The sequence below is a fragment of the Salvelinus fontinalis genome, chromosome 2 (assembly GCF_029448725.1).
Source record: "Salvelinus fontinalis isolate EN_2023a chromosome 2, ASM2944872v1, whole genome shotgun sequence".
Lineage (NCBI taxonomy): Eukaryota > Metazoa > Chordata > Actinopteri > Salmoniformes > Salmonidae > Salvelinus > Salvelinus fontinalis.
Genome location: NC_074666.1, coordinates 53,376,083 through 53,480,369, shown reverse-complemented (window position 1 = coordinate 53,480,369; position 104,287 = coordinate 53,376,083). Strand labels below are relative to the sequence as shown.

At 42.1% G+C, this 104,287-nt stretch overlaps 1 protein-coding gene across 1 annotated transcript; it reads left to right on the top strand.

The window, feature by feature from the left end:
- Positions 1–4,729: 4,729 nt before the first annotated feature.
- On the top strand, positions 4,730–84,106 carry LOC129821096 (gamma-aminobutyric acid receptor subunit beta-2). The gene is made up of 10 exons (XM_055878382.1): positions 4,730–4,993; positions 5,130–5,221; positions 5,914–5,981; positions 32,668–32,888; positions 50,527–50,609; positions 67,278–67,415; positions 69,299–69,451; positions 73,338–73,582; positions 74,657–74,797; positions 76,864–84,106. Exons 1-10 carry the CDS (start codon positions 4,911–4,913, stop codon positions 77,212–77,214), a joined length of 1,575 nt encoding a protein of 524 aa, XP_055734357.1. The 5' UTR covers positions 4,730–4,910; the 3' UTR covers positions 77,215–84,106.
- The last annotated feature ends 20,181 nt before the right edge of the window (positions 84,107–104,287 follow it).

Below are 104,287 nucleotides of genomic sequence, written 5' to 3'. Positions count from 1 at the left end.
TGATGTCAATAACTTAAGTTCTTCAAATGGTTTCACCACAACTTTAGAAACAGCACGTACATGTATATACAGTATATGCTACTCTATGCAGTGTATCTTTTGGCATGAGAAACAGTTCTGAGAAACATCAAGTTCATGTTGAAATACAGCTTGCTTTGGAAATCAGACTTTGTTCAATGAGTCAGCTATGATCGGTCCTTCGAGTACCAGATGTCCTTTTGAGTTTTTATGCTTTGATTATCTGTTTTAATTGGCAAAGCTTTTATTTCATCACTATAAGACTACTTTGACGAAACATCTTGTCAAGAGAGGCATCATTAGAAATGTACCTTTTAGGGCTGTTTAATTGTGATCCTCTATTTAACCTTTTACTGCAAAGCGCTAAATCAGGGTCACACGGAGTGATTCTTGATACTCTTAAACTAATATACTTTGAAACAAAAGTATATACCTCACACGCTTATGGCCAACAACAAAAAAGAAAACACCTGTCCCATGTCAGATATAGAGTTGAAATCTATTCCAATTTGAGTTTGCGTCCCAATATTACACTTTATATTCACACCACAGAAGACTGAAATATAACAAAACTGTTTGACATAGAAACACCCGATTGTCATCAATAAAAAAAAATATATATATTTATTAATTCGGAAATTCTGAAAAATATGAATAACATTCCACCCATGAGGCCAAAGAGGGCGCTTTTGGTCATTGACTGCAGGAAAGGGCTACTCAGCACTGTAAGTGCAGTCATCATTTCACTGCATGTTAAATACACAACACCTGTTCATTGTGGTGGAAAAAAATGTGATTGCAATGTTGATACATGACGCACTGTACGTACCTCAGGTATATACACCAAACATCACAATTATAATACAGAAGATGGGTTTTGAAAAACTATGCCTCAAAAGATATGAGTCCCATCTCCCCCCGGCATCCTGCCACGTCGCCATCTCACTTGGGTAACTGGCCATGTGTCACGCCCTGGCCTTAGTATTCTTTGTTTTCTTTATGTTTTTTAGTTAGGTCAGGGTGTGACATCGGGAATGTATGTGTTTTGTAGTGTCTATGGGGTGTTGTATGTGTATGGGGCAGAGTAGAGTATAGTTGTCTAGTTATGTCTATGGCTGCCTAGATTGGTTCTCAATCAGAGACAGCTGTCATTCAGAAGGTTACGTCATGGTAGGCAGCTGCCTGTGGCAATGTGGATGACCCCTGTGTGATGACAAAAAGTTGGCCTTTGTTATGCGTCTGCATGTTTAATCTCCACCTGAGTTATTGTTTTGGATAATGATTTTACCTTTAATGCTTTCAACAAATATGCTCAGCGACTATTATCACGTTGCGCTAATCCACAAAGCCGGGCTGGAAGTAGAAATAGGAGAGGGATTGCGCTCTTCCAAAAAGTTGTACTTTTTTTTTATTATATATTTTTTAATCAATACTTTGAGTCAAATGATCGGTATAATATTGTCAAAAATAGTACCGCAATATGTAACTGTATACATTTCCCCCCCATCACTACTCTGTGGTGCCTCCTCTTTAATCTCAGCTCCCCCAAGCTTTTAGCTCCTCTTAAAATCATAGCTGGGATACGGTGTCATGCCCTGGCCTTAGTATTCTTTGTTTTGTGTATGTTTTTTAGTTAGGTCAGGGTGTGACATGGGGAATGTATATGTTTTGTAGTGTCTAGGGGTGTTGTATGTGTATGGGGCAGAGAAGAGTGTAGTTGTCTAGTTATGTCTATGGCTGCCTAGATTGGTTCTCAATCAGAGACAGCTGTCATTCATTGTCTCTGATTGGGAGCCATATTTAAGGCAGCCATAGGCAGTAAGCTTTTGTGGGTAGTTGTCTATGTCATTGTTCTATGTTGCATGTGTGCACTTAGTTCAGGTTTAGCTTCACGATCGTTTGTTTTGTTCATTTTGTAAGTGTTTGTTTTTCCTTCATTAAAAGAAGATGTATTTTTCACGCGCTGCGCCTTGGTCCTCTCTCTCTCAGGAAGACGATCGTGACACCATGTCAGACGTCCACATGGGGTCCACACACAGATCTGTGACCAGGTGCAAACTCCCCACATTAGGTTTATCAAAAATAATCCAGTCTGTCCACACATTCTATGGATACTGTTTTCAATAATCATGTGATGTTTTTATGTATTACACTTTATGTAGGCTACTGTGTGCGTGCGTGCGTGCATACACCCCTGGTTAGAATGAATAGTCTGCAAAGGATGTTATTGTAATTTCATAGCTAGCTAATAATTAAAAAGATTAAACCTATTGTGCTCCAATTTACAATGAGTTGCTTGCTCCTGAGTAGGTACATTATAATTACAAGTGTATCCTTTGCAACAGCAATGTACTTACATAACATTTGATTCAATATACAACACATGGAATTAACTTCAGCAAGTGGATCTGTAAACACATAGTCCATGTTCCAATTGTGTAACAACCTATACTGATAAACACTAATTATGTAGCAGTTCCTAAGAAATGTACTGTACAGTATAAGTACAGTATTTGAGTATTCAGTATTTGAACTTTGACCTTTCCAGTGTATTAGTTTAACCGGCAAACATAGCACATCACAGAGTGTGTACCATTGCTAGAGGACTGCTAATGTTTACTTTTCTCCTCTTTTTCCTTGCTTGTGGTAACAGTGCGACCCAAAGTCGTGGCAGATGATACGCTGTGTTGTGCTATCTGCGTCCACAGGCTCTCTGCACAAACAGGCTAGAATGGCCTCTCTCTCCATCAATACCCTTCACGCCAGCAAACAAACCCTGTACTCAAACCCTGTACTAAAACACAGCCAAAAACGGCGTATTCCAATACATGGTGTGATGCAGTTTGACTGGACATGAGGGAGAAAATACGACTAGTGTTTGATTATGAAGAGTCAGTAACCTATCCGTCACTTGTATACCTACGCTCGTCAGTCTTAGTGCTGGGAGGAAGTCTGTTTGACCTTGGAGAGGGAACACGTGAAAATCCACTCTCTGAAAGCAACATTGTCAAGTGCTGAATACGTCAGATGTTCTTTAGAAGTGTAGAGCAAATGAACAAGTATTAGAAGGGGGAGTGGCTGAGACAAGGGTTTATGTGCATTCACGATGGATAGCAAACGACAGACGAGTGAATGAATGAACTAGTGACAATTTAACCACCAATTTGTATTGTATTGTGCATGGTGTGTTTTTATGCGTCTGATGTAAACCACGATGGAAGCCAAATAGACATGTCAGTTTTTGCAAATGGACAATAAAGCTTTTGAACTTGACCTGGTGGTTTATTTATGTTTGTCCACCGAGGCCTATGGTTTTAATGACAGATGTTCTAATGGTTATTTGTCTAACTGAGGGCAGAGTTGATCTCTCTCTCTACATGGTCTAATTACAATCTCAGAATAGCTGGGTTATTCAGCTGCTTTCCAAACACATCATCTCATGTATAGCAAATCAAGCAACCAGGCTACAAGTAAACCGATATGAAACAAAATATACCCCAAGAGGGTACTTCAACATTCAACTGTCCAATAATGTCCACTAATATCATGTTGATGTAGGTCTACACACGTGGCAGTTAGTAGCTCAATGATACACATCTTAATTGTGGGTTGTTATTAAGGAATGACAGATGAGAGGGATGTTGATTCATTGTGACTATCGTCCAGGGGTCTGCCCAGTGCCGTGCGCCATTGTATTTGAATTCCACCAACGCTTGTCCACTTTTACAAAGTGACATATGTCGGTTTCAGGAGTGGGTAGCGCTTGCTTTGAAATGTATAGCATACTTGCTATTGTTCATGTATTCGGTCCGCCTCGAGGCGCGTTATTGACGCAAGAGCAACAGCGAGTGGCAATGAAATCAATTTGAACATGCCTTTGCAAATTTGCGTCAAAAACCCGAACCCGTGAGAGAGGTGCAGTGGGTGAAATTGATTTGGAAGTTGAGTCATGTCATAAAAACTTTGAGGAGCATCCCACCTTGAAAGAGAGAGAGAGAGAGAGAGAGAGCGCAAGAGAGCGAGCACATCCAGCCCAGCGCATGGGTAGCCTAATTTCTAATTCCAAACTGGTGTTGACTATTTCACGAATGCTCTGACATTATAGCTTTATATAGACTATACATTTTGTGTTCGAGTGATTTCAATCTAGGCCTACATATTCTGAATATTGATCAATTCCAAAGGAACTAATCATCTGTGCCGTCGCTGCCCTGCCCCTCTAAACACACCTCTAACAAATAATCAGATTATTACCTACTACTGCTCATCATTCTGTGCCTCAAACACCCTGGTTCACGCGCACTCTGAGCTGTAGCTACGAACGTTCTCTCTCTTTCGCCCGTGAAAGAGAGAAAACGTGAGGCGAAAGATAAGAGAACGTGTGTAGCTACAGCTCAGAGTGCGCGCATATTATGTACACACACTCTCTCACACACACACTGTTAAATAGTTGTCCCTCCCAATGTTCTGCCGAACCACGAATCTGTTGAAGCATATATTGATGTTAGATTAAAGTAGCCGATGCAACACCTCATCCTAATTGCTAATGTTGTAGTTTTTAAACATTCCTTCTAAGTGGAATAAAACATCGATATTAACGGAAACGAAGGACGTAAAGTATCATCTATATTACGTTTGTTTCACACGTTTTAGAAAATCATGAACGGCGAGTGAGATTCATCCGTTTGCCTCTAACTAACTTGTAGGCTTCTCGCTTACCCATTAAAACGTTTTCTCTGGCACGGAAATTGCTCTACCACCAGCATCAGCAGCCACTGCTTCTTGATGTTGTGGTAAGAAATGCGCATGCGTCCCACACTGGAATTACTGCACTGGCCAGAATAAGTTGGATCTCGTCTGTCTTCACTGAAATCCAAAATCATATCAAAACTATGGCGGTGTTGAGAATAAGAAAAATGAGCTACTTTGGGGTTTGGACCTTTCCTGTAATAGTGGCAGTGGTCTGTGCGCAAAGGTAAGTGGTCCGTTTAGATGCTCTTCACTTTGTATGGCTGTGCTTTACACTGTACTGTAGAAAAACTGTAGGAAACACTTAAACAATGCCTTCAGAAGCCTGTAAATATAATAATGTATTCCTTCTCTTTCTCTAGTGTCAATGACCCTAGCAATATGTCAATCGTAAAAGAAACTGTGGATAGACTGTTGAAAGGATATGACATTCGCTTGAGGCCGGATTTCGGAGGTAATTGAAATAATTTAATACGAACTCTAATTGACGTTTCTGTTGTCAGCCATATAACACCCAGTTGTTGCTCTAATTGGGTGGATCGCGCAAATCCCTTCTCATTTTATAAAAGTTAAACGCACATAGTTTACCCACCGGTTGTCCAGGTAGCCTATAGATACATTTGGCCACCTCGTTCCACATGTGCCAAACGACACGGATTAGGAACACTTTATAACACAATACCAGAAGGGTATTTTACATTGTAGGCTCAATCAATGATACACATTTTGACGGTAGTGTCATGAAACGTGATTTTTAATTCCCCAACCCATTGTTATGTCGGCGATTTGTGTCTTGCCCAGGCTACCTTACGAACGCGGTCATCTCTCTATTCATGTGTAAAAGCGGTCGACATAGGTACACACTTTCAATTTCCTCGGAAGCACTTCGACGAAATAAGCACCATGCACGGTGTTTTGCGATGAACATCAAAGGCACCGTGCGCACCTGTTTTTAAAAAATCCCCATATTGTTACGTGTTATTTGGCTGACAGCAAGTCAATGAATGATTGCTCGTGTGCTGATGGCACGCAGTTGCTATAATTCAAAGTGTTAACACACATTTGTGGTTTATGGTATTAATTTTATAACCCCCCCAAAATGATGAAATGGTTAACATTACGGTCCGTTTTGTTGATTTTTTGCAGGTCCCCCTGTGGGTGTTGGGATGAATATAGACATAGCCAGCATAGACATGGTATCTGAAGTCAATATGGTAAGTACTCGATTATCACCCTCTCCTAATGATTTGTGGGCATTGCTCTGATATTCCACACACTGTCTTTCCCAAAGGAAACCCCCCAGCGCACTGCACGGAATAGGCTACCAGTCTAACCGATGCTATCAAAATATTTCGTCTTCTCACAGCTTTATTGATCTGCTAGGCACTGTCAATACACCTACGGCGATTGCTTGCATCATAGGGTAGGAACAATCCAAACACCTTCAGAAGTCATCTCAATGGCAACAACCCATTTTACATTTTACTATGACTATCGACGTTTTTGAAATTCACACCCACAGGCCTAGCATGTTGTTGCTAATCCACCCATAACAGAGTTTCACAACTGTGAATGTCTCCTGAAAACATGTTTCAGGTTGTAACCAGCATTTCAATTGCATGTCAGTTGATTATAGAAGCGGCTGCTTTATGGGATGAACACACGGGGTTGGTTGACATGTCACATACCTGTGTTTGAGAAGAGTGAACAAAGTGGTTTGAGTCTTTGTAATGTGTTTACATGTCGTGGTAGCCTGGAAATACGAATGTTTCAAGGAATCTATGAAGTGCACACTGCTGGAGACAAGTTTTGCTCCATGCAAGAGCATCCTCTAGTGCTACTTAGTCAGAACTGCACATCAATGTAAAGGGTGACAGGTTTTCCAGGCTTTGACTGAGAGGAAAGGTCCCTCCACCAAACCCTTGGGTATGTTTTGGATCAAATCCATGGTTATGCTTCCAGTCATGTCAATATCTCTGCTAATCTCTGCTATTAGTGTGTTCTCAGTTGTGTTGTCATGTCTCAGATTTGACACGTGTTACGAGAAGACGTATGCCTCCATTGTAGTAGACCAATAAGGCCTTTTTATTTGACACTGAAATTGCTATTATTATTATAAATAATATTATTAATGCATGTATTTAGATTACTGCTGAGTTCGCATACAATGACTGCATTTGTGATGAAATAGCAGACACATACAAAGGTCTAGCTTTGCTCAGGTACATTTCAACTCTACTGGTTGTTGTAATTATGGGTTCCAGTTGTAATGGGACTCATCATAATACGACGTTAAGAGGACACAATTGACTGTTTCTGGCACAAATACCCATAGGCTTTAGTTTAAACTGTTGTCATCATAGTCATCCACCAGACCAAATGTAATTCCAGTTGGGTTTATTGTATAAAACAAGATGTATGATTTACAAGATGTTACTGGTGGAAGTTGCCATTGTCATCCCTATTAGCATGCATTTGCATGATGTCAGAGGAAGGCCAGAGAGAGTAAACGCATAGGTCACTGGTCTAGTGCCCTCCACATTTTGTTTTGTCTGGCTCTGACTCCTGCATGCCTTCATCCAGATTAAACAGGGATTTTCACTGTGTCGCCAAAGCGAGTGGCCAACGCACCATGAACGGAAGGTTACGTCATGGTAGGCAGCTGCCTGTGGCAATGTGGATGACCCCTGTGTGATGGCAAAAAGTTGGCCTTTGTTATGCGTCTGCATGTTTAATCTCCACCTGGGTTATTGTTTTAGATAATGATTTTACCTTTAATGCTTTCAACAAATATGCTCAGCGACTATTATCACGTTGCGCTAATCCACAAAGCCGGCCTGGAAGTAGAAATAGGAGAGGGATTGCGCTCTTCCAAAAAGTTTTACTTTTTTTTAAATTATATATTTTTGAATCAATACTTTGAGTCAAATGATCGGTATAATATTGTCAAAAATAGTACCGCAATATGTAACTGTATACATTTCCCCCCCCATCACTACTCTTGTGGTGCCTCCTCTTTAATCTCAGCTCCCCCAAGCTTTTAGCTCCTCTTAAAATCATAGCTGGGATACGGATGGCTTCTTCTTCTCTTTAGACTCAGGCCACATAGTTGGTTGAAAGCATACGCCTCACTACTTCCCCAGATGCGCCCACATAGTGGACTGGAAGGAGGGGATGGGACAGTAGGGTTTCCTAATGGACCCCTTTTAACAAGAGGCTGATTTAGGGTGACATTTTTTTATGTCTACCGACCACCCATCCTCCACCACCCTCCTCCGCTGTACTCCAGCAGCACCATGTCTTTAGCAGCTCCTCTACCTGCCTTAGACAATGTTAACTCATTAGAGCCAGGGAAGGGAGCTCCGTGGTTGTGTGCTTGGTCTGTGGAACAAAGGCCCCAGGTGCCGTCTGTCCTCTGGTTGGAATTCGCCGTGGTTACTGAGTCACGTAACGTAATGTTGATCCAGCGTGCCAGGTATATAATAGGCCTGTGTTTGAATGCACATTCCCCGAAAAGGTCTTCTGCTCCTGGGTGTTCCTCCATCCAGAGACCTGGGAGGAGAGAAAAGGTTAGATGTAAGGCTGGGCGAAGTAAATCCTTGGCGTCAGGCCTGGCCTGGTGCGCGAGAAAGTGTCCTAACATTAACATCCTGCTATTTGGAGAGGCAGTGTCCGTTAGGTTGGAGGGAAGGTCATGCACCTAATGTTGCTTGGGATTCATATGATTCAGAGATAGACACACACAATAGAACACGCATAATACAAATTAAATAGAGCAACTGGAACTCCATGCAGCTAGTTCATTTTTTTTTCATGGTAGAATCTACTGCAGTGTTGCCCTACATTTAAACTCCTTTCTTTGTCTCTCTCTTTCTCGCTTTCTCTCTTTCTTTCTTTCTTTGTTTTCTTCCTAGTTGAGTAATATTACTGTTGAATGAGCCATTTTCTTGTCAAAGACTATGCCAACAGAGTCCTCGGGGAAAGAAATACTCTGTGTTGAGGATGAGGCAAACTTCTTCTCCTATTCCAAAAATCAGAAATACCATTATTGATGTAGACAAAGGTCAAGAGGAGCTTATTGATTGCTGGAGAAGGTGCTCAGAATGCAGAGCCCTCCATTTTGAAACACAGCACAGTCGATTCATGGCAGCTGTGGAGATCAAGATATCACAGACATATCTGTGGAAAACTGTGAAGAACAGAATGGGCTGTATCAAAGGATTACTATACTGTGTGATTAAGTGATTGAGAGATACAACGTGGAGCAAAATTTACCCGAGGCGTGTTTATGTTGGCATAGTTGGACACATTTATTGCAATACGTTTAAAATATTGTAGTCTGAGTGTTCCTGAGATGACACATGAAGCTGAAAGGGGCAAGTGGGTTAAGTTGAACCAATGGGTTAATTGAGCCCCCCGTTGTTTCTAAGCAACCATACACAACATGAATCATGTCACCAAGTATTTAGGAAGAGGTCATCCTTTCATGCAGTCGGTACAGGAAGAAACCAAGTCAAATGAATATATTGTGTTAGAGGTTCCATGATTCTGGTATCTAAACCAAAGTAGGTCATTTACTGATTGTTCTGTACATCAGTTGGGTTCTTTATAATGTTCAATATGAGGTCCTAAACCTAGCATGATAGTGCATCCTTGTAGCTGTGTGGGATAATATAGTCCAAATGTTTGTCTTGGGGTAAATTGAGCCATTGGCCATGAGGTAAAGTTGAGACAATTGTTGAGCCAATAGCAAGTTGAGCAAATTGAGGTGTTTTCTACCCAGGTGTAATGCAAGGCCTTATCGCTGGGATATGAGGTAACACCAGGGCCTGGCCTATGTTAAAAAAAAGTACAAATTCTTACAAAGCGTTTGTTAGGTGTTAAGCATGTGTTAAACTATGCTTAACATTTTTAAAAGAGAAAAAGTGATTGTTTTGAATTGTGTTTGGGAAATCAAGATAGACATGGCTTTAAAAAGGTAGTGGTAATATTTCATTCAGTACAGAAATTTGGAGGCCCCTCAACTTTCCCAATTTACCCCAGTCTCCCCTAGGTTTCATTTGTATCTAAACCAAAGTCGATCGTTTTAAGATTGTTTTGTACATCAGTTATGTACAGTATAAGCTACAGTATGATGTCATAAACCTAGTATGAAAGTGCACATTTCTAGCTCTGTGGGCTAATATGGTCAAAATGTTTGTCTTGGGGTAAGTTGAGGTTATGGCCATGGGGTAAGTTGAGCCAATGTTCACCATACCCCATACAAATAATGAATACGTTTTGTCAGTTGTATGTCTAATACGCATAGTATTTTAGCAATGTGTCATGCATATGAACTCAAGATAGTGCATTTTTATTGTTCCAGAGCAGATAGTATCATGCCCCGTGTATACACACTTCAAACAGGTTCTTGAGAGAGTAGCCGAGGAAGTGAGAGAAGGGAAGAAGTCCATTTGAGCAGCAGCAATGGATGAAGATATAGACCGAATGACACTGAAGAGGCACATTGACAAAGAAGAAAACAAACATGTACCTGTGTGAAAGAGAGGCTCTGATAGAGTAGCAGAGAAACACGAGGTCTTATCTGATGACGCTTGCTAAACATATCAAAAATCTCGCGGACCAGTTTAATGGGCTTAGTAGCCTCAAATGCAGAGAACTTGCCTACTATTTGGCACATTAGGACAATGTCCCTGTTCCCGGACAACTGGTCATGAAATGGAAGGGTAAGTGATATTAAACAGAGATATCTGAATGTAGGCATACATTTAAGATATACAATATTCCACACCCCCATTCCATTTAACTTTGACCAGCACCATCAACCACTGTCACAGGACTAGTCAGTATTCGACGTACATCCATGTCTGGGGACATCGGGAGATGACGTGGAAATGGGCCACTAGGGACAATAGTGAGCACTGTTGGTTTTGCTAGGGCATTGTGGAAGGGGATGGTTTATGACTGTAAGCATCTGCCTCTCCTTCCAAAGGTTGCATGTTGTCTCTGGTTCCAACCATTCTGAGTTAATGCCTAACCTTTAAGAATTCAGAGTTAATATCCCCCTAAGGTTAGTTAGGATGTATTAGCTAGCTGAGCGCAGTAATGTGTGTGAAATTGTCCCCTGAGAAATGACTGTTTGCGCTAAGTACTGGACAAAATGCAATATATGTTATATCCCTAAGGGATGTAGAAGACATTTCAAACTAGATGCTGTTGTAAAGTGCTACATATGGCGGGGAAACCAGTCTTGTCATTTTAATGGATTTGAGATACAATGAAATAATAGACGACATGCATGTTGATGCTGGATCGTCCATCCTGGCTGGGCGATTCTGTGCTCTGGAAATGTGACACTCACGTGTACAGTCTCACAAAGTCATCCTTTCAAATCCTGCCTCATTGACGTGACTAAGCGAGCGAATCCCGATCTTCACAGGCTAGTGTATAGCTATTTTTTTGTCAAGCAGTGTCTTTTAGAAATGAACAAGTAAGTGGATGAGCAGTTTCACAGAAAGGCCAAATAGATTTGGCTTCTTTCCCCTTAATCTATTCGGTTAACGTTATTCATGTGATTCATGTGATTAGCAGGTAACCTTGCCTGAGACATGACATACATTTTTCACCTACGGCTGTTGAAAGTCGTAATAATACTATGTAATCCTTTATACAGCAACATGCAAAAACCCGAAACTGCCATGAATTACATTTTCTGGAAAAATGTATTATTATTATTGATTTTTTTCATTAGTCAGGCTTTGACATGTGGCCTGTTACATGGCAAATGGTTTCATGTTCAGTTCAGTTGCCATGTAATGGTCTCTTGGGTCCCTTTCACTCAAAAGCGTTTGACCTATTTAACCTGCCTGTTCCAACTGACAGCCAAGGGAACTAACCGCTCTGGGCCCATCGACAAACAGAGTACAGACACAGGCAGACCCACTGGCTTTGTATACATTTCATATGCTCGGTTCATGCATCATTCAGGGACAAGTATATGCGGAGGGAATTCACAAGCGAGTGTGGGTAGATACCAGAGAGCAACAGCAACGCATACGGCATTCTACATAATTCATTATGTACGTCCCTGTAGAGTTTGGGATCAATTGTATATCCAGTCATACGCCTAATATTACATTTAGTAAGAAAGTAGAATATCAATTAGATTGTTTATATGTATGCTTATAATGAGCTGACTATCAATGCAAATGTGAAGGACATCGGTTAATCGTGTCGATGACGGCGGTGGTGATGGTAATGGTGAGGATGGCTCCTTGCCCTTTTCGGATGCGTGGCTGATGAACATGACTGGCGTGGAGACGGCAAACGTTTTAGATCACTTCTCGTGCTTACATCTCCAAGGTCTGTGGCTGCTCTAGGCACTGTTGTATTCCTCGTGTTGTTGTGATCAACAAGCGACAGTGGTCTTGGTGTCAATGCTCTCTGGTGTGTGTATTCTCAGGAGCCTCGGTGACGATAGAGCAAGAATGGCCCACTGCCCTCTGTGTATCACAGACGTGGTTCTCAGGGGAACTTCTGTTCCGCATACTCTGTGTTTGACTCAGACAAAAGTATTTTGCTGATTGTATCGAAAAGACACTAGACTCATACATTCCTAAACTTGTAGTTTAATTGAACAGTGAAATTGAAACCAATTTGCTGACTTCCTCAGTATGTGGAACTCAGGGGAGAGTCAATTTATGGGTCTCTTACGTAATAATCTCGGTGGTTATATTACCCTCCACATATTGGTATATTACCTTTTACATGGTGAGGCTCTTGGATGTTCGGTGTGACAATGTTGAAGATTACCCTCTGCGCTTTACCTAATTCATTCTAGTGAAGTGTATTGTTATTGCATACACTGAGTGTACAAAACATTAGGAACCCATTCCTAACATTGAGTTGCACCCCGTTTTGCCATCAGAACAGCCTCAATTCGTTGGGGCAGGGACTACAAGGTGTCAAAGCGTTCCACAGGGATGCTGGTCCATGTTGACTCCAATGCTTTCCACAGTTGTGTCAAGTTGGCTGGATGTCCTTTGGGTGGTGGTCCATTCTTGATACACACTGGAATCTATAGAGTGTGAAAAACCCAGCAGCGTTGCAATTCTTGACACAAACCGGTGCTCCTGGCACCAACTACTGTACCATACCCCATTCAAAGACATTTCAATATTTTGTCTTGCACCCTCTGAATGGCACACATACACAATCCATGTCTCAATTGTCTTACGGCTTCTTCTTTAACCTGTCTCCTTCCCATCTACAAGGATTGACATGGATTTAACAGGTGACATCAATAAGGGATCACAGCTTTCACCTGGATTCACTTGGTCAGTCTTATGTTATGGAAAGAGCAGGTTTTCCTAATGTTTTGTACACTGTCTACTTTATGTGGCAGCTTAAGTGAGTGGGCGGGGAGTTCCTGTCTGTTATAACCCGTAACGTTGCCATGTTGATTTTTACCAGCGAAGAGACGTGTGGCGGGCCATGTCACATGACCATCTCCTCCATTACAGAAATGAGTCACAAGCTAAGGGGAGCTATGTCATGTTTAGTCAGCCAGTAATTGTCTTAATGGCTGCCTCTGAGCTTTGATATGCCCTTTTTTAATTTCAGCAACTTTGCAATAAAGCGATAAACCTCTTCCTTGTACATTGCACACTGCCCCTTTCATTATTAAAAGTTAATTAAACAAATGGCGGCACGTTCAATTTAAAAGGCAATTGCGGACCAGATTGGAAATGTTAGTGTTTTTAATCATTTGCCTTAGTGGATTAATTATGTTGGTCGGAGATTCCAGCACCCACAGGCTTTCAGCAAGCACTATTCTTAAATGATGTTTGAAAGCAATGAGGTCATCCCGTGTTTCTATCTTGACCCTCACTCTCATCCTAAAAGATTTTTTGTATTAATCTTATAGAACAAGGTATTGACAGTCTTGCAGTCTTGCTGGATACACAGACACATGTGGTTGTTGTGTTTTGTCCTTCTAGGACCGTACAGTAACATCTAATTGCTTTTGCGCTTTGCCTGCATCTTTTATTGATTGGCTGCATTTGGAAACACTGGGTTAATACAATTGTCACTCATGAACTGAATCATCAAACATTCATCATTTTTATGGTGCACCCTTGGTGTATGTAAGTGGCCACGTTATTTCCACATGCGTTAGCAATGGCATTCTGCTTTTAACTAGACGGATCACGAGGGGTATTCCACAGTTAAACTGGAGCATATATATTCATGTCTCTAGCACCAATGGCAGTTCACACTGCAGACTCAACAAGACTACCAACTTGACTTCTAATGGTTGGAGGCTTCCACTTGTCTGCTCTGCTCAAAAATGCCTGTCATGGCTCATTAGAAGTGCAGGCTGTCATTTCCACTGTACAGTACAGTCTGTGTGGCAGGAGTATCATTATACAGTGCAGCACCACGGGTCCACCTGCTTGCCCGTTACATTCATGTGACTTGTGACTAGTGTTGCACACACTGTTAGTAGTGGGGGCCACTAAAACTTTTGGTGTACCTCCTGTTGGTCCTACAGTGCCTTGCAAAAGTTTTCATAGACCTTGGCGTTTTTCCTATTTTGTTGCATTACAACCTGCAATTTTAAATGGATTTTTATTTTTATAGAATCTAATGGACAAACACAAAATAGTCCAAATTGGTGAAGTGAAATGAAAAAAAGATTTTAAAATTCTAAAAAATAAAAACTGGAAATTGGTGCATATGTATTCACCCCCCCTTTGCTATGAAGCCCCTAAATACGATCTGGTGCAACCAATTACATTCAGAAGTTATAATTAGTTAAATAAAGTCCACAAATGTGCAATCTAAATGTCACATGATCTGTCACATGATCTCAGTATACAGTTGGAGTTGGAAGTTTACATACACCTTAGCCAAATACATTTAAATGCAGTTTTTTCACAATTCCTGACATTGAATCTTTGTAAAAATTCCCTGTTTTAGGTCAGTTAGGATCACCACTTTATTTTAAGAATGTGAAATGTCAGAATAATAGTAGAAAGAATGATTTATTTCAGTTTTATTTCTTTCATCACATTCCCAGTGGGTCAGAAGTTTGCATGCACTCAAGTAGTATTTGGTAGCATTGCATTTAAATTGTTTAACTTGGGTCAAACGTTTCGAGTAGCCTTCCACAAGCTTCCCACAATAAGTTGGGTGAATTTTGGCCCATTCCTCCTGACAGAGCTGGTGTAACTGAGTCAGGTTTGTAGGCCTCCTTGCTCGCACACATCTTTTCAGTTCTGTCCACAAATGTTCTATAGGATTGAGGTCGGGGCTTTGTGATGGCCACTCCAATACCTTGACTTTGTTGTCCTTAAGCCATTTTGCCACAACTTTGGAAGTATGCTTGGGGTCATTGTCCATTTGGAAGACCCATTTGCGACCAAGTTTTAACTTCCTGACCAATGGCCAACCAGTTCTATTTTTGTTTCATCAGACCAGAGGACATTTCTCCAAACAGTACAATCTTTGTCCCCATGTGAAGTCGCAAACCATAGTCTGTCTTTTTTATGGCGGTTTTGGAGCAGTGGCTTCTTCCTTGCTGAGCGTCCTTCAGGTTATGTCAATATAGGACTTGTTTTTCTGTGGATATAGATACTTTTGTACCTGTTTCCTCCAGAATCTTCACAAAGTCCTTGCTGTTGTTTTGAGAATGATTTGCACTTTTCGCACCAAAGTACATTCATCTCTAGGAGACAGAATGCGTCTCCTTCCTGAGCGGTATGACGGCTGCGTGGTCCTATGGTGTTTATACTTGCGTACAATTGTTTGTACAGATGAACGTGGTAACTTCAGGCATTTGGAAATTGCTCTCAAGGATGAACCAGACTTGTGGCGGTCTACAATTTTTTTTCTGAGGTCTTGACTTATTTCTTTTGATTTTCCCATGATGTCAAGCAAAGAGACACTGTGTTTGAAGGTAGGCCTTGAAATATATCCACAGGTACACCTCCAATTGACTTAAATTATGTCAATTAGCCTATCAGAAGCTTCTAATGCCATGATATAATTTTCTGGAATTTTACAAGCTGTTTAAAGGCACAGTCAACTTAGTGTATGTAAACCTCTGACCCACTGGAATTGTGATACAGTGAAATAATCTGTCTGTATACAATTGTTGGAAAAATTACTTGTTATGCACAAAGTAGATGTCCTAACCGACTTGCCAATACTATAGTTTGTTAACAAGAAATGTGTAGAGTGGTTGAAAAACAAGTTTAAATGACTCCAACCTAAGTGTATGTAAACTTCAGACTTCAACTGTACATACACATGTTCTGTAAGGCTCCAGAGTCTGCAACACCACTATGCAATGGGCACCAACAAGCAAGCAGCACCATGAAGACCAAGGAACTCTCCAAACAGTTCAGGGACAAAGTTGTGGAGAAGTACAGATCAGGGTTGGGTTATAAAAAAATATCAGATACTTTGAACATCCCGCGAAGCACTATTTAAATCCATTATTCAGAAAATGGAAAGAGTATGGCACCACAACAAACCTGCCAAGAGAGGGCTGCCCACCAAAACGAAAGGAACAGGCAAGGAGGGCATTAATCCGAGGCAACAAAGAGACCAAAGATAACCATGAAGGAGCTGCAATGCTCCAACAGCGGAGATTGGAGTATCTGTCCATAGGACCACTTAAAGCCATACACTCCACAGAGCTGGGCTTTACAGAAGAGTGGTCAGAAAAAAAGCCATTGCTTAAAGAAACAAATAAGCAAACACCTTTGGTGTTCAGCAAAAGGCATCTGGGAGACTCTCCAAACATATGGAAGAAGGTACTCAGGGTTATGAGAGCTTTTTGACCATCAAGGAAAACGCTATGTCTGACGCAAATCCAACACCTCTCATCACCCCGAGAACCTCATCCCCACAGTGACACATGGTGATGGCAGCATTATGATGTGGGGAAGGTTTTCATCGGCAGGGACTGGGAAACTGGTCAGAATAGAAGGAATGATGGATGGTGCTAAATACAGGGAAATTCTTGAAGGAAACCTGTTTCAGTCTTCCAGAGATTTGAGACTGGTACGGAGGTTCACCTTCCAGCTGGACAATGATCCTTTAGCATACTGCTAAACCAACACTCGAGTGGTTTAAGAGAAAACATTTAAATGTCTTGGAATGGCCTAGTCAAAGCCCTGACCTCAATCCAATTGAGAATCTGTGGTTTGACTGAAAGATTGCTGTACACCAGCGGAACCCATCCAACTTGAAGGAGCTGGAGCAGTTTTGCCTTGAAGAATGGGCAAAAATCCCAGTGGCTAGAGTTGCCAAGCTTATAGAGACATACCCCAAGAAACTTGCAGCTGTATTGCTGCAAAAGGTGGCTATACAAAGTATTGACCTTGGGGGGTGAATAGTTATGCACGCTCAAATTTTCAGTTTTTTTGTATTATTTCTTGTTTGTTTCACAAGAAAAAATATTTTGCATCTTCAAAGTGGTAGGCATGTTGTATAAATCAAATGATACAAACCCCCCCAAAAAATATATTTTAATTCCAGGTTCTAAGGCAACAAAATTGTAAAAATGCCAAGGGGGGTGAATACTTTCGCAAGCCACTGTATTTGGGACTTTGAAGAGGCTGCTATGGAGAATCTGAACAACTGCCAAGATGTGAGCCTAGTTAACTAGCGTGTGTTAAAAAGTGTGACTTAGCTGTGCTCCTACCTTGGCTATAGATGATAATGGCTGTCATTATCTGTCATTATCAGTCACTTTTATCAGGCATGTGAACATGGGAATTATTTTTCTCTCTCTTGCATTTACACACAGGGATTGAAAAATATAATGTCTGTCACTCAATTAACATTTGTTCATAGAACTTCAACCTGCTCTAGATTCACTGTTGATAAACCCTGGCTCCAGCCAGTCTCAGTGTCAATTCCCTAAGCCTGTGTGCTGAGGTAGTTGGGCTGAAGTTGAGTGAGACTTTATAGTACCAGAATTAAACCTGTTCTTCACCAGTAAGGCTCACGTCTGCTGAATCATGCCTCTCTGCCAAGTTTCTACACTGTCTGTACAAGTTCTTTCATTTTTCTTTGCTTTCTCAAATACTTATGCATCACTTATCCGCAACAGTCTGCACATCCTAATTTCTCTCTCTCTCACCCTCCTCCACTCCTTTGCATCACATATATCCTGTCTTGTTTATCATGCATTGCTTGCTGTACCTCCTCTGTCATCTCTCCTTCCCACTCCACCTCTCAGTTTTTGCCCCATGCTCATGCTACATCTCTCCTTTCCTCTCTCTCTCTCCATCTCTCTTTCTCTCTCTCACTACCTCCACTCTTGATATGTCTTTGATGAGAACCAGCTGAAAACCCTTGGATTCACAGCTGTAAAAGTCAGCTGGCCCTAGAACTGATTCCAGGACTCGTTTTTGGAAAACCACTGAAAGTATTGGAAGTTGTTTTGAAACCCAGCAAAAAAACAAACAGGTTTTTACAGCATTTTGTACCCAAGAAATGTGTAAGGATGATAAACGAATTCCTATGGGGCGTACCCATGGTTACTAAGTGTGAGATTGGCCTAGCTGGGGGAAGTGGGTGAGCAGAGGAGGGTGCCTAGCCTTAAGGGAACACAGACATTCTGACAGAGTGCTGCTATTACTGTATACTGCATAGGCCACTTCCATAGCCTAGCATAGCATGGCTGGGGGGACTCTAGTTGAGCTATACCCTCATGCTCATTTAACAGCAATCACACACACAGTGACAAACACTAATGATTTACTGCTTACATTGTTATTAATGATGCCGATATTGCTTATCATGCAATTAGGGATAGTGCTCCAAATGTCAAGGGAAGGCGGGCGTGTAATGAATTCCCTGTGGTTAGACTACAGTAGTTATGCACTGATTCAGTGGCGTCGTCGACAGTGAACAATGAGCCGGGATGTATAGCCATCAGGCCATAGCCGCAGCCCTATGCACATACACATAGGCTGCTGCTTCTTGTTTGTGTGTCACAGGGCAGCGTTGGGAATTGACAACATATTGTCTTGTGCCGCTCATCCTGGACCGATAATCTCGCCACCTGTTCTCTCACAGCGTTCGAAAATGGCCGACGCAGCGGATGAGGCGGAGTGACAAATGAAAGTGGGTTAATCGCCGCCACTGCTACTCTCTGTGTGCTGTTCGCGGATGCAGCACCGACGGAGCTTGCTCTATTTATTTATTTGTAATAGTCACATGTGGCTGTCTCATGTGGCTGTCTCATGGTGCTGTCTCTCTGTCACTGATGGGCCCAGCTGGATGTTGGGCAAAGAACACTGAACAGTGTGCTCTCCTATCTGATGGGAATATTGTGCACGGGGAAATGAACACAACAATCCTAGATTTGTCTCTGTTAGATAAAAAGCTGAGTGGCAATTATATGTGGATGTGTGACTGATGTATTTCTGTTCACCTTACTACACAGTACACATATAACACTGTAATGATTTAAGATCAATACCTCCACTAGAACATATCAACAAAAAAAAGCCAATCAACTCTGACCCTGGATAAGTCTCAAAAGGTTTTAACAGTAAAAAGCTAAAGCTGGAATAAGAAATGCTCTGCAGTGAGCTACTGGCCTGTTCCTCTACCTGTGTGGTGGAAAGCAGAGATAGCCACTCCACTCCACTGACACTGTGTATGATTAGAAGATTCATCAAGCTACGCCTACAGGCTTGAGTGTGAAGGAGCCGCTCGCAGTTATTTCATATATGAAGTGTTAGCGCTGTGCCTGTGACTGGACAGCGAGTCATTTCAGCCGGCCACAGTGTGAGGTACAGAGGTGAGAATAGGTGTCGCTGCTCACACTGACTAGAGATGGAGTGTCATCGTTCTGCTCTCCCAATGCGTCATGTCCTCGAGGACTCTAATTGTCTATCCTGCAAGCTACAGTATATTGTTCGTTTTTTCCCTCCCTGAGTTTTATCTGAGAAAATAATTGAGAAAAGTATTGTCAATGGTCAAACATACTGTATTGAAAGAGACTTGTCAAATCACTGTGTTGCTCTTCAGCAGGGATGATTGCATTTAATGAGAAACCCCCGTAACCATGGAAGATCTTAGACAATTCAGTGTAAGAACTCAGATTTAAACCAAAAATACTGGGCTCACTGTCTCTCCTCCCTGTGCTGTCTCGCTGCCTTACATAAGAGTCCCCGTGGAGAGGAAAGAGAGGAAGCAGAGAGGAAAGAGAGGAAGCAGAGAGGAAAATTAACCCAAGAACAAGTAAGGTGCTTTCTAGGCCAAGTGGTTTGCATCAGCAGTTATGCTAAAGCTTATCCCCCAAAACAATTCCTGAGCTTTTAATTATGCAGGCCGACAACAGTGGCTCAGGGAGCTAACTAAAAGGAGGGGAAACCGAGGGTGGCATGAAGGGAGGAGGATTAGTGGGTGCATGTCAGGGTTGCCCAATGCCCGTCTGCATCATCCACCCTTCATTATTCCCTTCCCTTCATTCCGAGGAGGATGTGGGCTGTTGCATGTGGGAGCGGACGGATTTCTGCCTCCTCTCGCTCTCTCTCTCTCACTCTCTCTCTTTCGCTCTCTCTCTCTCTCTGAAATACCCACTGTAACATCCCAGATTGAATTCAGTGGGATGGGAAATACAGAGAAATGGAAGGAGAACAACTGGGTTTATTTCACGTAATGGATTAAATTCAGGGAACTGGATGTTGTTGAAAGAGGTAGTCAATTTTATATCCTCTATGTATTGCGGTTTGCCAGCAAAAATTCAGCATGCGTGGTGTATTATTCCCCCTGAAATATTCTCAGCCAGTGTACTTGTGTTGCAGTCAAATGAAGCCCCATCTGACAACTACATCACCAGTTCTGCTCTAATCACATGCAGCAGCGTGTATTCCCCATCCAAAGTATCAGTATAGATAGATATAATTCTGCTCAAAAACTATTTTAAAAATTTGGCCTCCACTCCCGGATTCAACTTTACTGTGACAGAGGAAACAGAACTTAATATGGCATACTTCGTTTCTATGTCTGGAGGTTTCTTTTGCTCACATCATCTGTGAATAATATGACCACAACGCCATGTTGAATGTATTATTGAAAGTTGGGACCTTTAGTGTAAATGCCAATAAGATGCTTTACTTTGGGTTTCATTTTAACGCTGTTTGCAGCATGTATGACACCTAGGTTTGACAGCAAACCTAGTCCCGCAGTTTGTGCCTATTCATTGGCTGGTGTGAGATATGTCTATTTTGGGTCATTCTTGAATTGCAGTGGTACATTATGTCCCTTGATTTGGGCAACGTGTAAAAACACTTTAATATTTCAAAAACAAATAATACATTTTCAGCTTTATTTACCTGTTATTTAATAAGAAATCCTATGTAAGTCCTTTATAATGCAAAACATATATTTATTTGTATGCATTGTATAAACTACTAGGGCCTAGCAAGTTAGATTGTCCCACTGGAGATGTGTAGAGGTGTAGTGACATATTTTGGCGATTTAGAGATATCTGTCTATTATTTTGAGCTCTCGAATGTGAACACAAATATTTAATATTGTATATGCTGTATCAATAAAACAAAGAAGGTTATTAAAATATATATATTTTTTGTTGTTGTATAATACGTGCCCCTCAGTTTTATGTCATTGGTGTTACCGTCTTGAAAATCACGTCAATTACATTACAAGGACCTTGAGCATTCTCTCCAGTGGCAAACTGTTATCGGAGTAGGGGTCAATATTAAAGAAAATTATTAGCTAATTACATCCTTCTAGTATGTCATAAATTTTAGGCTTCAATTGTTAATTTGAGGTGTCTAAATCCAAAGTGTCACTTGGTGTTAGTCAATTTAAGTGAAAGGAAATAACATTGTGAGCAAAATGATTAATCATATCACTTTGGTAAATTATTTTGAAAGAACTGATAACCTTACATTTAAGCGTTTGTGGCCTCTATTTCAGATCCTGATTTACATAACATTTCTCATTGGTGTTACCATCATTGGTGTTACTACTCCTACTGGTGGCACAATGTTATCATAATGGTAAAAAATATTTCAAGTCGTTAAGCTACCATATTAGTTGATTCAGATTTTATTCAAATACGTTTAAATGAATACAAATCTAGAAAAATGCTATTCATTTATCCCAAAATGCCATGCCCAAATGCAACCATAATTCAAGAACGATCCTTCTCCCAGTTTGGCTTGAAATAGGCTTGTGAGGAAAGATCCAATCTCTCTCAGAAATAACGTGACTCCTTGGAGAACCCAGAATAATTTAAAGTCATTAAGCTACCATATCAGTTGATTTAGAATGCGAAGATGTACCCAAATGCATTGAAATAAATACAACCCCCCCCCCCCCCCCTACCCTACACTCTCCTGTAAGTCACACCAAGTGAGAGATGGTATTGCTTATTTAAGGGTGTCCCTGGTCAAGGATGTATGTGCAAGCCTCCACACGGACTGACAATTGCGTGTCAGGAACAGCAGGAGGCTTTTTCCAAGATGAGAACTCGCTTCCTGAATTGTGGTTGCCTGACATCGATCTCCAAATGTCAATGTATTACATTATCCCATTGTTGACAATACGAGATTTGGTTATGTTTTCGCTCCACTACTGCAATAGCAATAAGGCTGCCTCTCAGACCTCCATAATGCATGAGGAATCGAGACTCCTAGATCTGTTTGCTTAGAGTATATTATTTTCTGTGTGGTGGAGTCAGAGGAATTTGAAAGGCTATGGAAAGGCAGAAGCTTGGCAGAACAACCCTCTGAAACATACTACACAAACCCACACTCAGCCAGACACACAGCGGCACTCATACTTAAGCTACATGCTAACTCTGGCACACACTTACTCACACACAGCCTGCGCACACAAACGTAACACACCAATGCACGTGCACACACATACACACACACATAGACACACATCAACACATGCACACGGAGGAAGAGGATGAGAGGCAAGTAAGTGGGAGAAAGGGCATGGAGAGAAAGAGACTCATCTCTAATGTTAGACTGGTTTACATTCTGACGTCCACGGCTGAGATAGAAAACTCTTGTCAACTTCCCCTCGAACTAAAAAGAGGCCTAATAATCTTATCCCCTCTTCCGATGGCTCCCTATACAGATAAATTGCCACTCAAGTCAACGTCATTCTGGGACACAAAAAGGCCTGCAGATGCACCAATCATATCAAGTAAATTGCATACAGTCAGTTAACTGCACTGATGCCAACCACGGAGCAATTGGCTTGTGCTCGGGGATCACAAAAAGGGCCGCCTAAATTCATTTCCCCTTCACCAGCGCGGAATGTTATGTCCGGGACAAGCTAAATAATGAAGGAGTAGAGAGGACCTAGAGAGAGTGGAAGGTATTTAGGCTATACAGCCCAAGAGATTGTGCCCCATTGAAACGCCCATCAACTCTCCAACAGGCTATACTTAGGAAATGATGAGCAAAAGACAAAATGATGACAAACTCTGTAAGAGGTTTCGTCCTCAGAGAAGAACAATGCCCTCTGGGAAATCCAATCATCCAACCAGAAAATGCTCTTTTCTGTTGCTTGAGTCTCAGTATCTGCGGAGTGAAACCTCCTGTAAATGAACATGACACCCGCTGCATTGAGACTGCTGTGCCTGTTTACTGGCTGCTGTGCCATTTCTAGACATTGTAATTTGTCGTGGTTGGTTTCTCCACTTCGCCCTGTCAACCAAAGAGCGACATTTGTATTGTGTTTTTATTTCACAGGGCATTGGGGCAAAAACATGGCGTTCCATTTCAGATATTCTGTGCAGTGGGGACAAGCTGTTCAAAGGATTCTACATATACCCAGATACAAGTACCCCAGGGTACTGGGCGGATAGATACGTTATACAGCTGTGGGTATGAATCTGTTGTCTACTATTAAGAAACATTCTGTAGCAGTGCTGTGTACTCTAGGTAGGCTATGTGAGTGGAATAAGGGATGCATCTTTTCTGAGCGCTTTTCCAGTGACTGAAGTGGGTTAACATCAGACCGTACTGTGGACATCTGGTTGAACGATGGGCGGATCAGGTCTTCTCACTCATTCCACTCCAAAGACAGGCGCAAAGTGTGAAGTTGCTTTAGGATCCGGGCGTCAGCAGACTTTTGCTGCCACGCCGTGTGAGAGGCATTCCAGCGCGGCTCTTGTCATCAACTCTTTAAAACCATCTTGCACCTTCTAATAGGATCCAACACCAGCTATGTTTTATGGATAGAGTAGCTCACTTGGCGGTATTTATTCAGTAATAATGATCAGATGTGTTCACACGCCTGCTGTGAAAGTGTCAGGGCATTTTTTATTATTCAACGGAGGCACGTGGGTTGACGCAAGAGGTAGGCACCTCAGAGATTGAGATGGAAAGTCACAGAGAGGGAGAAGGGGGAAGGAGATATAAAGAAAGAAAGGAGGGAGGGAGGTTGAAAGTGTGGTGAGAATAAAAGCAATTTGCATCACTGCTCCACTGAGCTTTCCTTACCTTTCATATTCCCTCCCTTCCAGCAAACACACCACTGCCATTGAAAATGGATAACTCACTTCAAGGGTAGTGGGTGATGAGGAAGCAGAAATAGAACCCATAGCCCCCCCCCCCCACCCCCCCCCCACCACCATCCCGCACTGCCTCGGTCCACTCAGGGTGGGGGACTGGTTATTGGGGGGAATAGTAACGAAAAGGTGGCCTTATTGCATGTTCTGCCCAGGCCCTGCTATTGCCACTGTCAGGACACATTTGATAGGAGCCCGCCTAGTGAGGCAGCATCTCTACCTCGAGGCTGTGTTTTATCCACAAATTGTGCCCGCAGCGGTTTTGGCCCAACACGGGTCAGTCATGCCAGGACTACTCAACATTTTTGTTTTTGTTTTAGTCATTGTTGTTTTCAATCTCTGTGTGTATCGGAAACTAAACACGTGCAATGGCATGGAGAGAGGATATACCTGAAATACCATTTCCGGCGATAAGGAACAAGGTTATACAATGTGGACACTTGATTATTCCCTGTTGAATATAGTATTGGTGATGAATCCTTACTTTCCTGTCAGCAGCTGAGTAATTGCACAACACTCTTTGGTACTCAGACCTGACCCATGTTTCAACACTTCTCTTCAGTTAGCATTCTGTGAAAGCCTCTTAGGCTGCAGTGGCACTTGCCCTGAGTCTGAGTCTGAGAAAAAGGATTTTGGAAACTTTCAAAAGGTAGAAAGAAAATGAAACCTTTAGATCTACCTTAATAGTGCATAGTCATAATCTAGGTTTTTGATGGTGTGGAGGTTTGGTTTTGTGACTGCGATAAGTGGCCAAACTGAGCCATTGGATGCAGCCATTTGTTAAAGGGATTTGTTAATATGGAGCCAACAGCTGTGCGAGAGGTTGGAGAAAAAATAATGACTCTATTGTCGTCCTCACTGGCAGCCCAGCTCTCATAAATCTAGCCGTCCCTTTTTCTCTCCTTTGACTTAGATTACTTAGTGATGCTCATTACCACTGGTGTTATGACAGACTTCTCCACACTGACACTGGCTAGCACTGCGATTCTGTTGATTCTCAGCAGCAGTTCCCCCTCTCCTAACAGAGATAGAGGCTATAACACGCCTTTGAGGAGCTCCATGTTTTGCTCCATGTTTTACTCCAGTCCCAGTAACTTTGGCGCAGGGCCATCCTGCTAAGCAAGCCTTCCATCTCAGGTGAAGCTAGTTCAAGACAATAGCAGCAATGGGATGACAAGGGGGACTCTCTATCCCTCAGCATAACAAGCCACAGCCACAATGCAGTCTTTATTCAAGTGTGGAGTCTGTCCAAACTTTGGACAGCTGTGAAAACTCCTCTGTGTGAAAACAGGAAAAGCCTCACAGGAAATGCCTACAGTGATTATCTAATCGCTAACGAAAACATGCTTCAAATTGCATGAGATTTCATAATGATGTGAATACTGCGGGCATAGGTGACAATAGGCTTTATTGGCAAATTGGCAGTCAGACTGAATTGTACAGTACACACATTTACAATCATAGATTATAATAAAATAGTCAAATCCGAAACTAATCCTAAATTGCAGGTGTAATCCTTCTGCCAGGCGAGAACAGATGCAGTTTACTCTTACCCCAAGGGACTATTCCCCAGACACGCACAGTGAGCAGTCATGGCAAACGATTTGTTATCGTACATGGATCTATAAACATTCCTATTTCTCTGCCTGAATAAACACACACATGTAACGTGCATGGAAACGCACACGGTTGCACACACAAACACACACACACACACACACACACTCTCTCTCACACACACACACACACACACACACACACACACACACACACACACACACACACACACACACACACACACACACACACACACACACACACACACACACACACACACACACACACACACACACTCCACTCTGTTCCTATCATCTTCTATCTCTTCTACTCTATGACTTTCATAGGGAATACTGTGGTACTTCTAACAAGTTATTTTGCCAATGTTGGCACTGTGGTCTACCAAATGCAGACTAGTGACAACATCAATACATACAATACTCACAATAGTTCACTGTGGAGTGTTGTGTACACAGTACATGGACCACAGACTGATTGATATGATAGAGCAGTGTAACCAAAGCCAAAGGGAGAGCTCATACTTCAATGCACCACGGCCTTGAGCCTTTCTCATCAGAAAGAGAGAAGGACCCCATGCCTAGTAGATGCTACAGATATACTACCTTAATTTGACTAGTTTCTCACAACATTCAAATAATCCTGCAGTAACAAGACATGATTTATTCATGTGGATTATAATGAATGGACATTTATTGTCGGGGGTGATACATGTTTTGTTAGGGCACGTCAAGTTTGACATTTTTAAGAGGAAATGACAAACTTATGAAGCCCTTTTGAAACATTGAATATACTACAAAGTTGAATTTCCTGCCACGCAGGAAAATGCTTTGCGACGACAGAGTGATCAAATTAAGATAGCAGATCGGTGTTGTGCAGTGATGAGTGGAGAGGGAACTAGGTCGTGAAGCCTCCATGGAAACAAAGCCCAGCATGTGTTGTTAAGATTGCGAGAGTGAGCGCAGCGAGAGTTATTACATAAAGATCAACTGGGATGTATCTCAAGTGTTGGGAGGCTGCACGTGCAGGAAGGGGGCTGTTTAGTACAGTAAAGTGCTGTAAGATATCTGTACATATCTTCAACCACCACTAACCAACAGCAGACTTAATAACGGTTTCTCAATTTCCTGTGCCCACCCACACTTGCCTTCTGTCTGGAGTGTTAACATAGGGGACTCGGCAGCCTAGTTACTTAGGCTTGGAGCAGCAGTTGATTCGTCAGAGGATCGGGTGCAAAAATAGATTCCATTCATTTAAAAATAATTTAGGGCTAGGCGGGACACCTGTCGACAACATCCGGTGAAATTGGAGGGCGCGCAATTCAAATAAATAATCGGAATATTAAACATTTGTGAACATATAAGTATCTTATATCGGTTCAAATCTTAAATTCTTGTTAATCTAACTGCATTGTCCGATTTGCAATAGGCTTTACAGCGAAAGCATACCATGCAATTGTTTGAGGACGGCGCCCCACATCAACATATTTTTCAACCAGCACAGGCTTCATAAAATCACAAATAGCGATTAAATAATCACTTACTTTTTGAAAATCTCCCTCTGTTTGCAATCCCAAGCATCCCAGCTACAACATGCATGGTCGTTTTGTTAGATAAAATCTTCCTTTATATCCCAAAAAGTATCTTTAGTTGGCGCCATCGATTTGAGTAATCCACTCGTTCAACATGCAGACAAAGGAATCCAAAAAGCTACCGCTAAACTTTGTTAAAACAAGTCAAACTACGTTGCTATTCAATGCTCAGGTACCCTAAAATGTAAATTAAAATATAATATTTCATACAGAAAGAAGTTTGTTCAATAGAAAGTAAAATTAGCAAGTGTGCGTCCTCTTCGTCGTGCGCCCAAAGACTGATTTCCAACTGTGACTCCCGGTACCAAAACTCCAAATTCAACCCTGAAACATTGAACAAAGACTGTTGACATCTAGTGGAAGCCATAGGAATTGCAATATGGGAGCTGGAATTACATAGGACCCATAGCTTTCCATTGAAAGAGCATGGGATCTCAAACAATATATAATTCGAGCTACCATATCAATTGTGTTGTAGTATCATACATTATTTTAACATTTCTACAAACTTCAATGTGTTTTCTATCCAATGATACCAATCATATGCATATCCTGGCTTCTGGGCCGAAGTAACATGCAGTTTACTTTGGGCACGTCAGTAAGGCGGAAATTCTGAAATTAGGACCAGAGCACTAAGAAGGCAGTGCAGGTGATGAAGAAGACTGGATACAGAGGTTAGTTACTAAATACAAATGCAGGAAAATAATAAAAACGCATCATGTAAAATGTTCTTCCCATGTTTAATGAGCTGAAATAAAAGATCCCAGAAATGTTCCATATGCACAAAAACCTTATTTCTCTAAAATGTTGTGCACAAATTTGTTTACATCCCTGTTAGTGAGCATTTCGCCATTGCCAAGATAATTCATTCACCTGACAGGTGTGGCATGTCAAGAAGCTGATTATACAGCATGAGCATTACACAGGTGCACTGTGTGTGCTGGGGACAATAAAAGGCCACTCTAAAATGTACAGTTTTGTCACACAACACAATGCCACAGATTTCTCAAGTTTTGAGGGATCATGCAATTGGCATGCTGACTGCAGGAATTTCCACCAGAGCTGTTTCCAGGCAATTTAATGTAAATTACTCTACCAAAAGCCAACAATATAATTTTAGAGAATTTGGCAGTAAGTCAAACCAGCCTCACAACCGCAAACTATGTGTATGGCGTCGTGTGGGCGAGCAGTTTTCTGATGTCAACGTTATGAACAGACTGTCCTGTCCCATGGTGGCGGTGGTGTTATGGTATGGGCAGGCATAAGCTACGAACAATGAACATAATTTCATTTTGTTGTGACATTCATCCGCCCCCATCACCTCATGTTTCAGCATGATAATGCACAGCCCCATGTCACAAGGATCTGTACATAATTCCTGAAAGCTGAAAATGTCCCAGTTCTTCCATGGCCTGCATACTCACCAGACATGTCACCCATTGAGCATGTTTGGGATGCTCTGGATCGTGAATGAATGACAGCGTGTTCTAGTTTCCGCCAACATCCAGCAACTTCACACAGCCCTTGAAGAGAAGTGAGACAACATTCCACAGGCCAGAATCAACAGCCTGATCAACTCTATGCGAAGGACGTGTGTCGTGCTGAATGAACATGCCTTTTCTACTCAACCCAAAAGCTCTTTTTAGAGCTCAGTGTCGCTGCTCCACCAGTATCGTTGTGCTTAGGCCTCCCAGATCCCCCGGAATGCCCTAGCTGCGCCATCCTTTCTTTAGATGAGAGGAAGCAGCGGTGGACATTTTTCAGGGTAGATTTCGCTCCAGAAGACGCCATGACTATGTTAGCCTCAGATTCTGCGGGATTTGGTCGCAGCCATAGCTGAGCCCGACCTTTTCATTAATTCTGGAAGTGTTCGGTTCGGCAGGGAGTACATTTTGGAGGATTGCGTTCCGCCTTAAACCACTAGGAGCAGAGCTGCCATATGGGGCTCCGCTCCACTCATAGAACTGGAGTTGCAAATCCGGTAACTATCGTTTTCTGATCCACGCCCCTACTTTTTGTTAATGTATCTGTGAACAACACATGCATATCTGTATTCCCAGACATGTGAAATCCATAGATTAGGGCTTAATGAATTCCTTTCAGTTGACTGATTTCCTTAAAGGAACTGTAACTCAGGAAAACCTTTGAAATCGTTGCATGTTTCCCCTTACCAAAACAGATTGCCGTTTTGAAACTGCAGTAAAAGTGCAGTAACTGCAGTCGACTGTGGCATTTTGGACGCAGTAATTGCAGAATAACTGCAGTGTATTGCAGTTGACCTGCAGTTATACTGCGCTCTATCTGCAGTTATACTGAAAAATTACTGCAGTAATAAAAAAGGTTATTTTGGACACAGTATTTGCAGCATACTGCTGCCATACTGCACTCTGACTGCAATCTTTTTTGTAAGGGGCTTTTATATTTTTGTTCAGTATCTAAAACTCACACAGCTGAGTAGGTGCCTATATACTGGCAGATCTTTGTCACAGCATTTTACCTCATATGCAGCCTCTCTGAATGATAAAAATATAATCCCTAACCTGGCGTAAACCATTAGCTCCTAGACCAGGTATTATTAGTATTTTCAATAGACAGTGTTAATACACCTCACAGGCAATACTATTGATCAATCGACACAACACTGACCAGCAATTAACACTTTATTGAATACAAATACGTCATTTGCATAAAGATGAACATTTTTGATAAGCAGTAAAAACACCCTTAGCCGGAAAAGGAAATAGAAACATTTCAAAATGATGAAAGTTACAACCAGGCTCTGCTGTTTGTTCTTTCATGTTATGATGCACAATGTTTGATGGGACTTGGAAGAGCATAGTTAGGTCAGCAACAATGTTAGCAGCAAACTTTGTTGCAAACAAGAGGTTTATGTGGAGAGAAATGGAGGGACATGTTGGGGTGTGAGTCACGTGACGATAGCTCACTGACTCGATCTCTGTTCCTGCTTTCACGCCCCCCTTTCCAGTCAGTCCATTCGTTGTAGTAGATATAGGGATGTCGTCATCTTTGCAACCAACAGACATATCCAAAAAGGCATGTTCAGCCTCTGTTAGGAGAAGTGGATCTGCCAGTGGTGACAAAAGTGCCCTGAGACAGCAAGTTTCCCAAGTTTATTTTTCATGGATGGACGGATTGCTCTGCTTCTTATTGTTAGCGTAGCAGGGGCAGTGTTCTGGCTTGGCTGTTTGTTCCAAATTCACTCTGAACATTTTGCAATACTCTCTGGCTAATCCCACAAATGATTATATTCAGCTGAAATGCAATGTGCTCTGCAACTCAAATTTTGTCAATTGTTGTTTTAAAGAGAATATTAGTAATCATTTGTGGTGACTCATAAGTCAATACATTTAGTTATGAAGTCAGGACTAGGCTAAGTTACCGAGGATGTAAAAAAACTGAAGTAGTCAATATACAGTATATGAATTGGGGTCATATTTTCTCTCCTTAGATATTTTTTAGCTTTTTTTTTTTTTTACATCCTCGGTAACTTAGCAAAGTCCTGACTTCATAACTAAATGTATTGACTTATGAGTCACCACAAATGATTACTAATATAGTACACAGATACACGTTAAACAGAATACCTGTTTTACAGTGCAGTGCAGACATGCACTACATGACCAAAAGTATGTGGGCACCTGCTCGTCGAACATCTCATTCCAGAATCATGGGCATTAATGTGGAGTTGGTCTCCCTTTGCAGCTATAACAGCCTCCACTCTTCTGGGAACGCTTTCCACTAGATGTTAGAACATTGGTTGAGGTCAGGGCTCTGTGCAGGCCAGTCAAGTTCTTCCACGCCGATCTCGACAAACCATTTCTGTATCGACCTCACTTTGTACACGGGGGCATTGTCATGCTGAAACAGGAAAGGGCCTTCCCCAAACTGTTGCCACAAAGTTGGAAGCACAGAATAATTGAGAATGTCATTATATGCTGTAGCATTCCGACTTCCCTTCACTAGAACTAAGGGGCCTAGCCCAAACCATGAAAAACAGCTTCAGACCCTCCTCCACCAAACTTTACATTTTGCACTATCCATTCGGGCGGGTAGTGTTCTCCTGGCATCCGCCAAACCCAGATTTGTCCGTCGGACTGGCAGATGGGGAAGCGTGATTCATCACTCCAGAGAATGCGTTTTCACTACTCAAAGGTCCAATGGCGGAAAGCATTACATCACTCCAGTCGACGCTTGGCATAGCGCATGGTGATGTTAGGCTTGTGTGCTGCTGCTCGGCCATGGAAACCTATTTCATGAAGCTCCCTACGAACAGTTCTTGTGCTGATTTTGCTTCCGGGAAGCAGATTGAAACTTGGTAGGGAGTGTTGCAACCAAGGACAGATGACGTGCTACGCACTATGTGCTTCAGCACTCGGTTGTCCTGTTCTGTGAGCTTGTGTGGCCTACTTTGTTGCTCCTAGGCATTTCCACTTCACAATAACAGCACTTACAGTTGACCTGGGCCACTCTAGCAGGGCAGAAATTTGATGAACTAACTTGTTGAAAAGTCACTGAGCTCTTCAGTATGGCCATTCTACTGCCAATGTTTGTCTATGAAGATTGCGTGGATGGGTGCTCGATTTTATACACCTGTCAGCAACGGGTGTGGCTGAAATAGTCAAATCCACTCATTTGAAGGGGCGTCCACATACATTTGTATATATAGTGTCGTTTTTCAAGTTGTTGTGTTGTTCGAGTTGTTGTGATGTGAATGCACAATGCCAAGGGAGGGTCGGAAACTCTTGCTACTGAAATAAAAACATGTTTTTTTATTTGGACATGCTGGCATTTGCTATTCACGTGTGCAGTAGTACTAAGCCATTGCAGACAACATTCTTAAAACCAACATTAATGTCTTGCTAAATAACGATTTTGGGGTCTCTATAACTCTGTCAAAGACAAATGGTCAGACACGTCACACTACTCATGTCGAGTTAATATATCTTTTCTTTGACTTTCCATCCTGATCCCTGGGCCCCAGTAATATCTCTCTCTCTCCTCTCTCTCTCTCTCTTTCTCTCTCTCTCTATGTCTCTCTCTTTCTATGCCTATGTCTGTCTGTATCTCTCTATGTCTCTCTCTCTGTCTCTCTATGTCTCTCTCTATCTTTCTCTTTTTATAGGACTATACATTGACTATGTATTTCCAGCAAGCTTGGCGAGACAAGCGGTTATCCTACTCAGAGATTCCCCTCAATCTCACCCTGGATAACCGGGTAGCGGATCAGCTGTGGGTCCCGGACACCTACTTCCTAAATGACAAGAAGTCTTTTGTCCATGGTGTCACTGTGAAAAACAGAATGATTCGACTGCATCCAGATGGCACTGTGCTCTATAGCCTGAGGTAATGTTTGTAATGTTTCATAATTGTAAAAAAAAATCAATAACGTGACATTACTTTGGAGAAATAAGTAAATATTGTAACCAAACCATGTACAAAACCACACCTTGAATAGGCCTATCTCTACCCAATAAAGACTATGTTTGTTGGGCAAGTTACTTAGTGAGCCGGTAGACTTAGTCATCCATCATCGTTATCTTTCTAACTATCCAGCAGTATGAGAGCAGATGATCCATATCCTTGAATATTCCCCAGATTCATTTTAACAAATTACCCGGATACTTTACACAACAGTATCTGTCAACTGAAAAGCCTGTTTGACATTTTGGGTTGTTCATATTGAGCTGCTATAACCTGTTTCCTGATTAATGGTCTCTATATAAAGTGAATGGATAACAATGGAATATTCAAATGGGATGGGATCTCTTTTAAAATCAGTTGACCTCCATTTCTTATGGAGTACAATGTTGGTTTCAATCAGATGAGGCACTGCATAGCACATTTGTAATGTGGGTGGATATGTATTGAAGAGTGTAACGACTGCAGTGCCGTGGATGATAATACACCTACTTAGCTCTTTGGAAGTTGAATCTGTTACTTAGAAAAGGGGCCAGAATAATGCCTACGCATCCCATTTGTAAACACAGGTTATTAAAAATCATCAAAACATAATGAAGACACCGCTGTGTGCAGATATCCCCCTATCCAATAAACTGACTGGCTATTGTTGAGTTGCAGAAAATGGGAAGAGGGAGGGCAGGGGGACTTGTCGGATAGGGGGATATGACTAGCTCATCTCTGTACCCCAGACATACAAATATCACTAAGGTCCCTCAGCCGAGCAGTGAATTTCAAGCACAGATTCAACCACAAAGAACAGGCAGGTTTTCCAAAGCCTTGCAAAGAAGAGCACCCATTGGTAGATGGGTTAAAAATAAAATAAAAAGCAGACGTTTAAATATCCCTTTGAGCATGGTCAAGATATTCATTACACTTTGGATGGTGTATCAATACACCCAGTCACTACAAAGATACAGGCGTCCTTCCTAACTCAGCTGTCAGAGAGGAAGGAAACTGCTCAGGGATTTCACCCTGAGGCCAATGGCGACTTTAACGGCTGTGATGGAAGAACTGAGGATGGATCAACAGCGTTGTAGTTATTCCACAATACTAACCTAATTGAGGGAGTGAAAAGAAGGCAGCCTGCACAGAATAAAAATGTCCCAAAACATGCATCCTGTTTGCAACAAGGCACTAGTGTAATACTGCCCATCATTTGTCCTGAATACAAAGTGTCATGTTTGGGGCAATCCAATACAACACATTACTGAGTACCACTCTCCATATTTTCAAGCATAGTGGCGTCTGCATCATGTTATGGGAATGCTTGTAATCGTTAAGGACTGCAGAGTTTTTCAGGATAAAACATTAACAGAATGGAATTAAGCACGGGCAAAATCCAAGAGAAAAATGTGGTTCAGTCTGCATTCAAACAGACACTGGGAGAAAAATTCACATTTTAGCAGGACAATAACCTAACATACAAGACCAAATATACACTGGAGTTGCTTACCAAGATGACAGTGAAAGTTTCTGAGTGGCCGAGTTAAAGTTTTGACATGAATCTACATGAAAATATGGCAAGACCTGAAAATGTTGTCTAACAATGATCAACAACCAACTAGACCGAGCTTGAAGAATTTTGAAAATAAAAATGGTCAAATGTTGCGCAATCCAGTTATGGAATGCTCTTTGAGACTTACCTAGAAAGATTCACAGCTGTAATCACTGCAACAGGTGGAATACCTATGTAAATTAGATATTTGGGTATTTCTTTTTCAATTCATTTGCAAAAAAAAAATCAAGAAACATGTTTTCACTTTGTTATTATGGGTTATTGTGTGTAGATTGGTGAAAAAATATTGATCCATTTTGAGTTCAGATTTTAACACACCAAAATGTGGAAAAGTCAAGGGATATGAATACTTTCACAAGGCACTGTATTTTTTTCCCTAGCCTCCATCTGCCTCCCCCCACTATGAGTTAGCACTTGGTATGTTGGCTTAGTGTTCAACACTCCACGTTACGTAATTCCTTCTCTCTCCTCCTCTGCAGCAAAGAGCAATTAGCTGATTGGTTCATGGAGTGATTCATTGATTATTAAATATGTCAACCATAGAAGCCACATTATTGCTGAGGCTAGATAGCTTTAAGTTATCAGAGTGTCAGAGTCCAGAATAATCTCTCCATCTAGCATTGACCTGAGCCGTCCTATCAGACGAGAGAAAGAGGAGGGGAACTGGAAGCTGTCTCCCATCATTTTTCCCCTTCCCATCCTACTTCCTAATAACAAACAGCACTACTAAAGCTGCATTATATCCTCCCCCTTTCGCGAAGCAAGGCCAGGGCTTTGAGTTGTCAACAGAAATGTTTTACATGGTTATTATATTGCTAACAATGAGGTGAATCACTTGTTAAACGCAGCCGGTTGCGTAGGCCTGAGCCAAACAAAGAATAGGAAATTGGGCCCTTAGGAACTTCATTGTCACGTTCCTGACCTGTTTTCTTTTGTCTTGTATTTATTTAGTTGGTCAGGGCGTGAGTTGGGTGGGTTTGTCGATGTGTGATTTTCTATGTTGGGATTTTGTGTTCGGCCTGGTATGATTCTCAATCAGAGGCAGCTGTCAATCGTTGTCCCTGATTGAGAATCATACTAAGGCAGCCGGGGTTTCACGTGTGTTTTGTGGGTGTTTGTATCTCGTGTCAGTGTTCGTGCCACACGGGACTGTTTTCGGTTTGGTCACGTTTGTTGTTTTTTTGTATTTGTAAGTGTTCAGTTTCGTTTTGATTAAATCATTATGAGCACTAACCACTCTGCGTTTTGGTCCGACCCTTACTCCTTCTCCTCATCCGAGGAGGAGGAATTAGACAGCCGTTACAGAAACACCCACCACCAAAGGACCAAGCGGAGTGTAAAAGGGCAGCGACAGCAGCAGCAGCAGCAGCAGCGCAAAAAGGAGAATTGGACATGGGGGGACGTTTTGGACGGCAAGGGTTGCTCCACCTGGGAGGAGATCCTGGCTGGAAAGGATCGCCTCCCATGGGAACAGCTGGAGGCAGCTCGGAGAGCAGAGGCAACCGGAGAGAGGAACCGGCGGTATGAAGGTACGCGGCTAGCACGGAAGACCGAGAGTCAGACCCAGAAATTTCTTGGGGGGGCACACGCGGAGTGTGGCAAAGCCGGGCAGGATACCTGAGCCAACTCCCCGTGCTTACCGTGGAGTGAGAGGGCGTCGTACTGGTCAGACACCGTGTTATGCAGTAAAGCGCACGGTGTCCCCAGTACGCGTGCTTAGTCCAGTGCGGGCTATTCCACCTTGCCGCACTGGCCGGGCTAGGTTTGGCATCGAGCCGGGTGTCATGAAGCCGGCCCAACGCATCTGGCCTCCAGTGCGTCTCCTCGGGCCGGCGTACATGGCACCAGCCTTACAAATGGTGTCCCCGGTTCGCCAGCATAGCCCAGTGCGGGTTTTTCCACCTCGCCGCACTGGTAGGGCTACGGGGACCATTCAACCTGGTAAGGTTGGGCAGGCTCGGTGCTCAAGAGCGCGTGTCCTCCTTCACGGTCCGGGTTTTCCGGTGCCACCTCCACGTACCAGTCCTCCGGTGGCAGCCCCCCGCACCAGGCTGTCTCTCTGTCTTCTCTCTCCAGTTGCTCCCACCTGTCCAGTGCTGTCAGAGCCTTCCTCCTCTCCAGCGCAGCCAGTGTCTGAACTGTCTGCCTGCCCAGCGCTGTCTGAACTGTCTGCCTGCCCAGCGCTGTCTGAACTGTCTGCCTGCCCAGCGCTGTCTGAGCTGCCTGCCTGCACAGCACCGTCAGAGCCGTCCGTCTGTCCCGAGCCGCCAGAGCTGTCCGTCTGTCCCGAGCCGTCAGAGCTGTCCGTCTGTCCCGAGCCGTCAGAGCTGCCCGTCTGTCCCGAGAGCCGTCAGAGCTGCCCGTCTGTCCCGAGCCGTCAGAGCCGCCCGTCTGTCCCGAGCCGTCAGAGCCGTCCGCCAGACAGGAGCAGCCAGAGCCTTCCGCCAGACAGGAGCAGCCAGAGCCTTCCGCCAGACAGGAGCAGCCAGAGCCTTCCGCCAGACAGGAGCAGCCAGAGCCTTCCGCCAGACAGGAGCAGCCAGAGCCTTCCGCCAGACAAGAGCAGCCAGAGCCGTCCAGCCAGGACCAGCCAGAGCCAGCCAGCCAGCCAGGACCAGCCAGAGCCGTCCAGCCAGGACCAGCCAGAGCCGTCCAGCCAGGACCAGCCAGAGCCGTCCAGCCAGAACCAGCCAGAGCCGTCCAGCCAGGACCAGCCAGAGCCGTCCAGCCAGGACCAGCCAGAGCCGTCCAGCCAGGACCAGCCAGAGCCACCCAACCAGGATCTGCCAGAGCCAGCCAGCCAGGATCCGTCCCTCAATCCGGTGCTGCCCCTCAGTCCGGTGCTGCCCCTCATTCCGGTGTTGCCCCTCATTCCGGTGTTGCCCCTCATTCCGGTGTTGCCCCTCAGTCCGGTGCTGCCCCTTAGTCCGGTGCTGCCCCTTAGTCCGGTGCTGCCCCTTAATCTAGTGGGGTTAATTTGGAGGAGGCTACAGAAGAGGGGATTGACTATGGTGGGGTGGGGACCACGACCAGTGCCAGAGCCGCCACCGTGGACGCCCACCCAGACCCTCCCCTAGAGTTTATGCTGGTGCGCCCGGAGTTCGCACCTTAAGGGGGGGGGGGATTATGTCACATTCCTGACCTATTCCCGATCGTTGTGCGGAAAAATCACATTAAGCAGAGGTGGCTTTAGAAGTCAAGTCATTGTCACGTGTGCTCCCTCTCCGGCCTCTAGGTTACCAGGCTGCTTGTTATGGCACACACCTGTCACCATCGTTACACAATGATACCTTTATATTTCACACCCTTTGGTTTCTCCCCCATTTGTCATTGTTTCTGTTCCTGGGTCATGTCTGTGCGTTGTTTATGTTACGTGTTTGTTTCTTTTATTTATTGAAACACACACTCCCTGAACTTGCTTCCCGACTCTCAGCGTACATCGTTACAGAATGACGACTGAACTAAGGGAAGCATCAGGGAATGATTTTTTTTGTTTTGTTTTTGTGTTGGAGATGATGTCTTGTCTGAGCCGGAGCTACCTGAGAGGTCTCGACCGGTTTGTCGGATTCCCATGTCTCAGTTGGCCCGACGGGTTTCCATACCTCAGCGGGATCGATAGCCTTCCATGCCTCAGATGAATGAATAGGTTCCCGTGCCTCGACCGAGGCAACTGGGGAGGTCTCAGCCAGCTCATCAGGTTTCTGCGCCTCATCGGATGTGACCGGTCTGCTCCGGATCCCCGGGATCGTCCCTGTGGTTGCCGTCCTGCGGCTGGAGGCGAACGCGCCAGGGAGGGGGTGCTGTCAAGTATGCTCTCTCTCCAGCGCTCTAGGTCGTCATGCTCCTGTGCCTCAGCTGGGTCGACAGGTTCCCGCGCCTTAGCAGAGGTGACCGGTCCGCTCCTGATCCCAAGGGATCGTCATCTTGGCCGGCGTCCTACGGCCGGAGCCGCTCGTCGGGGAGTGGGTACTGTCACGTGTGCAACTGCGCATAATGACACTCACCTGGACTCCATCACCTCCTTGATTACCTGCCCTTAATATGTCACTCCCTTTGGTTTCTCCGCAAGACGTCATTGTTTCTGTTCCTGGGTCATGTCTGTGCTTTGTTTGTGTTGCGTGTGTGTTTCATTTATTAAAACACTCACTCCCTGAACTTGCTTCCCAACTCTCAGTCATGAGTGCAGACTGGAAATTTTCCCCTTTCTACATTGATTTTCATCTTGTTTCTAAAGGATTACAGGATGCTAATTTAGATGAGGCCGAAGGGAAGGGTGAAGGGGAGGAGGATGACACTGACTAGCAGTGTGAGACAGTGTGAGACAGACCTTTGACAGTGCATTTGTGTTTAGACTAATGACCTTCACAGGCTGCTGTCAAGCCCAGCGTGACCAGAAGCACTTATTTTGAGAGCTGTAGCATGAAAGCAGGGGAGTTTCATAACTTAAGGATTAAAGACATACAGTGGCTTGCAAAAGTATTTATCCCCCTTGGCGTTTTTCATATTTTGTTGCATTACATCCTGTAACTTAAATAGATTTTTATTTGGATTTCATGTAATGGACATACACAAAATAGTCCAAATTGGTAAAGTGAAATTTAAACAATTACTTGTTTAAAACATTTTTTTTATTTTATTAAAAAACGGAAAAGTGGTGGGTGCATATGTATTCACCCCCTTTGCTATGAAGCCCCTAAATACGATCTGGTGCAACCAATTACCTTCAGAAGTCACATTAGTTAAATAAAGTCCATCTGTGTTCAATCTAAGTGTCACATGATCTGTCACATGATCTTAGTATATATACACCTGTTCTGAAAGGCACCAGAGTCTGCAACACCACTAAGCAAGGGGCACCACAAAGCAAGCGGCACCATGAAGACCAAGGAGTTCTACAAACAGGTCAGGGACAAAGTTGTGGAGAAGTACAGATCAGGGTTGGGTTATAAAAAAATATCCAAAACTTTGAACATCCCACAGAGCACCATTAAATCCACTATTAAAAAATGGAAAGAATATGGCACCACAACAAACCTGTTAAGTGAGCGCCGCCCACCAAAACTCACGGACCAGGCAAGGAGGGCATTAATCAGAGAGGCAACAAAGAGACCAAAGTTAACCCTTAAGGAGCTGCAAAGCTCCACAGTGGAGATTTGAGTATCTGTCCATTGGACCACTTTAAGCCACACACTCCACAGAGATGGGCTTTACAGAAGAGTGGCCAGAAAAAAAGCCATTGCTGAAAGAAAAAAATAAACAAGTACGTTTGGTGTTTGCCAAAAGGCATGTGGGAGACTCCCCAAACATATGGAAGAAGGTACTCTGGTCAGATGAGACTAAACTTGAGCTTTTTGGCCATCAAGGAAAATGCTATGTCTGGTGGAAACCCAACACCTCTCATCACCCCAAGAATACCATCAGCAGGAACTGGGAAACTGGTCAGAATTGAAGGAATGATGGATGGCGCTAAATTCAGAGAAATTCTTGAGGGAAACCTGTTTCAGTCTTCCAGAGATTTGAGACTGGGACGGAGGTTCCCCTTCCAGCAGGACAATGACCCTAAGCGTGCTGCTAAAGCAACACTCGTGTGGTTTAAGGGGAAACATTGAAATGTCTTGGAATGGCCTAGTCAAAGCTCAGAACTCAATCCAATTGAGAATCTGTGGTTTGACTTAAAGATTGCTGTACACCAGCGGAACCTATCCCACTTGAAGGAGCTGGAGCAGTTTTGCCTTGAAGAATGGGCAAAAATCCCAGTGGCTAGATGTGCCAAGGTTATAGAAACACACCTCAAGAGACTTGCAGCTGTAATTGCTGTAAATGGTTGCTCTACAAAGTATTGACTTTGGGGGGGTGAATAGTTATGCACGCTCAAGTTTTCAGTTTTTTTGTATTGTTACACAATAAATACTATTTAGCATTTTCAAAGTGTTAGGCATGTTGTGTAAATCACATGATACAACCCCCCCAAAAGTATTTTTTAGTTCCAGGTTGTAAGGCAACAAAATAGGAAAAAACCCAAGGGGGAATACTTTCACAAGCCACTGTACTCTCAAACTTTTGTATCATTTCAGCCAGTAGTTTTGAAAGTGGTGCTCATGAGCCAAAACGGGTCCCCATTTTTTTGTGTACTAAGTCATCCAATTTTTTTTACTATGTCATCCATTTTGTGTGATATGGTACAAATCCAGTTTGTGCAATATGTTACACATTTCTTGTGCTTAAGATCCCGGAGTGAATCTTTAAGTGATGGTAGGAATGAGATTTATGGTGGAGGTGGATGTGAAGGTGGAGGAGGAGGTCACAGTGAAAATATTGTTCAATTGAAATCCTCCAACCCTGACACCCGGCATGGTTGTGTCTAATGTTATATACTTTTTTAAGGAGCTTGCAGATGATAACATATTACAAAGGGAAACCCAGCCATGAGATGCCCAGTGATGCTGATCTCCCAAATAAGCAAAATGATGTGAGTAAAACTTTTAAACAGGTTAACCCTCGCAAGGCCGCCAGATCAGACGAAATACCAGGGTGCGTCCATACACACCCGCGCAGTCGTAAAGGGGGCACGACAGGGCCTCTTCCCCCTCAGGAGGCTGAAAAGATTTGGCATGGGCCCTCGGATCCTCAAAAAGTTACACATTTACGTCATTTAGCAGACGCTCTTATCCAGAGCGACTTACAAATTGGACAAGTCAGTTAAGAACAATTCTTATTTACAATGACGGCCTAGGAACAGTGGGTTAACTGCCTTGTTCAGGGGCAGAACGACAGATTTGTACCTTGTCAGCTCGGGGATTTGAACTTGCAACCTTTCAGTTACTAGACCAACGCTCTAACCACTAGGCTACCCTGCCGCCCCACTATACAGCTGCACCATTGAGAGCATCTTGACTGGTTGCATCACCGCTTGGTATTGCAAATGCTACAGAGGGTGGTGCGGACAGCCCAGTACATCACTGGGGCTGAGCTCCCTGCCATCCAAAACCTAGATATCAGACAAAGGCCCAAAACATTGCTAAAGACTCCAACCACGCAAGCCAAAGACTGTTCACTCTGCTACCGTCCGGCAAACGGTACCGGATCATCAGCTCTTGGACCAACAGGCTCCTAGACAGCTTCTACCTCCAAGGCATAAAATTGTTAAATAGCCATGACTGCTGAATAGTTAATTAAACGGTTACCCGGACTATCTGCACAGACCCTATTTTGGACTGAGTCTATGCACATTCACAAGACTATACAAACTATATACTCACTCACTCATTCACAAACACTACACTGTCACTCTCACACAAAACCCACACATAACACACACACATGCATACCGACACAACACATGCACACATTTTTTAACTCATTATACGCTGATACTGTGTTCTTTATCTTAATATTATTATTATCTATCCTGATGTCTAGTCACTTTAACCTTCCTTTATGTACATGTCTACCTCAAAGACCTCATACCTCTGCACAGTGATCTTGTTCTGGTACTCGCTGTATATAGCTCCATTCTTGTGTATATATATTCCGGTTGTGCTATTATTTGAACTTTTTAACTCTGTATCGTTGGGAAGGTTTCGCAAGAAAGCATTTCACGGTAAAGTCTACACATTTGTTGTATTCGGCGCATGTGACAAACCAAAATGTATTTGACTTTCTATTATCAGACATGCAACAATGGTGTACATCCGCATGGCATTTGAATAGTTGTTTCTCACAGATCTGTTTTGAAAAATGCAATTCACACATTTGCATATTGTTGTAATAATATAACTGTGTAGGTTGGCTGACCCAGTCATGTAACCGGGAATCATGCCCTTTCTTTCCATGACCTCGCTATTCCTCCTCAGTGAGATGCAGATTACCTGTGTTGAGTGGTCAGACTGTTCTACATGCAGCATCCATATAAAAACACAATATGCATTACAATAGTGCTGCTAGATCTTTTCATACATGCCTTTCATTGGAATCTTAATTGGATTCAGTGCATGTAGTGTTTCCTGATCGCTGACACAGCCACTGTGCACAAATACATGATGAATATTCAAATTTGCCAAACTCATTTATTCGCCATTGAGCTGCCAATTCGCGTGCAGAATGATTACAGTCCACTACAAAGCAAACAATACAGGCTTTTATGCCCCAGTGTGTATTCAAATGAGCTTTTGTTGACATGCTGTGACCGTGTTTTTGATAAAGCAGCCTGGTTTGATATTAAACATTGAAATTCACTTATTCAAGGGCATTTCTTTCGGCCCAACAATAAAGATTCTTATTGACCTTTCAAAGGAAAGCAATTGAAAAGAGAACTATGGAATTAGCAAGGTTAAAAAATATGCCTTTTTGTTTGCACAAGCTTCAACCCGCCACAGAGCAGCACATGAAACAAGGCTTGGGTTTGTATTTGTGTTGTATTTCTGCCGGCAGACAGACAGTGTTATGAACATGATTGCTCTTTGTTCAAGTAGCTGTTGTCTTGAGTCACTGCAGAGGAGCGCAAAGAAAAGTAGTCCAAGAAAACAATGAAGAATTCTAAAGTAAAATATTGAGAATTTATCGTACTGCTAGCACCGCATGTGCCCAGCACAGGTGACTTGAGGTAAAATTGATCCCCCTCTCACTCCTTAGAAAATGACAATGCCAAGTGAGAAGACTTTCATGAATTCATAATTGTTTTTTTAAAAACCGTTATATGTTTTTCATGCATAAACAGACGCTATTCATGATGTGCTTGCTCTGTTAAAGGGGGGAATGACGCTCGAGCATTGAACAGCATTGTATTGCCTATCCATGTGAAAACATATGAACCCATGTCCCAAACATTCATCAGCAAAGACCAGCAGTACGAAAACCAAGGTGACCAGACATAATGAACAAACTATTGTGTGAAAATATGTCCAAGGGAGAAGTGCTGATGCCTGTGTGTGAAAACAGAACAGACAGCAGTAGACGTGGGTTGAGAAGACATGTGGATGGATTTGATGGGTCTGTCTCTCCTTCCCCCGGGCCCTGGTGCCCTCGTCCCCTCCCTGAGGCCGCTGTTCTGACCTCAAACTTCTGGAGCTCCAGAGGGGTGCCGGATCCTAGTGTGACCCAAAAGCCATAATGTGCACTGAGCCCGTGCCAGAGTCCAGGCGCGCTGCCTGGCACTTGAGGTCACAGTAGGTGGACAGCCATATGGGGCTCGCTTGGCACCGCTTGTAGTCAGTAACCAAGCAACCGAGGGTTATGTTGGAAACGTGAACAATCATTTTGTACATCAATTAATGCTTGAGGTAAATATTCACGGAGACACAGACCACGCTCAAGTGCTCGCACACACACACAAACACACAGATACACAAGCAGAGACAGACGCTGCTACACACACTCACATTAACAGTACTGGCCTACCACTGTATGTGTACACACTCCTTTGAAGACTGTGCCAAAGGCGTTTGCTCAAATTCTACTCCATTGACTCGATCTTGACACAGAGATCAGAAAGTTGCTGGCAAGTAACCGCCAATTTGCTCCTTGGTTAAACACTTGGAAGTCAGAAGCCACATCAGCTGCAGCAGATGCATCGGAGGGAAATTACTGCTAACAAAGGCAGGGTGACCACAGGCGGAAATAGAACATTCATCTCGACCTCAGAGGCTCAAAGAACTAGGCCACTCCTGGGTGCAGAACCTCTGGAGTGTGTTATTTGAAACGACAAAAATGTATTTTTTTTTCCATTTCTTCATTGATATTAACTGGCTTTGTGACAAGATCTGTCTCTGTGTCACGCGAGAGTTCGGCCTGTTAAGTGCTACTACACCTACAGAAACAGAGCATTGCGTTTTGTGGGGACATGAGATTAACACATGAATACCATCCCAATCTGTATGTGGTCATAAATCAGTGCCATACTCCCTCCTGTTAACCTCTGTTTACCATATGTATTTTTTGGCAGGATGGTGCCTGTATTAGATTAACGATCGGATAAGGGATCAAACTGGGATTGACCTCTGGAACCTTTTTTGTTCTTTTGTTGTAGGTCAGTGCTACAGTATCTTATATATAAACACAGATCATTGACAGGTGCGACGTGAAGTGACGTGAGATGGATCATTTGTAGGCCTGGTTTTCAGTTTCTTGTGAGATTATCTGATGGGACATTCCACTGTCTGATTATCTATTTCACAGAAGCCCAATCCCTCTCACAGTGTGGATTGAGGTACAATACAGTGCAATACAGACAGTGTTTAGGGCATTGAGGTGTTGCTCATCGCAGGTACTGTAAAGGGAAGGTCTGTGACATGTAAACAGTTCATTCTACACTTGACATCCTTGTGGTCGGCCGTTTGCTCATGCAAAAATAATTTTGGCTTTGCTACCGCCGAGAGCATCAACCAACCATTCTCTGGTCTGCTTTCATGATCTCAAATAAGTTGCCTATTATCTCTCGCTGGTAGAGACGGATGGTGATGTCGAACAATGTGTTTGTGCTAAAATGTGATATTATAAAGAACATGAATATGAGTGTGCCCCATGAATGTGCTCAAGAACATCATATAATTAGATGGTAATTTTACTTATTTTATTTGAGCCTGATTAGCTAATAATTACCTGATCGCTGCTGCCAACTATGTAGCTACCCGACATAGACTATGAGAGAATACCTGTCATTATGATTCATGGGAAATATGACGCAAAGAACCAGTGCACCCAGTTGGCCCATCTACTGTTACTTGAAATCAACTAGTGGTTGACCAATATACCAATTTATAAGGAGTTATTGGCCCAGATCTCCAAACTATAAGTTGAGAGTGAGAGTGTTGTACACACTGACCACTCCTGTGGTGTAGAGCAGAGCTGCAGGATGTGTTGACCTCGTCTCGGCTGTAGTGTGAGGACGGTGGTGGATGATAGAGAGAGACAGGTGCGTAGAAAGCAGGGAGCGGGTGATTATCTCTGTGCCATACCGCAGAGGATTGGGCTCCAAGATGAGCCTCTCCGCTGGCCCGGCATTTATCAGTGTCGTCAGGTGGGTTATAGACGATTACCCATGTTGCCATGCAGGGCCGTGGCTGGCTGGCAGCACCGACTGTGGGTGTCCACCTTCTCTTCACGCACAAGACCAGAGCCAGGGAGAGTTACTCCACTCCCTATTACTCATTCTCTATCAGCACTTTCTGTTCCCGCTCCTGCCTGATGGATACGCTGATCTTATCTAGTCACTCATCACTGGTATTACAGTGTCGAAACAGTTCCAGTGTGATAAAAGCTGCTCTGTCCTCTGTGCGGATGATTGACTTCGTTTGGCCTAAGAGTTTTTCCTGACCACGCAAGCTGATTAAGAAAAACTCTGGACCCTACGAATAGGCAAAGCAATCATTCGGTCTTACATACAGACCGTAGAATCATGCTGCTGTTGAAGATAGCATTGGGTTCATCTACGGCAGACCTCTTGTACGAGCGTAAACAGTCCCCTGTGTTGGCACTCAATGACTCTCCCAGTGTTTCTGATACAGGTGTTACAGTTCAGTGTGTGCCCTTTAAAGCCCCAGTAAACGCAGACAGAGAGTAATTTGGTTTTAAAGGTGCCCTGTCCCCCTTGGGTCACACCAAGACCTTGCATAAATGTTTCACAACTCTCCGAAGTTACCATTTGAAACCCCGTTATCTCCACATTCTGCGGGGTAAACAAATGTGGCCTAATATTCAGACCCCTAAAAGCCCATCAAAATGTGTTTCGAATGCATTGTGTTTTCTAAAAGAACATCACAGTCAGACATTTGGCTTACAAATAGGAGTGTGTGCAAAAGGTCCAAACACAGACCGGGGGAAATGGGAGATCGTTTATGTGATCCGACTAGAGTGCTAAACACCTCATCAGGCAAACCATCTTCACGACAAGAAACTGGTTGAAACAACAGTCATTTCAATCAGTTTGTCCTGTTTCTGCCGACTGGGATGAGGGGGGAAAGGAACCCACTGGGCAAAGAAGTCAATTCAACATCTATCCAATGTTGGTTCAACCTAATTTCATTGAAATGACATGGAAACGACGTTGATTGAACCAGTGGAACGTTTAAGGTCAGCTTTGTGCATCCTTCTACCTTTGGCAATGTTCATTTAAGCTGCTATAAAAGCACCCTGGAGTTGTCATCTGCACACTTAATGATCTTTATGCCAGTATCTGGCATAAAGAATTCTAGTGTTCAGGTTTAATGGCTGTTTGGCACCTGGGGTAATATCAGGATGTGCCAGAACCTATAACTAGATCCAGGACCATATGATTGCCATTAGTAATTGTAATGCTTTAATTCTGATGATAATGAACGCTGCAGGAGAATAAATGGACAGGTATGTTCATAATATTGGAATGATAATGGTAGTACATCATTTAAAAAGCACTTAAGACCGTTTTTGCAATAGGCTGCACATTTGCAAAGAACATTTTTGTATATTTTCTACGATGCAGCTCTGTTTTTCGAGTTATTTGCCACAGTCATTATGTTGTCTTCAGAACACTGACTAGAGGGCACGAGAAGTTGATTTCGAGATCTCAAATAGTTTTTTTGCAAGTATTCACATCATCCATTTGCTTTGTTCTTGTTGAGTTATGCCAGTAGACTTCCAGGGTTACCAAAATTGGTCCTGGGGCCCCTCCCTGGGTGCACTTTTAGTTTTTTTGCCCGAGCACTACACAGCTGATTCTTTACGAGATAAAAATAGATTTGACTCGGAGCTGAATACTCCCGAACCGTCTCTCACCATCACCCTCATCTTTTCTCTCCTGATATCTATGTCTTGTTAGTGGGCTCTGTGTCAATAAGAATATACAATACATTCGGAAAGTAATCAGACCCCTTGACTTTTTCCACATTTTGTTACATTACAGCCTCATTTTAAAATGTATTAAATCGTTTTTTTCCCCTCATCAATCTAAACACAACACCCCAAAGCAAAAACAGTTTTATAGAAATGTATGCACATATATGAACAATAAAAATAGGATATATCGCATTTCCATAAGTATTCAAACCCTTTACTCAATACTTTGTTGAAGCTCCTTTGTCAGCGATTACAGTCTTCTTGGGTATGATGCTACAAGCTTTGCACACCTGTATTTGGGGAGTTTCTCCCTTTCTTCTTTGCAGATCCTCTCAAGCTCTGTCAGGTTGGATGGGGAGCGTTGCTGCACAGCTGTTTTCAGGTTTCTCCAGAGATGTTCGATCGGGTTCATGTCAGGGCTCTTGCTGGGCCAATCAAGGACATTCAGAGACTTGGCCCGAAGCCACTCCTGCGTTGTCTTGGCTGTGTGCTTAGGGTCATTGTCCTATTGGACGATGAACCTTCGCCCCAGTCTGCGGTCCTGAGCATGCTGGAGCAGGATTTCATCAAGGATCTCTATGTACTTTGCTCAGTTCATCTTTCCCTCGATCCTGACTAGTCTCCCAGTCCCTGCTGCTGATAAACATCCCCACAGCATGATGCTGCCACCACCATGCTTCACCGTAGAGATGGTGCCAAGTTTCCTCCAGACGTGACGCTTGGCATTCAGGCCAAAGAGTTCAAACTTGGTTTCATCAGACTAGAGAATCTTGTTTCTTATGATCTAAGAGTCCTTTAGGTGCCTTTTGGCAAACTCGAAGTGAGCTGTCATGTTCCTTTTACTGAGGAGTGGGTTCCGTCTGGCCACTCTACCATAAATGCCTGATTGGTGGAGTGCTGCAGAGATGGTTGTCCTTCTGGAAGGTTCTCACATCTCCACAGAGGCACTCTGGAGCTCTGTCAGAGTGACCATCGGTTTCTTGGTCACATCCCTGACCAAGGCCCTTCTCCCCCGATTGCTCAGTTTGGCCGGGCGGCCAGTTCTAGGAAGATTCTTGGTGGTTCCATTCTTCTTCCATTTAAGAATGATGGAGGCCACTGTGTTCTTGGGGACCTTCAATGCTGCAGAAATGTTTCGGTACCCTTTGCCAGATTTGTGTCTCAACACAATCCTGTATCAGAGCTCATAGCAAAGGGCCTGAATACTTAAATAAATATGTTTTTTCTGTTTTTTATTTTTAAAACATTTGCAAAAAATTATAAAACCTGCTTTTGCTTTCTCATTATGGGGTATTGTGTGGAGATTGATGATGGAATTTAATCAATTTTAGAATAAGGCTGTAACATAACACAATGTGGAAAAAGTCAAGGGGTCTGAATACTTTCCATATGCACTGTATACAGTAAGCTCTCACCTATGACCTCAAGGAATTTCAGCCTTGGTCTGTGCTATCTGGGATCCTTGGGACATCCTTGGGACACCCCCTGCAAAAAGGGTCAAAGCAGACAGTCTGGGCAGCTATTTGGTTAACTATTTAGGAGTCTTATGGCTTGCGGGTAGATGCTGTTCAGTGTACTATTGGTTCCAGACTTGGTGCATCTGTACTTCTTGCTGTGCGGTAGCAGACACAACAGTCCATGATTTTGGTGGCTGGAGTCTTTGACAATCTTTAGGGCCTTCCTCTAACACCGCCTGGTATAGAGGTCCTGGATGGCAGGGAGCTTGGCCCCAGTGTTGTACTCGGCCATACGCACTACCCTCTGTAGCACGGACGCCAAGCAGTTGCCATACCAAGTGGTGATGCAGCCTGTCAATATGCTCTCAATGTTGCAGCTGTATAACTCTTTGAGGATTTGAGGGCCCATGCCAAATCTTTTCAGCTTCCTGAGGGGGAAGAGGCGTTGTCATGCCTTCTTCACGACTGTGTTGGTGTGTGTGGACCATGTTAATTCCTTTAGGAATATGGACACTCTCGACCCGCTCCTTTTAACATTGCCTCACAGGTTAGACAACAAGGTCGCTTATGATCCGACAACGTCAGAGCTCTCCATCTAGTCCTGAAGAACTACTGGTTGTCAGACCTTTATTGCAGCCCTTCCGCACCCACCTGATTCAGCTAATCATGGTCCCGACTGAAGACATTCATTGTTGATATTTTGAATTGGCTTAGTTTAGTAATGGGCTGGAATAAAAGCCTGTGCACCCAGCTCCTCAGGACCAGAACAGGCGTTCCCCAATCGATGTGAAGATCCTACAAATGTAGCGTAGCAGCATCCAGAAGATACAGTATGTTGCTGAGTGATTTAGTGCAGTGTGGGACTGTTACCAGTAGCTATCTTGGTTGGCCTTGCTGGCCTGCAGCTAGCTAGGGAGTGATTCACCTCTCAGGTAGGGGAACCTGGAGCGTGCACAGTGGGATTATTTAAAGAATGCTACCTTCGGGAAAAGGATTAGGTTTGGCCTTTTAATCCGTGGCCCCGTGGACTGCACCTACAGATACAGAATCGTGTATGGCTTGTTTAGTGTTTCTGTAGTCATGTACTGCTTATTTATCTGGCAACATACTGTATGATGAGAGTAGGCTTACTCACCTGCTCTATAGACACACCACTGTAGATGGGCTGGTTCGTAAATAACCGTTGTTTTGTATTGTCTTACTTCGTCATGTGTCTGGGAAACTTTGAAAATGAATTAGCTCTTTAATTTTGAATTGTCTAATCTTGCTGGAAGTGCTGCTGCAGTGTCATAGCTGCTAAATAAGGTTGAGGTAATCTAGAGATTGATCCAACGTTGGTTTAACTGGGGATCGATATCAGCTAATGGTTATCGTCGACTTCATCACACCATTTACTTTATCTGTACACTGACAAGGTACAGTATGAGAGCAGTACATTATGAAGAAGCTCCTGACGCTGCTATAAAAAGCCAAGCCGTTTAGTAGCAATATGTGTCCTTGCTACTAGGATGTAGTTATCTGCTAGACCCAGGGCCCAGATACTGATTGATATTTTGATTGTAGGAAATTGTCTTCATACTACACTAATCGGCCTTGGACCTAAAGCAGCAATTAAGCAATTACAGAGTGAAGTGAAGTTAGGATCCCATCGGCAGTGCTGAGGACCACTTGAATCTTCAATGTGACCTCCTTGGTCTGTACAGACTCTTGACAATGTATTTTCTCTCCCCCTTCTCTTCAGGATCACCACTACAGCAGCTTGTATGATGGACCTGAGACGATATCCACTGGACGAGCAAAACTGCACATTGGAGATAGAGAGCTGTGAGTTTCTATATTTCTCGCTTTCAATTTGATTTGAATTGGCATAAATGGGAAACAGCATGTGCCAAACCAATGCTCTGTACTAGAACTGTACATATATGGAATCCACAGTGTAAGGCATACAATCTCTAGTCAGTTACAATAACACAATAATATCTCAAACCTTGAAACCACTCATGGACATGAACCATCTCTGTAAGAATGTGTAGCTGTACAGTAAATGTGGCCCCATGAGGGGAAATGAACAGTGTTTCCTGTCAGCAGATTTGACAGTGTACTATTTTGCATCACTTCAGCAATTCAGGGATTTCCGCATAACAATGCTGTGCAAGAAATGAGGCCAAACAAGGCAGGTCATTTGGAGGCCAAGGTCTACTGTAAATGCTGCTTTTAGAAAAGTGTATTCCTTTCTCAACAGCTTGGTAAATGCTTTATGGCCTTTCATTACCCCATATGTATCACTTTAAGAAATCAAACCAGAAAACAAACGTTTCAATCCAAAAAATACGTCTTCCACTCTTTTATTCATTCTTGTTCCTGGTCTGCATTAGTGAGTAGGCTATTTCGTTCTTGCTGAATCACTTCAGTTCCCAAACAGCATATCAATGTTTTTTACTAGATTTCTCAGCTTAAGGAAATATAGCTACAATTTAAAAGGTCATGCAATGCAAGAGCATGGGGCAACAGCGCTACATTTGCATTCTCCTAATGATGTCGACCTTTATCTTGACAGAACCAACTAACATTGTGCATCCATTGTTTCTCCGTATTAGGAATACAGTGAACAAAAATGACCTAATCAAATCTAATTGGGACCTGTTTTGCCTTTGCCGAGAGTGTAGTTTTGTGGAGGCAAATGTTCCAGTGTGGTCCTGTTCAACTGCCTTTTCAGACATGACTCAGTAGCTGAAGGCATAACAGCCAGGGACAGAGAGCGTATGAGGTGTGTACATGCCTCAGAACACTTCAGCTCTCAAACACAAAGCCTACTCCTTCATTTTGGTGGCTGACTTATTCCCGAGCGCAACAGCGACTGTGTGGAGTGAATATGTAATGCGTCTCTCCCGAATAAAAGTAGACAAACACGAGGCTTCATCTGCTTCGTCTTTTTTTCAGACGTTAATTCATTTATTATAATTATTCAATTACCTTACAAAGCAGCGGTAATAGAATATTCATAATATTGAAATGTTCTTGTTTTGTAACTTGTAAAGGTCTGCTGCCTATTGAATGAAATAGAATACGGGGGAAGGAACATAACCAAAACATTCTTAAATGGCATGTTGTAAATCATATTTAAAAGTCCCCTGGGAAGTGGGTGTGGAAATGTGAAATAAGATACAGATTAGGTACTGTAGCTCTTCTGTCTGCAAGTGTTATTACATACAGCCAGGGCCATAGCTACATATCAGTATTATCAGTCGGGGTCTCAACTTGAAAGTTAGAATAGTAGAATACACAAGGTGCAATTTTTGAAAATTGGTCCTGCATCAGCAGTTTATCTCTTGTTATATGTCACTCACTGACAGTCACTCAATTAGCCAATGTCAGTAAAAAAAAAAGTGATTGGTAAATTAGTGTAGTTACTCTAGCCAGCTATCTAAACTTGTAGTAATCATGGCCGGATGACCGACCAGGCACACAGGGCATGTGCCCAGGGGCCCTGACCTCCAGGGAGACCCAATTGATTTTGTTAGTCACTCACTCAGATGTCATATTAACATGGCATTATCCATGTAAAATTGCAGGAAATTAGCTTTTAAAACTGTAAGAAATAATGTGTTCTGTAAAGAAAATATAGATATTTTCTTAATAAAATCATTTTTATGCTAAGAGATCTCTCTATACGAATTAAATTATAGTTTTCAATCCCGGTGCTGAGTTAATGTGTAGCGGCTAATTGTGTAGCTAATAGGTTATGTGTTTGTAGATCGACTGAGCAGAATGAAGCTATAGCAACCAACGTGCTAATAGCTGGGGAAAGTTGCTTGCTTTTCCTGTTCTCCAAATAGCATTTTTGAGTTTTTAAATTGTATAGAAATGCAGTAAATGAGCTTCTACAACTTGATTGGAGTCCACCTGTGGTAAATTCAATTGATTGGACAAGGAAAAGCACACACGTGTCTATATAAGGTCCCACAGTTGACAGTGCATATCAGAGCAAAAAGTCAAGTCTGTAGAACTCCGAGACAGGATTGTGTCGAGGCACAAATTTCTGCAGCATTGAAGGTTCCCAAAAACACAGTGGCCTCCATCATTCTTAAATAGAAGAAGTTTGGAACCACCAAGCATCTTCCTAGAGCTGGCCGCCTGGCCAAACTGAGCAATAGGTCAGGGAGGTGACCAAGAACCCGATGGTCACTCTGACAGAGCTCCAGAGTTTCTCCGTGCAGATGGGAGAACCTTCCAGAAGGACAACCATCTCTGCAGCACTCCACTAATCAGGCCTTTTTGGTAGAGTGGCCAGACGAAAGCCACTCCTCAGTAAAAGGAACATGACAGCTCACTTGGAGTTTGCCAAAAGGAACCTAAAGACTCTAAAACCATGAGAAACAAGATTCTCTGATCTGATGGAACCAAGATTGAACTCGTTGGCATGATTTCCAAGTGTCACGTCTGGAGGAAACCTGGCAACATTCCTACAGTGGGGATGTTTTTCAGCTGCAGGGAATGGGAGACTAGTCAGGATCGAGGGAAAGATGAACGGAGGAAAGTACAGAGAGATCCTTGATGAAAACCTGCTCCAGAGTGCTCAGGACCACAGACTGGGCAAAGGTTCACCTTCCAACAAGACGATGACCCTAAGCACACAGCCAAAACAACGCAGTAGTGGCTTCAGGACAAGTCTCTGAATGTCCTTGAGTGGCCCAGCAAGAGCCCGGACATGAACCTGATTGAACATCTCTGGAGAGACCTGAAAATAGCTGTGCAGCAATACTCTCCATCCAACCTGACAGAGCTTGAGATGATCTGCAGAGAAGAAAGGGAGAAACTCCCCAAATACATGCGTGACAAGCTTGTAGCCATTTTCTTTGGAGCAAAAATATCTAAAACCTGTTTTTGCTTTGTCATTATGGGGTATTCTGTGTAGATTGATGAGGTGGGAAAAAACGATTTAATCCATTTTAGAATATGGCTTTAACGTAACAACATGTGGGAAAAGTAAAGGGGTCTGAATACTTTCTGAATGCACTGTATGTATTTCTCTTCATGCCTGTTAGAGCTGATGCATGCATATAGGTAGTTCAGATGGCTTCTGAAGATATCACATATTGTGAGATGGAAGCTTTTGTAACAGTATAACTTTAGTCCGTCCCCTCGCCCCGACCCGGGCGCGAACCAGTGACCCTCTGCACACATCAACAACAGTCACCCACAAAGCATCGTTACCCATCGCTCCACAAAAGCTGCGCAGCCTCTGCAAGGGGAACCACTACTTCAAGGTCTCAAAGCGAGTGACGCCACCGATTGAAACGCTATTAGAGCGCACCACCGCTAACTAGCTAGCCATTTCACATCAGTTACACTCACCCCCCTTTCGACCTCCTCCTTTTCCGCAGCAACCAGTGATCCGGGTCAACAGCATCAATGTAACAGTATAACTTTAGTCCGTCCCCTGCACACATCAACAACAGTCACCCGCGAAGCATCGTTACCCATCGCTCCACAAAAGCCGCGGCCCTTGCAGAGCAAGGGGAACCACTACTTCAAGGTCTCAAAGTGAGTGACGTCACCGATTGAAACGCTATTAGCGCGCACCACCGCTAACTAGCTAGCCATTTCACATCGGTTACACTTTGTCTGGTTCAGAAGGTGGAAGGGAAGAGAGGATGAAGCATCAGAAACGTGATTACATTTTGACTGGGTAAAGAGAGGGGTAATTACAGGGCACCTGTATACAGTACACTGCCCAAGATACAGTATATGTCTGCAAGCAATAATAAATATCCAACACTTAATTACTCAAATCATTATTGTGAGAGCACTTAATATGCACAATGCAATTATTGTGATGCAATTAGTTACTCTCCTTCTATAAATTGTTCCACTAATATGCCCCTCTGTCTTCATATTAATTTGATTGTAATGAAATATGTCTTTGGTGCAGACTTGTTCTCTCCCTGGAGTGTGTGATGAGACTGGTGTTCTCATGTTGGGCAGTGGTTTCTTCCCGGCTTCTCTATAATGCATGTACGTAACTCTCGGCTGTAGTAAGTGCAGTTGTCCACATAACATATATTTGGGAAGCGATAACCGTGGGCTGTATTATTCAACAACATGGCCGGCTCCAGGCACAAACAACTTAAGCGGTCGCTTAGGGCCCCAGGCCGCTAGGTGGCCTCCAACCCCCTCCCAAAATGTACACTACCATTCAAAAGTTTGTGGTCACTTAGAAATGTCCTTATTTTTGAAAGAAAAACAATTTTTTTGTCAAATAAAATAAAATTTATCAGAAATACAGTGTAGACTTTGTTTATGTTGTAAATGACTATTGTACCTGGAAACGGCAGATTTTATGGAATATCTACGTTGGCGTACAGAGGCCCATTATCAGTAACCATCACTCCTGTGTTCCAATGGCACGTTGTGTTAGCTAGTTCAAGTTGATCATTTTTAAAGACTAATTGATCATTAGAAAACACTTTTGCAATTATGTTAGCACAGCTGGAAACTGTTGTTCTGATTGAAGAAGCAATACAACTGGCCTTCTTTAGACTAGTTGAGTATCTGGAGCATCAACATTTGTGGGTTTGATTACAGGCTCAAAATGGCCAGAAACAAATAACTTTCTTCTGAAAGGAGTGGGAGGCCCCGGTGCACAACTGAGCAAGAGGACAAGTACATTAGAGTGTCTAGTTTGGCAGAGTGTATGTGTTTGTGTGTGTTGCATCAATATGCATGTGTGTGTATTTTTGTGTGTGTGTGTGAGCGTATGTAGTGCGAGTGTATGTGCGTTTGTGCTGGTGTCGGTGTAGTATGTGTGAGTGTATGGGTAGAGTCCAGTGAGTGTGCAGAGAGCCAGTGCAAGAGAGTCAACAAAAACAACAATCTTGCTTAGGGCCCCCAGAAGGCTAAAGCCGGCCCTGTTGAACAATGTCAAACTCCTGCAGTCATATAGTCATGTTATAATAGTTGCATAGTTTAGTACATACACAGACCTGTGTTATTAAAGCATACTGTATGGACTACTACACTGTTTAAATCGAGCTGCCAGTGCCAAATGTAGGTGCAGTATATTAGATTACATTTTGCTTCTTTCTGAACCCCTTTTTCTCAAATATATCTATGAATATCATTATGTAATCATTGTCCAGACAACCTTGAGTACATTACTTTATTCTCTGACAACTTTGAGGCATTCAAATGACCTATTTTGAGAGAAAGAGAGATTAAATTGTACCATTTTGGAGAACATATGTTGTGTTCGAGCGGATAATGCCACCTACATGCTGTTTTTCTTTCTAAGATGTCTTGGCAAAAGTTGAGATGCCACATTATTGGGGTGGTTTGACGCTGTTGTCAGTGTGAAATCATGAAATGATCATCTCAATGTTCCACCAAGTAATAGTTACATTTTCAGCACCAGCGGTGCACAATGTATAGAGAGCAGCACCGCTATGGTATCCCTCTTTTAGAAACCACAAATGTCCTCTGGGGTCTGAACAGTTTGTACACTGGAGTTTATTTTGTGCCTTAGATGTTCCTTTTGCCGCTCCTGCACGTTTGCCAACCTGCTGAGCTGAAGATAGATAGCTCACTGCACACTGCCAGACTTTAGAGCCAAGCTTTTAATTGGACACCAGGAATAAGATTAAAGTAGCTTTGAACCATCGGTATCAAACATTAATTTTAGTCATGTTTAAGAAGAACCTCCCAAGCACATGCAGTGCATCAGCTGTTTTGGATTTGGACTTTTCCTGTGCTCTCTCCAGTTAAAGGGGCAATCAGCAGTTACTAGATACATGTTTTGCCTTATAAATGTATTACACACAGTGCTCTTGATAAAGTATTCACACCCCTTGACTTTTTCTACATTATGTTGTGTTACAGCCTGAATTAGAAAATGATTGTGTAGTCAAAGTGGAATTATGTTGTTTTTTTCAACATTTTAGCTAATTAATAAAAGTTGAAAATTGAAACGTCTTGAGGCAATAAGTATTCAACCCCTTTGTTATGGCAAGCCTAAATATGTTCAGGAGTAAAAATGTCCTTAACAAGTCACATAATAAGTTGTATGGACTAAATAAATGTTGTCATAAAACAATATGAATAAGTAAAAACACACTGTCCACGTGATACCCTAACCACACTGCAGATGATGCGAAATATGGTATATTCCGCTACAAGAGCAAAACAAAAAGTATTATTTAACCATTTAAAGTAATGTTGAACACATGATGAATGTTAAAGAGCTCTCCAGTGTAATGCTTGCTCGCACTACTGCACACTACTCAGGCGCAATCCCATTACCGCTTGCACACATTATTTATGGGTCTCTTAACAGGACACTGCCATCTAGTGGATGTAAATTAACACTGCTACGTGCTTTAACCATCTGGCTAAATCTGTACCCCACAAATGCAATTATCTGTAACATCCCTCACTCAAACAGTGAATTTTAAACACAGATTCAACCTCAAAGACCTGGAAGGTTTTCCAATACCTGGCGAAGAAGGGTACGATTGGTTGATGGGTAAAAAAAAGAAAGAAATCCTACATTGAATATCCCTTTGAGCATGGTGACGTTATTCATTACACTTTGGATGGTGTATCAATACACCCAGTCACTACAAAGATACAGCCGTCCTTCCTAACTCAGTTGCCGTAGAGGAAGGAAACCGCACAGGGATTTCACCATGACGCCAATAGTGACTTTAAAACAGTTACAGAGTTTAATGGCTGTGATAGGAGAAAACTGAGGATGGATCAACATTATAGTTAATCCACAATACTAACCTAATTGACAGTGTGAAAAGAAGGAAGCCTGTATAGAATACAAATATTACAAAACATGTATCCTGTTTTCAACAAGACACTAAAGTAATACTGCTGAAAATGTGTCCCGAATACAAAGTGTTATGTTTGGAGCAAATACAATACAACACATTACTGAGTACACTCTCCACATGTTCAAGCATAGTGGTGGCTGCATCATGTTATGGGTATGCTTGTAATCATTAACGCTAGGGAGTTTTTCAGGATAAAAAAGAAATGAGCTAAGCACAGGCAAAATCCTAGAGGAAACCTGGCTCGGTCTGCTTTCCACCAGACACTGGGAGATTAATTCACCTTTCAGCAGGACAATAACCTAACACACATAGCAAAATCTTACCAAGAAGACAGTGAATGTTTCTGAATGGCCAAGTTACAGTTTTAACTTAAATCTGCTTGAGAATCTATGGCAAACCTGAAATGGTTGTCTAGCAATGATTAACAACCAATTTGAGAGCGTTGAGAGAGCTTGAAGAATTTTGAAAAGAATAATGGACAAATGTTCCATAATCCACATGTGGAAAGCTCTTAGAGATTTACCCAGAAAGTATTCGCTGTCAAAGGTGATTCTCACATGTGTTGACTCAGGGGGTTGAATACTTCTCTAATCAAGATATGTTAGTGTTTTTATTTATTTATTTTATGTTAGAATTGTTCTTCCACTTTGACTGAGTATTTTGTGTAGATCATTGACAAAAATGTACAAATAAGTCTATTTTAATCCCACTTTGTAACACAACAAAATGTGGAAAAAGTCAAGGGGTATGAATACTTTCTAAAAGCACTGTATACCCATTGATCCTTGAAGAATATAGCTTACAAATGCCTCATGAGCTTAGTTCAACTTTCATACCCCATCACAACCCAAAATGCAGTATTCATGTAAGCTTGTTTTACTCCAAAGTTTATAAACAAAGTAATTGTAAACACTATATAGCCTCAAAACATGGTTAAAACTATAAAATAGCTCTGTCTATGAAAATGCATCATATAGGGATGATTTCTGTGTTTTGAAAGTAACATATTGGGAAAACTTCATTGATGACAAGTAAAACATTTTGGGACTGTGTCAACAATGGACTAATGTAATAAATACCGAAATATAGTTTTGGTGTGGAATTTTCTTTTAAGTCTACCTGTGTAGACCTTTGTTAGGTATGTCTGAAACTCTCGTTGACTCAATGCATACTTTACTGACTTTACTGAGGCTTGGGCTCCGGTTTTGTCTACTTTCGATTGAATTTTGAGGATGAAGTATTCATGTATGAACCAAGGGATGTTTATAACTCCAAGCATAAAGTTTTAATTAATTAAAGGCCACAGCTTTTCCATTAATACTAACTGATATCCATCCTCGTTTAGGACTTACATGATTTACACAAAATTCAAAGTCAAGCGCATCTCTCAAGTTAGGATTTTACCTTAAGAGAGTATACCCCCAGGATTCACTTGTCACTTTGTTTCAATGCTACTCAAGTTTGATCCCCTAACAGAGACACATTTGAATGTTTGATTTGAACCAAAATGTAAATTTTCAAGTCAAGGTGCAGTATATTATTAGTCCATATATAGTTTTCCCCACCACACCCTGACAAAGGCCTCCTTCCTTGGAACAATAAAACAAATCCATTTCTTTATTTTCGTCATTTTATGAGAAATGTCTTTCTTTTCTTTCTTGTACAACTTTCTTTTTATAAGCTGTATAAAACGCCTCCAGTCAGATGGGCCTAGGACATGACCGGCCCTAGTTAAACAGCTTCAGTATTATTATTATTATATCTCCAACTGTGTTATCAAGAGGGAATTTTATTTTTTTCAACCAAGGACATGGTTTAATTCTTGGATCGGGTCTGGAGCATTCCACTGCACAAGGAATTCCGAGCCTATGTGGAAAGACAGGGAGTTTTCTTCTCTCCCCCTCTCCTCTCTCCCCCATTTCCTCCCTTCAGTTATTGTGCACCACCGATTGTGCATTGGGATCCATCCAAGCAAAATGCAGTGATGTAACAGAAAATAGAGGCCAAATATAATTAGCAAAGTCAGGCTGAATGACATTGAAACAATGGAGTTAAGTGGATCAGATAAGCTCAACCAACCAAGCAACGGCCAGATCTAGACATCTCTATAGGAAGGGATGAAAGGATATTTATCATGTAGGCTCTATAATAATAACGCATTGGTTATTGCAAATTAACTTTGATTTCACAATGGCAAACTTCACGTAATAATGTGCTGTATGCTCTATTAACTAAATATGATATCCTAAAAGCAAATAGCTCTTAACAGCCTTTTGGAAATAGCCTACCCCACATGTTTCCAATTAAACACATACCATTGTGTAGTAATCGGCTGTTTTAAAGCTCACACATTTTTCGGATATGAGCACCTATCAATTTTTTTTGTACAGGATGATCCAGAAATTAGAACGCAGTCTGAACATAATATGGTAAAACCAGTTTCTGAGTGACTTAATTATTTATAGCATCGAAATAGGTCACCAGTAGTAATTATGAGGAGAAAGCCGAGGGAGGAGAGGAGAGAGGAGGAAGAGAGTGGGAATGCCTGCATGGTACTAATCAATGAGGCAGTGGGAGAGTTGCTGAATAATCCTGTCATAGATCAGCCCAGCGGTCTACCGACTCGCTCACACCACACTCTCGCACTTACATATACATGTATAGTGCCTTCGGAAAGTACAGTTGAAGTCAGAAGTTTACATACACTTAGGTTGGAGTCATTAAAACTTGTTTTTTAACCACTCCACAAATTTTTTGTTAACAAACTATAGTTTTGGAAAATCGGTTAGGACATCTACTTTGTGCAAGACACAAGTACTTTTTCAAACAATTGTTTACAGACAGATTATTTCACTTACAATTCACTGTATCACAATTCCAGTGAGTCAGAAGTTTACATACTCCAAGTTGCTGTGCCTTTAAACAGCTTGGAAAATTCCAGAAAATGATTTCATGGCTTTAGAAGCTTCTGATAGTAAGGCTAATTGAAATCATTTCAGTCAATTGGAGGTGTACCTGTGGATGTATTTCAAGGCCTACCTTCAAACTCCGTGCCTCTTTGCTTGACATCAGGGGAAAATTAAAATAAATCAGCCAAGACCTCAGAAAAACATTTGTAGATCTCCACAAGTCATGTTCATCCTTGGGAGCAATTTCCAAACGCCTGAAGGTACCATGTTCAGCTTTACAAACAATAGTACGCAAGTATAAACACCATGGGACCATGCAGCCGTCATACCGCTCAGGAAGGAGACGCGTTCTGTCTCCTAGAGATGAACATACTTTGGTGCGAAAAGTGCAAATCAATCCCAGAACAACAGCAAATGACTGTGTGAAGATGCTGAAGGAATCAGGTACAAAAGTATCTATATCCACAGTAAAACGAGTCCTTTATCGACATAACCTGAAAGGCTGCTCAGCAAGGAAGAAGCCACTGCTCCAAAACCACCATAAAAAAGCCAGACTGCGGTTTGCGATGTCGAGGGACAAAGATCTTACTTTTTGGAGAAATGTCCTCTGGTGTGATGAAACAGAAATAGAACTGTTTGGCCATAATGACCATCGTTATGTTTGGAGGAAAAAGGGGGAGGCTTGCAAGCCGAAGAACACCATCCCAACCGTGAAGCAGTGGGGTGGCAGCATCATGTTGTGGGGGTGCTTTGCTACAGGAAGGACTGGTGCACTTCACAAAATAGATGGCATCATGAGGCAGGAAAATTACGTGGATATATTGAAGCAACATCTCAAGACATCAGCCAGGAAGTTAAAGCTTGGTCGCAAATGGGTCTTCCAAATGGACAATGACCCCAATTATACTTCCAAAGTTGTGTCAAAATGGTTTAAGGACAACAAAGTCAAGGTATTGGAGTGGCCATCAAAATGCCCTGACCTCAATCCTATAGAACATTTGTGGGCAGAACTGATAAAGCTTGTGTGAGCAAGGAGGCCTACATACATGACTCAGTTACACCAGCTCTGTCAGGAGGAATGGGCCAAAATTCACCCAACTTATTGTGGGAAGCTTGTGGAAGGCTACCTGAAACGTTTAGCCCAAGTTAAACAATTTAAAAGGCAATGCTACCAAATACTAATTGAGTGTATGTAAACTTCTGACCCACTGGGAATGTGATGAAAGAAATAAAAGCTGAACTAAATCATTCTCTCAACTATTATTCTGACCTTTCACAATCTTAAAATAAAGTGGTGATCCTATCTAATTTTTACTAGGATTAAATGTCAGGAATTGTGAAACACCTTCGCCAAATACATTTAAAATCAGTTTATGTAAACTTCCGACTTTAACTGTATTTAGACCCCTTGACTTTTTCCACATTTTGTTACATTACAGACTAATTCTAAAATCCTCAGCAATCTATTACCCCATAATACACCCCAACATGACAAATTGTAAACAGGTTTTTAGAAATTTTGCACATTTATTAGTATTCTGACCCTTTAATATGACTCTCAAAATTGAGCTCAGGTGCATCCTGTTTCCAATGATCATCCTTGAGATGTTTCTACAAGTTGATTTAATTGATTTGACATGATTTGGAAAGGCAGAACCTGAGCAATCGGGGGAGAAGGGCCTTGGTCAGAGAAGGTGACCAAAAACCTGATGGCCACTCTGACAAAGCTCTAGAGTTCCTCTGTGGAGATGGGAGAGTCTTTCAGAAGGACAACTGTCTCTGCAGCACTCCACCAATAGGGCCTTTATGGTAGAGTGTTCGGATGGAAGACACTCCTCAGTAAAAGGCACATGACAGCCCACTTGGAGTTTGCCAAAATGCACCTAAAGGAATGGGAGAAACTTTTCAAATAGAGGTGTGCCAAGCTTGTAGCGTCATACCCGAGAAGACTCTGTACTGAGTAAAGGGTCTGAATACTTATGTAAATGTGATATTTCAGGCTCAGAGACACACAGTCACACAAATACACACACAGACACACATTTTGATTACCAGACATTATGAGGAGGAAATGCTTTTGACGTAACTCTAATAGAGTTCTATTCTAATAGAGTTCTTCCCCCGAATTTGTTTTGTGTTTTCGAGTGGTGCACAACCCTCTATCACTAACCCTGTCGCTTGCCTCTCTGTTACAATGCGCGCACAGACAGTGCCCTGGAGTCAGCCGACTTGACAACTGCATTGGCCCAGGCTGTCAGGCAGTGGATTATGCAAGGCCCAGTTTCATGGTCTGATGGAAAATCACTTTTTTCACCGGGATTCTGTAAGATGCTGCTCAATCATTTATAGCCGGGAGTGCACTGGCTGGATGCTCGTTTCTGTACTAGTTTCAGTTGAGCGAGCACTAAGGCAGACAAAACAACATTGTTTTATGTGAGCATTTATCCTCTGTTCTATTTCTTTATTTCTCACTGTGGTCCGTAGTAGTAAGTTGACTTTGTCTTCTGGTTGTTTTGTTTGAACAGCTTCTCTATTGTGATATACAGTACACCGCGTGACCAAAAGTATGTGGACACTAGGGCTGTTATGGTGATCGTATTATCGCCACGCCGGCAGTCACGAGTCATGCCCGCAGTCAAATGTCCACATCACCGTTTAGTCATGGTAACTAGGCTCCCCCCAGTTTTATCATTGGAATGTGATACAACATGAGGCGATGGTGTGCTTTAGGACCATGCGGACGCCTCCGAGCCGTCTAGTAGGCTGTTTGGAGTGTTTATTCGACTGGATGAAAAATAAATATATTTCCTCCCCACTTCTAAAACCAAAGTTGCGCCCCTGGATTACATGTGTTTTTTTCCCCTGCAGCTGTTCCGAGACAGGTGCATGATAATGGGCCATTATAAGTCAAAACTAATTTCACACATACGTATAATATTTAGTATATGTAAAGATGATTAAATCAAGAATAGTCTGATGGGTGACAATATTAGTGTGTCACTTGTGAATGATAAATTATCACTGTGAATGATGCCCAGCTTTTGTGCAGTTAGGCAAGAGTTTTTCAAATTATAGGTCCACACCTCATGTAGCCTAGCCCATAGGCCTATATGTTTTGATAAGGTTTGTATCACAACTAAAGTGGCCAAATAACTTCTTAAAATGAAGCACGTTAATCCGCTTTACAACCGGTGCAGAGCCTAACTGGTTTGGGGAAGATCATTTTCACCATAAAAATGCACTTTTTATGTATTACATGCACAATTGCACTTGTGATCACTTTTGAGAATGGTGTTTTCCCACTAATTAATTGCATTTTGTGCACGTTGCTGCGCTTAAAATGTGAAGAAATAGTTTAATAGTTTATCAACATTTTAAGCTAAACGTTCTGTTGCAACCGCCTCATTGCTTTAAAAAAATGTGGGATGCGAGTGGCTGTATTCATTTGGGATCTAATGCATCCCACAGCTGATCCAGACTATTTTTGGAATATTTCTTTCTCGCACAGAAGGACAAGTTGACCAGTAGAATAGGTCAACTTTGTAATACGGGAGATAGTAAATTGACATAGGCTAGTGCTTTTGCTGTTCGTTAGGCCTACTCATCTTGTTGGTTGATGAAAAGGAAACGATGACGGTTCTTATAACATCTTCAATATGCGCCTCGGAGTTCGATGTGTCTGTCTTCACTTGTAGCCTACTTCGGAGCTGAGATAGATGCCTGTGAAAAGAACCCAAACATGCAACGGGCATTGACTAATAAGAATTGAGATATCTAAGAGAGCCATGTGAGTGAGAGGTGCTTCGGAACACAGCTGGGAGTAGGGAATTATAATTACTATATTCAGCCCAAGGGCACAACGGCCAATGGCCGCAAAATGCAAGGATTTTTTTTAGGGGGCATTACGGCCGCACTATGGGGATGCCACAGGTAAATTCAAGGCGTTGTCAAGTACTTGTCAAACTGTGAATGAGAGACTGATGAAGTGTGTACACCCTGTGCAAGAAATGTCTTTCATGCAACTTTTTTCAAATCATCATTACAGTTGCATCATGCAGCCTTAGAATGTATAAAACAAATCTAAACACATAGCCCACTGTTTGTATCATAACTAAAGTTGCATAAATAACTCTAAATTAAGCATATAGGAGGACCAGTTTCTTTGTTAACCACTCAACACAGTGTAGGCGCATGTGCACATACTCCAACCGAAATCGTTTGGAGAAAACATCCTTTCTATTTTATTCAGCCATGTTCAACTGTATTCTTCATACTATAACATAATGGCATGGGATTCTAAGCAAATCTTGTCTGCTAAATGAACTAGTAAAGCCCACTGCATAGGCAGATCAAGGCCTAACATAAGGACAACTCAGAGTATGCTATTCCGTTCTTCTGAAATAGACAATATTTTCTTCATATTATGTTTCTTTAGACCTGTCTAAAATAAATAAATAATTTATTGTGATAGTGTAGGCTATATTAAAATGATTTATTTTACTTTTTAAAATGTAAACGTTACGAAGGTCTGGGTCAGTGGCTTGTAGGCTGATGTTGGGTGATTAGGCCTGGCTTGCAACCGGTGTTCCAAGTCATCCCAAAGGTGTTCGAGGCTGTTGCGGTCAGGGCTCTGTGCAGGCCAATCAAGTTCTTCCACATCATTCTCGACAAACCATTTCTGTATGGACCTCGCTTTGTGCACGGGGGCATTGTCATGCTGAAACAGGAGAGGGCCTTCCCCAAACTGTTGCCACAAAGTCGGAAGCACAGAATTATCTAGAATGTCATTTTATGCTGTAGCGTTAAGATTTCTCTTCACTGGAACAAATTATTTCTCCTCTACCAAACTTTACAGTTCGCACTATGCATTGTGGCAGGAAGCATTCTCCTGGCATCCACCACACCTAGATTAATCCGTCGGACTTCCAGATATTGAAGCATGATTCATCACTCCAGAGAACGCATTGCCACTGCTGCAGAATGCAATGGCGTCGAGCTTTACACCACTCCAGACAACTTTTGGCATTGCGCAGGGTGATCTTTGGCTTGTTTGCGGCTGTTCGGCCATGGAGACCCATTTCATGAAGCTCACAAAGAAACAGTTCTTGCGCCGACATTGCTTCTAGAGGCAGTTTGGAAGTCGGTAGTGAGTGTTGCAACTAAGGACAGATATTTTTTTGTTATGTGCTTCAGCACTCGGTGGTCCCGTTCTGTGAGCTTGTGTGGCCTACCACTTCACGGCTGAGCCTTTTCCGCTTCACAATAACAGCCCTTACAGCTAACCGGGGCCGCTCTAGCAGGGAACTGACTTGTTGGAAAGGTGGCATCCTGTGACGGTGCCACGTTGAAAGTCACTGAGGTCTTCAGTAAGGCCGTTCTACTGCCAATATTTGTCTATGGAGATTGCATGACTGTGTGCTCAATTTTCTACACCTGTCAGCAACGGGTGTTGCTGAAATATCCAAATCCACTAATTCCAAGGGGCATCCAAACACTTTTGTATTTATAGTGTACACTCCCCTTCATATTTATTTGGACAGTGAAGCTACATTTTTTTATTTGTCTCTATACTCCAGCATTTTGGATTTCAGATCAAATGTTTTATAATTATGACGCAATAGTACCGAATGTAACTTTTTATTTGAGGGTATTTTCATAGAAAGGAATGCACTTTATGTATCTAGTCCACCTATTTGAATGTCTCATAAGTATTTAGACAAATTCCATTATAGTGTATTAAATTGAGTCAAAAGTGTAGTATTTGGTCCCTATATTCCTAGTACTTAATGGCTACGTCAAGCTTGTGACTCTACAAACTTGTGTTTGTAGACACAATATGTTTCTGAATACTTCTACATTAATGTGAATGCTACCATGATGACAGCTAATCATAAATTAATCATGACTAACGATGAGTGAGAAAGTTACAGATTCACAAAGATCACGTCCCCAAGACAAGCTAACCTCTCACGATTACTGATAACAGGTGAGGTTAGCATTTTTTTGGGGGGGTATGATATTTATTATCCATATTCATGGTAGCATCCATATTTATGTAGAAGTGTTCAGAAACATATTCTATTCTTATTTACAATAAAAGTGACTCCAAAATGACACTGATACATGACTTACCATTAGTTTCTATTGGGCACAACATAATCTGAAACACAACCAAAGTTAACTGCTAATGAATCCAACAAGTTCGTAGTCACACGCTTGATGTAGTCATTTTGTGCTAAGAATACGGGACCAAATTGTAAACGTTTGACTAAATGTAATACTTTCTAAGTGAATTTGGCCAAATACTAATGACACCTTCAAATGGGGGTATGAGATACATACAGTAAAGTACTTTCATTTCTAAACGGTAAAACAGATATGTATGAAAATACCCTCAAATAAAAGGTGACATTCTGTACCGTCGCCTCATATAAAAAATGTGATCTTAAACCCTAAACACTAGAGTATAGAACCAATTTAAATGTTTTACCTTCACTGTCCAAATAAACACGTAGGGGAGTGTATTTGTATCGATCCAAGTGGTAGACATGTTAGGTTTACACTACAGTATTTATAATGATAATGATTCAGTCAACACATTATCGGTATGCCTTATTGATGATTGTGTGCCTACAAGTGTTAATGTTGAATTAATAATCCTTTGAGACACATACACATTAATTACATTACTAACTTGCAGTTTCCTTCTTTGTTCTTCATCAAATCCCCTGTCTCTCTCCCTTCCTCAGATGGGTACACCACTGATGACATAGAGTTCTACTGGCGAGGAGGTGACAATGCTGTGACGGGGGTGGAGAGAATAGAACTCCCCCAGTTCTCCATTGTGGACCACAAACTCATCTCCAAGAATGTCGTCTTCTCTACAGGTGATGTCTTTTGGCCCAAAGGCCCCTAAATGAAGCGTCTCTCATTAACTCATCACCATAGCTAGGTACAGATACAAAGGACTGCAGAGCAGACAAAAACGGCTTCTCTCACAAGGTTTTCTCTGGCCTGTTTCTGAGTAAGAGCTCTTAGCATTTTCAGAAAATGCCATGTTACATCAGTCTAGCTGGTTTTCCGTAATGCCACAGGCCGGTCCAGAGCCCCCCGCTGTGCAGTGCAAGGAACATGGGGAAGTGTGTGTGGTGGCAGTGGGTCGGCTGGTAAAGTGCATCCCTTTATAGGTCAGTTAGAGGTTCAGATCTTCCCTGATTGCACATAGCTTTGACATTGGATCTTCTCTGACAGGCTGGCACATGCATTCTATTTCCAGGACATTTGGCACAGAGGGGGGAGGTGGGAAGAGAGTGAGGCTTCTATGAAGGGGGAGGAGTGATGGTGGGTCCAGAGAGTGAGGTGGATGGGAGACTGCGTGGTGGTACGGATGTGGGACATTCCCGCTTCAGCCGAACTGGCACAAGTCCCACAGGCAGAATGGGGGCCACTCCTGCCCTCAGAAACGGAGCATGCTCATGTGTTATTTAAAAAATAAATGGTTTGATGGAATGATTTATTCATAATCTTACATTTTCATATTCATGAATTTGTCATGCAAGCAGGCAGGAGAGCAATGGTATTGTATATAGAGGGTCGGGGAAACTGCTTTATTGAATTGGAGCAATACAATGAGACAGAGTGAGTCAAACAATTACAGAGCTCGTGTGTCCCCATTAACTGGTAAACCCGATGTTTTCTGATGCATAGAGAATGTACAGTAGTTATAGCTCACCTGTTTCTTTAATTGCTGTTACTGCACTGCTTAGGCATTGAGGATGGGGGATTCCCATTTTCTACAGCAGCACGCTGAGAGTAGTAAGGACTGACCATCAGGTCTCATGGAGAAGTACACATCAGCAGAAATGGTTGGCACTTATCCAATACAACCCCCTTATGATGTGATAAGGACAGGACAAATGCCCTTGTTGCTCTATTAACAAGATCGTAACACCTCCCCTCGGTAACCGTAACAACCCCACTATTTCATTAGTCCTCGAGGAAACCCTTCCCGCATCTCTATTTGCCGTGCGCTGCACACTAAACTCACGAAAGCTAACTGTGAACTACTCACTGGAGATGTGTGCCAGAGGCGTTTTGATGCCCACACTGTAATACATTCATCTTTCTTCTCCTACTCTTACTGCACCTGCTGTTTGGCTTTTCCTCAGCTCCTTATACCGTGGGTCCTTCTTGATATGAAGCTCTAACGGTCCCTCGCCTGCCATTTTAACAGAATAATACAACATAATCAAAATACAACCCAATCCCCAAGGACACAAACATATGAGCATGTTCAAGTAATGCTAGAGTACCATAGAACAGCCTACTGGGTTTATTTCAAATAGAGCTTAGGTAAGCAAAAACAGAGGGTTCTCCTAGGCAGGCAAAGAACCCCTCTCGACATGCATATGGCTTAACTGATAATGCAAGAGAATGCTGATGCCACACAGTTAAAGCCAGAACCAGGATTTTTTTCTGCTGAGTATTTCCCCAATTTCCTATTGGAGAGGACAACAGGGAGTGGGACCATTCAAGCGGCCTTTGTCAGGCATAGGTTGTTAGCTGTATACTGTAGAAAGCCTCAGGAGTCAAGCAGAAAGCAAAGTAAAGGCAATAGAAACAGATCCGGATGAGAGGACAGAGGGAAATATCCGTGTCTTACACAACAAGGGTCAAACAAGCCCAGGAGACCCACCACCTGTATGCATGTATGTTAGTCTTGTGTCATCTTACATTGACAATGCCTATTTGTTTATCTCTCTCCGTATAGGATCCTACCCCCGACTCTCCCTCAGCTTCAAGCTAAAAAGGAACATCGGCTATTTCATCCTGCAGACCTACATGCCCTCTATCCTGATCACAATCCTCTCCTGGGTCTCCTTCTGGATCAACTATGATGCCTCTGCTGCCAGAGTGGCTTTAGGTAGGGACTTGTGTGTCATGGATTTTGTCATGTGACCAATGACTAAGCTCACAACAACTTTAGCCAATGCAAAAGTCTGAGGCATGGTTAAGCTAGCGGGAATCCATAGTGTAAGGGCTGGATTCAATCCGTAATCGTGGATGTATCGCTGAAGATCCGTGGAAAGTGTTGACGGGGATTTCTGATTGAGCAGACATATGCAGCATTTATCATGAATTCAGGCTCCGTGACCACGGGAGCATTGCCTTTAATTGTCCATCGCGCTATAATAGAGGATCTTCAAAGCTATGGATCGAAAAGAGCCTTAACACTACATCATACTGTACACATACTAACAGGGTGGTGTGCTGTTTCTTTTCACTAAGATCTATAATGGTTTTGAATCTCTAATAGTCGCACCTTGTATTGCCAAAACATATTTTCTTGAGTTCACATGAAAGAGTAACACAAATTTGACACGATGCAGAAAAAATAAATAAAGATACAAATAATAACACAATAGGAATAAACTATACAAGAATTAAGCTATATACAGGGAGTACCAGAACCAGATCAATGTGCAAGGATACGAGGTATTTGAGATAGATACAATATGTACATAAAGGCAGGGTAAAGTGACTAGGCATCAGGATAGATAATAATAAGTGTAACAATTACAGAACAGAGTTGCAGCAGCGTGTGTGTGTATGTGTGTGTGTGTGTGTGTGTGTGTGTGTGTGTGTGTGTGTGTGTGTGTGTGTGTGTGTGTGTGTGTGATTGTGTGTGTGTGTGTGTGTGTGTGTGTGTGTGTGTGTGTGTGTGTGTGTGTGTGTGTGTGTGTGTGTGTGTGTGTGTGTGTGTGTGTGTGTGTGTGTGTGTGTGTGATTGTGTCTGTGTCTGTGTGTGTGTGTGTGTGTGTGTGTGTGTGTGTGTGTGTGTGTGTGTGTGTGTGATTGTGTGTGATTGTGTGTGGGTTTTGTGAGAGACTGTCAGTGTAGTGTGTGTGTGAGTGAGTATATATAGTCTTGTGAGTGTGTATAGATAAGGTCAATGCAGATAGTCCGCGTGTCACGGATCCCCCCGGTACTGCTGCTCATTCCCTGTACCAGTTCCGAAGGTCTACGTCACCGGCCTCTAGGTGTCACTGAACTGTTTCATTACACACACCTGATTCCAATTCCCCTGATTAGTAATTGTATATATGTGCCCTCTGTTCACCATTGTCTTGTCGGTTATTGTTCCCATGTCCGTTGGTCTTGTGAGCACCTATGCTTTGTTGTTTCTGCTTTCGTGCTGCATGTATTGTGTACCCGTTATTACGGGTCTCGTCCCGTGTATTTATTAGAGGTTTAATGTCGCTCTTTTGTTTTTTCGCTCCCTGTGTTTTTGTATACTTGTTTTGTTTATGGGCTTCGTCCCCGGGCTTCGTCCCCTTTTCATGGCATGTTGTATTTTTGTCTGGCCCAGTGGCCTTGCGAGTGTTAACCTGTTTAAAAGTTTTACTCACTTCGGTCCTGGAGAGCAAGATCATACAGTCATCCGGAACAACAGGGGCAGGGCTCTATGTTTTCCTTGACGCGAGCATAAAAGGCATTTAGCTCGTTTGGGAGTTCTGGGTCACTGGGCATCTCACGGCTGGGTTTCACTTTGTAATCTGTTATCGTCTGCAAGCCCTGCCACATTCGACGAGAGTTGGAGCCGGTGTAATATGGTTTCACTTTCCTCCTGTATCGTCATTTTACATGTTTGATGTCTCGTTGGAGGTCGTAGCGTGCTGTCTTGTATGCACCCATGTCCGTGTCCCATTCCTTGTAAGCAGTAGATCCAGCCTTTTAGCCCAGAATGGATATTTTCTGTAATCCATGGCTTTTGATTTGGATTCGTTCGTACATGTATAGTCACTGTGGGGGAACGTTGTCTATGTAGTTATTGATGAAGCCTGCCTTTGATGTGGTAAACTCCTCAGTGCTATCAGATGAATCCCAGAACGTATCCCAGTCTGTACTAGCAAAACAGTCTTGTAGCCTCGCACCTGCCTCATCAGACCTCTTCTGTATTCAGTGCATCACTGGTACTTCCTGTTTGAGCTTTTGATTGGAAACAGGAAGCAGGAGGATAGAGTCATGGTCTGATTTGGTAAAGGGAGGGCGAGGGAGGGCCTTGTATGAATTTTAGTGAAACTCTGCCTTGGTGTGTGTGCTTTCTTGTTTGTTCATGAGTCATAGTTTGAGTGAAAAAGTGGTGTTGTCTTGTGGAGGGATGTAGACAGCCATGATAATAATAGATGAGAACTCTCTTGGTACCATGAGGTAATCTATGTCAGATGAGCAAAAGCTTGAGACATCCACACTACACTGGAAGCAGGCCACCAGTTCTTGTTAGGAAAAGGCAGACTCTTCCCCTTTTGGACTTGCCCGAGGCTGCTGTTGTCCGATCGTGCTGCTGCATGGAGAAACCACTGTTCCATGTTCATAGATTGGGCCATCCATGTTTCTGTGAGGCATATACTATTGCAGCTTTTTAAGTCTCTCTGATAGGAGACTCTCGAATTAAGCTCTTTTTCTCGTGTGACTGGACATTTGGACAATGAAACGGAGGGGATTTCTGGTTGATTTTCTCTAACCAGGATGCCAGCCCATCTACCGCATCTACGTCTGCTGCATTTTGGTACCCCATGAAACAAAGGAACAAAAGAACAGCTGAGTCGAAATCGAAATCGAGGTTAGTAACTGTTGATCCGATGTCCAAAAGTGCTTGGCAGGTCATATTTGATAATAGTATGAATTCTTGGTACAAAAAAAGTAAAGAGAAACATGAAAAAAAGTCACTAAATAGCAAAGTGGGTTTGGAGAAAAAGCACGATGCAGCAGCCTTACAGAACACAACAACCGAGATGCTTCCTAAAGTAGAGTGATGGATGACTGAAGTGATTCCTTTCCACTCTGATTTGAGTGCCTCTGCATTTTTTTTGGATCCCTGTATTTTGGAAGTCATAATTTCTCGCTGTCAACCTTCATTGCATAAGTCTGGCCCATGAGGTCTGTGGTGCTGCCTGCCTGCATAGGACATAGAGAGCTCCATTCTCCCTCACCCGTCCACATCGCTGGCTCCCTCGATAAGAGCAGCACTCTCCTCGATTGTAGACTGACCTGCATTTATTTATCCGAGAGGGGAGGCACGTATGGGATTGAATGGAAACCAGATGTAATGCTTGATAATGGAGGCGGCTGGACAGGGGGTTGGTCAACCCAAATCAGACCTCTGTTCAGGAACCGTTTGACTCCTGTCCTGCTTTCAGTCATTTATAGGCACTAACAACAGAGGTATGGCTTGTGCATTGCAATTGTGTATGGATGCAATGCCCAGCTTCTATCTTGTCATTCTTGTCATTGACTGTGCTTCTACAGCTGCATTGCTTGCTGTTTGGGGTTTTAGGCTGGGTTTCTGTACAGCACTTCGAGATATTAGCTGATGTACGAAGGGCTATATAAAATAAACTTGATTGATTGATTGACCAGAATCGGTGCTGGAATATGAAGTCAATTACAGATTGCAGAGTCGATACGGGAAAAAAAGGCAGATTAATCTGTCATAAAAGAGTTGAAACAAGAACATATTGAATGACATCAGTTAGCTTCACCATATAAGTAGAAGAAACACCAAGACCCCTTTTTGTAACAGTGAGCTGACCTCCCAGTTGACTGTCATCATTAAACAGAAATGGTTGTGAAAGGCTGCGAAAGTCAACAGGAGATGCCGTGTCAGTCGCAGCAGTCTGCTTGCTAGCACATTCAAATGAGAAGCAGAACAAACCTGATGTATCTGATCCCTCAGATCAGTGGTCAAGGCTTGAGTAGCTCTCTCTGTGGGAGTCTCTCTGTGATGATGGGTGGGTTTATTTTCCCAGGAATCACCACTGTGCTGACCATGACCACCATCAACACTCACCTGCGGGAGACCCTTCCTAAAATCCCTTATGTCAAGGCCATTGACATGTACCTGATGGGCTGCTTCGTCTTCGTTTTTCTGGCCCTGCTGGAGTATGCCTTGGTCAACTACATCTTCTTCGGCAGGGGACCCCAGCGCCAGAAGAGGGCGGCTGAGAAAGCAGCCGTGGCCAACAACGAGAACATGAGAATGGATCCAAACAAGGTACAGTACACACCATGTACTTGATAGGATACCCAGTATTTTAAAGAGTAGCCCAAATGGATAGATGATACAAGTCACCGTATGTAATCACAGCCTTGAAAATAACCAAATTCTTTAGGTAGTGAATCATCTTCGATCACATTTCGATACATTCTTACTTGACATACAATGCATACTTGATGGAAATGAGTGCTTAGTCTTCCCTTTTATTGTGAATCGCTGTACTTGTTTTTCCTGTCCAGTCCTATTCTCATAATTTCCCTGTGAACAAACGCACGCACATGCACAGTCATTTGAGAGCTGACAGTTTCAGATGAAAGCAGTGACTTGATTCTTGAGCTTACTGTACATGAAGCTGATGTTTTCTCTTTCTTCACCTTGTGAAAGTGAATTTAATTATTGAAAGAACTGACTGTGAAGCTAAAAAGTAGTGAAGACCAGTAAGCTAATCATGATGAAGAGTGTCACCACTTCAAGTAGGGGGGTTGGATTAATGCTACTCTGCTTTAGCGTCAAGGAGAACAAGCCTTAATAAGCCTACGCCAGTCTTGTGTGAACTCCAAATAAGGCAATTTGCCACACAGGCAGAGAATTTCTCAGTTTCTTTTGCCTAAATTAAATGCCAGGAAACATTTAAAGCCCGTAAGAGAGCCTGTGGAGCTTGTGAAGAGTATTCTTCCTGTTACATTTACCTATTTTAAGCCTTGTTTATACCTGGTGCTATTGCCGCGTTCACGTGCTAGTCGGAACTAAGAAGCTTGGAAATGTCCGACTTGCTAATAGGCTGTAGTTTTGCACGTGATGCTTCAACCAATTAGTACATCGGGAATTTCAGAGTTTCCTAGTTCCAACTATCACGTGAACACGACATAACATGTGACCGGATTTCCTGGTGCCTCACTGTATGCTGATTATTTGACAGATATTCCTTTTTTTGTTTTTTTTTCCAGTGAAATTTGATAATTGCATTAACTGCCTCTCTGACCATGGTTACATTTACCCGAATTGTCTATTTTGTGTTGCCTCTCCTAGCAGCTGACCCAAGTGAGCATAATGATTTGTGTATGCTTTCAGTGGATGGTGGGAAATGTCGTTCAGAGAGACGATACTCTGTATGCGCGAATGAAACAGAGGGATATTGACGCTCATGACTCAATGTGGGAACCAATCTTTGTGGATGATGCAGCGATGGGACTAGGCGATCAAAAGAATAAGGTACTGGATTAACAACTGAGTGACAACATATAGTAAAAAGAACCCAACTAGAACGACTTTGGTATTTCCTTTACACCACTTATTACATTTTACCTATAGGTTCCACCACCATCATTGTCCTCCCCTGAACTCCACTTTTAGATGCTGGTTTGCACATTCTAAACACATTTTAATTTTATGTACGTATCTGCAGTACTCTATAGTAACATCTAGCAAATAAACGCTGTGATTGATAGCTTCCCATTTTAGTAGATGGTGAATACATGGGAAATGAAAGGGGGGGATACCTAGTCAGTTGTCCAACTGAATGCATTTAACCCCTCTGATAAGCCTCATTGTGCAATAATGTGTTACATTCCCCGTGCACTCTCTGTCCTCACCCCTATACCATACGTTATTCTACAACTTCTGGAAAATGGAGGCGGAAAAGCACCTCATTTTTCCAGGGAGCGAAGTAGCGGTTGCTCTAGCTGCATGGCATGTGGGGTTGAGGTAGTCAGCCAGAGTCGGCTCCACCAGGAGAAGGGTGATAAAACCAGGTTCCTCCATTCCTAGCGTGTCCAGGCAAAGGGGTGTTGAGTTGAAAGAACAAAATATCAGACACAATTACAAACATGTTTTAATCTAGGATTAGATTACTAAAACGACTTATGACACAAAGAGTGTACAAATTCTACCGCTTAGGATTAGGACATCTGGGTGACCAGGATGTTTCCTTCTTCCTTTTAGCTACATTGGTTGACGACTTACGTCATTGTGTCGGCTACTGTCTCGTACGTGCACCCGCTCAGTGACGTGTATAAGTGCGCCTGTTGCCACTCTACTGAGGCCACAGTCCTAGAGGATGAAGCAGGTTTTGAGAAAAACACGATGCTTATGCCTCAGATGGATTACGAGAACCCAGTTAACTGGGATACTCTCTGCCCCTGCTCTGTTATCAACTTCTGCGAGTCAGTTTAGTGCATCTCTCATGTCTGACTCCACAGTCTATTAGAAGCGACTACCCCACGAGGGTAGTTTGGAGGCTCCATCAATATATGTTGGCAATTTACCTTTAGGGATGGAAGCGCTGACACACCCTGTCAAGGGTGATGCCCTACACTTTTCCTCCTCCGTGCCTGGCTCTCCCCACTCCGTTAGCAGAGTGAGGTAACAGGCTTATCTCGATGCCCTGGTTGGCGGCAATCACTCTCCTGCTAACAACCATCCCTGGCGGTTGCTGTTACGCAGGGACCGTCAGACGCATGCATACTAACAAATGTGTGTGTGTGTGTGTGTGTGTGTGTGTGGGGGGGGGGGGGGTTATGCTTCATTGAACAATGAAGCATTTTTTTTCTTTTTAAATATTAATACAATAATATGAGATCTTTGTCAAATATTTACATTTGACATTTTAGTCATTTAGCAGATGCTCTTATCCAGAGAGACTTACAGTTGGTGCATTCCTCTTAAGAGAGCTAGGTTAGACAACCACAACACAGTCAAGTATACAGGAGAAGAATATTCCATACCAGGTAAACAATGGATGTACACTGAGTGTACAAACCATTAGGAACACCTGCTCTTTCCATGACATGGACTGACCAGGTGAATCCAGGTGAAAACGATGATCACTTATTGATGTCACTTGTTAAATCCACTTCAATCAGTACAGATGAAGGTGAGGAGATGTTAAATAAGTTTTTTTAAGCCTTGAGACATGGATTGTATATGTGTGCCATTCTGAGGTGAATGGGTTAGACAAAAGATTAAGTGCCTTTGAATGGGTATGGTAGTAGGTGTCAGGTGCAATGGTTTGAGTGTGTCAAGACCTGCAATGCTGCTTGGTTTTTCACGCTTAACAGTTTCCTGTGTGTATCGAGAATAGTCCACCACCCAAAGGACATCCAGACAACGACACGACTGTGGGAAGCATTGGAAAATCTCAAATCTATGAATAAAACATCTGAGAACAGTAATATTTTACACACACATGAAGGTACCCATAAGCAATCATTTCTGATGAAAAACAAAACTTGGTGGATAGAGCGTTTTGTAACTAAACTGTATCATTTCTCACCTTTTAGATGGACCCACATGAAAACATTCTACTGGGAACAATAGAAATTAAGAATGAGATGGGAGCGTCGGAGCTGACCCTTGGTCTCAGTGACCCCAGGAGCACCATGTTGACTTATGACAGCTCCACCCTGCAGTACCGCAAAGCAGGACTGCAGGCCAGGCACAACTTTGGACGCAACACTCTGGAGAGGCATGTGACTCAGAAGAAGAGCCGGCTACGGAGGCGTGCTTCTCAGCTGAAGATTAACATTCCCGACTTAACTGATGTAAACTCTATCGACAAGTGGTCGAGAATGATCTTCCCCACTGTATTTTCCTTGTTCAACATTATCTATTGGCTCTACTACGTCAACTAAATGGACTTCAGCAAGGGCAGAACAAAACAAAAAACAACAAAAATGTTGCTTGTTTTTCTCTGAATTGGTATCATTTTGCTGTTTGTTCTTGCAACACAAGACTGAATTACTAAAACAAAATCAGGACTGATTCCATTTGAGCTTGGAACACCTTAATTGCTGGCTAACACATGAAAACCTTAGAGGAGAGAAAGATTCAGAACATATATGGTGCCTGTACCAGAGTTTTTGTTTATAATTTAGAATATTTAGTGAATATAGTATTTTATCATTTTTAAATGTTTGTATGCATATATTTTTGTTTTATTTGTACAATCCATATTTAATTTTTTGCCAAAACATAGTTAGAAATATTAATGATATATTGATTTTAAAATGACTCACAGACCACAAAGACATTCCTTAAATCAGCTACAAGCACATTCAGGTCAATCTTTTCTAAGATGTATTCATTCAAAGAGACAGATGGGATGTTATTTATCCTACAAATGATTTTGTCTTTGTATTGTGAACTTTCCATTTTCATAGTATTGCTATATTAAGTCATAGCATGAGGGTTTTATGATTAACCAACCTTTTCTACGTTGATATAGTTGACAAATCATACACTTTCTTTGAAGCATTATTTCAATTCTAAGAAAACATTTGATAGTGTCGTAGATATTCTAAACAACAGAAACTAACATCATTCCAAACCTTGACCGAAGAAACTAGAAGGTAAAGCTTACAGACGATTCACACTGAATGCTATAGCACACCTTACAGACAAATGTATCACTAAGCCTTTGATTCCTGGTTTAACATTGTTTTCATAGCTTATTCGCTCAGAAAAGGTACAGAATATTCACTTGATTGATCAAATTTCAAGCCCCCTGTCAACTGAGAGGTTGAATATATTGCAAAACAAAGGGACAGAAGAAGAGAGAGAAACTGAGAAAGAGAAGGGTGCATTAGTCATCAATGCAGTTCACGAATCAGTGATACAGGGATAGATACTGTATATGATCAAAGATATCTTGAAGACAGATGCACAAATGTGTATCTTCATATTGTCCCTTGTCCATTTTAGTCCTTTGTTCACATATCCGTAAGATTACAGGATACAATGATGTATTTGTTCATGCTTGCTCTTCATATAGATATACAGAAACGCGCATTGGCTCTAGTTTGTTAAGAAGCATCAGATAACATCTGCTATGTGATTCCTATTCCTAATGACTGATGCCATTGAGCCAACAGTTAAGGCGTCTATCATGGGCATTTTGTGATGCATCACAAGCCATTATTTTCTATCACCATGATGTGTAAATATCTCCTGTAAATGATTGTTTAAAAAGGAATGGTGTCTATCATAGTTCCAGAGAGGATCCATCCAGCGTTTGTCCATGACATAATTCACTTCAGGAAGCTGGAAGGGTTTGCATGACGGTTTTGAGCAACTCCACATAGTAAATATACATTGTCATTACTGCCATTTCAAACAGCCAGGTTTCGATATTAACCATACAAAAGAACATGTACGAATGAGAGAAAAGCCTGCTCTGCAAGCTGGTAAGATGAACCAGAATACAAAAAAGCACAACACTGCTCCAAATCTCAATTGAAAAGGGGCAGTCCTCTTTTATTTTTAAGATATGTTTCTTTTTGGTTATCAGTACATTCCATTACTCTACTTTTCTGACAAATCTTTACCATAAGTAAACTGTAACAATGCTACTTTTCCTTCAATTTTTACCTTAATAGTGAAACTCCATAAAGAATCACGCCTAGGTATGGCATCGCGAGTAGTATAATCAACATTCAACATACAGTGCATTCGGGAAAGTATTCAGACACCTTGACTTTTTCCACATTTTATTACGTTACATCATCATTCTAAAATGTATTAAATCGTTTTTTCCCCACCTCATCTACACATAATACCCCATAATGACAAAGCAAAAACTGTTTTTTAGAAAATGTTTCAAATTTATTACAAATAAAAAACTGAAATATCACATTTACGTAAATATTCAGACCCTTTACTCTGTACTTTTTGAAGAGCCTTTGGCAGCGATTACAGCCTTGAGTCTTCTTGGGTATTACGTTACAAGCTTGGCACACCTGTATTAAGGGAGTTTCTCCCATTCTTCTCTGCAGATCCTCTCGTTGTTGCACAGCTATTTTCAGATCTCTGCAGAGATGTTTGTTCAGGTTCTGGCTGGGCCACTCAAGGAAATTCATAGACTTGTCCCGAAGCCGCTCCTGCTTTGTCTTGGCTGTGTGCTTAGGGTCGTTGTCCTGTTGGAAGGTGAACCTTCGCCCCCAGTCAGGTCCTTAGCACTCTGGAGCAGGTTTTCATGAAGAATCTCTCTGTACTTTGCTCTGTTCATCATTCCCTCCATCCTGACTAGTCTCCCATTCCCATTCAGATGCTGCCACCACCATGCTTCACCGTAGGGATGGTACCATGTTTCTTCCAGACGTGACACTTGGCATTCAGGTGAAGAGTTCAATCTTGGTTTCATCAGACCAGAGAATCTTGTTTCTCATGTTCTGAGTCCTTTAGGTGCCTTTTGGCAAACCCCAAGCGGGCTCTCATGTGCCTTTTACTGAGGAGTGGGTTCCTTCTGGCCATTCTACCATAAAGGCCTGATTGGTGGAGTGCTGCAGAGATGATTGTCCTTCTGGAAGGTTCTCCCATCTCCACGGAGGAACTCTGGAGCTCTGTCAGAGTGACCATCGGGATCTTTGTCACCTCCCTGACCAAGGCCCTTCTTCCCTGATTGCCCAGTTTGGCCGGGCGGCCAGCTCTAGGAAGAGTCTTGGTGGTTGCAAACTTCTTCCATTTAAGAATGATGTTGGCCACTGTTCTTGAAGACCTTCAATGTTGCAGACATTTTTTGATACCCTTCCCCAGATCTGTGCCTCGACACGATCCTGTCTCTGAGCTCTACGGACCCCAATTCCGTCGACCTCATGGCTTGGGTTTTGCTCTGACATGCGTTGTCAGCTGTGGGACCTTTATATAGACAGGTGTGTGCCTTTCCAAATAATTTCCAATCAATTGAATTTACTGCAGTTGGACTCCAATCAAGTTGTAGAAACATCTCAAGGATGATCAATGGAAACAGGACGCCCCTGAGCTAAATTTCGAGTCTCATAGAAAAGGGTCTGTATACTTATGTAAATAATGTATTTCTATTTTTTATTATTAATACGTTTGCAAACATTTCTAGAAACCTGTTTATCGCTTTGTCATTATGGGGTATTGCTTGTAGATTGATGATGCATTTCTTTTGGTCAATTCGTTTTCGAATAAGGCTGTAACGTAACAAAATGTGGAAAAAGTCAAGGGGTCTGAATACTTTCCAAATGCACTGTAAATTAAGAAACCTCTAAAACATTTTTGACACCAAAACACACAATACTGTAATATTACTACTTTCCTGTCTGTTTGTTTACCTTATTAGTGAAACTTCATGAAGAACTGTACACATGTTGGAATTCCCATGTTTTACCACTGCCTTTATAAAACAACATTTTGCACAAACCGATACAAAAGCCATAGTGGCTGTATAGTAGGTGTTCCAAAATAACTTGGTGCTCCCTCCAAACAGAGATAGTTTCAAGGATTAGACTAGACCATTTCAATTTCTCTCTTATGCTCCTTGGAATAGTAATGGAACCAAAAACAGGGATAAATGCACAAATATTCTAAATGATTTATCTTAGTGATTTCTGATCATTTTAGGGTTTGATGAACCCTAGATGATCGGTAACAATAAAATATACAAAACATGTCCATGAACATTTGTATTTTCCTTAAATGCAGATGTAGTAACATCACCTCAAGTTCAATTGCGTTTGTTTTCAACATCATTGATATTCACAAAATATGTCATATTGCATTGCATCTACATGCTTTACATCTACATACTCTTTTCTAAATACTGTCAACTTGTGTTCAGTTCCTTGCTTTTGATTTAGGTCCAGGGGTTCCCAAAATGGTGTCCGCAGCCAGATATTTTTTATTTGAGTTTTTTATGAATACTGCTAACAACAACAGATTAAACAAATTTTGTCCAAGAGAGTCGTGGAATACATTTAGAGGTTGTAATACAGTACAATACTATGTCATTCTATTAATCTATGACATACAGTATGTTCTTAACCATGGGCAAAATGGGTCTGGGATGCTCACAGGGATATTGGTATCCACAATACTCCACCAATTACCCAATGTTCAACTCAATACTTGTTTTGAACATAAATGCAATTCATTTCTCTTTCTAATTATGTAAAATTGTATAGAATGGCAGCTTAAAAACTGCAACATTTTCTCTACGATGCCAAGTGGGCCTGTTTTTCCACCGGGCCTGAGACTTGGTTCGTCCAGCCATGCACTGTAGACATCATAGTTAAACACCTTGTACAGTTTGCTACAGCAAGAAAATGATCTTGCAGCAACAGGAAATGCAAATTATTATGTGGATTATAATTCATAAAAACATGTGTAGGGGTAGATTTTGTTAGGGCAAATCAAGTCTGACATTTCAAAGTGGAAATTACAAACTTTAGATGCCTTTTTAAAACTACAAGTACACTACAAGATTGCATTTCCTTCTTTGCAGGAAAATTCTCAGCAACAAAAGATTGATCAAATTAAGATCCTACATCTGTATGCTATTTTTATTGCACTCAAGTTTCAGATTTTTTTTTTTACCTTTATTCAACTTGGCACATTCTTACTTGCGATGACGGCCTACCCTGGCCAAACCCAGACAATGCTGGGCCAATTGTGCACCGCCCTATGGGACTCCCAATCACAGCCAGATGTGATACAGCCTAGATTTGAACCAGAGACTGTAGTGATGTCTCTTGCACTGAGATGCAGTGCCTTAGACCACTGTGCCACTCAGGAAGTTTGAGTGGATTATGAGGGGATCCCTGATGAATTTCCTATCACAAAAGGGGTCCCGGACCCATAAAGTTAACCCCTGCTCTTATATTTACTTTTCCACAATCCAAACAAAGGTTGCCACCACACTCTTGTTGTGACATGGTGAACATAATGTAAATGTTTAAGGATGAATAAGTAATGATATCGTTTGGAAAATGTTATAATTGTGTTTTTTTTTGTTGCACATGGGCGAAAGAAAGCATATCTGTTCTTCGTGTTAACATTGTATTATTGTTTGAAGTGGTGATAGAAGTATACTTACTATTAATATAATGATTGTAAAGTTGATAATAAGTGATACCAGATAAACATGAGACTAAGGCTGGAATTCAGTCAAACCTGTACTGCAGGAAAACTTTTTTGGTGCATTTCTGCAACACAAGACCTAAGTGATTTTACATGGGTTTCCTGGAGTGAAGGTTTAATTGAATACTCCCCTAATAACCATGCATATTAACTACGGCTATTTAACCTAATCTACATCTATATGATGGCTGGTTATTTTTGCTATTTGTCCTTTTTACTCATGTTTTATTTATCATCACAATATTGTGTTTGTGTAAAGCACATGACCGTTCACCAATTTGCTAATATATTTTCATATGACCATGCATTTCTTTTCTTTTCAGATAATCTACATATACGTTTGTCTTAAATAGGATTCATATGTAAATTGCTCTACAAAAATATCTTGATATTGGTGTTGTACAGTTTTCACAGAGTTGGGGTAGGGCTTACAATACTGTGTTCCAAAACCTGTTTCTAGGTCTACGTATAAAATAATATGTTAGTAAACATCATTTGGAGCCTAATATTCCTGTAAATATTTGCAGATTTCTTTAGAAAATACTAAAATACATTTTTACTTCCTGATTTGTACTTTACTGTAAGACGAATGCAAAGCAATTCCATGGTTTCAGCTGATGTGACAACAATAATGTAAATATTTTGAAGAGTACCATTCGATCACTTATTAAAACATACATGATTTGTTTTCAATATGCTCCAATTACTCAAATCACAATTTCTTTAGTTTGGCCAAATTTAAAGCATTATCAAAGGCAAGAATGTAGGTACTCTTCTTTTGCAGCACATGGCTGAGTTAGCTGTGACATGTAAGCAAGAGTATAAGCATTTCAAGTTCCGCTGATCAGAAAGATATAACAAATACTGTACATATGCACACATACACACACAAACTCACATGCTCACACACGCGCACACACACACACACACACACACACACACACACACACACACACACACACACACACACAAAGACACATACGTACATGTACACTCACACAAACATGCGCACAGGTCAAGTGAAAAGGAGACTAATGGGTCTCTTATAGCTAGCGTTAAGTCACCCATCTCAGGTCCGCACAACTCTAACTAACCAGTTCACTACTGAAGTGCTACAGACCCGTCTTAATCTGCCCAGTGATGCCACAGTACAACTGTTTGTAGTATATTATATATGTATGTATGTGTGTGTTTCCGTGTGAGAGTGTGCACGTATGTCAGCCAGTGGGATGTTTTGAAAGCACATCTCTGACTGGCAAAATGTCTGCTTCATAAAATGGCTTCACTTTGAAATATGTGTTTGTACCTCACAGCGCATTTGCTTTCATATATTTTTATATTTGTATACTCCGATAAAAAGATTCCTCTTGGTGAATGACACGGAAGAAGTGACATCAGAGCCTAAATGAACCATCTTGGTGACAGTGTGTTTGCGCACACTCACAGATGAAACTTTAGCCTCCTGCCCTGCCCTAGGCGGTCCCTCTATTGTCACTCCACAGAGCGGCAACCCCTCCCTCTTCGTGCCACTCACAAAGAGCATCTCCAGAACAAGATCTGTACTGAAACCTATGAATTACCTGTTTTAATACACATGGAGAAAAAACAACAACATTGTCAATAAATATTGTATATAGTTCTGAATCTATGAATCCATATGTTTATTGTCTGCTGTTGAGAGTAACCTGTGACGGTGTCCATGCTCCTTTGTCTTCTCAGCAGGTTTCTAATCCTATTCCTGTTTTTCATCCATCAATCTAGAATCCAGCTTCTGTCTATGTCACTACTGTGTCCTATTTTGTGATATACAGTATGAAGATGTGGTATGGTATTGCACATTTGAGTCATGCATATATGCACACAGACAAAGGACGGTAGACGCACAGTGTGTTCGCACTCCCTCACATAGCCCTACATAGGGATTCAGGTTTTCCACTTGATTGTTTGATGAAAAGCTTTCCTTTGAAACACTTTAGAACCACTCTCCATGTCTTTATCATGTTACTGTATGTGAGCTTTCTACCTTTTGCCCATTACCTGCCTAAACCACACACACACACACACCCTTTAACATAAAATGTAATCATGAGGCGAAACATACTCAGCCTCTTTCGATGCAACTGTAGACATGTGAATAGTTTGGAATCGAGGCTTAATATCAGTACTCAAAGTGTAGTGTTTTACCTCACATTCCTACATGTAGAAATTTGAGCAGTGTGTTTTTATCTTCTGGGAAACCGGTCTTAAATAGCTTTTGTAACTTTCCTCTTTAAGGATGAATCATTTAACACTAGAAAAGCTGTGCCTCAAGTGCCCCCTTTGAGCCGTTCTAACATATATAATAAATACATTGTATATATATATGCTATGGGAAAAAGTATCCTTTGGTTGTGATATGAAGGTCTTGGGTAACATCAGAATACTGAAAAATAGTCATTTCAAAGGACACAATAGTATTTTCATTAGTTTATGTCACTGTAGACTATCTGTTGCCACGTGCTCACGTGTGGAGCGCATAGAACAGTGGATATTCTTAGAAAAAGTTTTATTTTGCAATAGAGCTCATCTCTTCAATTTTGAGGGATATTTGGCAATTGTAAGGGTTTTGGAAACCTCAGAATCTACTCTTTCTGATAGAAATTTAACATCTTACCTGCATGATACATTCACAGTGTTCTCTTAAAACTGCATGTAACACAAATTATGTTTGTGATATCGAAATTCCTACAACATACGTGTGTTAAATAGACTTATTTAGGATAAGTCAAGGACGGAAGGGGTCAAATATGCAAAAAATGTATACGTGTATATGCGAAAACCTGAGAGTAGTACTTGTAGCTACTGTAGTAGCCTAGTCGAGGATGCATCAATGCAATATTGGCACACAGCATTTTGTTACAGACCAACAGATCAAAAGTAAACCTTGAATTTATAGGTTTAAAATATCTATCTTGTGGCCAGGGTTGACCTCTTTTAAGAAATGTCATTGGTTGGTGGACATAAAGTCTAAGGTCTTTATGCAGATGCAAAAATTTGTTCCAGGAAATAATCACTGTCATCTGGTGAGGTTAGCATAGGGCTAACATGTGCCAGGTTATCTGATGGGACCAACTACACAGCCAGGTCACCCATGATACAAGTCAGTATTCGACGTCCATCCATGTCTGAGGACATCGGGAATTGACATGGACACTGGCCAGTAGGGGCAATAGTGAATGCTGTTACCTTGAAGAAGATTTGGGTTTCGCTACAGTACCGTGGAAAGTGATGGTGGATAAGCATAAGCATCTGCCTCTGATTTCAAAGATTGCAAGTTTGAATCCAGTGATAGAAAGTTGTTTTTTGATATTTTTATTTTAAGCCTATCCCAAACCTTAACCCTTACCTTAACCATTTGAAGTTAATACCTGAACTTAACCATACTGTAACCTTAAAAATGTGGAGTTAATGCCTAAACGTAACGTTACATTTGACATTTGGAACAACTTCAACAGTTGACATTTTAGAAACATGAATGAACGTCTAATTCTGAAGTGAGACTGTGAGAACTGGTAGCAGCTACAATGTAGCTTTCTATCACGTGCAAGTAAATCAACGATTTAAATTGGCTGATGCACATTTTAAGTTTAAACTGTTTCAAATGTTTGCAGGTATGGCCTACAAGAGTTACTTTCTATTCATTGGAGTGATAGAAGCAGTTTGATGATGTGCGTGATTTATGTTTCTCTGGAAACACTCAATGAATCAAAATCTGAACCTTACCCCATGACTGGAGACTAACAGAATGATTAAACCCATCATGACATCGCTTACGTCTCCAACTTACCTCCAAGAGAAAAACATATTTGATAAAGAACCATGTTTAGAATCTCAAACCGATCTTGATTAATTAATGTGCAGATTAAAGCAGACACATGAGTTAATTAAAGCTAAACATGGTTCTTTATCAAATCCGTTTTTCTATTGGAGGTAAGTTAGAAGTGTATGCGTTATCATGATGGGTTTAATCATTTTGTATGGAAATAGAAAACTGTTTTTCCAGAGCTTGATCAGGGGAAGTATGTACAGTATTTTATGTCAACATGCTCTATCCCAGCTGGTGAACCGGAAATCCCCCACAGAGCCCGTTCACGCCTAATGGCAACAGGGAGACAGCATTTCAGTCTGAATGGAAAAATGATGTAGCCACGGAGTTTATGGATTTTTTCGGATGCACTTGAAGGTGCAGTGGTCCGGAAGCCTAAGGGGACTTTGTAGTATTCTGTTAGAATGCAATGAAAAAGTCGGAACGATGCTGGCTGTACATTCAAACCTGACTGGAGAGGGTAACCTTTGACATGAAAAACCTTTTCTTCCCTTTTGAGGATCAGATCAGCCTCTTTTCTAATGAGTTAGTAAAGTGATGCTCCAGAGCTTATGTATAATTTCAGCCAGAAGTTTTGAAAGCAGCCCAAAACGATTCCCCAGAAATTCTGCACAATTGTGTACTACGTCATCATTTTCGTATGTTAGGAATTCCAATTCGTACAATATGTTACGAATTTGTAAGTTCATAAGATCCCAAACTGCATCTTTAAGTAACTATAGATGTGATGTAACAGTCACCATGTTACATTCTCACCAGTGATATAGAACACCGTTAGAAGAAAATGTAGGTGATGCCCACACACCCACACGTAAATGTAACATCACATCACATCAAATCAAATGTTATTGGTCACATACACATGGTTAGCTGATGCTATTACAAGTGTAGCGAAATGCTTGTGCTTCTAGTTACGACAGTGCATCAGTATCTAACAAGTAATCTAATAATTCCCCAACATTTACCTAATACACACAAATCTAAAGGGATGGAATAAGATTATGTACATATAAATATATGGATGAGCAATTACCGAGTGGTATAGACAAGCTACAATAGACGGTATAAAATACAATATATACATATGGGATGAGTAATGCAACATATGTAAACATCATTATTAAAGTGGTGTTTACCAGTGATCCATTTGTTAGTGGCCAATGAATTCAAGTCTGTATGTAGGCAGCAGCCTCTCTGTGTTAGTGATGGCTGTTAAACAGTCTGATGGCCTTGAGATATAAGCTATTTTTCAGTATTTTTTGTAGATTTTAATGCCATGGCAGAAATTAATATATATATATTTAAGAGGTAATGGGAACATTGGTATAAAAAGTTAAGTTATTCCGTATGCCTGGAGTTGGAGATCATAGCCGAGAGTCCTGAGGGGTGTAACTCAACAGAACCTTGTCCATTTGCTTTGGTAAAACATGTAAAATAGGCAAGATTTGTTGTAGCAGTTCAATCCGTGAGGTGTGAGAATCCTCTGAGACCCTTGTACTTATGCAAATAATTTCACAACCTCTCACTGCCTTTTTATATTCAGAAATACATCCTAATCCAAACTTTGCATCTGAAATAGTTTTCACACTCCAATAAATCCTATTTTAACTTTGGAGCTTGGCCCCGGTGAAAGACATATGTGATGAGTGCACAATAATAGTGCAAGATGGCACCGGGGAGAAACGGAGAGGAGGAGTGGGGATGTGGAGATCTGCTGGAAGAGTGCTTTTTGGTCCAGACGGCGATTCCCGGATGAGGGGAGACCCATGTGTGTTCCACTTCTTGGGCCAAGGCAGCTTAGTTAGTCGTGTTCAGTAGAGCACTCCTAATTGAGCATTCCGCTGTAGAATTTTCCGAAACTCCCGTTGACTTAGATTGCATAAATACATTCATGTCTGATTTAATAATATTAACACCTTGGATCCATCTGAACCTGAGCAGGGCTTTCTGCACCCAACGTAGTGTATGTTTGGAGATTTTCTATTGAAAGTTTAACAGTCTCAGATCTAGGGTCTCATCCTATCTAATCATGGCTTGGTCATATTATCATGTCTCATCAATTAACCTGAAGGCCATTAACAAAGCTAAATTACTTGGAACTCACTAAGGCTATGCGAGGAAAGGTTACTGGCAGCTTAGATGTTGTTGGCTCATGTTTGTGTATCTTTTCCAGTGAAACTTACACTAAAACTGGAGATCACGGAAGCACCACCGTTGCTGAAGAGGTCTCTCTCCTGTCAGACAGATCAAAGACTCATGGTGTTATGTGTCCTAGTGTCACCTTGGTGGCCCACACACACAGTAACACTGCCTGGCAGGTGACACTACACTGGGACTGACGTGAATACCGTATCTGCCCCCGCCGTCAGCTGATTCTTTGCCATATCCCTTTAGACATGTAGATGGGTTGCTTGAGAAGGAACGAACAACGACATGAGTCATGACACCCATTTGTGGGCAGGTTTGGCAGGGCCACAAAGGAACAGCAGGAGAGCTGATGGCGAGCAAGGTCTCCTGCGCTGCTCATCACCCACAGCCCACGATTACTGTACTGAGCGTTTCAGATTACACATACAATGTGAACAAGGTTTGCTCGGCCCAGATAACATATAGAGGATATTGTTGCAGGGTGACTCACTCACAACGAGGACACTTAATATTTTCATGAAAGGAGTCATCTGGAGGATGGATACACACTGGGAAGAGGAGGCAGCTTTACCCCTGTGTGTGTGTGTGTGTGTGTGTGTGTGTGTGTGTGTGTGTGTGTGTGTGTGTGTGTGTGTGTGTGTGTGTGTGTGTGTGTGTGTGTGTGTGTGTGTGTGTGTGTGTGTGTGTGTGTGCGTGTGTGCCTGCATGCTTGCGTGTGACTGTGTGTGTGACCGTATACGGCATGCTGTAGTAATACCTGTTTAGTAGCATGTCTGTTATGTGGTCTGCTTGGCCCCCACTGACCCCTCCAGTAGAAACTGTGTCTCAAATGGCACCATATTTCTTATATACTGCACTACTTTTGACCAGAGCCCTATAGGCCCTGGTTAAAATTGGTACACTATAATATGGGGAATGGTGGTATAGTATATAGAGCATATAGTGCAATTTTGCCCGCAATTATAGTGTAATGCAATAGGCAAAAAATGTAGGCAGTTTAACTGGCATTAGCATATCCGTCTCATCAACTCACTTCAGTAGTGCTTCTCTGTTAGTGCTCGGTACATTTAAGTTTAAGAACATTTAAGAACTAATGTCACCCCTTGACACTTCTCTCTGATGTAGGTGGCAGGTCATAATCAATGGAAAATATAATGTTTTTGGGGGCGTGACAGTGCAAAAGCTCTGTATTTTCCCCCGAAATAATTAAGATTCTGATTAGAGCACAGATAATTTCAGCCAGAACATTATCTGGTGCTGGGGTAATCACCCAGATACTGACATTTACAGCAGAAACATGTCCTCAACTGGATCAACTGGACTTACAAGTGTCATTGTAAGATATGACTGTATATTGTGATGGAAAATGTTAAGTTTGTGTTTTTCTAATAACCAATTTCTGTGTTCATGAAAGTGACTGATTGAACGAATCCTCACTATCAGTATCTGCAATTTGGCAGTATGCCCAGTTTCAAGGTCTCAGCTTGGAGAGAAGAAGCCTCGTGAGGTATTGGTCTGTCACATGCATGAACCAGTATTGGTCGGTCACATGAATGAAGCAAACGTGAATGAGGAATTAATTATGAATGATGAATAAGCTAAATCATGCAAATATAACTTGTCTGCAGTATATGAGAGAACTAACAGGGCTGCTCCGGAAGAGCTCCTGACAAATGTGTACTATGGTGCATCAAGTTGGTTCGAACCTCTCCAGTTAACTGTTAACAAACAATGATTACTTTAAGATTGACTTCGAGTGTCCCTGTGTAGAACTTCCACGACAATATCATCCCTTCTAATTCAATAATATAAAACATCCATGTATTCAGCAACTGCATTTTCAAGTCAAGAGTAGGATCTTCATGTTAGAATCTTCTAGATTTATCTGTGAATTGCAGTCTAGTCTGATTTAAATACAGTATAATGTAGCTAGCTGGTGAATGAGTCCCACTGGCAGAAAAAATGACATTTTGGAAACAAATGACAGAGGAGGAAGTTGTATATTTAAGATTGGGATTAAGTATACAGTGATCTCCAAAATTATTTGGGACACTGATACATTTTTTTGTGGTTTTGGCTCTGTACTCCTGCAATTTGGATTTGAAATAATACACTGACTATGGCGTTAAAGTGCAGACTGTCAGCTTTAATTTGAAGGTATTTTCATCTACATCAGCTGAACCGTTTAGAAATTAAAGCACTTTTTGGGGACCAAAAGTCCTGGGACAAATTCACTGTATTAAAATAGTAAAACGTTTAGTATTTGGTCCCATATTCCTAGCACGCAATGATTACATCACGCCAAACTATTATACCCCTAAGACATGCTAACCTCTCACCATTACAATAACAGGGGAAGTTAGAATTTTTGGAGGGGTTTGATATTTGTGCATCTGTAACTTTTATCTGTAACTATCATTATTCACGATTCATTCAGGATTATCCGTAATCATGGTAGCATCCACATTAATGCAGAAGTGTTTAGAAACATATTCTATTCTTATTTGCAATAAAATTGACTCCAAAATGACACAATACGTTATTTACCATTCATTTCTATTAGGCACAAAATAATCTGAAACACAACCAAAACAAACAGCAAATGCATCCAACACATTTGTAGTCACAAGTTGGATGTAGACATTGCATGCTATGAATATGGGACCAAATACTTCACTTTTTACTACTTTAATACATATACTGTATAAGTTAATTTGTCCCAATTCTTTTGGTCCCCTAAAAAAGGGGACTATGTACAAAAAAGTGGTGTAATTTCTAAACGGTTCACCCGCTTTGGATGAAAATAACCTCAAATTAAAGCTGTCAATCTACACCTTAACTTCATTGTCATTGTTTCATTTAAAATCCAAATTGCTGGAGTACAGAGACAAAACAGCAAACACTTTGTAACAGTACCAATACATTTGGAGCTCACTGTACACAGTATGTCATTTGTAAGAGCAGGGAAAATATAATTCATCAGTATTGGAGTGATTAGGAGTGTGTGTGTGCCACCCCGGGTGAAGATTGTTCAAATAACCAGATGATATTATATAAGGGATCATCAGTGCATCATGGAGACAGTAGCCCTCGACTGCCTCCTAATGAGGCGTGGAGCCACCTTAGTCACATTGCTGTGGAGGGAGGTGTCACATTGGGTAGAGCAGGCTGCAATGTGCAGGCAGATCACGTTTCCTCCCACTAGTGAGAAAATCAAAGGTTTCTCACATATGTTGTAACTCCAGCATAGCAACAGTGGCTTGAAGACAGAAAAAAAATGTGATGAATATTTCTCTCTCTCTCTCTCTCTCTCGCTCTCATTTTCTCTATCTGTCTCAGATTCTCTCACTTGTTCCTCCTCTCTCTCATTCTTTCTCTCTCTCTCGCTCTTTCTGCTCCTTTGATTCCTTTGTTTCATCACATTTTTGTCTGACGGATTTCTCCTATTTTCTACCTTCCGTGGAAATTCAGCAGCTGCAGTCTCCAACGTTACCACATGCAGTGACACGTGTCTGCACTGTATGGAGTTTGGTCTTCAGGGGTCTACAGGGGCTGCCATTCCTCTCCCTTAGGCTTCTTTCTCATCTGCACACTGAAGGTTTAGAACAATGAGATGCACAAGGGTTCAATCTCTGCCTCCACAATCATGAAAAGAAATCTAACTTGAATGGCCATTGTGCCTTGATATACTGTATGAGCTTGTGCTGCAAGGTCATATACAGTAGTGGATGTTGTGCATGGATGACAAAAGACAAAAGGCAGAACCAAAATTCCATTGATGAAGAATGTATCGGTTCAGCCACTGGACGATAGAAGTTTGAATAATGACTTAGGGATGCCAAGGTGATACGAAAAAACAAACAAGGGAGAGATATTAGTATGTGTGCGTGCGTACGTGCATTCACACGTGTGTGTAATAGAGAGTGATGGGGTGGAGGGCTTGATATCATCCTCTGCAAGGCATTTGATTGTGGCACAGTGCGTGTCTGCTTGAATGCATGTGTGTGTGTCTGTATGTGTGCTCCACAATTCTCAAACCGTGCTCTTGTCTGTTGAATAATAGATAGGATTTTCACTTGCCTGGCTAGCTGTGTCTCTACTAGTGATTTAGGGCTTCACAAAGCATTGGGAACTCACAGGAAAGTTACTTTCTATGCTGTCAACGGTTACTACAATAGATATGTACAGTTTATGTAGTATTACATGTCACTCTTGTGTTTGTTTTTTAACTAAAAAAGCAATGTATATAATTGCACAGTACGTTGAAATACGATACAAACTTTCCTCACTGTTACATATTCCATTCCAGGAAATTGGAATGGAATTTAGTCAATGATCAGTGCGGAAACAAGTGATGGACTGGACTTAGTCAATGACTTACAGTATCTCTTGGAAGGTGAAGATTATATCCAATGGTTCCAGGTTAGTCGAGCCATACACAGTTTGAGTAATGTGTCGGTTGAAAGTGTTTAAGAACTTCTTATGGCTAGGGGTTCCGCTAATCGTGTCCGATTTCAAAAAGGCTTTACAGCTAAAGCACACCATATGATTATGTTAGGTCAGAGCCTAGTCACAAAAAAACATACAGCCATTTTCCAGCCAAAGAGAGGAGTCACAAAAAGCAGAAATAGAGATAAAAATGAATCACTAACCTTTGATGATCTTCATCAGATGGCACTCATAGGACTTCATGTTACACAATACATGTATGTTTTGTTCGATAAAGTTCGTATTTAAAGATATACTTCTCCTTAATGCAACCGCTCTGTCAGATTTCAAAAAAACTTTACGGAAAAAGCACACCATGCATTAATCTGAGTACGGCGCTCAGACACAAAAACAAGCCATACAGGTACCCGCCATGTTGTGGAGTCAACAGAAGTCAGAAATAGCATTATAAATATTCACTTACCTTTGATGATCTTCATCTGAATGCACTCCCAGGAATCCAAGTTCCACAATAAATGTGTGTTTTGTTCGATAAAGTCCATAATTTATGTCCAAATATCTCCTTTTTGTTAGCACGTTTAGTTCACAATCCAAACTCACGAGGAGCGGGCAAGTCCAGGCGAAAGTTAAGACGAAAAGTCCAAAAAGTTATATAACGGTTCGTAGAAACATGTCAAACGATCAATCTTTAGGATGTTTTTAACATAAATCTTCAATAATGTTTAAACCGGAGAATTCCTTTGTCTTTAGAAATGCAATGGAACGCAAGTCGCTCTCACGGCCACGCGCGTGACCAGCTCATGGCACTCTGCCAGACATCTGTTTGAAACAGCTCTCATTCTCTCCTCCTTCACAGTAGAAGCCTCAAACAAGGGTCTAAAGACTGTTGACATCTAGTGGAAGCCTTAGGAAGTGCATTATGACCCATAGACACTGTATATTAGAAAAGCAATGAGTTGAAAAACTACAAACCTCAGATTTCCCACTACCTGGTTGGATTTTTCTCAGGTTTTCACCTGCCATATGAGTTCTGTTATACTCACAGACATCATTCAAACAGTTTTAGAAACTTCAGAGTGTTTTCTATCCAAATCTAGAGAGTTTACTCTGGGCACGCTTTTCATCCGAACGTGAAAATGCTGCCCCCTATCCCAAACAGGTTTTAACAGGCCAATCTGAGGGATCTAAATGGAGCATTCACTCAAACACCCTGCTACATCCATTTGCCTGACACACTCAGCAATTACACTATTGAACTCTCTACACGGCTGTTTTCCTTCCAAGGCTGAGGGAACCTTTCAACCCACTGCAACTCCAGGGAATACTCCTCATGGCCAAAGAACAAAAGAACCACACGATAGATTTTAAGGGATGACAAACTCAATATACACTGAAAATTAGAAACACAACATGTAAAGTGTTGGTCCCATTTTTAATGAGCTGAAATAAAAGATCCCAGACATTTTCCATTCACACAAACAGCTTATTTCTCTCAAATGTTGTACACAAATTTGTTTACAATCATGTTAGTGAGCCTTTCTCCTTTGGCAAGACAATCCGTCCACCTGACAGGTGTATCGTAGTAAGAAGCTGATTAAACAGCATGATCAATGATCTAGGAACTATAAAAGCCCACAATGTGCAGTTTTGTCACACAACACAGAAGTCTCAAGTTTTGAGGGATCATGCAATTGGCATACTGACTGCAGGAATGTCCTCCAGAGCTGTTGCCAGATAATTGAATGTTCATTTCTCTACCATAAGCCGTATCCAACGTTGTTTTAGAGAATTTGGCAGTAGGTCCAATCAGCATGATAATACATGGCCCCATGTTGCAAGGATCTGTACACAATTCCTGGGAGCTGAACATTTCCCAGTTCTTCCATTGCCTACATACTCACCAGACACGTCACCCATTGAGAGTGTTTGGGATGCTCTGGATTGACGTGTATGACAGCGTGTTCCAGTTCCTACCAATATCCAGCAGCTTTGCACAGCCATTGAAGAGGGGGAGAACATTCCACAGGCCACAATCAACAGCCAATTATATGTGAAGGAGATGTGTTGTGCTAAATGAGGCAAGTGGAGGTCACACCAGATACTAACTGGTTTTCTGATCCACGCTCCAACCTTTGTTTTTCAAGGAATCTGTGACCAACAGATGAAAATCAGTATTCCCAGTCATGTGAAATGTTTAAATTGACAGATTTCCTTATATGAACTGTAACTCAGTCAAATCTTTGAGATTGTTGCATGCTGTGTTCATGATTTTGTTCAGTATACTTTAAAATGACAAAAACTAAATTCAAAACTGTGTAGAAATGTTAATGGACGTACAATCATACAGTTTCTTGACAGTCAAGGAGCATAAAACATGTAAAAAACGATGGCTAGTGTCCTGTTGGCATGAATGATTAGGGAGACAGGCGCAGGAATGCGTAATAGTTTTTTTTTTGTGCTCAAATTACGGCGTGCCGTGTAAAGGCACGGGGATGAAGACCAAACAAACACGTAACAAAACACAGGGTAGAAAGCCAAAACAAAAGAGCGAGGAGTGCGTTGAATAAATAAGACAAGCGCACAGTGATTATCACACGGGACGAGACCCATAATCATCTGCGCAATCCACAAGGGCACGAAAGCCCAAAACACACAGCACAGGTACTCACACGCACCAACGGACATTGTAACAATAATCAACAGCCCAATGGAAACCAAAGGGCACACTTACACAAGTACTAATCAGTGGGAATAGGGGACAGGTGTGCGTAATGAAAGTTCTGGAGGGATTGGTGACAGCTAGAGGACTATTTTTTGCTGATTTTGACAGCAAAGAAATAATAAACATTTTCAGTGCTTCTCGATGAAGACCGAATGCGGCCTCCGGGGCAAATGTATTTTGACACCCCCCGCTGTAGTTGATTGTTGCCTGAGGCATCTGCTTGTTCTGGTGGATAGGAGAGATGTACTGATTAAAACCTCTTTGGGCTCAAGGGGCAGTATTGAGTAGCCAGATAAAAGGTGCCCATTTCAAAAAGGCCTCGTACTCAATTCTTGCTTGTACAATATGCATTGTATTATTACTATTGGATAGAAAACACTCTCTAGTTTCCAAAACCGTTTGAATTATATCTGTGGGTGAAACAGAAGTGGACTTAGAGCAATTTTCCTATGTGTATGTCAGAATGCAGAATTTTGCTGGCTGTTCTGAGACCTGTGTATTAATTTGCCTGTCCTCTATTGGTTGAGATGCACTGCATACGCCTTCCACTGGGTGTAAGCGAATAGGGAGAGTTGAAATGGAGTTTCTACGTAGGTCCCAAAGGTTATAAATTGCTTGGAACCGAAGTGTCCCATCTTTCCACTCTTCGCTCTGACGCAGGAAGGGTCTTGGCATGTCATTTTAGAAGCTCCCGTATTAGCTCCTAGATATATCCGGCTCTGTTTGTATTCGATATAGGTGTTGAAGACATCGTAATGTTGTTATTTTAAACCGAATTATATCAGTTTATCTTCTTAAGGCTAGGGGGTGCTGTTGTCACTATTTATGGTAATCGTGTAATTTTTGAAACGGCTTCCTACAACATTCTTGATCGTACAATATGCATATTATTATTATTATTGGATAGAAAACAGTCTATAGTTTCTATAGGAGTTTAAATTTTGTCTCTAAGTGGAACAGAAGTCATTCTACAGCAATTTCCCTGACATGGAGTCAGATTTCAGAAATGTTGGCCCCTGTTCTGGAGTCAGTTTTAAGGCCAATGTTATTCCTATGAGTATACGGACACTGCTTACGTCTTCCCCTGGATGCCTTTACGTGATGACGATTTGAATGGGGTCGATTGCGCAATCACAGGCACTATAAATAAAAAAAACCTGTAGCTAGGAACTCTTTTCTTGCTGCGTCACGCGCGCGGCGGCCACCGACCCGCACTTGTTCCAAGCATTAGTGTAGGGAGTAATATTACTCTGGTCATGTTTCTACTCGTTATAGGAGTTAAAAACATCATAAGGTAGTTAATTTAAAGCGTTTTATAGCAATTTATATCCGTTTAGTGCGATTTTGGGACATTAATTTCTGAGACGCTGTGAATCTCTGGGCACGCTTCCAATTCATGCCGAACGCAGTTGGCATTTCCACATGGCAAGAGGACAGCTTTCCACCAAAAGACGATTAGACCCAAGAAAGGATCCTTTGCCCAAGATACTGATGGAAGAACAGCTCAAAGTAGGAACAATTTATTATGATAAATCGTGTTTCTGTCGAAAAATGTTAGTGGCTTAGGACGCCATCTTTTTTGACGTAGCTTCGCTTGGCGCAAACTGTATTGAAAAGTAAGGATAATTTTAAAAATGTAATTCCGCGATTGTATTAAGAATTAAATTGTCTATCAATCGCTGTCCACCCTATATTTTTTAGTCACGTTTATGAGTATTTATGTATACGAGTAGATCACTGTCTAATATGGCGCACCAACATTTTCTCACCAGCTGGGCTACTTTTCCCATTGTCTAACCATGATTTTGGTGGCTAAATATGCACATTTTCGAACAAACTGTATATGTATGTTGTAATGCGATGTTACAGGGGTGTCATCTGAAGAATTCTGAGAAGGTTAGTGAAAAAAATAATATATTTTGGCGATGTTTACGTTATCGCTCTCTTTGGCTAGAATCAATGCTGGGGTAATGTTTGCACATGTGCTATGCTAATATAACGATTTATTGTGTTTTCGCTGTAAGACACTTAGAAAATCTGAAATATTGTCTGTATTCACAGGATCTGTGTCTTTCGATTAGTGTATGCTGTGTATTTTTACGAAATGTTTGATGATTCCGGAGTTCCAAATTAAGCAGCAGCAGCTGAAAAGATGAGCTCCTACACATATTGAAATTTAAATGTTTTTTTAGAGTAAAGTACATCGAAAAAAATCTAAAGAAAACTGCAAACTGAATAGGAGACCAAACAAGCAGCAAACAAAGAAGAAAGGCTTTTGAAAAAGTAACAATTTTTTCATAAAATTATATCGTTTTCTTAGCTAGCTAAGTTGTTTACCTGTTGCTAGGCAGTTGCTAGGGACATTCCTGGAAGAAGCTAGCTAGCTAACAAGGAGTGTCTAGTTGGCAGAAGAGAAGAAGGGACAAAGAAGGGACAAAGTGGGACAAAATAAGGACAGAAGAAAAGGGAAAGGGGGGAAAAGGGACATTAAGGTGAAGCAGTCCTCTAAAGACACAAAAGACAATAATACAAGAAACAACACTTCTATTGCCTCTCCCTCTACGATACGCACTTCCGGGTTGGAGCGAGTAGTTGCATTCCGCTTTGCTCCACAGGTAGTATAACATTTCATTTCATTACAGCACAACAGTTTGATTTGTTTGATCTTAGCTGGCTACATAGCCGTCTTTGTATCCAAGATAATTGTGTAGTCTAGAGTAATTGTCGAGGTTACCTAGCCAGTTAGAGGTTACCTAGCCAGCTACACTTTCAAACAAAGTCAACAACGCAACCACTGCTAGCTAGCCTATTTCACCAGCCAGCAGTACTATATCATTTTAGTCAATAAGATTTTTTGCAACGTAAGCTTAACTTTCTGAACATTCGAGACGTGTAGTCCACTTGTCATTCCAATCTCCTTTGCATTAGCGTAGCCTCTTCTGTAGCCTGTCAACTATGTGTCTGTCTATCCCTGTTCTCTCCTCTCTGCACAGACCATACAAACGCTTCACACCGCGTGGCCGCTGCTACTCTAACCTGGTGGTCCCAGCACGCACGACCCACGTGGAGTTCCAGGTCTCAGGCAGCCTCTGGAACTGCCGATCTGCGGCCAACAAGGCAGAGTTCATCTCAGCCTATGCTTCCCTCCAGTCCCTCGACTTCTTGGCACTGACGGAAACATGGATTACCACTGATAACACTGCTACTCCTACTGCTCTCTCCTCGTCTGCCCACGTGTTCTCACACACCCCGAGAACTTCTGGTCAGCGGGGTGGTGGCACTGGGATCCTCATCTCTCCCAAGTGGACATTCTCTCTTTCTCCCCTGACCCATCTGTCTATCGCCTCCTTTGAATTCCATGCTGTCACAGTTACCAGCCCTTTCAAGCTTAACATCCTTATCATTTATCGCCCTCCAGGTTCCCTTGGAGAGTTCATCAATGAGCTTGACGCCCTGATAAGTTCCTTTCCTGAGGATGGCTCACCTCTCACAGTTCTGGGTGACTTTAACCTCCCCATGTCTACCTTTGACTCATTCCTCTCTGCCTCCTTCTTTCCACTCCTCTCCTCTTTTGACCTCACCCTCTCACCTTCCCCCCCTACTCACAAGGCAGGCAATACGCTTGACCTCATCTTTACTAGATGCTGTTCTTCCACTAATCTCATTGCAACTCCCCTCCAAGTCTCCGACCACTACCTTGTATCCTTTTCCCTCTCGCTCTCATCCAACACTTCCCACACTGCCCCTACTCGGATGGTATCGCGCCGTCCCAACCTTCGCTCTCTCTCCCCCGCTACTCTCTCCTCTTCCATCCTATCATCTCTTCCCTCTGCTCAAACCTTCTCCAACCTATCTCCTGATTCTGCCTCCTCAACCCTCCTCTCCTCCCTTTCTGCATCCTTTGACTCTCTATGTCCCCTATCCTCCAGGCCGGCTCGGTCCTCCCCTCCTGCTCCGTGGCTCGACGACTCATTGCGAGCTCACAGAACAGGGCTCCGGGCAGCCGAGCGGAAATGGAGGAAAACTCGCCTCCCTGCGGACCTGGCATCCTTTCACTCCCTCCTCTCTACATTCTCCTCTTCTGTCTCTGCTGCTAAAGCCAATTTCTACCACTCTAAATTCCAAGCATCTGCCTCTAACCCTAGGAAGCTCTTTGCCACCTTCTCCTCCCTCCTGAATCCTCCTCCCCCTCCTCCCCCCTCCTCCCTCTCTGCTGATGACTTCGTCAACCATTTTGAAAAGAAGGTCGACGACATCCGATCCTCATTTGCTAAGTCAAACGACACCGCTGGTTCTGCTCACACTGCCCTACCCTGTGCTTTGACCTCTTTCTCCCCTCTCTCTCCAGATGAAATCTCGCGTCTTGTGACGGCCGGCCGCCCAACAACCTGCCCGCTTGACCCTATCCCCTCCTCTCTTCTCCAGACCATTTCCGGAGACCTTCTCCCTTACCTAATCTCGCTCATCAACTCATCCTTGACCGCTGGCTACGTCCCTTCCGTCTTCAAGAGAGCGAGAGTTGCACCCCTTCTGAAAAAACCTACACTCGATCCCTCCGATGTCAACAACTACAGACCAGTATCCCTTCTTTCTTTTCTCTCCAAAACTCTTGAACGTGCCGTCCTTGGCCAGCTCTCCTGCAATCTCTCTCAGAATGACCTTCTTGATCCAAATCAGTCAGGTTTCAAGACTAGTCATTCAACTGAGACTGCTCTTCTCTGTGTCACGGAGGCGCTCCGCACTGCTAAAGCTAACTCTCTCTCCTCTGCTCTCATCCTTCTAGACCTATCGGCTGCCTTTGATACTGTGAACCATCAGATCCTCCTCTCCACCCTCTCCGAGCTGGGCATCTCCGGCGCGGCCCACGCTTGGATTGCGTCCTACCTGACAGGTCGCTCCTACCAGGTGGCGTGGCGAGAATCTGTCTCCGCACCACGTGCTCTCACCACTGGTGTCCCCCAGGGCTCTGTTCTAGGCCCTCTCCTATTCTCGCTATACACCAAGTCACTTGGCTCTGTCATATCCTCACATGGTCTCTCCTATCATTGCTATGCAGACGACACACAATTAATCTTCTCCTTTCCCCCCTCTGATAACCAGGTGGTGAATCGCATCTCTGCATGTCTGGCAGACATATCAGTGTGGATGACGGATCACCACCTCAAGCTGAACCTCGGCAAGACGGAGCTGCTCTTCCTCCCGGGGAAGGACTGCCCGTTCCATGATCTCGCCATCACGGTTGACAACTCCATTGTGTCCTCCTCCCAGAGTGCTAAGAACCTTGGCGTGATCCTGGACAACACCCTGTCGTTCTCAACTAACATCAAGGCGGTGACCCGTTCCTGTAGGTTCATGCTCTACAACATTCGCAGAGTACGACCCTGCCTCACGCAGGAAGCGGCGCAGGTCCTAATCCAGGCACTTGTCATCTCCCGCCTGGATTACTGCAACTCGCTGTTGGCTGGGCTCCCTGCCTGTGCCATTAAACCCCTACAACTCATCCAGAACGCCGCAGCCCGTCTGGTGTTCAACTTTCCCAAGTTCTCTCACGTCACCCCGCTCCTCCGCTCTCTCCACTGGCTTCCAGTTGAAGCTCGCATCCGCTACAAGACCATGGTGCTTGCCTACGGAGCTGTGAGGGGAACGGCACCTCAGTACCTTCAGGCTCTGATCAGGCCCTACACCCAAACAAGGGCACTGCGTTCATCCACCTCTGGCCTGCTCGCCTCCCTACCTCTGAGGAAGTACAGTTCCCGCTCAGCCCAGTCAAAACTGTTCGCTGCTCTGGCACCCCAATGGTGGAACAAACTCCCTCACGACGCCAGGTCAGCGGAGTCAATCACCACCTTCCGGAGACACCTGAAACCCCACCTCTTTAAGGAATACCTAGGATAGGATAAAGTAATCCTTCTAACCCCCTCCCCCCCTTAAAAGAGTTAGATGCACTATTGTAAAGTGGTTGTTCCACTGGATATCATAAGGTGAATGCACCAATTTGTAAGTCGCTCTGGATAAGAGCGTCTGCTAAATGACTTAAATGTAAATGTAATGATTAGTAGTTAGGTAAACACGTTGCTCATTGTAATTATTCTAGTCCATTTGTGACGGTGGGTGCAATTGTAAACTATGCCATCTACCTGAAATATGCACATTTTTCTAACAACCTATCCTATACCATAAATATTTACATTTACATTTAAGTCATTTAGCAGACGCTCAAATATGTTATCAGACTGTCATCTGATGAGTTTTTTTCTTGGTTAGGGGCTATAAATATCTTAGTTTAGCCGAATTGGTGATAGCTACTGGTGTTGGTGGACAAATAAAAGATGGTGGATTATGCTAATGTGTTTTTAGCTAATAGATTTACATCTTTACATATTGTGTCTTCCCTGTAAAACATTTTAAAAATCGGACATGTTGGCTGGATTCACAAGATCTGTGTCTTTCATTAGCTGTATTGGACTTTAATGTGTGAAAGTTAAATATTTAAAAAAAAAAAAATAATTAATTTCGCGGCTCTGCCTTTTCAGTGGGGGTGGGGGGGGTGTGCCGCTAGCGGAACGTGTGTCCTTGAAAGGTTATGTCAGTATATTGCGATTTTTGGGTATTTATTTTCGTGACGTTTTAGGAAGTTGGGTATCTCTGGCCCACATGGCTATTGTTTACTGCTAATTGCAACGTTGAAGACGACGTTCTCCAACCTAGCAACGATTCTTTGGACAAAGGACACATTTCCCAAGATTCTGATGGGAGTTCATCGAAAAGTAGGAACTATTTATGCTGATAATTCATTGTTCTGTTGAAAAATGTCAAATGCATAAGACGCCATTTCCTGCAGTGTAGCCTTGCGTTATCGCAGCCTGTATTGCGCAGTACGGTTAATTTTAAAAATGTAATTCAGCGATTGCATTAAGAACTAATTTGTCTTTCAATTGCTGTCCAACCTGTATTTTTTTAGTCAAGTTTATGAATAGTATTCGATAAGAAAAGGTGCCTTTACAAGATGGCGCCGGACAGATTGCTTGACGTTATGGACACTATTCTCATTGTCTAAGCACGATTTGTGCCGCTAAATATGCACATTTTCGAACAAACTCTATATGCATTGTGTAATATGATGTTACAGGACTGTCATCTGAAGAATTCTGAGAAGATTAGTGAAACAATTAATATAGTTTGGTGGTTTATACGTTATAGCTATTTTTGCCTTGAATCAATGCTGTTGTTATGTTTGCTATTGTGCTAAGCTAATATAACGCTATATTGTGTTTTCGCTGTAAAACACTTGATAAATCGGAAATATTGTCTGGAATCACAAGATGCCTGTCTTTCAATTGCTGTACACTATGTATTTTTCAGAAATGTTTTATGATGAGTATTTAGTTATTTGGCGTTGGTGTCTGTAATTTTTCTGTCTGCTTTCGGTGCAATTTCTGACTGTAGCTGCAATGTAAACTATGATTTATACCTGAAATATGCAAATTTTTCTAACAAAACATATGCTGTACAATAAATATGTTATCAGACTGTCATCTGATGAAGTTGTTTCTTGGTTAGTAGCTATTTATATCTGTATTTGGTCGAATTTGTGATAGCTACTGATGTAGTAAAAAACTGATGGAGTAAAAATAGTGGTGTCTTTTGCTAACGTGGTTAGCTAATAGATTTACATATTGTGTCTTCCCTGTAAAACATTTTAAAAATCGGACATGTTGGCTTGATTCACAAGATGTGTACCTTTCAACTGGTGTCTTGGACTTGTTAATGTGTAAAAGTTAAATATTGAAAAAGGATATATTTTGAATTTCGCGCCCTGCACTTTGAGCTGGCTGTTGTCATAAGTGTACCGACGTCGGGCCAGCCAACATGTCCGATTTTTTAAATGTTTTACAGCGAAAACAGCACGTATATTTATGTTAGCTCACCACCAAATACAAAAAAGGACAGACATTTTGCACAGCACAGGTAGCATGCACAAAGCCAACCTAACTAACCAAGAACCAACCAAACTAACCAACAGACAACTTCATCAGATGACAGTCTTATAACATGTTATTCAATAAATCTATGTTTTGTTCGAAAAATTTGCATATTTCAGGTAAAATCATAGTTTACATTGCAGCTAAATTCAGAAATTGCACCGAAAGCAGACATAATAATTACAGACACCAACGTCAAATACCTAATTACTCATCATAAAACATTACTGAAAAATACATAGTGTACAGCAAATGAAAGACAGGCATCTTGTGATTCCAGCCAATATTTCCGATTTATTAAGTGTTTTACAGCGAAACCACAATATAGCGTTATATTAGCTTACCACAATAGCCAGAAACACAAGCCATTTCCCAGTAGCAAAAGTTAGCAATCGTTAAACAAACCAGCAAAAGATATATAATTTTTGACTAACCTTGATATGCTTCATCAGATGACAGTCCTATAACATCAGGTTATACATACACTTATGTTTTGTTCGAAAATGTGCATATTTAGAGCTGAAATCAGTGGTTATACATTGTGCTAAGGTAGCATATTTTTTCCACAACGTCCGGATATTTTTCTGACACTTTTTCTGACACACATATTCTGACCAAATAGCTATTCATAAACATAACTAAAAAATACATGTTGTCTA

What these genes read in the sequence shown, in the direction of transcription:
- LOC129821096 (XM_055878382.1), top strand. Translation starts at nt 4,911, where the DNA reads ATGGCGGTGTTGAGAATAAGAAAAATGAGCTACTTTGGGGTTTGGACC. An exon ending in TGCTGCCAGAGTGGCTTTAG is followed by an intron (nt 69,452 to 73,337) that starts GTAGGGACTTGT and finishes TTATTTTCCCAG; the next exon opens with GAATCACCACTGTGCTGACC. An exon ending in TGAGAATGGATCCAAACAAG is followed by an intron (nt 73,583 to 74,656) that starts GTACAGTACACA and finishes GTATGCTTTCAG; the next exon opens with TGGATGGTGGGAAATGTCGT.